General features: G+C 53.6%; 1 protein-coding gene across 1 annotated transcript; it reads right to left on the reverse strand.

The window, feature by feature from the left end:
- Positions 1-30,685: 30,685 nt before the first annotated feature.
- Positions 30,686-121,038, reverse strand: LOC137458674 (band 4.1-like protein 2). The gene is given in 20 exon segments (XM_068170027.1): positions 30,686-32,040; positions 37,895-38,033; positions 40,522-40,602; positions 42,183-42,281; positions 43,568-43,690; positions 46,070-46,636; positions 55,515-55,661; positions 60,866-60,928; positions 66,957-67,117; positions 73,159-73,331; positions 79,365-79,462; positions 82,394-82,546; positions 82,965-83,052; positions 85,231-85,358; positions 85,360-85,450; positions 88,402-88,477; positions 94,544-94,586; positions 100,856-100,960; positions 118,658-118,867; positions 120,547-121,038. Coding segments are annotated over 19 exon segments (2,973 nt in total). The 5' UTR covers positions 121,006-121,038; the 3' UTR covers positions 30,686-32,040; positions 37,895-37,925.
- Between the last annotated feature and the right edge of the window lie 8,036 nt (positions 121,039-129,074).

Consider the following 129,074-nt stretch of genomic DNA (forward strand, 5'->3'; position numbering starts at 1 on the left):
TCCTCCCCTCCAGCCTCAATCTCCCCACCTCCAGCTTCATTCCATTCCCCCTAGTCCTATCACTGCCTGAGATCCTGAGCAGTCCCTCCCCAGCCTTCCTGGAGCCCCCTGCAGATCCTGGAAGGCCACAATGAGGTCACCTCAGAGCCTTCTCTTCTCCAGACTGAACAGCCCCAAATCCTTCAGTCTGTCCTCACAGCAGAGCAGCTCCAGCCCTCTGCTCATCCTCCTGGCCCTGCTCTGGACACCTTCCAGCACCTCCAGATCCCTCTTGCAATAGGGGCTCCAGAACTGGAGGCAGGACTCCAGGTGGGGTCTCCCCAGAGCTGAGCAGAGGGGGAGAATCACCTCCCTGGCCCTGCTGGCCACACTTCTCCTGCTGCAGCCCAGGCTCTGGTTGGCTTTCTGGGCTGCAAGTGCACACTGAGAGCTCCTGGTGAGCTTCTCCTCCCCCAGCACCCCCAAGGCTCTCTCCTCAGGGCTGCTTTCCAGCCAGTCCCTGCCCAGCCTGCATTTGTGCCTGGGATTGCCTCCACCCAGCTGCAGGACCCTGCCCTTGCTCTTGTTGAACCTCCTGAGGTTGGCTTGTGCCCACCTCTCCAGCCTGTCCAGCTCCCTCTGGATGGATCCCTTCCCTCCAGCTGTCTGCTGCCCCACACAGCCTGGTGTCATCAGCAACCCTGCTGAGGGTGCACTCAGTGCCACTGTCCATGGCACCCACAGAGATGTTGAACAAGCCTGGTCCCAGGACTGATCCCTGAGGGACACAGCAAAAATTAGTCAGGCCTTGAAGGCCACAGATAAGACTGGAACCATCCTCCCCCCACAGCAGATAAGGTGCTCACTGCACCCAGGGATGTGCAGAGGAGGAAAGAGAAAGCAGCAGACTTCTCAGCCAGCTTGATAATGATGCAGGACCTATGGGAAGGAACACCTAATTCCCTGTGTCCTCCCCCTGGGCTGGACACTCTGGACACTGCAGGGCTGCAGCTTGGTGGTGGTTTCTTAAAGCACCCAGCTCCAGCTGGGACAGGTTTACCATGAGCCCTGGTGCTGTTTCTCTCCCCCCTCTGCTGCCCCATTGCTAGGCTACTTCAGGCTGGCCCACCCCCACCCCATGGTGGGCCCAAACAGCCCAACAGCCAAGCCTGTCAGGCCTTGAGCACCACAGACAAGCCTGGGATAGTCCTCAGCCCTGCCACCAGCTCGCTGCATCCCAGGAGAAGGCATTGCTGCCCTGCTCCAGGGGAGATGAATGTAGTTGTAGACCCCTCTGAACGAGGAGCCACTGGGTGGCTAATGAAGGCAGGATCCTCACTGCTGGGCAGCAACAAGGTTCCACAAATGCAGAGCAGAGAGTCTCAGAAGTCCTCTCAGCAGTCCTTTATTACAGCACTGTAGAGTCCCCAGCACCACAGAGCCTCAGAGCCACATTTACAGATGCAGTCCTGGAAGCCCTTAAGACACAAAGCAGCTAAGAGAAGTGCTCACCATATCCCTAGCAGCATCCCTCCACCAAAGCCCTGGCCAGAAGTACCTAACTGAAGCAGAAGTCCCTAGCAGCCCTAACCACCCCAAGCTGCTCCTACCCTAAGTCCCTAACCCAACAGGAGCCCTCTGCTCCACTCTGCTGAGACCATAGCTGGAGCTCTGGGGCCAGTGCTGGAGCTTCTGTGCCAGGAAGGATCTGGAGGGGCTGGAAGGTGTCCAGAGCAGGGCCAGGAGGAGGAGCAGAGGGCTGGAGCTGCTCTGCTGTGAGGACAGACTGAGGGAGTTGGGGTTGTGCAGGCTGGAGAGGAGAAGGCTCCCAGGAGACCTCATTGTGGCCTTGCAGGATCTGCAGGGGGCTCCAAGCAAGCTGGGGAGGGACTTGTGAGGGTGTCAGGGAGGGATAGGACTGGGGGGGGATGGAGCAGAACTAGAAATGGGGAGATTGAGATTGGCTGTGAGGAAGAAGTTGTTCCCCAGGAGGGTGGTGAGAGCCTGGCACAGGTTGCCCAGGGAGGTGGTGGAAGCCTCCTGCCTGGAGGTGTTTGCAGCCAGGCTGGAGGTGGCTGTGAGCAACCTGCTGTGGTGTGAGGTGTCCCTGCCCATGGCAGGGGGTTGGGACTGGCTGAGCCTTGAGCTCCCTTCCAACCCTGACAGTTCTGTGACTTGATAGCTCAGAGTGGCTGTTTCTATCTCTTTGTTATCAATCCCTTAACCAACAAACCCCAACCACATCTATAAGCTAAAATCTTACCCCAGTGAGAGCTGCCAGCGTGCCCAGGAGCTGCCTTCTGCAGCATCTTCCAGTGCCAGGGTGCCAAGGTGAGGCTGTTGTCCTTGGCACCCTTGGAATGTGATTGCTTTGCTCCAGGCAGTGTGCTAAGCAGTTGGTCAGCTAAGGAATCCTGCACTCTGCATGTGGCCAGCAGCTGCCCTCAGAGCAGTGGCTGCAGCAGAAGGGAGGGAAGGAAAGAAAAGGAACCAGCTGTGCACTCCCTTTGCATAGGGAATGAAATATGAAAGGTTGCCACTTCCTTTTCACTCCCTGCACCCATCTAGCCTCTGGAGGCTTCCACTCCATGGTCCTTACAGGCATAAGCCTTACCCCATGGCATTCTTCCTTAAACTGTTGCTGTAGGAGCAGGCACAGAATCACAGAGCTCTTGAGGCTGGAAGAGACCTCTGAGATCATCCAGCCCAGCCTATGGCCTCACACCAGCACCCTGACCACAGCATGGCACTGAAGGGCTGGGGCTGTTTTCTGCAGGCCTTTGGGGTGGAGATTTTATCAAAGGAGAGAAAAGGAAAAGAATCAAACCCAAAGCTCATCAGCATTTCAGAAATGACACCACAAAGCATCTCAGCAAACACAGCTCCCTTTTCAGGCAGCTCCCTGCAGAGCACAGCGCCCCTGAGATTTCCAAGCCAGAGGCAGTGTGGGTTTGGGGATCACAAAGGACACAAGTGCAAGCCACAGGTATGCTCAGCATCTGCTGCCTTCCTTCCCAGGCAGCTTGGAAGGGCAGCTAGGCTTTTATTGGCACTCCTCAAAATAGCTCCAGGCAGGCTCAAACAGGAATTGAACCCTGACTCCCATGGAACATAGCTGGAATCAGTAACAGCAAATACCTCTCTTGATCCAAGCAAGGCTGCACTGCAGGGAGATGGTGTGCCCCATCTGCTCCATCCATGTTCTGCATCTGCTCTCAGTGGCACTGAGTGCAGCCCCAGCAGGGCTGCTGCTGACACCAAGCTGTGTGGTGCTGCTGACAGCTGCAGGGAAGGATCCATCCAGAGGGAGCTGCACAGGCTGCAGAGCTGGGCCCAGGACAACCTCAGGAGGCTCAACAAGACCAAGGGCAAGGTCCTGCAGCTGGGGCAGGACAATCCCAGGCACCAATATAGGCTGGGCAGGGACTGGCTGGAGAGCAGCCCTGCAGAAAAGGCCTTGGGGGTGCTGGGGGAGGAGAAGCTCAGCAGGAGCCAGCAGGGAGCACTTGCAGCCCAGAGAGCCAAGCAGAGCCTGGGCTGCAGCAAGAGAAGTGTGGCCAGCAGGGCCAGGGAGGGGATTCTGCCCCTCTGCTCCACTCTGCTGAGACCACAGCTGGAGCTCTGGGGCCAGTGCTGGAGCCTCTGTGCCAGGAAGGATCTGGAGGGGCTGGAAGGTGTCCAGAGCAGGGCCAGGAGGAGGAGCAGAGGGCTGGAGCTGCTCTGCTGTGAGGACAGACTGAGGGAGTTGGGGTTGTGCAGGCTGGAGAGGAGAAGGCTCCCAGGAGACCTAATTGTGGCCTTGCAGGATCTGCAGGGGGCTGCAAGAAAGCTGGGGAGGGACTTTTGAGGGTGTCAGGGAGGGGTAGGACTGGGGGGGATGGAGCAGAACTAGAAGTGGGGAGATTGAGATTGGCTGTGAGGAAGAAGTTGTTCCCCAGGAGGGTGGTGAGAGCCTGGCACAGGTTGCCCAGGGAGGTGGTGGAAGCCTCCTGCCTGGAGGTGTTTGCAGCCAGGCTGGATGTGGCTGTGAGCAACCTGCTGTGGTGTGAGGTGTCCCTGCCCATGGCAGGGGGTTGGGACTGGCTGAGCCTTGAGCTCCCTTCCAGCCCTGACAGCTCTGTGGTTCTGTGATTCTCTTCTAAAGGCTTTTCAAGATCCTATTAAGCAGAACTCCATCCCTGGGAAGCATTTCCCTTTTCATAAGCACTGCAATGTCTCAGCAATGTTCATTTTGCCTCCTTTTTTTTCTCCTGTATCTCCCAAGTACCCAGAGGCTTTGGGATGTAAGAGTCCTAGAAATGTTTTCATTTCAGAAGTGCCTTTTTGTGCTCTGACTGCCAGATCCCAGAGGGAGAAGTGGATTGCAAGCAGAGTAAGCAGCTGTGTGTCTTTAATCCAAGAGCATCTTCAACCAGCTCTAATGGAACAGTTGGTTTGTAAAGCTTGTTTGGGAGGTTGACTTCTCAGTGCTGTTGAGTAGCTGTGGTTGCACTCTGGAGTCTTGCTGTGATTGGGGAGGTTTAGGCTGGACAGTAGGAAAATCTTTTCATGGGAAGGAGGCTGTGGAGAGGCTGCTGCTGGTCTCTGCTCACAGGGAATTAGTGACAGACCAAGAGGGAATGGCCTCAAGCTGCCCCTGGGGAGGTTCAGACTGGACAGTGGGAAACATCTTCCCCAGCAAGAGTGGTCAGGGGCTGGGATGTGCTGCCCAGGGAGGTGGTGGAGTCCCCAGCCCTGGCTGTGTTTCAGGGTGGTTTGGCTGTGGTGCTTGGGGCTCTGGTTTAGGGCTCAGCCTTGCAGAGCAGGGCTCTGGGCTGGACTTGGTGATCCTGAGGCTCTGCTCCAGCCTGGATGTTGCTGTGAGTCTCTGCTCTGTCAGTCTGTGTCCTGGTCTTGTCTCAAGGGTTGTGACAGCAGCATCCTGGGCCAGCTGTTGGCATGAGCCCTCCAGACAGGAATGGGAAATCAAGCCACAGAGTGCTTCTGCTGACTGCCCTTGTAGAGTAGGCTTCTGGCTTGGACTTGCTGATCCTGAGGGAGTTTTCCAACCTGAAGGCTTCTGTGATTCAGTGATCTTGAAAAGAAGGCTTGTAAAGAGGAAAAGCAGCTTGAGACCCAGAGATGTGCCAGGACAACATCTGATGCCACTCCACTTAGAGGCACAGTGGTGGCAGTGGAGTGGCCTGAGAAGGGCAGACCCCTCATTGGCAACAGAGGCTTCTTGAAGCCTGGTCCCTTGACCCGAAGCTGGGGACCATCAGTGGGTAATGTGCAGGCAAAGCACACCCTCAGCCCTTCTGGTGGAGCCAACATCTCACACACTGTGAAAACTTAACTGCAGAACTGAATTCATGACCTGAACTGCAGGTGCCAGCAGCTGTGGTTCATGACAGCAGTCTAACAAATGAGTCTGGGGGTGGAGGGAATGCAGAGAGCAAACAGAGACTCAGAGAATTGTCAGGGCTGGAAGGGAGCTCAAGGCTCAGCCAGCCCCAACCCCCTGCCATGGGCAGGGACACCTCACACCACAGCAGGTTGCTCACAGCCACAGCCAGCCTGGCTGCAAACACCTCCAGGCAGGAGGCTTCCACCACCTCCCTGGGCAACCTGTGCCAGGCTCTCACCACCCTCCTGGGCAACAACTTCTTCCTCACAGCCAATCTCAATCTCCCCATTTCTAGTTCTGCTCCATCCCCCCCAGTCCTATCCCTCCCTGGCACCCTCAAAAGTCCCTCCCCAGCTTGCTTGGAGCCCCCTGCAGATCCTGGAAGGCCACAATTAGGTCTCCTGGGAGCCTTCTCCTCTCCAGACTGACAAGCAGACAACAAACTCTAAACCCAAAGCTCTGAGGATGAAGTCCTTGGCACAGTCTGAAGAGTGGATTAGTTGCAGCTCTAGTAAGAAAGTCCTGCCAAGAGCTCTTGTGAGTGCAATCCCCTGAATCCTGCTTTGGCAAGGAGATATTCTGCAAAATGCTAATAATAACAACAGAGCTCCAAAACCTTTTGCAAACCTACTGCTCAGGAGCCTGACAGATTGCCCAGGTCAACCATTATGTATCACAGGCACTACAAGAGAGCCATGTTGTGCCATTCATGGGCAGAGCTAACCTTTTATTATCCCAGAATCATAGAACCAACCAGGTTGGAACAGACCTCAGAGATCACCAAGTCCAAGCTGTCACCACAGACCTCCTGACAACTAAACCACGGCTCCAAGGGCCTCATCCAAGCCTCTCTTGAACACCTCCAGAGACAGGGACTCCACCACCTCCCTGGGCAGCACATCCCAGTGGCCAGTCTCTCTTGCTGGAAAGAATTTCTTCCTAACATCCAGCCTAAACCTCCCCTGGCACAGCTTGAGACTCATCCAGGCTCTTCCTAAACACCTCCAGGGATCATCATTTTGCTCTTGTTCTGGTGCTGCTTGCCTGAGAGAGGAGACCAACTCCCACCTGGCTACAACCTCCCTGCAGGGAGTTGGAGAGAGCAAGAAGGTCTCCCCTGAGCCTCCTCTTCTCCAGGCTGAGCAACCCCAGCTCCCTCAGCCTCTCCTCACAGGGCTGTGCTCCAGACCCCTCCCTATTAACAGAGAAGGAAAGGAAGATGCCAGAAGCCTTGAAAGCACTTGAACAGCCTGGGTGATTCCCTTCTAAAGTGCATTTGGTGCAGAAATCAGAGTGATCTGCTGCTCTGCTCTCATGCCCTTCCATTTGGGCCCTAACTGCAGGTTTTCCCTCTAACCCCCTCACTCCAAAAAGACATTGAGGAGCTGGAGCAGGTCCAGAGAAGGGCTGCTCTCCAGCCAGTCCCTGCCCAGCCTGTGTTGGTGCCTGGGATTGCCCTGCCCCAGCTGCAGGACCTTGCCCTTGGTCTTGTTGAGCCTCCTGAGGTTGTCCTGGGCCCAGCTCTGCAGCCTGTGCAGGTCCCTCTGGATGGATCCTTCCCTGCAGCTGTCAGCAGCACCACACAGCTTGGTGTCAGCAGCAGCCCTGCTGAGATCCAACAGAGTTAGGGAATGGAATGGAATGGAATGGAATGGAATGGAATGGAATGGAATGGAATGGAATGGAATAGAATAGAATAGAATAGAATAGAATAGAATAGAATAGAATAGAATGGAATGGAATGGAATGGAATGGAATGGAATGGAATGGAATAGAATAGAATAGAATAGAATAGACCAGGTTGGAAGAGACCTCTGAGCTCATCCAGTCCAACCTATCACCCAGCACCATCTAATCAACTAAACCATGGCACCAAGCACCCCATCCAGTCTCTCCAGTGCTGGTGGATCTCTCTGTACTAAGCACTTATCTGCTGTCCCCCCTGTGGCTGCATTAAGGCTATAAGGCAGAGCAAATCTTCCTATCTGCCTTTGACATGCAGTGGCCTGGGGGAGGGTGTCTAAAGGACTGCCCAAGGGTCAGACTGTGGGAGAGTCAGAAATAGAAAGAGGATGGCTGGAGCACTCAGTCCCAAGAGCAGCCCTGCTCTCCTACAGCCCTCCCTGCAGCCAAGATGTTTGTCTGGGACATGAAAGGCCTCAGAAAGCTTGGTGCAGATAAGCTCTCACTCTGCTGAGTGCTTATCTCAGCCCAAACTCGAATTCAGAGGCTGCAGAATGGGTTTCTCACCAGGAATGTGAAAAACATGTTTCTGTATCTTACATTCCAGTTGGAAGCAAGCACTGAGAGGGAGGGAAAAGAAAGATAACAAGAAGCAAATAAATTAGCTTGCAGCTCCCAGGGTGATTGGATCTGGCTGGCTCTTGTGACAGTCACTCTGCTTCCTCTTGTTTTCCTCCCCTCTTGCACTGGAAAAGGCCCAGACTCAATCACTTCCCTGTGCCCTGGAATGAAACAGGCAGGAGCTGTTTTGCATGGGCTGCTGCAGGCAGAGAATTCCACTCCTCATAACCTCTCAAGCAACTGAAGTGCCTGCTGGGGCATGTGCTATAAACACACTGCAAAGGCTATGGTTGTGGTAAGGGACAGAGTGAATCATGAGCAATGGTTACTGGGGAGTGAGGTTGGCTCTGGCAGTACAAAAGACACAGCAGAGGCTTTGGTCAGAGAGTCAGAGGATCACAGACTGGGCTGGGCTGGAAGGCAGCTCCAAAGCTCATCCAGTCCAACCCCCTGCACTCAGCAGGGACATCCCCAACTGCATCAGGCTGCCCAGAGCCCTGCCCAGCCTCACCTTGAATATCCCCAGGGATGGAGCCTCAACCACCTCCCTGGGCAGCCTGCTCCAGTGCTCCAGCAGCCTCCTGGTGCAGAACTTGTTCCTCACATACAAGCACCAATCCAGGCTGGGCAGGGACTGGCTGGAGAGCAGCCCTGCAGGAAAGGCCTTGGGGGTGCTGGGGGAGGAGAAGCTCAGCAGGAGCCAGCAGGGAGCACTTGCAGCCCAGAGAGCCAAGCAGAGCCTGGGCTGCAGCAAGAGAAGTGTGGCCAGCAGGGCCAGGGAGGGGATTCTGCCCCTCTGCTCCACTCTGCTGAGACCACAGCTGCAGCTCTGGGGCCAGTGCTGGAGCCTCTGTGCCAGGAAGGATCTGGAGGGGCTGGGAGGTGTCCAGAGCAGGGCCAGGAGGAGGAGCAGAGGGCTGTCCAATTAGCCCTTCCTATTTAAGCACAAGGCCTGGCTGCTACTGCAGGCACTCTCAATTAAGATGAAGAGGGGGGAAAAGGTGCAGCAGATAAGCCTGACAGAAAGACAAACAGATTGGTGTCTTTCCTTCATGCATGAGGACAGCACAGCTCACAGGGAGAGGGGATTTTTGGGGGGGAGGGTCTGTTCAGTCTGGAGAGGAGAAGGCTCCCTGGAGACCTAATTGTGGCCTTGCAGGATCTGCAGGGGGCTCCAAGCAAGCTGGGGAGGGACTTTTGAGGGTGTCAGGGAGGGATAGGACTGGGGGGGATGGAGCAGAACTAGAAGTGGGGAGATTGAGATTGGCTGTGAGGAAGAAGTTGTTCCCCAGGAGGGTGGTGAGAGCCTGGCACAGGTTGCCCAGGGAGGTGGTGGCAGCCTTGGTCAGTGCAGCTCTTCAGAGAGGGTTTGCTGTAAAGCCAAGACCTGAATGAAACAAAATGATGAGAAGAACAAGCAAAGGCAGGCAAGCAGCTGCTGTTGGCCAGCAGCACACAGCAGCCTGAGTGTCTGTATTAGCGTTGGAGCTTTTTCCACTCAGAGGTGGCAGTGTAGGTTGCTGCCAGTGGGATCCAGCAAGTCAGAGATCTGTAATTGCCTGCCAGCTCCCTTGCAGGGCAGTGGGAAGCTCTGCTGGTGGCTGAAAGCAATATGCACATTGTGTGGGAGCTGAGGAAAACTTACCCAACTCAAACCAAGAGCACAAGAACTGAACCAGAAGCTCTGTGCCACATGACACTGCCCTTGGTTCTCAGATTTGCCTTCCCAAAGTACTCCAAAGAGAGGTTTTGTGGTCAGGGCCTGGGCAGCTTCAGTGCAGACAGGAGATGCTCTGCTCCCTCCTGTTGCACAGTGTGGAGGGACAGAGATCTGCTGGGGAGAGTCCAAGGGAGGCTACAAGAATAGAATAGAATAGAATAGAATAGAATAGAATAGAATAGAATAGAATAGAATAGAATAGAATAGAATAGAATAGAATAGACCAGGTTGGAAGAGACCTTCAAGATCATCAAGTCCAACCTATCATCCAACACCACCTAATTAACTAACCCATGGCACCAAGCACCCTGTCAAGTCTCCTCCTGAACGCCTCCAGGGATGGGGACTCCACCACCTCCCTGGGCAGCACATTCCAATGGGCAATCACTCTCTCTGTGTAGAACTTCTTCCTCACCTCCAGCCTAAACCTCCCCTGGCACAGCCTGAGACTGTGTCCTCTTGTTCTGCTGCTGGCTGCCTGGGAGAAGAGACCAACCCCCACCTGGCTACAACCTCCCTGCAGGGAGTTGCAGAGAGCAAGAAGGTCTCCCCTGAGCCTCCTCTTCTCCAGGCTAAGCAACCCCAGCTCCCTCAGCCTCTCCTCACAGGGCTGTGCTCCAGACCCCTCCCCAGCCTCCTTGCCCTTCTCTGGACACCTTCAAGTCTCTCAATGTCCTTCTTGACCTGAGGAGCCCAGAGCTGGACACAGGACTCAAGGTGTGGCCTAACCAGTGCAGTGTACAGGGGCAGAATGACCTCCCTGCTCCTGCTGGCCACACTCTTCCTGATGCAGGCCAGGATGCCATTGGCCCTCCTGGCCACCTGGGCACACTGCAGGCTCATGTTCAGCCTACCATCAACCAGCACCCCCAGGTCCCTCTCTGCCTGGCTGCTCTCAGCCACTCTGACCCCAGCCTGTAGCTCTGCCTGGGGTTGCTGTGGCCAATGTGCAGCTCCTGGCACTTGGATGTGTTCAATCTCCTGCCCTTGGCCTCTGCCCATCTGTCCAGCCTGTCCAGGTCTCTCTGCAGAGCCTCTCTACCCTCCAGCAGATCAACTCCTGCCCCCAGCTTGCTGTCACCTGCAAATTCACTGCTGATGGACTCAATGCCCTCATCCAGATCATCAGTGAAGATGTTAAAGAGCACAGGGCCCAGCACTGCTCCCTGGGGCACACCACTGGTGCCTGGCTGCCAGCTGGCTGTGGCACCATTCACCACCACTCTCTGGGCTCAGCCTCCAGCCAGTTCCTAACCCAGCTCAGAGAGCTGCTGTCCAAGCCAGGGGCTGACAGCTTGGCCAGGAGTTTGCTGTGGGGGATGGTGGCAAAGGCCTTGCTGCAGTCCAGGCAGACTCCATCCACAGCCTGCCCCACAGCCACCAGGCAGTCACCTGGGCATGGAAGGAGCTCAGGTTGAATGCTGAAGGGACTGCAGCACTGCCTGGGGAGGAGAGGCTGAGAGCCCTGGGGGTGGTTAGTCTGGAGAGGAGAAGACTGAGAGGGGATCTGATCAATGTCTATCAATAGCTGAGGGGGTCAGGAAGGGAGGGGCAGGGACAGGCTCTGCTCAGATGCAGGTCCTGTGACAGGACAAGGAGCAGTGGATGGAAAGTGCAGCACAGGAGGCTCCACCTCACCATGAGGAGGAACTTCTGCACTGTGAGGGTCCCAGAGGCCTGGAGCAGGCTGCCCAGAGAGGTTGTGGAGTCTCCTGCTCTGGAGCCTTCCCAGCCCTGTCTGGATGTGTTCCTGTGTGACCTGTGCTGGATTCTCTGCTCCTGCTCAGGCAGGGGGTAGGACTGGAAGATCTCCAGAGGTCCCTCCCAGCCCCTGACATCCTGTGAGCTGTGAGCATGTGGATCTTGATGGGACAAGAGCAATGGGGAGTGAATCCCTCTCGTTCCAGAGGGGGTCAGACCCCATCTTGTCTGTCCCTGGGCTTCAGCCAGAAAGCTTTGCCCCTTCTGGTGAAACCTGAGTGTGTGCCATGGCAACCCAGGGCCAGCTCTGCAGTTTGCTTTGCAGAGCACTGTGCATATTGCACATAATTTACATCTTCCAAGAGACATTTCCCTTGGGAATCCCTTGGGATCAAGGGTAAAGCCTACAACAATCCCCCTGTGAGACCTCAACTTCTTCCTGATCCAACAGCAAAGGGCAAAGCCAACACTGTGAGCTCATCCTGGCCTTAATGGTCTCTCCTGTGGCAGGAGTGTAATCCATGAGAGATTACTGAGCCAGCTGAAGCTGTGAGCACCTAACAAGGCAGCTGTCAGGAGGTGTGCAGGGCTGCACTGGGAGGCTTCCATTTCCATGCCTCTGTTCCTGTAACCTCCTCCTCTCCAGCCCAGGCAGGCACAGCCTTGCTTTCTCCCCACCTAGGATCATAGAAACATGGAAATATTGACTTTGGAAGAGATCTCTGAGATCACCAAGCCCAAGCACTCCCCCAGAGCTCAGCCCTGCTGTGAGCCACTGCCCCACAGCCCTCAGCACCACATCCATGCAGCTCTGAAACCCCTCCAGGGCTGGGGACTGCAGCATCTCCCTGGGCAGCCTCTTCCAATCCCTGACCATCCTTGCACCAAAGAAATGTTTCCTCATCTCCAACCTGGGCCTCCCCTGGCACAATTTGAGGCCATTTCCTCTCCTTCTGTCAGCTGAGACTAGGGAGCTCATTCCAGCCTCCTCCCAGGGAGCTGCAGAGAGCAATGAGGTCTCCCTCAGCCTCCTCTTCTCCACACTCAACACCCCCAGCTCCCTCAGCTGCTCCTCCCCAGCCCTGTTCTCCAGACCCTTCCCCAGCTCTGTTGCCCTTCTCTGGCCCTGCTCCAGCCTCTCAATGTCCTTCTTGGAGTGAGAGGCCCCAAACTGAACCCAGCACTCAGGATGTGGCCTCCCCAGTGCCAAGCAGAGGGGGACAGTCACATCCCCAGACCTGCTGGTGCTGACCCAGGCCAGGATGCCATTGGCATCCTTCACCAGCTGGGCACACCCTGGCAGCTATCAGTCACCACTCCCAGGTCCTTCTCTACCAGGCAGTTTCCATCCACTCTGCCCCCAGCCTGGAGCCTCCATGGGGTCGGTGTGGCCCAGGTGCAGCACCCAGCCCTTGGCCTTGTTGAACCTCATGCTGCTGGCTTCAGCACACAGACCCAGCCTGCCCAGACCCCTCTGCAGGGCCTTGCTACCCTCCAGCATCAGCTCTGCCACCCAGCTTGGTGAGGAGGCACTCAGTTACCCTTCTGCCTACAAACCTGTTCAGCCAAGGGAACATCCTAGGGGGGGTTGCTGTATGATAGGGGGGTGGGTTGAGCATTCCCCCCCAGCAGTAAAGTGCTCCAGCACTAAAGTTCAGACCAGCCCAGCTGGAAGCAAATCACAGAATCAATCAGGTTGGAAAAGACCTCAAAGAGCATCAAGTCCAACCTGTCACCCAACACCTCCTGAGAGCTAAACCATGGCTCCAAGTGCCACATCCAGTCAGAAGCACAACTCCACTCTACAATGAACTGCAATGAATGTGCACCACAAAATATGCAATATTTGCAGGAGTTTATCAACAGCACAAGCCCCCCCTGGACAAACCAGGGGAGCTATGAACAGCCTCCCCCTTCCCTGCTCCCCTCTTCCCCCCACTGGATGAGAGGAAAGAGCAGAGAGTTGTTTGTTAGATTCTCAGCCACAACAGAGAACACAGCCAAGGGCAGCAAAGCCAGGCTGAGGCCAGAGGCAGTATCTCCCAGAGCAAGGAAGCTGAAAAGAGAGGGAGGAAGCTGACACATCATTGCTTCTGGGAAGGGAAGGGAGAAGGGAAGGGAAGGGAAGGGAAGGGAAGGGAAGGGAGAAGGGAAGGGAGAAGGGAAGGGAGAAGGGAAGGGAGAAGGGAAGGGAGAAGGGAAGGGAGAAGGGAAGGGAGAAGGGAAGGGAGAAGGGAAGGGAGAAGGGAAGGGAGAAGGGAAGGGAGAAGGGAAGGGAGAAGGGAAGGGAGAAGGGAAGGGAGAAGGGAAGGGAGAAGGGAAGGGAAGGGAAGGGAAGGGAAGGGAAGGGAAGGGAAGGGAAGGGAAGGGAAGGGAAGGGAAGGGAAGGGAAGGGAAGGGAGAAGGGAAGGGAATTAACTAGGTTGGAAAATACCTCAGAGATCATCAAGTCCAACCTCTCACCCAGCACCATCTGATCAACTAAACCATGGCACCAAGGGCCTCATCCAGGCTCTTCCTAAACACCTCCAGGGATGGGGACTCCACCACCTCCCTGGGCAGCACATCCCAGTGGCCAATCTCTCTTGCTGGGAAGAATTTATTCCTAGCATCAGCCTAAACCTCCCCTGGCACAGCTTGAGACTCATCCAGGCTCTTCCTAAACACCTCCAGGGATCATCCTTTTCCTCTTTACAGCCAGTGGTGAATGATTTACATTCTACTGCTTTCAGTTCAGGATCTGTGGGAAATGTTCCAGGCACAGACTGAAAGCACCACAGACAGGGATCACTAATCCCAGCATTCCCAAGAAGTGGGGAAGTCCCCAGCCCATCTATCAGTGCCTGGCACTGCACATCATAGAATCATGGAATCAACCAGGCTGGAAAAGACCTCAGAGATCATCAAGTCCAACCTAGGACCTAATACCTAAGCCCTCCTCATGACTAAACCATGGCACCAAGTGCCACATCCAGTCCCCTCTTGAACACCTCCAGGGATGGGGACTCCACCACCTCCCTGGGCAGCACATTCCAGTGGCCAATTCCTCTTGCTGGGAAGAACTTTCTCCTCACCTCCAGCCTAAACCTCCCCTGGCACAGCTTCAGACTGTGTCCTCTTGTTCTGCTGCTGGGTGCCTGGGAGAAGAGACCAACCCCCTCCTGGCTACAACCTCCCTGCAGGGAGTTGGAGAGAGCAATGAGGTCTCCCCTGAGCCTCCTCTTCTCCAGGCTAAGCAACCCCAGCTCCCTCAGCCTCTCCTCACAGGGCTGTGCTCCAGACCCCTCCCCAGCCTCCTTGCCCTTCTCTGCACACCTTCAAGTCTCTCAATGTCCTTCTTGGCCTGAGGAGCCCAGAACTGGACACAGGACTCAAGGTGTGGCCTCAGCAGTGCTGAGCACAGGGCACAAGGACTTCCCTGCTCCTGCTGGCCACACTCTTCCTGATGCAGGCCAGGATGCCCTTGGCCTTCTTGGCCCCCTGGGCACACTGCTGGCTCATGTTCAGCCTACCATCAACCAGCACCCCCAGGTCCCTCTCTGCCTGGCTGCTCTCAGCCACTCTGACCCCAGCCTGTAGCACTGCATGGGGTTGTTGTGGCCAATGTGCAGCACCTGGCACTTGGATGTGTTCAATCTCCTGCCCTTGGCCTCTGCCCATCTGTCCAGCCTGGCAAGGTCCCTCTGCAGAGCCTCTCTATCCTCCAGCAGATCAACTCCTGCCCCCAGCTTGCTGTCATCTGCACATTTACTGCTGATGGACTCAATGCCCTCCTCCAGATCATCAATGAAGATATTGAACAGGCTGGGGCCCAGCACTGCTCCCTGGGGCACACCACTGGTGCCTGGCTGCCAGCTGGCTGTGGCACCATTCACCACCACTCTCTGGGCTCAGCCTCCAGCCAGTTCCTAACCCAGCTCAGAGAGCTGCTGTCCAAGCCAGGGGCTGACAGCTTGGCCAGGAGCTTGCTATGGGGGGGGGGATGGTGTCTCTTGGAGACTCTTCCAGAGCCCTGTTCCAGCTTCCAGGGCTGGTGTGGTGATGACTCCCTGCCAAATGCATACAGAAGCAGTAGAGGAGGAGAGCAGAACACACCTGGTGGGGTGGTTGCTGGTTGCCACTCATTATCCAAGCCCCCCTGGTGCACTCTGCTGCTGTGAGCCACTGATTGCAGAGCAGCTCTGGGTAATGAATGCTGTTGGGAGCCACTGAGGAAGCAGCAGGTGGCTGCTGGCACGGCAGCTGTGAGTGGAAACAGATCATGTTGTTCCCAAGACAAACCACACAGGTGGAAGGAACAGCCTGTGGGAGAGGGCCCTGTGGGGGTGGTGGGGGAAGAAAGCTTCCAAGTGCTTCCCTTTGCTGAGGTCCCTGCAGCCTCTCAGCCCAGCAGCAGCAAGGACAGGTGACTGGGGCTCTGCAGAAGGACAAGGGGACTGCCCAGGCACCCAGGCTGATCAATCAGCCTCCAGCTCCAGGCAGGCACACCTCACCTGCACAGAGAGACCTCCCCAGGGAGAGGAGGGCAGGGACCCACAGCTCCCCTGGCAGAGGGGAGGGAAGAGCCACCCCAGACCGGCAGGGCAGGGCACACACAGCCAGCGAGGGTCACACAACCCTGGGGTCACAGAGTGGCTCAGGTTGGAAGGGACCCCAGAGATCATCATCCCCAACCCCCTGCCATGGCAGGGACACCTCTCAGCTACACTCAGCTGCTCAAGGCCTCATCCAGCCTGGCCTTCAACGCCCCCAGGCAGGAGGCAGCCACAGCCTCCCTGGGCAGCCTGTGCCAGTGTCTCAAGAATCTCTTCCTCATCTCCAGCTCTCCTGTGGCTCTCTTCAGGTACTGGAAGGCTGCTCTAAGGTCTCCCTGGAGCCTTCTCTTCTGCAGGCTCAACAGCCCCAACTCTCTTAGCTTCTCCAGCCCTCACCTATGCAGACAGGCTGGGAGAGTTGGGGCTGTTCAGCCTGGAGAAGAGAAGGCTCCAGGGAGACCTCAGAGCAGCCTTCCAGTACCTGAAGGGCTCCAGGAGAGCTGGGGAGGGACTTTGGACAAGGGCTGGGAGGGGCAGGATGAGGAACAATGGCTTTGAGCTGGGAGAGGAGAGATTGAGGCTGGAGAGGAGGAAGAAATAGTTTCCAGTGAGGGTGGTGAGACTCTGGCACAGGCTGCCCAGGGAGGCTGTGGCTGCCTCCTGCCTGGAGCTGTTCAAGGCCAGGCTGGAAAAAGGGCCTTGGTCAAGCAGCTCTAGTGTGAGATGTCCCTGCCCATGGCAGAGGGGTTGGAACTGGATGACCTTTAATATCCTTTCTAACCTAAACCACTGTGCCAGAGTCTCACCACCCTCACACTGAAGAACTTCTTCCTCAGCTCCAGCCTAACCCTGCTCTTCCTCAGCTCCAAACCTTTCCCCCTTGGCCTGCCTGTGGACACTCTCAGGACATGTCCCTCTGCAGCCTTCCTGCCCTGCTGGAGTGCTACTCTGTGCTCTTACCCTTTTCAACCCTTGTGAACCACAGTTTGCTGGGTGGCAGACAGTGAGCTGGAGCCCTCAGTGCACTCAGGACATGGGATACCTCTGGAGCTCTTCCTGCCCTTCCTGTTCAGTTGATCTTCTTGACATTTGTAACTCCCACTCCTCTGGAGGGCCAAAGCACTCAAACAAAGAGGAGAGATCTCTGAGAGGGCAGCCCCTGGCCAGGCTACTCCAGGGTGAACTAAACTGCCTCCTCTTGTAAGCAGCCTCCCTGGAGGAAGGCAGGGAGGCTCCCACGCTCCTTGGGGGAGACTAAGGGAGCAGCAAAGAGTTAACATTTCAGGTGGCTGTAGAAGAAGTTCCTGAACAAGCTGCAAATGAACACTAACAGATCCCCACCACTGCCTGAGAAGTGCTTGGAGAACTCCAGGATGAGTGCTGGGAAGTGGAGAGGCAGAAGGAGAAACTTCTTTCCTCACCAGTGCTGGAGCCCTGGAGCAGGCTGCCCAGAGAGGTGGTGGAGTCTCCTGCTCTGGAGCCTTTCCAGCCCCACCTGGGCCTGTTCCTGAGCAACCTGACCAAGGTGACCCTGCTCTGGCAGAGGGGTTGGGCTGGGTCATAGAATCATAGAATCAATAAGGTTGGAAAAGACCTCAAAGATCATCAAGTCCAAGCTGTCACCACAGACCTCATGACTAAACCGTGGCACCAAGTGCCACATCCAATCCCCTCCTGAACACCTCCAGGGATGGGGACTCCACCACCTCCCTGGGCAGCACATTCCAGTGGCTAACAACTCTCTCTGGGAAGAACTTTCTCCTCACCTCCAGCCTAAACCTCCCCTGGCACAGCTTGAGACTGTGGCCTCTTGTTCTGCTGCTGGCTGCCTGGCAGAAGAGACCAACCCCCACCTGGCTACAACCTCCCTGCAGGGAGTTGGAGAGAGCAAGAAGGTCTCCCCTGAGCCTCCTCTTCTCCAGGCTAAGCAACCCCAGCTCCCTCAGCCTCTCCTCACAGGGCTGTGCCCCAGACCCCTCCCCAGCCTCCTTGCCCTCCTCTGGACACCTTCCAGAGGTTCCTTCCAGCAGGGCTTGGTGGTGCAAAAGAAAAAGACCCTGGGAGCTTGAGAAGTTCAGGGTGGGAAGGTGGTAAAGCTGATGTCTGTTTATAGGCAAATGAACAGCATCATGGATAAAGGAACAGAAGGGCAGGATTGCTCAGGTCCTGGACAGATAGGACCTGCTTTGGGAGAGCCATCCTGGCTTCTGCAGAGGCACACAGCCTGACACACTTCTGCAGTGCCCAAACAAATGTCACAGAAGAGCTTTTGTGGCTTCTGCTTGGCCTGCAAGCCAGTGCCTCAGGGAGTGGCTACAGCAAGGGGTCATAAAGAGAATGAAGGACAGAACCAGGGCTCCTTTTGTTGTTTGGGGCTTGTTTTGGTTTGTTGTGTTTCCTCCAAGAGTGGTCAGGGGCTGGCAGAGGCTGCCCAGGGAGGTGGTGGAGTCCCCATCCCTGGGGGTGTTCCAGAAACCTGTGGCCATGGCACTTGAGACACAGAATCACAGGATGGGCTGGGCTGGAAGGCAGCTCCAAAGCTCACCCAGTCCAACCCCCTGCACTCAGCAGGACATCCTCCACTGGATCAGGTTGCCCAGAGCCCTGTCCAGCCTCACCTTGAACATCCCCAGGGACGGAGCCTCAACCACCTCCCTGAGCAACCTGTTGCAGTGTTCCTGCAGCCTCCTGGTGCAGAACTTGTTCCTCACATCCAATCTCAATCTGCTCTGCTCTCATTTCAAATCATTGCCCCTGGTCCTGTCCCTGCAGGCCTTTGGGAATAGTCTCTCTGCAGCCTGGTTGTAGCCCCTTCAGGTCCTGGCAGGCTGCTCTTAGGTCTCCCTAGGGCATTCTCTTCTCCAGGCTGAACACCCCCAGTTCCCTCAACCTGCCCTTGTAGCAGAGCTGCTGCAGCCCTCTGATCATTTTTGTGCCCCTCCTCTGGACCTGCTCCATCAGGGCCATGTCCTTCCCTGGTGGTCCCTGATGGTTGTACTCAAGGATCTTAGCTGTCCTTTCCAACTGAAGCAGTTCCCTGATCCTATCACTCTATGATTCTTTATTCAGGGGGACAAAATGCAGCTGTTGCTCTCTCAAAGCAGTGCAGGCAGCTCCCCAAGGCAAAAATCCTCCCAGCAGCTCTTTCAAACCATCACACACTGCAGGGCTGAGCTCTCTTCCCTTGACCTTGCAGAGCTGCATGTGGAACTCATCAGCTGCTGCTGCCAGAGCCAGGGTTGAGCATAAGGCTTTCTGGGTATGTTACAGCACAAGGAACAACATCAAGAGCCTTTTGCCCTTCTGGGGAGAGAAAACCCCCCACAAGCTCATTCCATGCCAGCAGATGGCTGCAGCCCAGTCCTGAGTGCATGCACACCATGGAGAGTGCAAAGGCAAATTAATCAGCATCTGTCAGGGCTCCAGAGCAGGGACTGCTGTGTGCTGCTGCCCTTTGATTTCAGCTCACATGAGCAGAGCAGGAGATGACTGACAACCTGCACCCAGCCAGCAGCAGCAGCAAAGCTGAGAATGCCTCTCCCAAGGAGATTTCATTTCCTTGCAGGCACTGCCAGAGGATGCAGCTGTGCCCACAGCAGCTCTGCTTCCTAACCTGCCACAGCAGGGGTAGCTCCAGGGCCTGATGGAGACCTGACATGAGTGGAGTCCCTCAGGGGCTGGTGCTGGGCCCAGTGCTGTTTGTCAGTGACAGGGAGAGTGGGACTGAGGCAGCCTCAGCAGCTTTGCAGATGACACCAAACTGTGTGCTGTGGTTGAGGCTGGAGGGAAGGATCCATCCAGAGGGACCTGGAGAGGTTGCAGAGGTGAGCCCAAGCCAGCATCATGAAGCTCAACAAGGCCAAGTCCTGCACCTGGGTCAGGGCAGTCCCAAGCATAAATCCAGGCTAGGCAGAGAATTGCTCAACAGCAGCCTGCAGGAGAAGGCCTTGGGGGTGCCAGGGGGTGGCAAAGTGCCCAGGAGCCAGCAGTGGTCCCTGGCAGCCCAGAGCCAGCTGAGTGCTGAGCTGCAGCCAGAGCAGGGAGAGCAGCAGCACAGGGAGGGGATTCTGCCCCTCTGCTCTGCTCTGCTCAGCCCCCACCTGCAGCACTGCCTCCAGCTCTGGGGCCCCCAGCACAAGAAGGACCTGGAGATGCTGGAGAGGGTCCAGAGGAGGCCACCAAGATGATCAGAGGGCTGAGAACCTCCCCTGTGGGGACAGGCTGGGAGAGATGGGATTGTTCAGCCTGGAGAAGAGAAGGCTCCAGGGAGTCCTTGGAGCAGCTGAAGGGCTCCAGGAGAGCTGGGGAGGGACTTTTGCCAAGGGCTGGGAGTGCCAGGATGAGGAACAATGGCTTTGAGCTGGGAGAGGGGAGACTGAGTCTGGAGATGAGGAAGAAATTCCTTAAAGTGAGAGTGGGGAGAGATTAGAACAGGCTGCCCAGGGAGGCTGTGGCTGCCTCATCCCTGGAGGTGTTGAAGGCCAGGCTGGATGAGGCCTTGAGAAACTTGAGCTGGTGGGAGGCTCATGGCAGGGGATTGGAACTGGATGATCTTGAAGTTCCCTTGCAGCTCAAGCCTCCCTATGGCTCTGTGAACACTCTGCAGGAGGCTTCAGGCAGCAGAGTGCTGAAGTGGAAGGATAACTTTGTCTTTTCAAAGACACACTGCTAACAAACCCAATCTCTGTCCATCTCAGCTCCTGGCTGGCCCACAGCAGCCTCCTGCTGTGCTCCTCCCTTTGGTTTTCAGGGGTGAAATCATTGCAACTCAGTGCAGAGCAGCGAGGGGGGGAAGCTGTGCTGCTCTGCTGGGCCAGCAAGGCAGAGCAGGGGCTGGCTGGGGTGGGAGCCCAGCACTGTCCCTCGCACCCACACCCAGGCCCCAGCTGGGCTGGGCTGGCTGTTTGTGTTGCAGTGTATGCAGGTAGCAGTGATCATAGAATCATGGAATTAACCAGGTTGGAAAAGGCCTCAGAGATCAACAGGGCCAACCTATGACCTAATACCTAACTCCTCCTGACAACTAAACCATGGCTCCAAGTGCCACATCCAATCCCCTCTGGAACACCTCCAGGGATGGGGACTCCACCACCTCCCTGGGCAGCACATTCCAATGGCTAACAACTCTCTCTGGGAAGAACTTTCTCCTCACCTCCAGCCTAAACCTCCCCTGGCACAGCTTGAGACTGTGTCCTCTTGTTCTGCTGCTGGCTGCCTGGGAGAAGAGACCAACCCCCACCTGGCTCCAACCTCCCTGCAGGGAGTTGCAGAGAGCAAGAAGGTCTCCCCTGAGCCTCCTCTTCTCCAGGCTAAGCAACCCCAGCTCCCTCAGCCTCTCCTCACAGGGCTGTGCTCCAGACCCCTCCCCAGCCTCCTTGCCCTTCTCTGCACACCTTCAAGCCTCTCAATGTCCTCAGCTCAGATTCTCCACCGCTGCTCACAGGCTGAGCCTGCAGGACCGCAGCTGCCTGCATGGCATCCTGGCTTGCCTCTGCTCTGTGCTTCTCTGGGACAAGTCTGCCAGTGAATGCTCTCCAAGTGTGTGTTCTGCCCGTGTGAGGTGTTCCATCGCTGCCTTTTCACTGTGGCAGGGCTCACCTCTAACTTCACACCACAGCTTGTGGGTGGAGAGCTGGGATAAAGAGTTTTAGCCTCTTCAGAGGCTTGTACCCACCCAGGGACTGAAAGGTTGCTTTGCCCCTGGGGATGTATAGCACTGAATACAGAAATCAGCACAGAGGTACAGTGGAGAAAAGATGGATTACAGAGAAGGGAGCAGGCTATGAGCATGAGGCACCCAGCCTCAGAACAAGAGGACACAGTCTCAAGCTGTGCCAGGGGAGGTTCAGGCTGGAGGTGAGGAGAAAGTTCTTCCCAGCAAGAGGAATTGGCCATTGGGATGTGCTGCCCAGGGAGCTGGTGGAGTCCCCAGCCCTGGAGACATTCAGACTTGATGGGGCCCTGGGCAGCCTGCTCTAGCTGGAGGTGTCCCTGCTGCCTGCAGGGGGGTTGGACAAGATGACCTTGGAGGCTCCCTTCCAACCTGATGCAGTCTCTGAAGGTGTTCACTGTCCACAGGGGCAGACCCCACACTGCTGGAGGGCAGCAGCCTGCCAGGGTGAGCCCTGCCCTGCCCAGCCCAAGGGCCCAAAGCTGGAGATGACCTCGAATGACCCTCTTAAAACGTTGTGGATGAGTAAGTTTGCCAGTGAACTCTAGTCCCATGGGAATCTGAGGCCTCCACAAACAAAGCAAAGTCCAGCAGAGATACCAGGCTGAGCAAAGGGCAGAGTGTGGCTGAGGGGGAGAGGCAAAGGCCCCGGCTGGGGAGAGCTGCAGGGTCGTGCTCAGCGCAGCTGCCACCGAGGAAGATGACCCTGAGCTATGTCTTCTCAGCCTTTCTGAAGGAGCTGCCTGGCTACATTCTCTTTGCTGGCATCTTTATGCCTGTGACTTTGCTCCTGCTGGTGCTGCTTGCCCACCTCAGGATCCAGCTGGCAGAAGGTGAGTCAGGATTTGGTGCTCACTCAGCAGGCTGCTGCTGTGCCTGTGCCACTGGCACACAGAGAGCTATGAGCACAAGTGGTCAACAGCCAGGCTGAACAGCCCCAGGGTGCCCTGGGCTGGGGGGATGGGTCCCTGCCATGGCAGCAGGGTTGGAACTGGGGGATCCTTAAAAATTCCTTCCAACCCAAACCATCTGCCCTGGAGAGGCCACAGCTGGAATGCTGTGTCCAGCTCTGGGGCCCTCAGGTCAAGGAAGGCAGAGAGCTGCTTGAGAGAGTCCAGCACAGAGCCACGAGGATGATGAGGGCAGTGGAAAATCTTCCTCATGAGGAGAGCCTGAGGGAGCTGAGGGCTCTGGAGCTTGGAGAGGAGGAGCCTGAGGGTGACCTCCTTGCTGCTGCTAAAGCTGTGCAGGGTGAGTGCCCAGAGGCTGGAGCCAGGCTCTGCTGGGGGATGCCCAATGCCAGCACAAGGGGCAGTGCTGGAAGCTGAGGCAGAGGAAGTGCCATGGAAACAGGAGGAGAAATTCCTTCCCTGTGAGGGTGACAGAGGCCTGGAGCAGGCTGCCCAGGGGGGCTGTGGAGTCTCCTCTCTGGAGCTATTCAAACCCCACCTGGCTGTGTTCCTGTGTGCCCTGCCCTGGGTGACCCTGCTCTGGCAGGGGGCTGGACTGGATGAGCTTTGGAGGTCCCTTCCAGCCCCTGACACTCTGTGACTCTGTGATCATAAAATACAAGATTTTATTTACTCTACTACACTACAGAAGAGGCAAACACAGCAGAGAAAAACAAACCCACAAAACAGGGCAGCTAAGTCCAGCTCCCTTCCCTCTGTGCTTTCACTCTGCAAGTGCTCAGTGAGACAGGGAGCAGCAGTTCCCCCCTGGCGTTAGAAGGTTATTCAAACTCCTGGCCAAGCTGTCAGCCCCTGGCTGGGACAGCAGCTCTCTGAGCTGGGTTAGGAACTGGCTGGAGGCTGAGCCCAGAGAGTGGTGGTGAATGGTGCCACAGCCAGCTGGCAGCCAGGCACCAGTGGTGTGCCCCAGGCAGCAGTGCTGGGCCCCAGCCTGTTCAATATCTTCATTGATGATCTGGAGGAGGGCATTGAGTCCATCAGCAGTAAATTTGCAGCAGACACCAAGCTGGGGGCAGGAGTTGATCTGTTAGAGGGTAGGAGAGCTCTGCAGAAGGACCTTGCCAGGCTGGAGGTTTGGCAGAGGCCAATGGGATGAGATTTAACAAGTCTAAGTGCAGGGTTCTGCACATTGGCCACAGCAACCCCAGGCAGTGCTACAGGCTGGGGTCAGAGTGGCTGAGAGCAGCCAGGCAGAGAGGGACCTGGGGGTGCTGATTGACAGCTGCCTAAACAGGAGCCAGCAGTGTGCCCAGGGGGCCAAGAAGGCCAAGGGCATCCTGGCCTGCATCAGGAAGAGTGTGGCCAGCAGGAGCAGGGAAGTCCTTGTGCCCTGTGCTCAGCACTGCTCAGGCCACACCTTGAGTCCTGTGTCCAGTTCTGGGCTCCTCAGGTCAAGAAGGACATTGAGAGACTTGAAGGTGTCCAGAGAAGGGCAAGGAGGCTGGGGAGGGGTCTGGAGCACAGCCCTGTGAGGAGAGGCTGAGGGAGCTGGGGTTGCTTAGCCTGGAGAAGAGGAGGCTCAGGGGAGACCTTCTTGCTCTCTCCAGCTCCCTGCAGGGAGGTTGTAGCCAGGTGGGGGTTGGTCTCTTCTCCCAGGCAGCCAGCAGCAGAACAAGAGGACACAGTCTCAAGCTGTGCCAGGGGAGGTTTAGGCTGGAGGTGAGGAGAAAGTTCTTCCCAGCAAGAGAGATTGGCCACTGGGATGTGCTGCCCAGGGAGGTGGTGGAGTCCCCATCCCTGGAGGTGTTTAAGAAGAGCCTGGATGAGGCCCTTGGAGCCATGGTTGAGTTGATCAGATGGTGCTGGGTGAGAGGTTGGCCTTGATGGGCTCTGAGGTCTTTTCCAAGCTGGTTCATTCTGTGCTCTGTGCTGAGTGCTCAGCTGTGTCCTGTCAAAGGATCCCAGGATGTCAGGGGTTGGACTTGATGATCTCCAAGCCCTCTTCCAGCCTCTACAGTTCTATGATTCCAAGTTGCTGGGGGGGTAATTTGCCAAAGTGATTTGCTCCTGTGCTCCTCTCCCTCACAACTGCCTGAAGGGAAGCATCTGGCTGCTCAGCACCCCAGGAATGGATTCTCAGTGTGCAGACCCCAGGTTGCTGTCAGTGGCCAAACCTCCCACAGCCTCCAGCCAGCTCACACAAACCATCCCAACAGCTCTCCCTGTTCAGGAAAGCAGAGCCAGCTCCAGCTGCTAACCATCAGGTGAGCCAAAGGCCTCACCACAGACAAGCCTGGAGCAGAGCCTGTAGATGCCAACCCTCCTCCCCTGACAAAACCTCAGGGATCCAGCAGGCTGCCAGTGCCTGTCTCACAGACACAGAGAATCAGCAAGGCTCACAAAGACTTCTAAGACCATCAAGTCCAACCTTCTGCCCAACACCTGGCACCACTAAACCCCCAGCTGCCACATCTACTCCTTCTCTGCACCCCTGCAGGGATGGGGTCTCCACCCCCTGCCTGGGCAGCCTGTTCCAACCCCTGAGCAGCTCTTCAGGACTCTTCAAAGAGAGTGACACCAAGATTGCATGACTGGAAGGAAGGCTGCTTTTGGTTCCCACCAGCATTTCATTGTTCTCCCTGCCACCAGGGCGGGGGCTCCATGTCAGTACCTCACACCCCACCTCAGAATCATCCCTTCAAGGGTCCTCAAGCATAGACCTGAAGCCCAGAGACCAAGCAGGAGAGGTTTCTCATCAGAGCTAACACCAACAAGGGAAGCTACACCCCTGTGGCAGTGTTGGATCCTGCCTGGGGAGGTTAACTTCCCCACCCCACCTCTTTTCCCTGTCCCTCCAAATAGTCTCCAGCCTTTTGACAACAGCATCCTGAGGGCCACTCTCCTCTGTGGGGAGGGACTGCTTCCAAGGCCTTGGAGCAATAGGCCAGGGGGCAATGGTTTGCAGCTGGAGCAGGGCAGAGTTAGGCTGGACATCAGGAGGGAGTTCTGCACAGGGAGGCTGGGGAGACACTGGGACAGGCTGCCCAGGGAGGGGGTGGAGGCCTCGTTCCTGGAGACATTGAAGATCAGATTTGATGTGGCCTGGGCAGCCTGATCTAGTTGGAGATGTCCCTGCTGCCTGCAGGGGGCTGGCCATGACCTCTGAGTGTCCCTGCTGCCTGCAGGGGGCTGGCCATGACCTCTGAGTGTCCCTGCTGTCTGCAGGGGGCTGGCCATGACCTCTGAGTGTCCCTGCTGCCTGCAGGGGGCTGGATATGACCTCTGAGTGTCCCTGCTGCCTGCAGGGGGCTGGCCAAGATGGCCTCTGAGTGTCCCTGCAGGGGGCTGGACATGACCTCTGAGTGTCCCTGCTGCCTGCAGGGGGCTGGCCAAGATGACCTCTGAGTGTCCCTGCTGCCTGCAGGGGGCTGGCCAAGATGACCTCTGAGTGTCCCTGCTGCCTGCAGGGGGCTGGCCAAGATGACCTCTGAGTGTCCCTGCTGCCTGCAGGGGGCTGGTCATGACCTCTGAGTGTCCCTTCCAAGCCAATGCAATCTGTGACTGCCCCACAGGCAGCATCAGGAGGCTCAGGCCAGTGTGAAGCTCTCCTGCTGTGGTGAAGCAGACCAGGCACAGCCTGGCCGAGCTCAGGGCTCTCCTTGCTCTCCTTTAAGGCTTTCATTCTGGCTGGCCACTGCTGGGGGCAGACCAGGCCAGGGTGTTCCTGAGCCTGTCAGCAGAGCTCCTGTCAGTGCTGCAGTTTCACACTGTGAAGCCTTCCAGGATCAGAGGCAAACTGATCCTAAGGTGCAGCTCAGGCAGCCTCGCTCTGATGAGTTCTTGCTGCCAGCAGCTGCAGCAGAGGAGCTGAGCACGTCCTCATGGAGCTGTCTGCTGTTTATTTTTCAGTTGAGGAGGAACTGGCCATGGCACACGACTCCAGAAAGGTCCTCCTGAATGACTGGGGCCAGCAACAGACACCCAGGAGATCTGGAGGGAAAGAGCAGCAGTGCAGGCACTGAAGGACACCTGGGGGGGTCTCACACCCGGAAGCAAGCTCAGAAATAACCTGCTGCAGATCACCACCACGGGGGAAAGCAAAAGGGAGAGAAGAAATCAGTGCTGTGGTGTGCAAATGGAAGAGCTGCTGCTGCCCAAGGAGCTCTTCCAACAGTTTTGCTTTCTGACACCAAGCCAAGGGAGCAGCACTTCAGCTCATGGGACACCAGAGACCTCCTGCCATGTGCTGGACCAGTTCCCTGGGACGACACAGGGCTTGGTGGGGGCAGCTTGCTCAGCAGCCCTTCCCTAGACTCCAGGGAAGCAGGCTGCTGAGAGCTGAGCTGGGCTGTGCAGGGGAGGCAGTGTACTGAAGATGCATGAACAGCAAGCTCCCACCAGGCACTGCCATCTAGGAGCCTGAGCAGGGGGTGGAGGGCAGCTGCTTTCTGTTGTCAGCTTGTAGGCTTTGGGGGGCCCTGGGTTTGCAAAGTGTGCTCTGAATGGGGTTTGGGAGCCAAACATAACAGTGATGGGAAACAAAAGGGCTGCTCTGTGCTGCCTGAGGCCATGCCAGATGCTGAATCCATGGCAAGAGGCAGTGCTCTGTAAGCCAGGTTGGTGCAGTGTGAGGACACATGGGGGACTGGTTCAACAAGGCAGCATGCAGGGGCCTGCATCTGGGACAGGCCAGCCCCAGGCACAAATCCAGGCTGGGTGCAGAGTACCTGAGGCAGCTGGGGCTTGGAGCTGGGAGCAGAGCAGCCTGAGGGCTGCCCTCATGGCTGGGGATAAAGATGTGCAGGGCTGGAGCCAGGCTCTGCTCAGGGATGGCCAAGGACAGCACAAGGGGCACTGGGGGCAAGCTGGAGCAGAGGAGCTGCCAGGGGAACAGGAGGGGAAACTCTGAGGGTGCTGGAGCCTGAGAGGTTGTGGAGTCTCCTGCTCTGGAGAGATTCCAGACCTGCTTGGATGTGTTCTGTGTGCCCTGCCCTGGGTACCCTGCTCTGGCAGGGGCTTGGACTCAGTCTCCAGAGGTCCCTTTCTAACACCTAACATTCTGTGAGTCTCAGGCACTGGCACAGGCTGCCCAGGGAGGTGGTGGAGTCCCTACCCCTGGAGGTGGTCAAAAGCCACTTAGATGTGGTGCTTGGGGACACAGCTTGGTGGTGGACTTGGTGGAGTAGGGTTAATGGTTGGACTCAACCACCTTGGAGGTCTTTCCCAGCTGAAGCCATTCCATGGCTGTGTTGCATGTTTGCTCCAGGTATTAAACCAGTACCAATGGAAACTCACCAGAACCACAAAGCTTCCAGGATCTGTGATCCCTGACTGCTTTCAGGAGTGACCACACTTGGGGCTGGCATTCTTCTGCATGGCAATGGGTGTTTAATGAGCAGGTACTTAACCAATGAAGTGAGAGCTGGCCTCAGAGCACCGCCAAACAAAAGGCTCTGGCTAGTCTTTGAATACAGCCCCCAAGGAAAGTGATATTGGCTTGAAGTATCTTGTGTTTGAGTGTTAAGGATCAGACACAACTGCATTCAACCCCAGCGTGGATCCAGTGCCCAGTAACAACCAGAAAGCTCCAAAGCAGTAAGGAGTTGAAGTGCCAGGCAAGATCATGGCACAGTCATCCTGAGTGCAATCACACAGCACTTACAGGATGGCCAAGGGCTCAGGCCCAGCCAGCATGGATTCAGGCAGGGCAGGGCCTGCCTGACCAACCCGAGCTCCTTCCATGCCCAGGTGACTGCCTGGTGGCTGTGGGGCAGGCTGTGGATGGAGTCTGCCTGGACTGCAGCAAGGCCTTTGCCACCATCCCCCACAGCAGACTCCTGGCCAAGCTGTCAGCCCCTGGCTTGGACAGCAGCTCTCTGAGCTGGGTTAGGAACTGGCTGGAGGCTGAGCCCAGAGACTGGTGGTGAATGGTGGTCAATGGTAGGCTGAACATGAGCCAGCAGTGTGCCCAGGCAGCCAGGAGGGCCACTGGCATCCTGGCCTGCTTCAGGAAGAGTGTGGCCAGCAGGAGCAGGGAGGTCATTCTGCCCCTGGACACTGCACTGCTTAGGCCACACCTTCAGTCCTGAGTTCTGGGCTCCTCAGTTTAGGAAAGATGTTGAGTTGCTGGAAGGTGTCCAGAGAAGGGAAACAAAGCTGGGGAGGGGTTTGGAGCACAGCCCTGTGAGGAGAGGCTGAGGGAGCTGGGGTTGCTTAGCCTGGAGAAGAGGAGGCTCAGGGGAGACCTTCTTGCTCTCTGCAACTCCCTGCAGGGAGGTTGTAGCCAGGTGGGGGTTGGTCTCTTCTCCCAGGCAGCCAGCACCAGAACAGGAGGACACAGTCTCAAGCTGTGCCAGGGGAGGTTTAGGCTGGAGATGAGGAGGAAGTTCTACACAGAGAGAGTGATTGCCCATTGGAATGTGCTGCCCAGGGAGGTGGTGGAGTCACCATCCCTGGAGGTGTTCAGCAGGAGACTTGATGGGGTGCTTGGTACCATGGGTTAGTTGATTAGGTGGTGTTGGATGATAGGTTGGACTCGATGATCTTGAAGGCCTCTTCCAACCTGGTTAATTCTATTCTATTCTATTCTATTCTATTCTATTCTATTCTATTCTATTCTATTCTATTCTATTCTATTCTATTCTATTCTATTCTATTCTATTCTACTAACACTTTCCTCCCCTCAAACAATTCCTGGAGCCAGTGCTACACCTTACACTCTTCTGTTTGGCAACACCATCCATCTAAAGCCTGGCTCTCCAGCTGGACCTCCACTTCCCTCTCCCAAAGTTGCCACTTGCTTGGCAGCCTCCCTGCTCATGCAGTGCTCTATGTTACTGGGATGTTGGGGGGGAGTTCTCCTCCCCTTTTTGAGGGGCAGAATGTGTCTGGTGTTGAAGGGAGGCAGGCAAGATCATGGCTGCTGTTCTGGGTGCCATTGAGGACGCTTGCAAGCACACAGGGATAAGTGTCTGGGTTACTGCTGCTTTAAGTCACCCAAACCAGGAGGCCAACACGCCAACAGGGATTTGTGCTGAGCCAGCATGCTGCCAGGAGAGAACAGCACCAAGAGAAGTGGAAAGAAGGCAGTGAGCAGCTCTGTTACCTGAAGATCACAGTGCAACCCAGCTCAGAGCAGCAGATCCACCTGCAGGCTGAGGGAGGAATTTACCTCCTGCTGTTGCTGTGGTTTGGCATCTGAGGATTGCTTCTCTGCAGCACATAAAGCAGGATGCTGGCTGGACCATGCCTAAAGGCACTGCTCTTTAGCAGGGGGATTCAGAAGCAGGTCACTGTGGCACCCTTCTGGCCACCCTGCAGACTCCTTGTATCACAGTATCAGTCAGGGTTGGAAGGGACCACAAGGATCAGCCAGTCCCAACCCCCCTGCCATGGGCAGGGACACCCCACACTAGATCAGCCTGGCCACAGCCTCATCCAGCCTGGCCTTAAACACCTCCAGGGACAGGGCCCCAACCACCTCCCTGCACAACCCATTCCAGGGCTTCACCACTCTCATGGGGAAGAACTTCCTCCTCCCCTCCAGCCTCAATCTCCCCACCTCCAGCTTCATTCCATTCCCCCTAGTCCTATCACTGCCTGAGATCCTGAGCAGTCCCTCCCCAGCCTTCCTGGAGCCCCCTGCAGATCCTGGAAGGCCACAATGAGGTCACCTCAGAGCCTTCTCTTCTGCAGACTGAACAGCCCCAACTCCTTCAGTCTGTCCTCATAGGAGAGGTGCTCCAGCCCTCTGATCATCCTCCTGGCCCTGCTCTGGACACCTTCCAGCACCTCCATATCCCTCTTGCAATAGGGGCTCCAGAACTGGAGGCAGGACTCCAGGTGGGGTCTCCCCAGAGCTGAGCAGAGGGGGAGAATCACCTCCCTTGCCCTGCTGGCCACACTTCTCCTGCTGCAGCCCAGGCTCTGGTTGGCTTTCTGGGCTGCAAGTGCACACTGAGAGCTCCTGGTGAGCTTCTCCTCCCCCAGCACCCCCAAGGCTCTCTCCTCAGGGCTGCTTTCCAGCCAGTCCCTGCCCAGCCTGCATTTGTGCCTGGGATTGCTTCGACCCAGCTGCAGGACCCTGCCCTTGCTCTTGTTGAACCTCCTGAGGTTGGCTTGTGCCCACCTCTCCAGCCTGTGCAGCTCCCTCTGGATGGATCCCTTCCCTCCAGCTGTCTGCTGCACCACACAGCTTGGTGTCATCAGCAACCCTGCTGAGGCTGCACTCAGTGCCACTGTCCATGGCACCCACAGAAATGTTGAACAAGCCTGGGCCCAGGACTGATCCCTGAGGGACTCTGCTTGTCCCTGGCCTCCCCTGGGCCATGGAGCCATGGACAGCCACTCTTTGGGTGCAGCCATCATTGTACCCAATGCCTGCCTTGCAGGGGTCTGTGGCCTCTAGCCCTGCAGCTCTCACAAGTGCTTTGCTCACCTCCAGCATCTCCCAGGCTGATGGCTGAGCACTCAAAGCCATACAGAGAATAAACAACTTTATTTTAGAACAGAATTACAGGAAGCAAAATATCACTTAATACATTTTCAAGCTGCTATAAATCTAATTTGGCCTTTTAACTATACACAGAGTCAACAGCAAAGAAAACCCCCAACCACCCCCTCCCCACAAGCCCCAAGTGACCACAAAGTCCCAAAGAATGGCCAGGGTTTCTCAATGGCAGGCTGAAGGGATGCTGCTATCTGGTTGCCTCCTGGAGCCCACTGGTCAGTATCCTAAACCCCCTGCTGGTATCAGCAAAGCCTCTGCAATGTGTGTGTGTCCCCCCCCCAGCAACACACAGGGCAGCTCTGACCTGGAGACAGCTTTCATCTGAGCCTTCTACAGTGGGTTCAAGGAATGGAAGTGCTGAGGTTTGGACACAGTAAGAAAAAGAAAGCACTAAGGTTTCAAGCTGCCTAGGTCACCTCTGGGAAGAAGAGAAGGAAGAGGCTGCTTTTGCCTGCCTGCCTCCTTCCCTTCTCTGGAATGCTGCAGAAGTTGAGCATTGGCACCCAAGTGCAAAATGAACACAGTGCTCAGAAGAATTGGGTCTGCAAGCCCTTCTCCTGCCTGCCACTCCACCCCTGCTCCACAGAGAGGCAGGCAGGCAGGCTTAGCACAGCGAGAGCTGCAGAGAAGAGAGCAGGATAAAATGCACCCCAAGAAACAGGATTGCTCTCATTTTGTCCTTAACTGCCAGGCAGTGGATGCTTAGAAAAGTCTGTGTTAGGTGCTCCCCCAGATGCACCTGAATCAGCTGGAACAAAAACAGAGCAAGAAGAATAACAACAACAACAACAACAACCAGCATCAAACCTGCTAAATTCCTCCAGGGAGAGATTTCACTTGAAATACTCAGGGCAAAACCAACCCCAAACCAAAGCCCCACTACCTCTAGGTTAGTCAAGATTCCCCCTTGCTGCACAGTCACCTTGGGGTCCAGTGAGCAATGCCTGCCAGGCTGCTCTGCTTTCTCTTGTTGCTGCTGCTGCTGCTGCTGTTCACTTTCATGCAATTAAGAATCAGCTTCCCAAACTCCCCAGGTTATTTGTGCAGAAGGAGGTCACAGCCTCCCACTGCATCCCATACAAAACAGCTCTAAGAATGTTAAGAAGTGGTTATAAAAAACACCCCCACCCCCACCCCAACCAAACCAACAACAACAGAAGGAAGGAGAGAGAGGTGCTGAGGGAGGATAGAGCCAAGCTGTCACACTGGGGCTGGGGGTTGGCTTTGGAGGCTGGAGCTCCTGGCTGCCAGGCCTGGGGAGCTGGGTGGAGTGGTGATGGCTTGGAATGGTTACAGTTCTTCATGGGCAGCATCAGTTTTACTTCTGAAAGAAAAAGGAGAGGGGGCATTAGGCTAAGCATTCACAATGGGCACCAGGTGAGAGGCACAGCAGCAGAGCCCAGCAAGCACATCACAGAAGCACAGAATCAACCAGGTTGGAAAGGACCTCAAAGGCCAGCAAGTCCAACCTGTCACCCAACACCCCCTGACTGCTAAACCATGGCTCCAAGTGCCAAAGATGGTTATTTCTAGCAAGTAACCTTAGGAAGTGACCATAAACACAAGGGTGTGTTGAGCCTCCTTCAGTCATAGAACCACAGAATCACTGAGGCTGGAAAAGACCTTCAAGAGCATCAAGTCCAACCATAACCCAACTGCCATCACCACTGAACTGCAGCCTGCAGCACCACATCTACAGCTCCTTGAGCCCCTCCAGGCATGGGGACTGCACCACCTCCCTGGGCAGCCTCTGCCACTCCCTGACCACTCTGGCAGCAAAGAAAAATTTCTTGGTGTCCAACCTAAACCTTCCCTGGAACAACTTCAGCTGATTTCCCCTTGTCCTGTCGCTGCTTACTAGGGAGGAGAGCACAGCCCCCACCTCACTGCAGCCTCCTCTCAGGGAGCTGCACAGAGCAATGAGGTCTCCCTCAGCCTCCTCTTCTCCACACCAAACACCTCCAGCTCCCTCAGCTGGGAAGGAGAGGGGAAAGGGGAGAGGGGAAAGGGGAGAGGGGAAAGGGGAGAGGGGAAAGGGGAGAGGGGAAAGGGGAGAGGGGAAAGGGGAGAGGGGAAAGGGGAGAGGGGAAAGGGGAGAGGGGAAAGGGGAGAGGGGAAAGGGGAGAGGGGAAAGGGGAGAGGGGAAAGGGGAGAGGGGAAAGGGGAGAGGGGAAAGGGGAGAGGGGAAAGGGGAGAGGGGAAAGGGGAGAGGGGAAAGGGGAGAGGGGAAAGGGGAGAGGGGAAAGGGGAGAGGGGAAAGGGAAAAGAAAGGGGAAAGGGAAAAGAAAGGGGAAAGGGGAAAGGGGAAAGGGGAAAGGGGAGAGGGGAGAGGGGAGAGGGGAGAGGGGAGAGGGGAGAGGGGAGAGGGGAGAGGGGAGAGGGGAGAGGGGAGAGGGGAGAGGGGAGAGGGGAAAGGGGAGAGGGGAAAGGGGAAAGGGGAAAGGGGAAAGGGGAGAGGGGAAAGGGGAAAGGGGAAAGGGGAGAGGGGAAAGGGGAGAGGGGAGAGGGGAAAGGGAGAGGGGAAAGGGAAAAGAAAGGGGAAAGGGAAAAGAAAGGGGAAAGGGGAAAGGGGAAAGGGGAAAGGGAGGGGGAAAGGGAGGACTGAATTAACCAAGCCCCTGCTCAGCCTCACTGCTCTTCTCTGAACACCCTCCAGCACCTCAGTGTCTTCCCTATACTGTGGTGCCCAGAACTGAACCCAGGGCTCCTGCAGCCACTCAGTTCCCTTCCTTCAGTGAATCTCTTCCCTCCCCCAAATTCCAGGCTATTTCAGCAGCCACCTCTTGCACTGCCTGTTGACAACTTTAATCCACAGTCTAGTGCATCACTGAAAAAAGATAAAGCAAGCAAGAAGCTATTTGATGACTTAGGAACCCCTCAGAGTCTGTGCAGGGTCTGTCACTGTTGTGGGAGAAAACAAAGCCCACACAAACAGCTCTGCCCCAACCCCTGGGGCAGAGCTTCCATCCCCTCAGCAGTAACTGCTCAAAAGCTGTGCCATGACTCCAGGGCCTGACCCCCACTGTCCAGAGCCGTGCCTGCAGTCCACCTGCCCTTCAGCTGCTGCCACAGGAGGGCACAGGGCTCTGGGTGGTCCAAGCTGCAGAGAGATGTTCAGGGCAGCTCAGGTGGCCTGGGTGTGCACACTTCAGTTGCCCTGTGAGGGCATCAAAGCTGTCTGGAGAACAGGGCTGGGGAGGAGCAGCTGAGGGAGCTGGGGGTGTGGAGGAGGCTGAAGGAGACCTCCTTGCTCTCTACAGCTCCCTGAAAGGAGGCTGCAGTGAGGTGGGGGTTGGGCTCTTCTCCCCAGCCTCAGGTGATAGGAGAGGCAATGGCCTGAAAGTGTGCCAGGGGAGGCTTAGGTTGGGGATGAGAACAAATTTCATTGCTGCAAGAGTGGTCAGGGACTGGCACAGGCTGCCCAGGGAGGTGGTGGAGTCCCCATGCCTGGGGGTGTTCAAGAAAGGTGTGGCTGTGACACCTGGGGCCAGGGTTGGGTGGGGTTGGGTTTACAGCTGGACTCCAGGATCCAGCCAAAGCAATCCCACGGCTCTATGTGTTCCTTAGTGCTCCAGTGAAAGCCAAACAAGCCTCACATCCAAGAGCAGCATGGAGATGATCTCTGAGGTCTTGTCCAACCTTATTGATTCTATGATTCTATGGTGACTGGTTCTCTTTGAGTGACAGGCATTCCAGCCCCAGGGCTGCAGAGCAGTCAGCAAACCCAGCCCAGAGCATCAGGCACTCTCTGACACTCTGCAAGCACCACTCCACAGCTGTGAATTCCATGCAAATCTTGTAGGAAACCAACTCTGCCTCTTGAGCTGTGCCACAACCACCTCAGCTTTTCTAGCTGGACACAGACCCAGCAGCAGAAACAAAGATGCCTCCCAACCAAGGCTTCAAACACTGCTTCCAGGGCTTTAGTTTTCAGTCTCTCCCACTGATACTTACCTACTGCAAGCAATTTTTTCCCCCTTCACCTTGCTCCACAATGAACAAACCCATCAAGTTTGAACAAGCTGAAGCTGCTGTTTGATGTGGGGCAGGCTGTGGATGGAGTCTGCCTGGACTGCAGCAAGGCCTTTGCCACCATCCCCCACAGCAAACTCCTGGCCAAGCTGTCAGCCCCTGGCTTGGACAGCAGCTCTCTGAGCTGGGTTAGGAAGTGGCTGCAGGCTGAGCCCAGAGAGTGGTGGTGAATGGTGCCACAGCCAGCTGGCAGCCAGGCACCAGTGGTGTGCCCCAGGGATCAGTGCTGGGCCCTGTGCTCTTTAACATCTTCATTGATGATCTGGGTGAAGGCATTGAGTCCATCAGCAGTAAGTTTGCAGATGACAGCAAGCTGGGGGCAGGAGTTGATCTGCTGGAGGGTAGAGAGGCTCTGCAGAGGGACCTTGCCAGGCTGGGCAGATGGGCAGAGGCCAAGGGCAGGAGATTGAACACATCCAAGTGCCAGGTGCTGCACATTGGCCACAGCAACCCCAGGCAGTGCTACAGGCTGGGGTCAGAGTGGCTGAGAGCAGCCAGGCAGAGAGGGACCTGGGGGTGCTGGTGGATGGTAGGCTGAACATGAGCCAGCAGTGTGCCCAGGCAGCCAAGAGGGCCAATGGCATCCTGGCCTGCATCAGGAAGAGTGTGGCCAGCAGGAGCAGGGAGGTCATTCTGCCCCTGTACACTGCACTGCTTAGGCAACACCTTGAGTCCTGTGTCCAGTTCTGGGCTCCTCAGTTTAGGAAGGAGGTTGACTTGCTGGAAGGTGTCCAGAGAAGGGCAAGGAGGCTGGGGAGGGGTCTGGAGCACAGCCCTGTGAGGAGAGGCTGAGGGAGCTGGGGTTGCTTAGCCTGGAGAAGAGGAGGCTCAGGGGAGACCTCATTGCTCTCTGCAACTCCCTGCAGGGAGGTTGTAGCCAGGTGGGGGTTGGTCTCTTCTCCCAGGCAGCCAGCAGCAGAACAAGAGGACACAGTCTCAAGCTGTGCCAGGGGAGGTTCAGGCTGGAGGTTAGGAGGAAGTTCTACACAGAGAGAGTGATTGCCCATTGGAATGTGCTGCCTGGGGAGGTGGTGGAGTCACCATCACTGGAGGTGTTCAGGAGGAGACTTGATCGAGTGCTTGGTGCCATGGGTTAGCTGATTAGGTGGTGTTGGATGATAGGTTGGACTTGATGATCTTTGAGTTCTCTTCCAACCTGGTCTATTCTATTCTATTCTATTCTATTCTATTCTATTCTATTCTATTCTATTCCATTCCATTCCATTCCATTCCATTCCATTCCATTCCATTCCATTCTATGTCATCCAGCAAAGGAGGAGCAAAGGCAGCCTGAAGCCCCACTGATCCCTAAGGCACCAGTGCCCCAGCAGGTTTATTCTGCTGGATACATCAAGCAGAGCAGGTGTGGGCTTTCCCTACCCTCCTTTCTTTTATTCCTAGAAATGAGAGCCCAGCCAAGTGACCTGCTTTTGACCTCTGTCAGCTGCTAAGAAGCTTTAAAGCTTGAGTGTGCAATGCATTTCCCTCCTTGCCTGAGAGAGTGGCAAAAGGTTAAGCATTTCATTGTGTTTAGGGATTAAGAATTAGTTGACTCAATTAAAATGTCCAAGTGTGCCCTTTCACTGCTGGGCATGGCACACAGCCCCCAGCAAGGCAGATGGAAGGCCAGGGCTGCAGCTGGGCAGGTGAAGAGGAAAGGGACACATCCTTCCTGTCCTGCAGGAACAGCCCACACCCACTGCAGTGTAAACCACAGCTGGCTAGAAACAACACAGACTGCAGCTCTCATGGCAGGGGGTTGGGGTAGACAACCTCTGAGGCCCCTTCCAACCTAAGGCATGCTGTGACTGCCCAAGCTCTGTAGGATGGGATAGGATGGGATAGGATGGGATAGGATAGGATAGGATAGGGTAGGGTAGGGTAGGGTAGGGTAGAATAGAATAGAACAGAACAGAATTAACCAGGTTGGAAAAGAGGCCTTCAAGATCACTGTGCCCAACCTATCACCCAGCACCACCTAAGCAACTAACCCATGGCACCAAGCACCCCATCAAGTCTCCTCCTGAACACCTCCAGTGATGGTGACTCCACCACCTCCCCAGGCAGCACATTCCAATGGGCAATCACTCTCTCTGTGTAGGACTTTTTCCTCACCTCCAGCCTAAACCTCCCCTGGCACAGCTTGAGACTGTGTCCTCTTGTTCTGCTGCTGGCTGCCTGGCAGAAGAGACCAAGCCCCACCTGGCTACAACCTCCCTGCAGGGAGTTGCAGAGAGCAAGAAGGTCTCCCCTGAGCCTCCTCTTCTCCAGGCTAAGCAACCCCAGCTCCCTCAGCCTCTCCTCACAGGGCTGTGCTCCAGACCCCTCCCCAGCCTCCTTGCCCTTCTCTGGACACCTTCCAGCAAGTCAACCTCCTTCCTAAACTGAGGAGCCCAGAACTGGACACAGGACTCAAGGTGTGGCCTAACCAGTGCAGTGTCCAGGGGCAGAATGACCTCCCTGCTCCTGCTGGCCACACTCTTCCTGATGCAGGCCAGGATGCCCTTGGCCCTCCTGGCTGCCTGGGCACACTGCAGGCTCATGTTCAGCCTACCATCAACCAGCACCCCCAGGTCCCTCTCTGCCTGGCTGCTCTCAGCCACTCTGACCCCAGCCTGTAGCACTGCCTGGGGTTGCTGTGGCCAATGTGCAGCACCTGGCACTTGGATGTGTTCAGTCTCCTGCCCTTGGCCTCTGCCCATCTGCCCAGCCTGGCAAGGTCCCTCTGCAGAGCCTCTCTACCCTCCAGCAGATCAACTCCTGCCCCCAGCTTGCTGTCATCTGCACATTTGCTGCTGATGGACTCAGTGCTCTCCTCCAGATCATCAATGAAGATGTTAAAGAGCACAGAGCCCAGCACTGCTCCCTGGGGCACACCACTGGTGCCTGGCTGCCAGCCAGATATGCCATGAGAGCACTGGGGCACAACTGAGACACAGATACAGGAACATCTGCAATGAAAACCAACCTCACAAGCTCTTGTTGTAGGAGTCCACTCTGAGTGTCTGAACTCCCCCTGGTGTGGCAGCAGGTATCACAGACACCCTGGACTCCTCCAAGCTTTTTATTGCAGGCTGCCACAGAAAACTGCTGCTCCACTGCCCTCTGTGAAACACATTCCTGCATATGGGGAGATGTAAGCTTACCTAAAATAACTGCTGGAGGGGGTTTGGGATTTCACTCTTCATCCTCCTCAGCGAGTTCAGTTTCTTTGTGCACCACCACTCTTGTCACAGACATGTCTGGGTGCTGTTCTTTGGCTTCTTTTATTGCCTGTGCCAGGGCCTGCAATTGTGTTTGAAAGAAAGCAACAGCTGAGGGACCAGGGAATGGGAGAGCAGGAGTGGAAGCTCTGGGGACAGTTGTTCAGAGCTCAGGATTCCCAAAGCCTGGAAAGGCTCAGGGTGAAAACCAAGGCAACAGAACCCAACCACAACAACAAAATTACAACAACAATGAAACAAAACCCCAATGTCAAAACAACCAACCCAAACCAACCAAAACTAACCAAGCAATAAACTAAGCCAGAACAAAACCCCAACCCAGCCCAACCAAAACTAACCAAGCTAGAAACTGAGCCAAACCAAAACCCCAACCCAAACCAACCAAAACTAACCAAGCAAGAAGCCAAGCCAAAACAAAACCCCAACCCAAACCAACCAAAACTAACCAAGCAAGAAACTAAGCCAGAACAAAACCCTAACCCAACCCAACCAAAACTAACCAAGCAAAAAAGTAAGCCAAACCAAAACCCCAACCCAAACCAACCAAAACTAACCAAGCAAGAAAGTAAGCCAAACCAAAACCCCAACCCAAACCAACCCAAACTAACCAAGCAAGAAGCCAAGCCAAAACTGCAACCCAAGCCAACCAACCAAAGTCCAGTCCAACCTGTCACCCAACACCTCCTGAGTAGCTAAACCATGGCTTCAGGCTTCAAGTGCCACATCCAAGCCCCTCTTGAGCATCTAAATTCAACCTTCTTGAGGCAGGCTGAAGTGATTTTAGCCTTGCTTTCCATGACATGTGGAAATTTGGCTTTGGTACTGATGAGACTGACAGCCAGCTGAACAGGAGCCAGCAGTGCGCCCAGGGGGCCAAGAAGGCCAAGGGCATCCTGGCCTGCATCAGGAAGAGTGTGGCCAGCAGGAGCAGGGAGCTCATTCTGCCCCTGGACACTGCACTGCTTAGGCCACACCTTGAGTCCTGTGTCCAGTTCTGGGACCCTCAGGTCAAGAAGGAGGTTGACTTGCTGGAAGGTGTCCTGAGAAGGGCAAGGAGGCTGGGGAGGGGTCTGGAGCAGAGCCCTGTGAGGAGAGGCTGAGGGAGCTGGGGTTGCTGAGCCTGGAGAAGAGGAGGCTCAGGGGAGACCTTCTTGCTCTCTCCAACTCCCTGCAGGGAGGTTGTAGCCAGGTGGGGGTTGGTCTCTTCTGCCAGGCAGCCAGCAGCAGAAGAAGAGGACACAGTCTCAAGCTGTGCCAGGGGAGGTTCAGGCTGGAGGTGAGGAGAAAGTTCTTCCCAGAGAGAGTTGTTAGCCATTGGGATGTGCTGCCCAGGGAGGTGGTGGAGTCCCCATCCCTGGAGGTGTTCAAGAGGGGATTGGATGTGGCACTTGGTGCCATGGTTTAGTCATGAGGTCTGTGGTGACAGCTTGGAGTTGATGACCTTTTTGGTCTCTTCCAACCTTGGTGATTCTGTGATACTGTAAGATGCAAGATTGTTAGGTGAGATTCCAGCAGCTCCCCAATGGCTTTTGTTAAACAGAACTTCATAATGCAAGTCAAAAACTGATTTTAGATTCCAGCTCTCCTGTGTTGCATGTTTTACATTCCTGCTTTCATGTCTTTCAAAGCTTCTAGCCAAGAGAACTGCTGCACTCAGATGCTGCTGACACAACACAGCAGACTCCCATCTGCCCAGCTGAATGTACTAAGAGATGAAGATTTTATCAAAGCTTCTCCTCCCAAAAGGCAAAAGCAGCACTAAACAAATGCAGTCTCCTCCAGTAGCCAAATCCCTTTACATTCATAGCATGAAATCCCTTCCCACACCTATGATGCAAAGTGACAAATGGTGCTTTTGCTTTCATAGAATCACAGAACTGTCAGGGCTGGAAGGGAGCTCAAGGCTCAGCCAGTCCCAACCCCCTGCCATGGGCAGGGACACCTCACACCACAGCAGGTTGCTCACAGCCACATCCAGCCTGGCTGCAAACACCTCCAGGCAGGAGGCTTCCACCACCTCCCTGGGCAACCTGTGCCAGGCTCTCACCACCCTCCTGGGGAACAACTTCTTCCTAACCTCTAATGTACCTCATCCCTCCTCTAGCTTGGATCCATCTCCCCCAGTCCTATCACTACCCTCAAAAGTCCCTCCCCAGCTTTCTTGGAGCCCCCTGCAGATCCTGCAAGGCCACAATGAGGTCTCCTGGGAGCCTTCTCCTCTCCAGCCTGCACAACCCCAACTCCCTCAGTCTGTCCTCACAGCAGAGCAGCTCCAGCCCTCTGCTCCTCCTCCTGGCCCTGCTCTGGACACCTTCCAGCCCCTCTAGATCCTTCCTGGCACAGAAGCTCCAGCACTGGCCAGAGTTCATTCTCCTTACTCACTAAACACAATCAGTAAGGACTTTGCCACAATTAAGAGTCTCAGGGCCTTTCCATGTCCTCTTATTGAACTTTGCTTCCTCCCTCTTGTTTCAGGTTTGTGAAACACCCTCCAGAGCTCCCTAGGCCACAAAAGGCCCACTGCAGGTGCTGAGGGCTTGCACACTCACCTCATCATGGTCAATGTCTGCATCTCCAGTGATCACGATGCGCTTCTCAATCCTTGTTTCTGACACCCCACCTTTCACCATCTGCAGAGGACACACAACAGTGAGGAACACAGAACAGTGGAGAACACAGAACAGTGGAGAACACAGCACAGTGGAGAACACACCTCTGTAATCACAGAATGCTTTAGCTTGGAAGGCACCTCAAACATCATTTAGTCCCAACCCCCCTGCCATGGGCAGGAACACCTCCCACCAGGCCAGGCTGCTCAAAGCCTCATCCAGCACCAAAGGATGCAGGGAAAAATCGTGCACTGGTATAATCTGATTCTAAACATGCCCTAAACATAGCAGCACAAAGATCCACAAGGCTGAGGAAACATTGCTTCAGGTTACCCTGCCAATTAATGCCATTAGCAGGGCTCCTGAGAACCTCAGACAAATCACATCACAAAGATTGAAGATCTCTGAAGAAGAGGCTGAGGGAGCTGGGGTTGCTTAGCCTGGAGAAGAGGAGGCTCAGGGGAGACCTTCTTGCTCTCTCCAACTCCCTGTAGGGAGGTTGTAGCCAGGTGGGGGTTGGTCTCTTCTCCCAGGCAGCCAGCAGCAGAACAAGAGGACACAGTCTCAAGCTGTGCCAGGGGAGGTTCAGGTTGGAGGTTAGGAGAAAGTTCTTCCCAGCAAGAGAGATTGGCCACTGGAATGTGCTGCCCAGGGAGGTGGTGGAGTCCCCATCCCTGGAGGTGTTCAGGAGGGGATTGGATGTGGCACTTGGAGTCATGGTTTAGTACTCAGGAGGTGTTGGGTGACAGCTTGGACTTGATGATCTCTGAGGACTTTTCCAACCTGATTGATTCTGTAATTCTATGATTCTAAGATGTCAGTGAATGATGACAGGGCCAAAAGTATAAAATCTCAGGCACAAGCTCATGTATCAAACTCAGAATTGAGTATTAAAAACCCTAATAATATACAATACAGAATCAACCAGGTTGGAAAAGACTTCAAAGATCATCAAGTCCAACCTATCACCCAGCACCATCTGATCAACTAAACCATGGCACCAAGGGCCTCATCCAGGCTCTTCCTAAACACCTCCAGGGATGGGGACTCCACCACCTCCCTGGGCAGCACATTCCAGTGGCCAGTCTCTCTTGCTGGGAAGAATTTCTTTGTATCAACCCAAACCTCCCCTGGCACAGCTTGAGACTGTGTCCTCTTGTTCTGGTGCTGGTTGCCTGGGAGAAGAGACCAACCCCCACCTGGCTACAACCTCCCTGCAGGGAGTTGCAGAGAGCAAGAAGGTCTCCCCTGAGCCTCCTCTTCTCCAGGCTAAGCAACCCCAGCTCCCTCAGCCTCTCCTCACAGGGCTGTGCTCCAGACCCCTCCCCAGCCTCCTTGCCCTTCTCTGGACACATTTGAGCAACTCCACATCTTTGTTAAACTCTCTTTCCCCTGCCCTGCTCCTAGATTCCTGCCTATCCATTAGGGCATCTCTGTTCAAAAGCTGCCTACAGAAGGATCAACTCTCACACAGCTGGAATGGATCCAAGCCATTTCAAGGCAGCTCTCTTCAATAAATCAGCAGGCATAGGAGAGAACCTTCAGGAAAGACTTCATTTTGAGGTGGTTTGGGTGTTCCATTTTCAGTTCAGGGACTTTACCTTAGTGATGTGTGTAGTTGTGGTAGTAGAAATGGGCTCTGATGTAACTGTCTGGGTGCTCAGCATCAAACCAGCACTGTCCCCAGCACTGCCATCAAACTGCAAGGAATTGAAAACATGGAAAGCATTTCAAGGCTTTGTTTGCACAGGAGAACAGCTGGGGGGTTTCTTACCACACACATTCTGTACAGCTGCACAGACCACATGGGGCTGGAGGGGACCCTCCAAGGTCATCCTGTCCAACCCCCTGGCAGGCAGCAGGGACATCTCCAGCTAGAGCAGGCTGCCCAGGGACACATCCAGGCTGACCTTGAATGTCTCCAGGGATGGGGACTCAACCACATCCCCAGGCAGCCTCTTCCAGTATTTCAGCACTGTGCAGAACTTCCTCCTGAAGTCCAACCTAAATCTCCCCTCCTCCAGTTTCAAAGCACTGCCCCTCACCCTGCCTGCACAAAGCCTTTGGAACAGTCCCTCCCCAGCCTGCCTGCAGGGCCCCTCAGATACTAAAATGCTGCTCCAAGGTCTCCTCTCCAGGGTGAGCTGCCCCAACTCTCCCAGCATGTCTTCACAGGAAATGTGCTGCAGCCCTCTGATCATCTTCGTGGCTTTGTCTGGACCCACTCCAGCAGGTCTATATCCCACTCCATCCCCAAAACTGGATGGAGTGCTCCAGTTAGGATCTCCCCAGAGCAGAGCAGAGGGGCAGGATCCCTTCTCTCCATCTCTGGCCACACTGCTTTGGATGCAGCCCAGGCTGCCCTTGGCCTTCTGTGCTGCCAGTGCCCATTGCTGGCTCCTGCCCAGCTTCTCCCCCACCAGCCCCACCAAGTCCTTCTCTGCAGGGCTGCTCTCAGTCTCATCATCCCCCAGCCTGGATTGATACCAAGGACTGCCCCAACCCAGGTGCAGGATTTCCCCTTGGCCTCATTGAAACTCATGAGATTCTCCTCAGTGCACCTCTCCAGCCTGTCCCTCTGGATGCCATCCCACCCTCTAGTTCAGTTAGAAGTGAAGCAGAAGCCATCCAAGCTGACTGAGCCCTGCAAGGCTGCTGCTCTGGTTCACCCCTGTGGAAAATGTGTTCCCAAAGTTACACCTTCCTTTCAGGAGCTATGTGTTAATCTAGTTCCCAGAACTGAAGATGAGCTCTGTATGTGCAGACAGCCACCAAGTCTTCACGTAACCCCCCCTGCAGCTCCAGAAGCAATGCCACTTTGTCTGCAAACACTTCACTTGCCTACTTCCCAGCCAAGGGATCATCTCAGCTGCTAGAAAGAACTTCACAGGCTTTTGAGAAACATCTGCTGGACATTATCTGTCTTGATCAGCAAGTAAGTGGAGTGAAAAGGGGACTGCAAACAAGCAAAGCCCAGCCACAATACCTGTGGAGACTCATATGAGAGGGTTTTTGTTTCAGTCTGGACAATGGGGACTTCTTTAGTGGAGATTTCAGTTCTCTGGGTGGCATCTGAAATGGTTACCATCTCTGTTTTCACTACTGGAGGCTGTGGTGCGAGAAACAAGCAATCAGTTGAAAAGGCAGAAGCAAGGTTTGTGAAGTGGACCCAGATAACAAGCACACACTCCAGAAAAATCCCAACAGCAAGACCACTGTTTGAGTGCACTCCCAACCAAGCAGCATGCAGCAAATCAGGAAAAGTGGGATGAAGACTAAGGCACCAGCCCTCAAGCACCCACACAACATGGGAGGGTAACTCCACAGCCCAGGAAGCCTGCTGAAGATCTGTTTCAGACAGCACTACACATCACAGAAGGCAACCTCTACAACCAAGCTGCACCACAGCTGAAAAAAAGAGTAAGAGAGCATCACTGGAGGGGGGAAAAAATAACATTAACCCTCCCTAGTTTGCATCAAGAAGCTAACAGCTAGCTCAGGTCTCTAAGCTTCACCTCAGGATCAGCCTGGGAAAACGCCTGCCACTGCTCTGGCAAGCAGGACTAGAAATGCCAAAGGAATTCTTCAGAGCTTAACTGTTTAACCAGGTCCTATTTCTGGAGCAGAAAACCCACTCTGACAGCTGGGTTGAAGGTAGTCTCCATTCAGCAGGTTCTTTCATCCCCAATCCTAAAGAGCCCTTTGCTGAAGAGCTGGCTCCTGGTGCTCCCTGCAGAGTGCCCAAGCAGGACAGTGAACTCCTCACTGATCTTGCTGCAGCAGACTTTCAATAGATTGGGGAACTTAAACACAGAGAAGCCTTTTCCTCTTGCTCTGGGTGCTTCAGTTGTTCTCTCCCACTGATCTGGGATGCACCCAGAGTGAAAACCCCTTCCCACACACAGCAGCCCCTCTCCCCTTCCTCCAACCAGCTGTTTTGAGGAAGAGTGGGAGCCTGCAACTTCTCAAGCCTTGGACACCCATTGCTTCACAAGGATAAGCAGAACCCCTGTGTGCACAGAAGACAGCTAAGGGGAGGAGGGAAGCTGTCTGGATTGAAGTGCACAGAAACAAAAGTACAATTGCCCCCATGAGAAGCAGCAGCAGGCAGCTAAGTAGCAAAAAGCCCACCCAACTGCTGGGAAGCTGAGCAGAGGATGCTGCCAGCTTTGCAAACAGATGCAGCCCTGTGCTTCACTTTCCCCTTTCTGCTGCTTGATGAAGTTTGCCCAAGAACCCTGGAACCTTGTTTAGCAGCACCTGATTGTGACTGGAGCCCGTGCATGCTTCCCTGGCCTTTGGAGTAAGATTCATAGATTGGATTGGGTTGGAAGGGATCTTAAGAGATCAACTTCCAACCTCCCTGCCATGGGCAGGGACACCTCCCACCAGCACAGCTTGCTCAAGGCCTCATCCAGCCTGGCCTTCAACACCTCCAGGGAGGGGACAGCCACAGCCTCCCTGGGCAACCTGTGCCAGTGTCTCCCCAGCCTCACAGTCAAGAATTTCTTCCTCCTCTCCAGTCTCAATCTCCCCTCTTCCAGCTTCAATCCATTGTCCTTCATCCTTTCACTACAAGCCCTTGTAAAAAGTCTCTCCCTAGCTTTCTTGCAGGCTCCTTTCAGGTACTGGAGGCTGCAATAAGGTCTTCAGAGAGTCTTCTCCAGGCTGACTGTGATACATGCCTCATCCCTTCCCAATGCAGTGCACCCTCCAGCCATACTTGTTCCAGTCTCTAAAGCCACATTCTTTTAAAAGCTAAACAGGCAAGAAAAGCAGTGGGGGGGAGGGAGGGGAGGAAGGAGGGAGGGAAGGAGGGAGGGAGGAAAGGAAGGAGGGAAGGAGGGAAGGAGGGAGGGAGGGAGGGAGGGAGGGAAGGAGGGAAGGAGGGAAGGAGAGAGGGAGGGAGGGAGGGAAGGAGGGAAGGAGAGAGGGAGGGAGGGAGGGAAGGAGGGAGGGAGGAAAGGAGGGAGGGAGGGAGGAAAGGAGGGAGGGAGGGAGGGAAGGAGGGAGGGAGGGAGGGAGGGAGGGAGGGAGGGAGGGAGGGAGGGAGGGAGGGAGGGAGGAAGAGAAAATGTGTGCAGGTTGCTTTGTAATTTCCATTGCCAATAGCTTTCCAATCACAGTGACGTGCCATGGAGGTGCCACAACCAACTGACAAGGAGACAGGACGAGACTGAAAACACTGGCAACAGGTCAACAACCAACAGCCATCATGTCTGGGCAGAGCAGGTAAGGGGGGCAGAGGAAGGAGATGTCAGTCTTCAGAAGGTTTGCCTCACTGATGAGTCTCAGCCCCAGCAAGAAATAAAGGTCAGAAACCATAGCTGAAGGAGACAGAATTGCACTGCTCATCAATGGTCTCCCCTTCCAAGTGATCTGGATGCCTGAAGAGTGGAAGGGACAGGAGAAGAAGAAAGGCAGGTCTATTGTCACCCCAAGAAGCACCTCTGCTTAGTCTAGGTGTCAAACTGTTTTTACCATTTACCTCAGAACAACAAATTATTTGTGGTGCAACATCAATGTCAACGTGAGACACATCTCCGTTGACTCTGAGCTGTTCTTCCTCTTTTTCTTCACCTACATCTTGCTTAATTTCCTCTGACAAATTCTTCTCTTCTGTAGCTATGGTAACTGCTTTTTCCTGGACCAAATCTTCAGCTGCAACTGGTGTCTGCTCAACTGGTACATTTAGTTTACTGCCTTCTGGTGTGGCTTCCACATGCTGCGTTTTCTCTTCATGTCCTTTCCTTTGCACATCTTCCTCTTCTTCCTGTTCTTCCCTGATGACCTCCTCAATTGCCCTACGATGTGGCTGGTATTCTCCCACCTCTTCATCCTCACTCTCACTACTACTGCTGCTGCTGCTGCTGCTACTATCTGATGGTAATGATGAAGAGTCCTTTTTTGACAGGTGTTCCACCTTACATGTCTCCCCAGCATCAGTGGCAACTTGCACTTTCCCTCTGTTGGCTTCCTCTACGACTAGTGCTTCTTCTATCCCAACCTCTGCCTGCTTCTTCTCCTCCACTATGTCCAGAGTCTCATGTGAACTCTGCACAAAAAAACATGGATGAGGAAAAACAAAAGTAGAGCACATGAATAAATCAAAATGATGGGAGACAACATTAGCTGATGGCTGGTTCATGGCATGTAGAAGACAAAAGATGGTTGTGGTGGTTAACTGAAAAAGGAAGGGAAGAAAGGATGAAGATGGATTGGAAGTTAAGAGCCAAACTGAACTATAGAAAAAATCAGTAGAACCTTATCAGCATCGCTGACTCCAGCACAAGGCCCTTCTGCTCTGGAAGCATGTCTCTGTGGAACAAAAAAGCAATCAGAGGACAACAATCAATGCATGACCCTGGGCAACAGTGCAACACCCTCCAAGCAAGCTTGTAAGCACGTATGTAGGTGGTACTAGACAGGTAACTGGTAGTCCCTGCACTCACACAGAACTAGGCTCAGTTCCTTCCACTCCACTGCAGTACTCCACAGGAAGGTAAGGGTTAGGGACATTAGTAACTGGGGTAAGAGTTTCATCATGAAAGGCTGCAAATGAAAGCAGGGAGGCAGTGCTACTGAGGAAGTTAACTTCTCTGAGTTAAGACAGCAATTGAAAATAAATGATAGCAAGGGGGAAAAAGTCATTTTAACAATTGCTTAGCATCCTACAATCAGTTTATCGTAACACAAAGCAAAACCAGGCTTGGCTGTGAGATCTTTAGTAGCTTCCCATCTTTGGTCTGTGACTTATGAAGCCAAGGGGGGAGAGGGGGAGAGCGCTGAGGGTGGCAGGCTGTCAGGACTGCCAAGATGAGCGCATCAGGGTGGAGCTGGGAGGCAGGGGGATGAGCTGAAGCCGGCTGTGTTAGTACTTGCTCCACGGCAAGTTGCTCTGCGAGGGACACCCCACGGCAGCTCGCCAGGGAGGACGCAGGCAGAGCCTTTTTGATGGGGCTAGCGTTTCAGCCAGCAGTCTGAAGCAGGAGCTTAGTTCGGGGAGTAAGGCTACAAGCACCAGCACATCATCTGTGACTTAATCCTGGCTCCTATGGCTGCTTAGTTCGGGGAGGAAGGCTACAAGCACCAGCACATCACCTGTGACTTAACCCTGGCTCCTATGGCTGCTTAGTTCGGGGAGGAAGGCTACAAGCACCAGCACATCATCTGTGACTTAATCCTGGCTCCTATGGCTGCTTAGTTCGGGGAGGAAGGCTACAAGCACCAGCACATCCTCTGTGACTTAACCCTGGCTCCTATGGCTGCTTCCCCGGCGCAGCACCCGCAGCGCACGCGCCGGCACCAGGTACTCTCCCCGCGTGCTGCCCGCGCAGGACTGGCTCCCCGGCTGCACCGCTCTCCTCTCCGGCACAAGCAGCCAGCTTCCCGGCCCCGCCACAGGACGGCCCTGCGGCAGAACCCCCTCCTGGCCCTGCGGCACAAGCCCCTCCTGGCCCTGCGGCACAAGCCCCTCCTGGCCCTGCCTACTCCCCCGAGCGCAGCGAGGCCTCCCCCCCCCACCCGCCCCCGGGCCGGCGGCGCCGGGGGGCGCGAAGCACCTGGGGCGGCGGCGCGGCCGAGGCGGTGATCTCCTCCCGCGCAGCGCCCTCTGCTGGCGCCGCGCTGGCGGCGGCGAAGGGCCGTCCGGAGCCCGCGCCAAAGCCCTCCTGACTAAACAAAATGGAGGCGATCTCCTCTGCCAGGCTCTGCGCGGGAGAGGCAAAGGAAAGCGTTAGGCGGGGGCGGGCGGGCAGCCACCTACGAAGGAGAGGCTCGGCAAGAGAGAGACGAGACAGCGAAAAGGGCTCGGGCGGGAGAAGGCTGCGGGAGGACAGAGGGCACAGGGTTCCCGTGAGGCGAAATGAGAGCAGAGAGGAAAGCACCAGCACAGCACACAGCTGCAGAGAAATGGCCAACGTTGGTGTTCACATGGGGACAGAGAGCTGCTGGCTCCACAGCACACAGCTGCACTCCATGCACCTCACACCTCAGAAATTACATTTATATTTACATGGGTTTTGCAGAGGGGACAGAAAGCTGCTGGCCCCACAGCACACAGCTGCACTCCATGCATATGACACAGGAAAAATGACCAACATTGAGATTCACATGGGCTTTGCAGAGAGGACAGAAAGCTGCTGGCTCCACAGCACACAGCTGCACTCCATGCATATGACACAGGAAAAATGACCAACATTGAGATTCACATGGGCTTTGCAGAGGGGACAGAAAGCTGCTGGCTCCACAGCACACAGCTGCACTCCATGCATATGACACAGGAAAAATGACCAACATTGAGATTCACATGGGCTTTGCAGAGGGGACAGAAAGCTGCTGGCACCACAGCACACAGCTGCACTCCATGCACCTCACACCTGAGACATGACCAACATTGATATTCACATGGGCTTTGCAAAGGGGACAGAAAGCTGCTGGCACCACAGCACACAGCTGCACTCCATGCACCTCACACCTGAGACATGACCAACACTGATATTCACATGGGCTTTGCTTGGGGAGAGAAAGCTGCTGGCTCCACAGCACACAGCTGCACTCCATGCATATGACACAGGAAAAATGACCAACACTGATATTCACATGGGTTTTGCAGAGAGGACAGAAAGCTGCTGGTACCACAGCACACAGCTGCACTCCATGCACCTCACACCTGAGACATGACCAACATTGATATTCACATGGGCTTTGCAAAGGGGACAGAAAGCTGCTGGCACCACAGCACACAGCTGCACTCCATGCACCTCACACCTGAGACATGACCAACACTGATATTCACATGGGCTTTGCAAAGGGGACAGAAAGCTGCTGGCTCCACCTCAGCACACAGCTGCACTCCATGCATATGACACAGGAAAAATGGCCAACATTGAGATTCACACAGATTTTCCAAGCAGAGCTCTCATTCCATATTTATTCTTGGGATTTCCCCTCTTTCTAAAAGTCCATTTTTAACACCTAATTGCCTCAGGGCAGACTGATAAGGTTGGCTTGCTAGAATAGGTACCCACAGCACTGCAGCAAGGTTTTTCTTTCTAGTCTGTTACAGCTCCATATTTAAAGTGCTTCAATAACCTAACAAGGTCATTTCTACTTGAAGGTTGGTTTGTTTTTTCCCAAAGAGATGTTCCCTCCTGGGGGAACTTGTTTTATTCACACATACCTAATAGGGTAAGTGTATAAATTATCATAGAATCAGCCAGGTTGGAAAAGACCTCAGAGATCATCAAGTCCAACCTGTGACCTAATAACTAACACCTCCTGGCAACTAAACCATGGCTCCAAGTGCCACATCCAATCCCCTCTTGAACACCTCCAGGGCTGGGGACTCCACCACCTCCCTGGGCAGCACATCCCAATGGCCAATTCTTCTTGCTGGGAAGAACTTTCTCCTCACCTCCAGCCTGAACCTCCCCTGGCACAGCTTGAGACTGTGTCCTCTTGTTCTGAGGCTGGGTGCCTCATGCTCATAGCCTGCTCCCTTCTCTGTAATCCATCTTTTCTCCACTGTATCTCTGTGCTGATTTCTGTATTCAGTGCTATACATCCCCAGGGGCAAAGCAACCTTTCAGTCCCTGGGTGGGTACAAGCCTCTGAAAAGGCTAAAACTCTCTATCCCAGCTCTCCACCCACAAGCTGTGGTGTGAAGTTAGAGGTGAGCCCTGTCACAGTGAAAAGGCAGCGATGCCTGGAACACCTCACACGGACAGAACACACACTTGGAGAGCATTCACTGGCAGACTTGTCCCAGAGAAGCACAGAGCAGAGGCAAGCCAGGATGCCATGCAGACAGCTGTGGTCCTGCAGGCTCAGCCTGTGAGCAGCGGTGGAGAATCTGAGCTGACATAAGTTACCTCAATGCTGCTGTACATATACTGCAACACATAACACATGCAGGAGGACAGAGAGGGCAAGGAGTAAGAATCCTTCTTGGATTTTTTTCACTACAGTGAATATTTTAGAAAGCAGCCAAGAAAATGTAATGCCAGTTGCTGATTTTGCCCTCATGCAGCATTCTCCTCACCCTCACTTTCTTTCCCTAGCTCACCGTGCCCAATAAACAGTGTCACAGTATCACCAAGGTTGGAAGAGACCTCGAGGATCATCGAGTCCAAGCTGTCACCACAGACCTCATGACTAAACCATGGCTCCAAGTGCCACATCCAATCCCCTCTTGAACACCTCCAGGGATGGGGACTCCACCACCTCCCTGGGCAGCACATTCCAGTGACGAACATTCCAGGATTACATCAAAGGGCAAACCCATTCCTGATACTCTTCCCACTCCACCTGTGGGTCTGCTGTGTGGTTCCAGTGGCATGGTGGAAGCAGCATCATGACCATTTTTGTGGCACCACGATGACCATCATGTGGTACCATGTAGCAGACCCACCTGTGGCACCACCTGTGAGCCTCTGAGAGAAGCAGAGTTGGAAAAGACCTCTAAGCTCATCGAGTCCAGCTGTCAGCACCACCATGGCCATCAAACTATGTCCCAAAGTGCCATGGCCACACATTTCTCAGGCACTGGGACAGACTGCCCAGGGAGGTGGTGGAGTTGCCATCACTGGAGGTCTTTAAGGAGAGACTGGATGTGGCACTTGGTGACAGGGTTTAGCTGATGTGGTGGTGTGAGGTCATAGGCTGGACTTGGTGATCTCAGAGCTCTTTTCCAGCCTCAGTAGTTCTTTGATTCTGTGATTCTTGGTCATCTTTTCTAACTACTCAGAGCAGTAAAAATAATAGTAATTGGGAAAAAAATAGGTAGGGAGACAAAACAATCTGTGGTCAACCTGTGTGGACCTCTCTCTCCCCACAAATGTCTGTCATTCAGGACAGGCACATACCACTCATGGGTTTGGGTCTAAGGTACACCTTGAGATGTTGAGGTCTTCTAATCCTTCAAAAAGAAAAACCCCAACCACACAACCTGTACAATTGTAACCCATTCCCTGGGGAGGAGTTTAGTCAAAAGGACTAAGCTTAGAGAGAGAGTTGGCATTTCCCCAGCAAATGATGGGAGTTACAATGATGTGAAGGCTGTGAAGGTGTTTACATTCCTGGCAAATTCTTCCTGGTCCACAGCCAGATACACTGAGAGGAAATCACAGAATTGTTAGGCTTGGAAGGGAGCTCCAGGCTCAGCCAGTCCCAACCCCCTGCCACGGGCAGGGACACCTCACACCACAGCAGGTTGCTCACAGCCACCTCCAGCCTGGCTGCAAACACCTCCAGGCAGGAGGCTTCCACCACCTCCCTGGGCAGCCTGTGCCAGGCTCTCACCACCCTCCTGCGGAACAACTTCTTCAGCCTGGCTGCAAACACCTCCAGGCAGGAGGCTTCCACCACCTCCCTGGGCAACCTGTGCCAGGCTCTCACCACCCTCCTGGGGAACAACTTCTTCCTCACATCCTATTTACAGGCAGCAGAGGTGGGATGGATGAGAAACCCCCAAGCCTTGTGAACATTCCTGAGCTAACTTTTCCTTGCTCATTTGTGACAGGCCTGAGGGTGTCACAGTTGCTGTCATAATTAAGTCACAGATGCTGTGCGTTTTTGGCAGTAGGGTGACACAGAAGTGCAGTGTTGCAGATGAGACAGACCCCAAGTAACACTTCTCATACACTGAAGAATTACTTATTTTGCAAGGATTTTGCACCAGAGCAAAAGGAGGAAGAAAAGAAAGAAGATTAGCAGAGGTATCCCTGCTTTTTTTCTCCCCTGTAGTAAAAAGGCAGGCCAGGAGGAGAGTCCAGCAGCAGGACTGAGCAATGTCTACTACCACCAGCAGGCTTATAGTTGAGGGTAACAAACTCCAAACTTCTGTACACCCAGCAACAAATAAATCAGGATGGAAACAGCTTCCCAAACCTGCTACTGAAATAGGACTGACAGCTTTACTTTTGTCCCAGTTCCTAGGTGGTGGAAAATAGTCCAACAGTGATGTGGAAGAGCAGCATCACTACCACAGTGCCAGCACTCCCACTGGTAAGCAAGTGCTTTCTGCTGCAGAGATGTCAACCCAGCTTATAGGGGAGAAGACCTCCCTCTTTCCCTGGAGGAAAAGAGAGCTATGGAAGCGTGGAGGTACTTCTGAACCAGGCTGCCTTTGGGATGAAGCTGCCTCTACAGCATTACTGATTTGAATGCTTACATAGTGAACACACAAAGCAAATGTTCTTGTGTGAAATGTCACAGAATGGTTTGGGTTGGAAGGGACCACAAGGATCATCCAGTTCCAACCCCCCTGCCATGGGCAGGGACACCCCACACTAGATCAGCCTGGCCAGAGCCTCATCCAGCCTGGCCTTAAACACCTCCAGGGACAGGGCCCCAACCACCTCCCTGCACAACCCATTCCAGGGCTTCACCACTCTCATGGGGAAGAACTTCCTCCTCACCTCCAGCCTGAATCTCCCCACCTCCAGCTTCATTCCATTCCCCCTAGTCCTATCACTGCCTGAAGTCCTACCACTACCTCCACCAGCCCAGGTTGCTCAAGGCCTCATCCAGCCTGGCCTTGAACCCCTGCAGGGTAAAATCCATCACAGCTTCTCTGGGCAACCTATTCCAGTGTCTCACCATGGTCATGGTGAAAGGTTTCTTCCTGATGTCAAATCTAAATCTAGCAGTTTGAAACCACTACCTCCTGTCCTGTCCCTCCATGCCTTTGCAAGAAGTCCCTCCCCAGCTCTTCTGTAGCCCCTTTAGGTTGTTCTAAGGTCTCCCTGGAGCCTTCTCTTCTCCAGGCTGTAGAGCCCCAACTCTCCCAGCCTGTCCATGTCATAGGGAGGTGCTGCAGCCCTCTGTCAAACAGTTACAGACAATTACACCCACATGTGGTGGAAGCACAGTTTGCTGCCATCCCCCTCGTGTAAAGGACAGGAACCTTCTGGTGAAAGTCTGGTTTTCTTCTCAACAAGCAGCCACTCAGACCCTGACTCCTAGTTAGGTGTTCAAGCAGAACATGCACAGAACCATGGGGTGTCTCAGGTTGGAAGGGACCTCAGAGACCATCCACTCCAACCCCCCTGCCATGGGCAAGGCACACCTCTCAAGTGGCATTCCTCTCTGTGTTGCTGGCGTCCATTTCTGTGTACATGTGCAAACACAGATCCTGCTTTGCAAATCCACCTTTGTCTTTTGGGTGTGGGGGGAGGGGGGAAGAGAAAAAAGAAAGAAGTGCCCAAGCTAGCCCACAGCAGCCACAGCAGAGAGGCAGGAGGTTTCAGGGCAGCCACCTGGTCAGCTTCCTGTGGTTTGGCTCCAGCAATCCAAGGCATTGCAGTCCATTGCTTCTCCTTCCCAGGCAGCGCTTTCACTTGGAAAATGTGGTCTCCTTTTCTCTATTTGGTTTCCATTTTATAAAACCAGTGTAAATCAACAAGCAGTGAGACAGACACACACTACACACACCGACATCAACCCATCTGAAAGTGACAGGACACACTGGAGGAGGGGGAAAACCAAAACCAACTGACATCAAGGGACTGGGAGGGGGCAAAGGGGGGGGGGGGGGGGCTGGACTTCAAGACAAAGAAATCAACACAAGAAAATACAACCACATAACAAAAAACATGTTACACTTTTACATAAACATCTATTTTAACCCCCAAAATATAGTTATAGCTGTGAAATGATGTGGCAGGGACGCAGGAAAATTGGACCAGCAGGTATACCTAGGCATGTGTCACTGTGTGGAGAAATGATCAGGTCCTGCTCAGAATTAAGTCTGGGGACTAATTTTCTTGGCAGTAACCATAAAGCAACAGGACAGTCCTTAAAGAAGTGATCCAGAGAGTCAGTGACTGCATGACCTGTGTGCACATCCCCACAGCTCAGCTTGCTTAAGGAGCTCACTGAAATAAGAACTTGCTAACAAAAATCCCTTGGCAGCATCAAGCAAGCGTCACTGCAAGGTCACCTTTCTGGAGACCCAAGAGAAGTGACTCATGGAAGGGTTTGGGTTGGAAGGGACCTCCAAGATCAGCCAGCTCCAACCCCTCTGCCACAGACAGGGACATCTCCCACCAGCCCAGCTTGCTCAAGGCCTCATCCAGCCTGGCCTTGAACACCTCCAGGGAGAGGGCATCCACAGCCTCCCTGGGCAGCCTGGGCCAGTGTCTCCCCACCCTCACCGCTGAGAATTTCTTCCTCATCTCCAGTCCAGGAAGAAATCCTGGGGGACAGGGCAATACACTTAGGAGGGAAGGGCAGGAACAGGGGTGAAATAAAAGGACAAAAATAAAGGAGGATAAAATAAAAGGACAAAAATGAAGTCTTGCTTTCAAAGACTGATTTGCTGTTCTGCTCTAGGAAAGAAGCAGCAAATAACTCCCCATGAGCCTGGCAAGTTTCACCGCAGTATGAGAGATCTAGTTGGGTAGTTTGCTTGCCATAAGGATTCAAGGTGGCATTTGTAGAAAAGGGCTTGAGGTTCAGTCAGGAGGAAGGTATAGAGGCAAAAAGTGGACAAATTCGTTTTACAGGCTCCTGGAGAGTCAATGTTCTCAACCACATTCGACACATCCCGGAGGGGTCAGCACTGTAGAGGAGCTGAGCATCTCAGGTCCTCCTGAAGCACCACACAGGTTGAGGGTTTATGCACAAAGACAGGGGGAAGGAAGGACAAGTTCTGCTGCCACTGGAAAGCTATCTACATCAGCCTGGGTAAAGCAGGGGGAATCTAAGCTGTCCTCAGCACACAGGAATATTCTGGCATCCCCTCCAGGTTCCCCCAGGGATTCTAATGCGGTTCTCGTAGCAGAACCCAACTCCACACATCGAAGTCAAGCGGTTAAAAGGTTACTGCACACGGAGTACAACACATCTTCCAGCAGCCACCCCCTGCCAATCTACAGGAAAAGCAGAGGGCTGCAGGGGCAGGCATGCAGAGGAGGGCTGAGGTGACATACCCCTGGTGTCTGGAGGGCCAGAGGGGTGATGCGGCGCTTCTCCCACTCGTTGGGGCGCGGCTCGGGTGTGGACTCCATGAAATTGCGCTTGAGCTCACTAATGCTAGCCTGGTGTTTCAGTAAGTCCTCCTGGGTCTTATCCAGCTCCTAGCGGCCCGCACGGAAACACAGGAGGACAAAACAGGGCAACAGAAGCAAACTTAACTGGACAAAATAACAACAAAGGGGGGAAAGAACAAACAAGCCGACGGAAAGCAAACCAAGGAAAGTGCCTTGTGTCTGAGGAGCTGCTTTGGGCTGCCTTAAACAGTTCAAGGCCAGAAGGGAACAACATTTGCTTAGTTTTGTGTCTGAGGAGCTGCTCTTTGGGCTGCCTTAAAACAGTTCAAAGCTAGAAGGGAACAACATTTGCTAGAAGGGAACAACATTTTGTGTCTGAGGATCTGCTTTGGGCTGCCCTAAAACAGTTCAAGGCCAGAAGGGAACAACATTTGCTTAGTTTTGTGCCTGAGGAGCTGCTCTTTGGGCTGCCTTAAAACAGTTCAAGGCCAGAAGGGAACAACATTTGCTTAGTTTGTGCCTGAGGAGCTGCTCTTCGGGCTGCATTGTAACAGTTTAAGGCTAGAAGGGGAACAGCATTTGCTTAGTTTTGTTTCTGAGGAGCTTTTCTTCTTTGGGCTGCCTTAAAACAATTTAAAGCTGTGGGGGAGAGATTTCCTTAGTTTTGTGCCTGAGGAGCTGCTCTTTGGGCTGCATTGTAACAGTTCATGGCTAGAAGGGCACAACATTTTGTGTCTGAGGAGCTGTTCCTTGGGCTGCCTTAAAGCAGTTCAAGGCTGTAAGGGGAACAAGGTGTGCTTGGCTTTGTTTCTGAAGAGCTTTTCTTCTTTGGGCTGCCTTAAGGCTGTAAGGCAAACAAGGTTTTCTTGGGTTTGTATTTGGAATGAGGACATAGTTTCTACCATATTGTAAAGCAAAAGCAATGTTGTGAATGGGGAAGACAGAACTACTTCCATCCAAAACACGAAGCCACCAGCACCTTAAAGCAGTCATCATTTCCAGTAGCTGCTTTTGTGTCACATCTGTGAGCACAGAAGCAAACATTTTGGGGTATTGCACAACTGAGGTGACTGAAGGCAGCTGTAAGAAAGATCAATCTAACTGATGAGGCATTGGGAACTCAGTCTTCAGTGAAGTATCACCAAAACCTGCTTAACCTCAGAGGCACTACTCACTGTGCCTAGCAGGTAGGCTTCAACTTACTGGAAGATTCCAGCCCAGACCATTCTGTGACTCTGTGATTAAAAAGCTTAATTCCATGTTTAAGACCCTGACAGCAGACACAGCACTGAAGCTGGGAGAGGTTTTGTGCATTCCAGTACTCAAGAGATGCTCTATCTAAACTGCACCTACGTAGGCAGGTTCCCCAGGGGACAACTGCAGAGTGCATACTGGATCCAGGCACTGGAACAGGCTGCCCAGAGAGGTGCTGCAGTCACCACCCCTGCAGGTGCTGAGAAATATGTGGCCATGGCACTTGGGGACAGGTGACTTTGATGGCCATGGTGGTGCTGGGGTGATGGTTTGACTCAATGCTCTTAGAGGGCTTTTCCAACCCAAACAATTCTGTGAATTAGATTTTGGGATGATCCTTTGAGGCTAAGCTGCAGCACCTTGGATCAAGTAACTGCAAGCTAGTCTGTATAGCAGCTACAGGAGCAGACATAAGGGTCAAGAGCTACACAGAAACACAACTGTTCTGGGAAGCAGGCAAGAATAGAGTCACAGAATCATTCAGGTTGGAAAAGCCCTCTAAGATCATGAAGTCCAGCCTCCCACTAGATCACAATGCTCAAGGCCTCATCCAGCCTGGCCTTGAACCCCTGCAGGGTAGGATCCTTCCCAGCTTCTCTGGGCAACCTGTTCCAGTGTCTCCCCATGGTCATGGTGAAAAGTTTCTTCCTAGTGTCAAATCTAAATCTAGCTTCTTCCAGTTTGAAACTGTTACCTCTTGTCCTGCCCCTCCATGCCTTTGCAAGAAGTCCCTCCCCAGCTCTTCTCTAGCCTCTTCAGGTACTGGAAGGCTGCTCTAAGGTCTGCCCACAGCCTTCTCCTCTCCAGGTTGAGCAAACCCAACTCTCTTAGCCTGTCTTCACAGGAGAGGTCCTGCAGCCCTCTGTTCATCTTTATGGCCCTTCTCTGGACCTGCTCTGACAGCTCCATGGCTTTCTTGTATTGAGGGCTCCAGAGCTGGACACAGTACTGCAGGTAGGGTCTCACATGAGCAGAACAGGAGGGGAGAATCATGTTCAGCCCTCGCAGCTCTTTGGTGCTGCACACCTAACTCTGCAAATATTCACACATGCACTTTGACTTCTAGAATGGTTTGGAAGGGACCTCCAAAGATCATCCAGTCAGCAGGCATGGCCTCCACTAGATCAGGTTGCCCAGAGCCCTGTCCAGCCTCACCTTGAATGTCTCCAGGGATGGAGCCTGAACTAGCTCCCTGGGCAACCTGTTCCATCACTGAGCACCAAGAACCTCTCCCCTTCTGAGAACTCAATACCTTCATGTTGTCCCAGGCTCAGTGCTTCACTCTGGGTCTAAGACTAAGACAGGAGACATTAAGGATGTCCCCATGAAGTGAGTCCTTGCTGAGTGAAGCTAAGACCTTATGCCAAAGAGCTTCTATCACGCCAGGGACGCTCGCAGCAATCACCTCTCGATGGTGAAACTTGGCTTGACACAAGGCACATTTCTTGGACTTGATCAAAGCACATTTATGCAATGCACACTTCCAGTGCTTTAGTAAGTTACACACAAGCAGAGTTTCAATAGTGATCAAAAGCTGCAAAAAGCCAAAAGTGTATTAGTTGGGTTACTGTGAGCTGTACATCTCCTTAGTGCTGATCAAAAGTAATGCCTGGGGGTTGTGACAAAGGGAATTATTTGCAGCCCCATCTGGATGAATACAACAGAGACAGCAGGAGGATTGTCTAACAACTCTTTGCTTGCTTGCTTATGTTATTAACCAGGAGGTAGATGACTCTGCTTAGTGCTGTAGACAGGCTGGATAAAATAATCCAGATCAACAGAAATGGGAATCTCTCCTTCAGTGACAAAGCACTGTGCATTAACCTGCAGCTCAAAGCTCATTGCTGCTGCTCAAAGCTCATTGCTGCTGCTCAAAGCTCATTGCTGCTACTTAGCTCCAAGGAACACCAAGCTTTAGGAGGCAAGAGTTACCTCCTTTTGTGGAGTGAGCAAAACAAAGCAGGGGTTTCAGAACCATATCTAAAAATTCCCTTTAAAAATGTGATCCTCACTGATACTTCTTACAGCTCCTAGACTCAATGAGCGTCAGAAGCAGCAGGAACTTTGCCATGCTTCTCCCAGTGCTGGCACCTCACTAACTCCATTTCCTCAGACAAAGCATTTGATGAACTGGTCAAAAACAGCAGCTCTGCTCAGCAGCAGATGCAAACACTGAGGAGTAATGGACAAAAAAATCCCATTTAGGATTATGAACTGGACTTGTGTGCTTGCTTTACCTGAACAGGGCTACGATTCCCAGCTCCTACCTCAAAAACATCTGGCAAAAATATACCAAAGGTACATTCTGCATCCAAGCTGAGAGCTTTGTTTGGTTTGCTTCCATTTGGTTTTGTTTTGGCAGGTTGGTTTTTTTTGGGGGGGGGGTTGGATTGTGGTTGGCTTTTGGTTGGCTGGTCGGAGTCAGTTGGGTTTGATTGGATTTGGGCTGGTCAGCTTTGGGTGGTTGGTTGGGTTGTGGTTGTTTGAGTTTGGATGAGTTTTGCTGGTTGATGGGGTTTGGTTGTTTGGTTGGGTAGTGGTTTTCTGGTTGGGTCATGGTTGTTTAGTTGGGCTTGGTTGCTTGGTTTGGTTGTTTGAGTTTGGTTGGGGTTTGCCTGGTTGGTTGAGTTTGGTTGGGTCATGATTGTTTATTTGGGTTTGGTTGGGTTTGGGCTGGTTGGTTGGTTTGGTTTTGGCTGGTTGGTGGGGTTTGGTTGTTTGGGTTTGGTTGGGATTTGGCTGGTTGGTTGGGTTTGGGCTGGCTGGTGGGGTTTGGTTGGTTGGGTTTGGTTGGGGTTTGGCTGGTTTGGTTTGGGCTGATTGGTGGGGTTTGGGGTTTGGCTGATTGATTGGTTGGTTGTTTGGTTTTGTCTGGTGAGGTTTGGTTGGGGTTTGGCTGGTTGGTTGGTTTTGGCTGGTTGGTGAGGTTTGGTTGGGGTTTGGCTGTTTGGTTTGGTTTTGGCTGGTTGGTGAGGTTTGGTTGTTTGGGTTTGTCTGGGGTTTGTCTGGCTGGGTTTGGTTGGGTTGTGGTTGTTTGAGTTTGGATGGGTTTTGCTGCTTGATGGGGTTTGGCTGCTTGGTTGGGTAGTGGTTTGCTGGTTGGGTCATGGTTAGTTGGGTTTGGCTGCTTGGTTGGTTTAGTTTGCTCGTTTCGAGTTTTGTTGGGGTTTGCCTAACTGATTGAGTTTGGTTGTTTGGTTGGGTCATGATTCTTGGTTGGGTTTGGGTCGGTTGGGTTTTGGCTTGGTTGGGCTTTGGCTTGGTTGGGTTTTGGTTGGGTTTGGGTTGGTTGGGTTTTGGCTTGGTTGGGTTTGGCTTGGTTGGGTTTTGGCTTGGTTGGGTTTTGGCTTGGTTGCATTTTGGTTGGTTGGGTTTTGGTTGGTTGGGTTTTGGTTGGTTGGGTTTTGGTTGGTTGGGTTTTGGCTTGGTTGGGTTTGGGTTGGTTGGGTTTGGGTTGGTTGGGTTTTGGCTTGGTTGGGTTTTGGTTGGTTGGGTTTGGGTTGGTTGGGTTTTGGTCGGTTGGGTTTTGGTTGGTTGGGTTTTGGTTGGTTGGGTTTTGGCTTGGTTGGGTTTGGGTTGGTTGGGTTTGGGTTGGTTGGGTTTTGGTCGGTTGGGTTTTGGTTGGTTGGGTTTTGGTTGGTTGGGTTTTGGCTTGGTTGGGTTTTGGTTGGTTGGGTTTGGGTTGGTTGGGTTTTGGTTGGTTGGGTTTTGGCTTGGTTGGGTTTTGGTTGGTTGGGTTTTGGCTTGGTTGGGTTTGGGTTGGTTGGGTTTGGGTTGGTTGGGTTTTGGTTGCTTGGTTGGGCTTTTTGGGGGTGGGGTGGTGTGTCTTCATTTCTCTTTTGTTTTCATTCTGTTGCTGCTGGCTTTAACTTAAACTCGGCGAGTCTCATGCTGACATGCAACGTTTCCAAGCGGGCTTTCCCCCATGCACCTCATGCATTGTGTCCATAACAGCCTGCAGGTGCCCTCCCACCCCATCCCATGCAGCCTGGCAGCCTGTGAGAAGGGGAGAGTGTTTTCTTGTGCTATATACAAACCTCCAACATTAAATTGCTATGTCTGACATAAATATTTTCCCCGTCTACTCTGAAGGAATTGCTCTGTGAAAGCAAGCCACACACAAACAAACAGACAAATGGATTAACAGGCAACTGAAGGCAAAAAGAAACCCCAACAGAAAATGCACCACCGAGTCACCCTCAAAACCAGGCAGCTAAGATGGAGGAAATAAAAGGGTGAGGTGAAAAGGCACTAAATCCACAGAAGGTTCAGGCTGCTAGCAGGGCAGGCAGCTCCAGCCAGGGTAAGTTGTGAATAAACAAGCAGGCACCTGCTGCTCTGCTTCCTCCTCTTCGGATCCCACCTATGGGAGCACGTGGCAAAGGACCAAGAAAAGGAGCTGTTAGCAGAGGCTCCCAGAGCAAGGCAGAGGCTTCATCTCTTTGCAGTGCTGCACAGGGTGCTGCATGTTACAGACCTTCTCTGGCCCGGCCCCGGCTGCCGACACTCTACACCACTCGGCTCTTCCTTCACCTATATTGGCGCAGAATGGCTGAAGGCATATTTGGCATAAGTGGCATGACAAATGGAAGCTTCACACTGGGCCCCCTCTCTCTTGCTCTACTTTGCAGTGTTCTCCCAGGTGGAAATTCAAGAATGAGCAAATTAAAAGAGAAACCAACAATGACATGTGTGTAGCTTCAATGGGAAGCACCTTGCACTCTGTAAGAGGCTGATGGGCAGATGGAGTCCGATGCATGAGTTCTTTTGGTGAGAGGGCTGAGGAGTCGAGGCAGACACCTGAGGGCTGTGTTTACAAACTGCAGGCATGGTTCTGAGAGTGTGGCTGCCTTGGGATCAGTTATTTGCACTCCATCCCTCTTCTTAGGGCAGTATATTCCTCCTCAAGCTGCACTGCACTCTGCTGGAAATGAGAGCTCATTTCCCTACCAGTGCTCTGCATGCCTTAAAGGAACAAGCTTCTATAAAAAGCAAAGCACCTCCCATTCCTTCCAGAGCTACAAACACCATCTGCTCAGCTTAGGAGAAGATGCACTTGGGACTCAACCCTGTGCAAGCACAGCAATCTGAGGAGGAGTTCCCTTGCTGCCCTTTGGGTTGTGGCTTGGGTGCTGTGTGCATGCACACGGGGTGGCACAGAGCACATCTGGATGCACTTCTCACTGCTCTGGGGTGCTGGATTACATTTATCTTACACATGATGGACTGAATCAGGCTACAGAAGATTTGAGGAAGGCTTTAAAGTCGTGGTTTTCATTCTTTTGAGCCTGAGGCTGGTGTTTTTAATGGCATCACCTCGTATTTGGCTTCTTTTCCACAGGCATCTGGCATTGGTTTCATCGCTTCAACAAACTCTGTTAAGTGTAACATTAAACCCTGGGTTTGACGGTGGTTTGGTTTTGTTTCTGCTTTTAAGATCAAAACAAAAGATGTGTTCATTTTTCTGGTGACATTAAGGCCATTTTGTCAGCCCCTCCAGGTGATCAGAGCAATCTGTCAGTGTGAGAGAGGCTTCTGCACAGCAGTGTTCAAAGGGAATTGCAAGGAAGGCTCAGACTCCAGTGATTAAAAGTCTGACGCAACCTGCAGCCCCGGCTAATGAAGGCAATCAGTCTCCTCAACTGCTGCTAGAGATTAATCAAAGCACTTCAAAAGAAGATGTTTTCTTAAGCAAAAAAAAACTTAAATCATTTTAAACAACAACCAAAGAAGCCCCAGTGAACAATAAAGGAAAAGGCAGCCTTGGAGAGGCTCAGCTTTGCACCCCCCCTGGCAGAGCAGAGAGAGCTGCAGTGTGTAACAAGAAGAAAGCTGATCTGAAAGCATTCCCTGTGCCCTGGACTCAGCTGTTAGGGATTTCTCTTTCCAGATCTGTGTAGATCCTTGGAGATGTGCACTTTCAGGCAAACCAACAGTGCAAGCAGCACATCCTGCAGAGAGTGCCTAGGCCCAGCCTCTCTCTTGTTGCACAGCACTCTTCACTACTCAGATTTGTGCACCTGGAAACATTTTTGAGCTACAAACTGCCTCTAGCTGCAGTGCAGTATCTGTGGAACCTAATGAGAGGATGCATGCTGTAGGAATTCAGGCAAACAAACCAGCAGGGAGCTAGTGACTGGAAATCCTGCAAGGGGAACTTGGCACAAGCAGCACAAGTAAGGAGGAAGCAGAGATCCATGGGTGTGCTTATCTGGGTGCAGGGGGGTAGGTAGACATAGCCCTGGAGGAGGAAGTGTGCAAAACCAAGCAAGCCTCCGGGAGAGCGAGCAGAAGAGCTATATGTAAATGTCGGCACTCAGGCACGAAAGTTACACAGCTCCTCTTCCTCTGCCTTCTCACTTCGGTCACTGCCACTAGAGGCACTAAAGGAAGTGACCTTAGGCTCCAGGTAGCAGAGGGACAGAGCGAGAGGAAGGGAAAAGGTGAGCGAAAAGGGAATGGACTGGAAAGCAGACAGAAGCAGCACGAAGATAAGGAGAAAAGAGGGGATGAAGGAGGGAGAGGTAATAGGAATATAGTGCTGAAGGGCAGGTGGGAGGAAAGAGATGCACACATCAGGAAGGCTGGGCAGGGTGATATAGCCATCCTCATCCAGGAGAGAACGGCAGCGGAAGGGGAAGCATCTGAACAGGCTGAGCGAGACACACAGCTCAGCGCCTTTGTAGGCATCTGGCAGGACTCTGCCCTCCACAGCAGGGGAGCCTGCACTAGCTAGGGGCCTCATGGAGTCAAAGATGTTCAGTGAAGCTGTTTCATTTGTGTTATGGTCTGGTGTTTCTTTCAGGGAACTGCACTCTGAGGTGTCTGTCATGGTAAGGAGGGGCTCCCCTAAGGGATCTTCCTCTGAGATGTCTGAAAGCATGTCCACCTCGGGGACAGGGGAGAGGTGTCTGAGGTGGGATGAGACAGGATGGATGGGCAGTGATGATGATGAGTGTAGGTGGCTGAGCTGAAGAAAAAAATTCTGTGCAGAGTGACAAATGAAAGCACAACAAAATGCAAGTTTGAAGGCACAAGAAGAGGGGAAAAAAGAGAAATTCTTGGTTAGTGAAAATTCTGCCTTAGAAGCAGGGGTAGCTCTGCTAACACCACAGAAATGCCAGCTAGGAACAGAAATCCCCTGGTGTTTCACAAGCAGCCAGCTTGTTTACTTCACTGGCTTATGAAAGGAACCCACTCCCAGTGGCTTGTTCTCAGGCTGTACAGAACTGTGCCTGTTTGAACTGCAGAACTCTGGAAGCCTTCCCTTCCAGCAGATGGGAGCACACAGACGTTCTGAGCTGTGGCAGAGAGGTCAGGGGACAGGGCAGTGCAGGCAAGAGAAGCTGGCACTTGGGTTCTTGGGTTCAGAAACATTTCCTCTCAGACTTCAAGAGAGCCAGACAGGAAAAATCTCTGCTAGAGGGGAAAGCAAGCTGCTCACAGAATGGGCAACAAACCTCCACTGAACAGCTTCCTGGAATAACAGCCCAGAAAAATGGGGTTTGGGGATTGTTTTCTTTCTTTTGGTTAAAATATTGATAGCTATTGATAAATATTGATAGCTATGGATAAATATTGATAGCTATTGATAAATATGGATAGTTATGGATAAATATTGATAGCTATGGATAGATATTGATAGCTATGGATAGATATCTCACTTTGAAACCAAGGGAGTATCATCATTTTACCAAGCCCAAAGTAAACCCAGAGTCACTTGGTGTGCCCCTTCTCTCCCAGAATGAAGCTCTGTGGCTGTGTCTTTTTCCTAGGCTGACTCAAAATTCTTCCAACTTGAGAGCAAACAAACAAACAGCAAAAAGAGCAACTGTTTGTATTTGCTCCTTTGCTAGACTTGAATGCTGTGGGAAGAGGTGAACTGCACAGAGGTCCCCTAGGAATCAAGTGGGAAGCTAGCTTGCAAAACTGCTGGAGTGCAAATTGACTCTTCAATGGGAAAGTTGTGGAGAACTGCCAAAGATGTGGAAGGGGGGAAAAAAAGGATAAAGAAAATAAAAGGAAAGAGGAAAAGGATTAGAAAAAAAAGGGGGAAAGAAAATAAAGATAAAAGAAAATAAAGATAAAAGAAAATAAAGAAAGAAGGAAAAAAGGGGAAAAGAAAAAAGGGGGAAAGAAAAAAGAGGAAAAGGCAGAAAAAGGAAAAAGGGGCAAAGAAAAAAAAAAGGCAAAAAAGAACAAAGGGAAAAAGACATAAAAAAGAGAAAAGAAAAAAGGAAAATAGAGAAAAAGAAAAAAGGAAAAAGGGAAAAAGAAAAAGGGAAAAGGGGAAAAAAAGGCAAAAAAGAACAAAGGGAAAAGACATAAAAAAGGGAAAAGAAAAAAAGGGGAAAGGAAAATAGAGAAAAAGAAGAAGGAAAAAGGGAAAAGGTAAAAAAGGTAAAAAAGAACAAAGGGGAACAGACATAGAAAAGGAAAAAGAAAAAAGGGGAAAGGAATATAGAGAAAAAGAAGAAAGGAAAAAGGGGAAAATGGAAAAAAAGGCAAAAAGGAACAAAGGGAAAAGACATTAAAAAAAGGAAAAAGAAAAAAGGGGAAAGGAAAATAGAGAAAAGAAGAAAGGAAAAAGGGGAAAAGGGAAAAGGAAAAAAAGGTGAAAAAGAACAAAGGGAAAAAGACATAAAAAAGGAAAAAGAAAAAGGAGGGAAATTAAAATAGAGAAAAGAGAAAAAGGGGAAAAGGGAAAAAGAAAAAGGAAAAAAAGGGGGGAAAAGGGAAAAAATAACAAAGGGAAAAAGACATAAAAAAGGAACGAGAAAAAAGGGGAAATGAAAATAGAGAAAAAGAAAAAAGGAAAAAGGGGAAAAGGGAAAAAGAAAAAGGAAAAAAGGGGAAAAAAGGTAAAAAAGAACAAAGAGGAAAAGGCATAAAAAAGGAAAAAAGGGAAATGAAAATAGAGAAAAAGAAAAAAGGAAAAAGGGGAAAAGGGAAAAGGAAAAAAAGGTAAAAAAGAACAAAGGGGAAAAGACATAAAAAAGGAATAAGGAAAAAGGGGAACAGGGAAAAAGGAAAAAAGGTAAAAAATAACAAAGAAGAAAAAACATAAAAAAGGAAAAAGAAAAAGGGGGAAATGAAAATAGAGAAAAAGAAGAAAAGGGAAAAAGAAAAAGGGAAAAAGGGGAAAAAAGGTAAAAAAGAACAAAGGGGAAAAGACATAAAAAAGGAAAGAGAAAAAATGGGAAATGAAAATAGAGAAAAAAGAAAAAGGGGAAAGGGAAAAAGGGGGAAAAAAAGGGAAAAAGAAAGCAGAAAAAGAAAAAAGGGAAACAGAAAAAAGGGAGAAAGACATAAAAAAAGGAGAAAGAAAAAAGATTAAAAAGGCAAAATGAAAATAGAGAAAAAAATAAGAGTAAAAAGGAGAGACAGAAAAAAGAAAAAAGGGAGAAAAAGAAAAGATAAAGGGAAAAGGAAAAAAGGGGGTGGGGGGAAGGAAAAAAAAAGAGAAAAAGAGAGAAAAGAGAAAAAGAGAGAAAAGAGAAAAAAAGAGAAAAGAGAATCCAAGAGAAAAATCCAAGCAGCAGGTTTTAGCTGATACCTTGAAGGCAATGTTTCCATCACATCAGAAAAGATCTCCATGTCATTCTTACTAACTATTCCCACAGCAGCTCAGGGGAATCAGACAAGCAAGTGTGGGCTTTGCAACACCAGAGCGAGGTACTCAGCTAGTCACAGGACTCGACACCACAGTTGGTAGAGGATGCAGCCCTTCACACTGGCTACCAAACCACTGCTGCTCCCTCTGCTAAGGCAAGGCTGGCAGGATGCAGCTTGCAGAGTGCACACAGTGTGGATGCAGTCATCATTTGGTTGGGAGTGTGGAACTGGAGGCAGTGACTCAAACATTGTTTACCTGCTGAAAGCCTTTTCTTCAGCAGCTCCTGCAGGCTTGCTGAGGATCCAAGCTCAATGGGTAGCAAGAAAACCAAGGCCAGTCAGTGCCACTGAGGAGTCTGCATCCTCTTTTGCTCACACACCTCTCAGGTAAGCCTACAGCAAGCACCTGCCAGTTGTACTGAGCTTTCTGTGTGATGGCCAGGAGTGACAGGCCCTCACCACATGGACACACACCACAGCAACACAGAACTCTGCTGTCAAAGCCAGCTGTACCTTTCCATCCTGAGTCAGCTCTAACTGGGGAGTTTTGAGTGGGCTTCCATCTTCTTCTTTGCCACCTTCTTTCAACTTGGCCTGACCAGCAGCTTCTATGTCAAGGATTTTAACAGCAGCCTGGCCTCCTGCAGCAGCGAAGTCTCTGAGACCCATGGGAGCTATCAGAGAACAAATTCACTTGGGTTAATTCAGGTAAGTTGGAACATTTTGTGTTAAAGACTTCTTTACAAGATGATTTTAAACTGAAGGAGGAGGGGAACTGGCCCAGGGTGCCCAGAGTGGTAGGAGCTGCCCCAGCCCTGGAACCATTCCAGGTCAGGGTGTTTGGGGTCTGAGTAACCTGCTCCAGTTGCAGATGTCCCTGCTGACTGCAGGGCATTGGACTGGATGGCCTTTGAGGGTGCCTTCCAAACCAACCCATTCCATGATCCCTTGGTGATGCCAGGCATGAGCAGTGCAGGTTGGTTATTGAGGGACAGTTTGCATCTTCTTAGCTTTGCAAAATTCCTGTGGTTCTCTGGGCACTGCTAAGAGCAGCAATGTGCCCTTGCCATAAAATGTGCACTTCTGTGCCAGGGGGGAAAAAAAACCTTGACAGCATCAAGTAGGTCTTTAATTATCAACTTTTGCATTAGTCTTGGAAGAGAAGCCTGAGGGCTGCCCTCATAGTATCATAGAATCAGTCAGGATTGGAAGGGACCACAAGGACCATCCAGTTCCAACCCCCCTGCCATGGGCAGGGACACCCCACACTAGATCAGGCTGGCCAGAGCCTCATCCAGCCTGGCCTTAAACACCTCCAGGGACAGGGCCCCAACCACCTCCCTGCACAACCCATTCCAGGGCTTCACCACTCTCCTGGGGAAGAACTTCCTCCTCCCCTCCAGCCTGAATCTCCCCACCTCCAGCTTCATTCCATTCCTCCTAGTCCTATCACTGCCTGAGATCCTGAGCAGTCCCTCCCCAACATTTATGGCTATAGAGATGTGCAGGGCAGTGTCAGAAGGACAGAGCCAGGCTCTGCTCAGGGATGGCCAAGGACAGCACAAGGGGCACTGGGGGCAAGCTGTAGCAGAGGAGATGCCAGGGGAACAGAAGAGAGAACTTTGTCACTGTGAGGGTGCTGGAGCCTGAAGCAGGCTGCCCAGAGAGTCTCCTTCTACCTAGGTGGTCCTGCTCTGTCAGGGGGGTTGGACTTGATCTTTCAAGGTCCCTTCCAAGCCCTACCATTCAGTGATTCTGTGTGGCAGAACTGAAGGTATTCATAGAATCATAGAATCAGTAAGATTGGAAAAGACCTCAGAGATCATCCAGTCCAAGCTGTCACCCAAGACCTCATGACTACTAAACCATGGCTCCAAGTGCCACATCCAATCCCCTCTTGAATACCTCCAGGGATGGGGACTCCACCACCTCCCTGGGCAGCACATTCCAGTGGCCAGTCTCTCTTGCTGGGAAGAACTTTCTCCTCACCTCCAGCCTAAACCTCCCCTGGCACAGCTTGAGTCTGTGTCCTCTTGTTCTGCTGCTGGGTGCCTGGGAGAAGAGACCAATCCCCACCTGGCTACAACCTCTCTTTAGGGATTTGTAGAGAGCAAGAAGGTCTCCCCTGAGCCTCCTCTTCTCCAGGATCCTGTGAGTGTGCAAACCAGCACAGAAAAAAGGGCAAGGGGCAGCAGAGCTGTGTGGGAGTTGACTATTGTGAGAGGACAGTTTTCATGGAAATAGGAATGCACAGAACTGTCTCAGCTGTGCATTCTGGAACCTGAGCATGGCTGCAGAAACAGCAGCACAGCTACAGTAAGGCTCCTCCTCCCCTACATGCTTGTGAAAAATGGGAGGGGAAATACTGAATATTTATCCTTGGGTATAGTCAAAGCACAAGAGAGTGAAAGGCATTCAGTTCAGTATTCCTCTGATCTCCCTGCATCACAGAATGTGGGGATTGGAAGGGAGCTCCAGAGATCACCCAGTCCAAACCCCTGCCAGAGCAGGGTCAGCCAGGGCAGGGCACACAGAACACAGCCAGGGGGGGCTGGAAAGGCTCCAGAGCAGGAGACTCCACAACCTCTCTGGGCAGCCTGCTCCAGGGCTCAGCAGCCTCACACCAAAGAAGTTTCTCCTCAGGTTGAGGTGGAACCTCCTGGGTTCCAGTTTGTGTCCATTGCCTCTTGTCCTATCCCAGGACACCACTGCCCAGAGCCTGGCCCCTTCCTGCCCCCCACCCCTCAGGTATTTGTAACCATTGATCAGATCCCTCTCAGCCTTCTCTTCTCCAGGCTCAGCAGCCTCAGGGCTCTCAGCCTCTCCTCATGGGAGAGGTGTTCCAGTCCCTTCATCATCCTCATAACCTTTGTTGGACTCTCTCCAGTATTTCCCTGTCCCTCTTGAACGGGGGAGCCCAGAGCTGGCCACAATCCTCCAGATGCTGTTTGATGCAGTGGAACAGAATGGATGTTCAGGACAGCAGGAATGAGAGAGAGGAGAATCCATTAAACTCAGCAGCTTCAATAAACACAGCTTTGAGAGGAGTTTATCCCATGTAGCTTCACCTGCCTTCATTCATCACCCTGTGCACTGCCTCTGCGTGCCTCGGCTATGCAAAGCCAAGTTGAGAGGAAGATGTGTCTCTTGGAGTGCCTGTGAGGGGCATTCTCTTTTGAAAACACTCTCAGCTTCACACCAGAGACTTCCCAAAGTTGCTGAGAAGCCAAGGCCAGCAGATGGCACCTGTGGGATCTGGGATGTTAGGCCTTCAGGGTTGCATTCAAACTTCTGATCCCCTCTTGTTTAGCAAGCAGAGGTTTACCTCATGTTACACAAACTCCTGACAGAGTACCTTGGGCTGGAACTTCTGGAGGTCAGTTAGTCCAACCCTCTGCTCACAGCAGGCCCAGCTGGAGCAGGTTGTTCAGAGGTTTGTGGAGTTTTGAGCATATCCAAGGGCTTTTCAAGCAGAAAAAATGAATTCTGAGTTGTGTGGTGCCTCAGCTCGAGGGCAGCCCTTACTGCCTCATGACTGGGCACCTCATGGCTCTGTCTTCTTCATCCTGTCCCTGTAGGCAGCTGTAGGCAGCAGTGTCTCACTGAAAGCTTAGGGACCTCAGTTCCCTCAGCCTCTCCTCATGTATCATGGGCACCAGGTCTCACTGGTCTCACTGCAATATGTCAATGCCCATCTAACACTGGGGAGTGCAACAGTAGACACAGCACTCCAGATACAGCCTTCAGGAAGTGCTCCATGGACAGGAACCATTTCCTCTGCTGTGCTATGCCCTGGCTAACACAGCCCAGGACACAGATGGCTCACACTTGGCTTCCTTTGGTCTGAGGGCACACTGGTGACTCACATTCAACTTGTCCAGCAGGAGAGTCCCCAGATCCTTCTCTGCAAAGCTGCTGCCAGTGCAGATGTCCCCCAGCACCTCCTCAGCTGCAGGATCTTGCTTCCATTTTGATTGGCTTTCTAAGATTCCTTTCACCCCATTCCCCTTGGTGAGGGTGAGGTGGGAGTGGAGCACGAGCAGCCCTTGCAAGGACAGCTGTGAAACTGTGGGTGTTTGGAGGAACAATGGCATGGGAGACAGTGCTCACCAAGGGCAGGCAGTGCAAGTGCACCCACCACAGAACTGCTTGCTTGAAGTCCACACTCACAGTGTGAACCCACACCTGGGCCATCTCTTGAGGAAGGATCAGGATTTGACTTTGAGCGAACACAGACTGGAACAATGACACAGTCTGCAGATGGCAACACCAGCAAGATGCATTCCATGCTGCCAGAAAGAGCTGGTTCCACTTGAGAGGGGAGCAAAGGTGACTGAGGGGGAAAACTACACACTAAGAACAATGCTTCATCATGCTCCAAATTGTGACTGTGATGGTTCTGTAAGAGTGAAAGTTTAGGCCTGAACACATGTGTGTGCACCTCTGTATTCATACAGTCCAACAGGATGGCATTCAACACACCCAAGTGCCAGGTGCTACACTTTGGCCACAACAGCCCCAGGCAGAGCTACAGGCTGGGGTCAGAGTGGCTGAGAGCAGCCAGGCAGAGAGGGACCTGGGGGTGCTGATTGACAGCTGCCTAAACATGAGCCAGCAGTGTGCCCAGGCAGCCAAGAAGGCCAAGGGCATCCTGGCCTGCATCAGGAAGAGTGTGGCCAGCAGGAGCAGGGAAGTCATTGTGCCCCTGTACTCTGCATTGGTTAGGTCACACCTTGAGTCCTGTGTCCAGTTCTGGGCTCCTCAGGTCAAGAAGAACATTGAGAGACTTGAAGGTGTCCAGAGAAGGGCAAGGAGGCTGGGGAGGGGTCTGGAGCACAGCCCTGTGAGGAGAGGCTGAGGGAGCTGGGGTTGCTTAGCCTGGAGAAGAGGAGGCTCAGGGGAGACATTCTTGCTCTCTCCAACTCCCTGCAAGGAGGTTGTAGCCAGGTGGGGGTTGGTCTCTTCTCCCAGGCAGCCAGCAGCAGAACAAGAGGACACAGCCTCAAGCTGTGCCAGAGGAGGTTCAGGCTGGAGGTGAGGAGAAAGTTCTTCCCAGAGAGTTGTTAGCCATTGGAATGTGCTGCCCAGGGAGGTGGTGGAGTCGCCATCCCTGGAGGTGCTCAAGAGGGGATTGGATGTGGCACTTGGTGCCATGGTTTAGTCATGAGGTCTGCAGTGCCAGGTTGGATTTGGTGATCTTTGAGGTCTCTTCCAACCTTAGTGATACTGTGAGACTGTGTGATATGTGTTTTGATTGGAAAAGCTCTCTGAGACCATGCAGTCCAACCATCAACCCAACCCCACCATGGCTGTCAAAGCCTGGCCCCAAGTGCCATGGCCACTCCTCTCTTGAACACCTCCAGGCATGGGGACTCCACCACCTCCCTGTGCCAATCCCTGACCACTCTTGAAGCAAGGAAACTTTTCTTCATCTCCAACCTAACCCTCCCCTGGCACAATTTCAGGCCACTTCCTCTCCTTCTACTACCTGATACTAGGTAGAAGAGACCAACCCAACTTGCTCTCAGGGAGCTGTAGAGAGCAATGAGGTCTCCCCTCAGCCTCCTCTTCTCCAGACTGAACAATCCCAGTTCCCTCAGCTGCTCTTCTCTCACTGACCACCAGCTGCTTGAGGAGGCAGTGCTGCAGGTGGGGTCTGAGCAGAGCAGAGCAGAGGAGCAGAACCCCCTCCCTGTGCTGCTGCTCTCCCTGCTTTTGATGCAACCCAGCACACAGCTGCCTGCTGGGCCACCAGTGACCACTGTTGTCTCAAAATGATACAAAACTAGGGAAAGCAACTATTTTTGTCTTTGCTCTTTGGTGTAGAGCCCCCCTCAGGCCAATCCAGAGCCCAGAAGACCCTTATGACCAGACAGCTGTACTGCAGAGCACAGAGTGCACACTTGCCCCATGGAACACAGAGGAGCAGTGAACACAGATGCTCCATACCCTCCATGGAATCCCCCACAGCAGTGCCACAGGGTTTAGGCAGTGACTTCACTTAATGTTTAGGGCACCTAAAACCGACAAGTAACCAAAGTGGCTGCTCCTTAGTTCACACATCAGAAATGCACAGTCAGCAGAGCCAGAGAGGTGATTCTGCCACATGGCTCTGGTGAGACCTCACCTGGAGCACTGTGCACAGGTCTGGAGCCCTCAGTAGAGGAAGGACCTGGACCTGATGGAGTGGGTTCAGAGGAGGGCCACAAAAATGGTTAGGGGGTTGGAGCAGCTCTGCTACAAGGCCAGGCTGAGGGAGCTGGGGGTGTTCAGCCTGGAGAAGAGAAGGCTCTGGGGAGTCCTAAGAGCAGCCTGCCAGGACCTGAAGGGTGCTACAGAAAGGCTGCAGAGAGACTGTTTGCAAAGGCCTGCAGGGACAGGACCTGGGGCAATGGCTTCAGACTAGAGCAGAGCAGACTGAGATTGGATGTGAGGAACAAGCTCTGCACCAGAAGGGTGGTGGAACACTGGAACAGGTTGCCCAGGGAGGTGGTTGAGGCTCCATCCCTGGAGATCTTCCAGGTGAGGCTGGGCAGGGCTCTGTGCAGCCTGATGCAGTTGGGGATGTCCTGCTGAGTGCAGGGGGTCAGACCGGATGAGCTTTGGAGCTGCCCTCCAGCCCAGCCCATCCTGTGCCGGTGCCATGTGCGCTGCCCAGGCTGGGCAGGCGGCTGCTGGGCGGAGGGCGCGAGCGGCGGCGGCGGCAGAGCCTTACCTCCGTCGAGGCTGCGGGAGCCGCGCTTGCTGGCGGAGCGCGGGAAGGCCGGGGCCGGGCGGTCGATGAGGCTGCTGGCCTGCCGCGACTGCGCCTGCGTGCGCCCGCTGTAGCGGAACTTGGAGCCCAGCCGCAGGAACTTGGCCTTGGCAGGCTGCTCCGGGGACACCAGCCTGCGGGAGAGGAAGCAGGAGGGACAGCGCTTAGAAGGGCTTTGACTTGTGTGCTTACGGAGGTGCTCTGGAGCTGCTTCACAAGGGCAGAGTCCTGCGCCTGGGAAACAACCCCGGGGAGCAGGAGGGGTTGGGGACTGAGCTGCTGGGTCCTTCAGTTGAAGAAGGACATTGAGAGACTTGAAGGTGTGCAGAGAAGGGCAAGGAGGCTGGGGAGGGGTCTGGAGCACAGCCCTGTGAGGAGAGGCTGAGGGAGCTGGGGTTGCTCAGCCTGGAGAAGAGGAGGCTCAGGGGAGACCTTCTTGCTCTCTGCAACTCCCTGCAGGGAGGCTGTAGCCAGGTGGGGGTTGGTCTCGTCTGCCAGGCAGCCAGCAGCAGAACAAGAGGACACAGTCTCAAGCTGTGCCAGGGGAGGCTGGAGGTGAGGAGGGAGTTCTTCACCGAGCAAGTAATTCGTCATTGGGATGTGCTGCCCAGGGAGGTGGTGGAGTCCCCATCCCTGGAGGTGTTCAAGAGGGGATTGGATGTGGCACTTGGTGCCATGGTTTAGTCATGAGGTCTGTGGTGACAGCTTGGACTCGATGATCCTCGAGGTCTCTTCCAACCTTGGTGATACTGTGAGACTGTGATACTGTGAAAAGGACCTGGGGGTCCTGGTGGACAACAGGATGGCCATGAGCCAGCAGTGTGCTCTGGTGGCCAAGGCCAAGGGCATCCTGGGGTGGATTAGAAGGGCTGTGGTCAGTAGGTCAGAGAGGTTCTCCTCCCTCTCTACTCTGCCCTGCTGAGGCCACCGCTGGAATCTTGTGGACCTGCTCCAGCACCTCAGTCTCTTTCAGCACTCACCACCAGTGCTGAGCACAGGGAGGAAATCTCTTTCCTGCTCCTGCTGGCCACACCATTGCTAACCCAGGCCACGATGCTGGTGACCTTCTTGGCCACCTGGGCAGACTCTGGCTCATCTTCCTGGCTGTTGACCAACGCCCCCAGGTCCTTCTCTGCAGGGCAGTTTCCAGCCACTCTGCCCCAAGCCTGAAGTATCACAGTATCACAGTATAACTAAGGTTGGAAGAGACCTCGAGGATCATCGAGTCCAACCTATAAACACAGACCCCATGACTAAACCATGGCACCAAGTGCCACATCCAATCCCCTCTGCAACACCTCCAGGGATGGGGACTCCACCACCTCCCTGGGCAGCACATTCCCATGGTGAATGACTCGCTCGGTGAAGAACTTTCTCCTCACCTCGAGTCTAAACGTCCCCTGGCACAGCTTGAGACTGTGTCCTCTTGTTCTGCTGCTGGCTGCCTGGGAGAAGAGACCAACCCCCACCTGGCTACAACCTCCCTGCAGGGAGTTGTAGAGGGCAATGAGGTCACCCCTGAGCCTTCTCTTCTCCAGGCTAAGCAACCCCAGCTCCCTCAGCCTCTCCTCACAGGGCTGTGCTCCAGACCCCTCCCCAGCCTCCTTGCCCTTCTCTGGACACATTCAAGTGTTTCGATGTCCTTCTTGGCCTGAGGAGCCCAGAACTGGACACAGGACTCAAGATGTGGCCTAAGCAGTGCTGAGCACAGGGGCAGAATGACCTCCCTGCCCCTGCGGCCACACTCTTCCTGCTGCAGGCCCAGTATTCCCAGGGTTGCTGTGACCTAGATGCACCTGACCTCGCTGACCCTCATCCCACTGGCCTCAGCCCATCTCTCCACACTGTTTCCAAGGGGGTGCATTATGCATTAGGAGGAAGAAGGCTAAGAGGTTTTTTCCAAGGCTCTTTCTGTTCTTTATTTTCCAGCCTTGGCAGGGCTGCAGCATTAACTGCCATTTTTATCCTCCACCCTGCTGAGATAAACTTTTAATCTTTTAATGTGGAAAACCAAGAGGACTAATTACCTCCTCAGTAAGGGCATCTGAATGGAGTTTTTGTCCTGCAAGCTTTATTGCATCCAATAACTGGAAGCTGTGCTTCTGCCATTTTAACAGCCATGAGTAGAACATCCTGAAGCACAACTGCCAGCTGTTAGAATCCAGAGTTACAGACTAAGGCTGTCTTAACTGAAAGATGAGTGTAGATACATCCTAGGTACTCATGCCTCTTGGTTGTAGTATTCAATGTAGAATCACAGAGTGGTTGGAAGGGACCTTAAAGATCATCCAGTCCAACCTCAATCCCCCCACTGCAGGGCCAACTAGATCAGGGTGCTCAGAACCCTGTCCAACATGTGCTGGAATGCTTCCAATGGGACATCTGCCATATCTTTGGGCAGCCAATGGAACAAGGAAAGGTATGGAGATGCACAGAAAAATACAGGCTGAAGGCTACACAGCAGGGCAGTGGCTGAGCAAGGACATCATCCATCAGACCACAGCCACAGCTCCCTGTTTTGGGGCACCCAACCAGCTTTGCATCAGGAGTTGTGTCAGCATGATATCATAGTATAGCATCATAGTATCAGTCAGGGTTGGAAGGGACCACAAGGATCATCCAGTTCCAACCCCCCTGCCATGGGCAGGGACACCCCACACTAGATCAGCCTGGCCACAGCCTCATCCAGCCTGGTCTATGCTTTGGTTTGGTTTGAAGAAGGCCAGTAGAAAGAGACTGTATTGATGAGTCCATCCCAGAGGCACAGAGCTGCTGCAGGCAGTGGAACATCTCCCTGTGAGGCCAGGCTGAGAGAGCTGGGGCTTGGAGCTGGGAGCAGAGGAGCCTGAGGGCTGCCCTCAGTGCTGGGGATAAAGATGTGCAGGGCTGGAGCCAGGCTCTACTCAGGGATGGCCAAGGACAGCACAAGGGGCACTGGGGGCAAGCTGGAGCAGAGGAGGTGCCAGGGGAACAGGAGGGGAAACTGTGAGGGTGCTGGAGCCTGGAGCAGGCTGCCCAGAGAGGCTGTGGAGTCTCCTGCTCTGGAGAGAAAAACAAAACAAACCAAACAAACAAACCAGCACCAAAAAGCCTGCCTGGATGTGTTCCTGTGTGAGCTGCCCTGGGTGCCCTGCTCTGGCAGGGGGGATTGGACTGGATGATCTCTGGAGGCCCCTTCCAACCCCTAACACTCTGTGATTCTGTGAATCACTGTGCACAGCTCCTGGTATGAATAAGGACCAGATGTTGATAAATGATTTTGATACATAAATAAAGAGGGGGGAGAAGGTCATGCTGTGGATGCTTGCTGGGCAAACCACATATCCAGGCTCTTCTGACAGGAGGGGGGCAAGTTTAATTTGAATAAACTATTCCCTGTCTGAACTGCTCTTGCATTGTACAGGGCTGGATCTTCAGGTCATTATTTGGGAAACCCTGGCATGCTGCAAGAGATCACCACAAAATCTCACACAGGGTTAGCCAGGGCATGCCAAGGGATCTGGAAGCCAAACTGTACATCTAGATTAAACTTAGTTCCATGAGGGAAACTTTTTTTTCCCTGTGTGGGTGACAGAGGCCTGGAGCAGGCTGCCCAGGGGGGATGTGGAGTCTCCCTCTCTGGAGAGAGTCAAACCCCACCTGGATGTGACTGGCTGGAAAGCAGCCCTGAGGAGAGAGCCTTGGGGGTGCTGGGGGAGGAGAAGCTCACCAGGAGCTCTCAGTGTGCACTTGCAGCCCAGAAAGCCAACCAGAGCCTGGGCTGCAGCAGGAGAAGTGTGGCCAGCAGGGCAAGGGAGGTGATTCTCCCCCTCTGCTCAGCTCTGGGGAGACCCCACCTGGAGTCCTGCCTCCAGTTCTGGAGCCCCTCTTGCAAGAGGGATCTGGAGGTGCTGGAAGGTGTCCAGAGCAGGGCCAGGAGGATGAGCAGAGGGCTGGAGCTGCTCTGCTGTGAGGACAGACTGAAGGAGTTGGGGCTGTTCAGTCTGGAGAGGAGAAGGCTCTGAGGTGACCTCATTGTGGCCTTCCAGGATCTGCAGGGGGCTCCAGGAAGGCTGGGGAGGGACTGCTCAGGATCTCAGGGAGTGATAGGACTAGGGGGAATGGAATGAAGCTGGAGGTGGGGAGATTGAGGCTGGAGGGGAGGAGGAAGTTCTTCCCCATGAGAGTGGTGAAGCCCTGGAATGGGTTGTGCAGGGAGGTGGTTGGGGCCCTGTCCCTGGAGGTGTTTAAGGCCAGGCTGGATGAGGCTCTGGGCAGGCTGATCTAGTGTGGGGTGTCCCTGCCCATGGCAGGGGGGTTGGAACTGGATGATCCTTGTGGTCCCTTCCAACCCTGACTGATACTATGATACTATGTGGTCCTGTGTGACCTGCTCTGGGTGACCCTGCTGTGGCAAGTGGTTGGACTGGATGAGCTTTCAAAGTCCCTTCCAGCCCCTAACATTCTGGGATGCTTTCCTGCAGAACACACAGCTTTGGAAGAGCTCCAGTCTCTTGCACTGTAGCAACTGATTTCTGCTTTGTACTTCCTGGGTATAACAGAGATGGATTTGATTTCTCATTTTTAAATCAGGCTGAGAGGTCCTGAGGAGTTTCCACATGATGACAGCAGCTGAGTGTATGGATTGTGCAGAGTGCTTCAAGTATTTGTTGCACAACTTTCACGATGATGTTATCCCAGGTGAGGATAAACCACTTCTGACCTGAATAAAATCCAATTGCTCTGACTGTGTCACCATTTCTGCAGGAAGGTTGTTCAGCAGATGTTAACACTACCCACAATTTCTGTGTTTGCAAATCACAGAATGGTTTGGGTTGGAAGGGAGCTCCAAAGCTCATCCAGTCCAACCCTCCTGCACTCAGCAGGGATATCCCCAACTAGATCAGGTTGCCCAGAGCCTTGTCCAGCCTCACCTTGAATATCTCCAGGGATGGAGCCTCAGACACCACCCTGGGCAACCTGTTGCAGTGCTCCACCACCCTCCTAGTGCAGAACTTGTTCCTCACATCCAATCTCAATCTGCTCTGCTCTCATTTCAAACCATTGCCCCTGCTCCTGTCCCTGCAGGCCTTTGGGAACAGTCCCTCTGCAGCCTTCCTGGAGTTCTTGGTTTAGGACTTTTTACTTCCATGGGATTTGAGCTTTCCCACTTCAGGTCCATTTTATTACAGCTTGCCAGCAGAGCAAATCACTCCAGAGTATTTGAAGAGCATTGAGAAACCTTTCACTGCAGACAGAGCTGTTTGCTGTTTGTGGTAACAGACAGCAGCAGCCAAAGCAGACTTCAAATGTTACAAGAAGAATAAAAGGGTGCACCATGCCTCTTAATAAACTTAACCAGTTAATGCAATCAAACATGAAAGACAGTAATAATCTTCTCTCAACTTTTACAGTAGAAGGAGACCATAAGGGACCACAGGAACACATCCAGGTGGGTTTGGAATACCTCCAGAGCTGGAGACTCCAGCACCTCTCTGGGCAGCCTGCTCCAGGCCTCTGTCACCCTTAAATCTCACAGGAAAATACCACAGGATGTTAGGGGTTGGAAGGGACCTCTGGGGATCACCCAGTCCAACCCCTTGCCAGAGCAGGAGCATAGAATCTAGTGCAGGTCACACAGGAACACATCCAGGTGGGGCTGGAAAGGCTCCAGAGAAGAAGACTCCAGAAGCTCTCTGGGCAGCCTGCTCCAGGGCTCTGTAGACCCTTACAGTGAAGAAGTTCCTCCTCATGTTAAAGAAGTTCACAGAATCACAGAGTGGTAGGGGGTGGAAGGGACCTCTGGAGGTGGAGTCCAAGCCCCTCCTCTAGTTAGATGGGAGTTCTTCTGCTCCAGTTTGTGCCTGTTACCCCTTGTCCTGTCACTAGAGACCACTGAACAAAGACTGGCCCCACCCTCCTGCCACCCACCCCTGCAGCACTGAGAAGCCTTTCTGCCAGGGTTAGCACTCTGAAAATGTCAACCAAGGAGTTCAGTGTCCTGGAGGCTTTCAGAACTGGGAATCTGTGGTCAGTGAGTGTTAAGAGTGTCTTTAGCCAGAGCTGTTACTGCCCTGAGAAATGAGAGGCAGAGGGGTGGGAAGGCTTCTCTGCCTTCCTGCTATCCTTTAAAAGCAAGCTGTGAGCATGCCTGGCAAGTGTGGGGGAAGCAGAGAACTCTCATTTACCTGAAGAAAGTATGGTGCTCCACACAAACCTTCCATAGCCTCTTGGCAGCACGATGGTTTGGCAGCTTGAACCCAATGGTGCTCTCAAACTGTTCCAGCTGGAAAGAAGCCACAAAGGAATGAAGCCATTTCCTTGAGCTGCCTGCTGATTAGCAAGCAGGGCTCAGATGGTTCCACTGCTGCACCGAGCTGTAAATGCTCCTCTCACAACACTGCCAAAGCTCAGTCACAAAAGGGAAAGCAGAATTCCCAGCCTTCTAGGAACATGCCACTTGTCAGGTAGTCAGGGAGTGTCACTGTCACATTATCACTTCCTGCCTCTCAGTAAGGACTCTGCTGAGAAATCCAATACAGCCTGAGTGTTCCTTGCTGATCTTCTGCCCAGGGCATTTCTGATGAAACTCCAGGAAATCACTGTCCTGCAGCTTGTGCTGCACATCCCCCTTGGATTTCATGAGATCCATCCTGCAGTGCTCAGCTGCCCTGGGCTGGTTCACCCAAGTAACAGTTTCTCAGCAAATGGATTCCAGGTCTGTCCCCTCACAGAGCCCAGGAACAACAGATCTGTGCTCCAGAGCTGACTGCAACATCACTACTGCAAGGCTGGGATTGAGACTTCCCTTTTGCTGTAGTTATTCACACAGCAAGGGCTACCTGGGGTAGTTTTAGCTGGCAGACAGAAGCTCTTGTGGCCCTCCCCACAGGAGTAAAAGAAAAGATCCCACACAGGGCTGGAGAGAACTGGGAATTTAAATGGAAGAACTGCTCACAACTACATGCAGCAGTACACAACCATGCAACATACACACAGCCATGTTAGGAATGGAATGGAATGGAATGGAATGGAATGGAATGGAATGGAATGGAATGGAATAGAATAGAATAGAATAGAATAGAATAGAATAGACTAGACCAGGTTGGAAGAGATCTTCAAGATCATTGTATCCAACCTATCATCCAACACCACCCAAACAACTAAACTACGCAACCAAGCACCCCATCAAGTCTCCTCCTGAACACCTCCAGTGATGGGGACTCCACCACCTCCCCAGGCAGCACATTCCAATGGGCAATCACTCTTCTGACCTCTCTTCTTCCTGACCTCCAGCCTAAACCTCCCCTGGCACAGCCTGAGACTGTGTCCTCTTGTTCTGCTGCTGGCTGCCTGGCAGAAGAGCCCAACCCCCACCTGGCTACAACCTCCCTTCAGGGAGTTGGAGAGAGCAAGAAGGTCTCCCCTGAGCCTCCTCTTCTCCAGGCTAAGCAACCCCAGCTCCCTCAGCCTCTCCTCACAGGGCTGTGCTCCAGACCCCTCCCCAGCTTTGTTTCCTTTCTCTGGACACCTTCCAGCAACTCAACCTCCTTCCTAAACTGAGGAGCCCAGAACTGGACACAGGACTCAAGGTGTGGCCTAACCAGTGCAGTGTACAGGGGCAGAATGACCTCCCTGCTCCTGCTGGCCACACTCTTCCTGATGCAGGCCAGGATGCCCTTGGCCCTCTTGGCTGCCTGGGCACACTGCAGGCTCATGTCCAGGCTTTACCAAAACCTCACTAGTCCACAACCTTACCAAAACCTTCCCCCCACAAGGCTTCAACCCCAGGCCTCAATGCCCTTTCCCTCCTGCCCAGATACCTCCCCACCCAGGGCCCAATGACACAGTAAAAACTACCTCTGCTAAGGCTGAGCCAGGCCTCTAATCTCCCCCACAAGAGGTAAGATCCAGCTGGGAGCAGAGAGAGAAAAGGGGGAGAACAGCCTATGCAGCTCATTTATAAAGGGGAGAGGCAGGAATTATCATGGAATCACAGAACTGTCAGGGCTGGAAGGGAGCTCAAGGCTCAGCCAGTCCCAACCCCCTGCCATGGGCAGGGACACCTCACACCACAGCAGGTTGCTCACAGCCACATCCAGCCTGGCTGCAAACACCTCCAGGCAGGAGGGCTGCCACCACCTCCCTGGGCAACCTGTGCCAGGCTCTCACCACCCTCCTGGGGAACAACTTCTTCCTCACAGCCAATCTCAATCTCCCCACTTCTAGTTTTTGCTCCATCCCCCCCAGTCCTATCCCTCCCTGACACCCTCAAAAGTCCCTCCCCAGCTTTCTTGGAGCCCCCCTGCAGCTCCTGGAAGGCCACAATGAGGTCTCCTGGGAGCCTTCTCCTCTCCAGCCTGCACAACCCCAACTCCCTCAGTCTGTGCTCACAGCAGAGCAGCTCCAGCCCTCTGCTCCTCCTCCTGGCCCTGCTCTGGACACCTTCCAGCACCTCCAGACCCTTCCTGGCACAGAGGCTCCAGCACTGGCCCCAGAGCTCCAGCTGTGGTCTCAGCAGAGTGGAGCAGGGGGGAATCACCTCCCTCAACCATATAGGATGAAATAACAGAAGATTTCATTTTCCAGTGTCCGCCTCCCTGCACCTCTCTGGTACTTGGGAGGACTTTCACCTCCATGGCTAAGACATCCAGTCTTAAACCCACACCACTACCTTAAGCATTTTACAGTAGCACCTGAAAAAGCATTTCAGTGGCTGATCTTTTGTTTAAAGCAGGAGTCACAAGGTGTTCAAATCCTAACACCCCTTCCTTCAGCAACTCCCACAAGCTTGTGACAGCATTAGAAGAGAAAGCTGAGTCCACTGTTCCACAGCAGCTAACAGCAAGAGGTACCTTGTCCTCCAGGGCTGCTCAAGCCTCTGGTTCCAGCCTAGACTGTATGTGTTGACATTTAGGGAACAATTAGACTCAGAGGAAGAGAAGCTGGCTGTGTCCCAGGGCTGCAAATCTGTACAGGCAGTAAGAACAAAGGCAGGCACTGGTTGGCCTCGGTAACAAAGGCCAAGACTGCACTTAGCAGCAACAGAGATTTGCAGCTTCTGGGTCTGCATCTCCTAAAGTCGAGTGCAGAGTCTGAAGAGCCAAGGAAAAGGTAGGTCTGTGAGGACATCTGGGGTGGAAACAGTGAGGATGTTTCCCTGTTCCTGGACAGAAATGACCTCACAAGAGAAACAAGGCAGAAAGGGGCTACTTACTTCTGCTGGCCTGACTTTGATGTAGAAGTTACTTCGCTTGTAGGATATCTTGAGGATCTTCGGCCAGGCGAAGCGGTTGATCCGCAGCCTGTCCTTGTAAATCAGCAGCCCGTTAGCACACACCCCCAGCATGATGTCCACACCTTCAGAGTCCTGTCACAGGGCAGGGAAAGGCACGGCAGTCAGGCTGAGAGCACTCCAAACAGGCAATTCTCACTGAGAACACATCAGCTGGGACTCCTGTCAGAGCTGAATCTGGATGACCCTGGCAATGTGATGTGACAATGAGGGGAGGGCTGGAGCACCTCTCTCATGGGGACAGGCTCAGGGAGTTGGATCTGTTGAGCCTGGAGAAGAGAAGGCTCTAAGGAGACCTTATGATTCTTCAAGCAGAAATGGGACAAGTCCATTGACTTCACAGGAAGGGCCTTGGACTCTGAGCAATGGCTTTAGATGCCACTGCACATCTCACTGAGGGGAGGGAAAGCTTTATGATCTATACAGACTATGCTCTTTAATACTAAGCATGAGTATCTTAAACCAACCCCAAGCCCAAATCAACCCCCAGTACCTTGGCATGATGTAAATCCACTCCATACATGGAGAGTCTCTTAGCATTCTCTAGGAACTGGGAATCCGCCTGTGCTGGAGTCAAGCCCCTAAAAGCAGTGAATAAGCCTTGAGGTTACTGACAAGAGAACTCAGGGTCAAAAGGGAGTGGAGTCTGCAGCTCAGGCACAGAGCAAACCTCTCTTTGTATCATAGAATTGGAGGGGAGGGGAGGGGAGGGGAGGGGAGGGGAGGGGAGGGGAGGGGAGGGGAGGGGAGGGGAGGGGAGGGGAGGGGAGGGGAGGGGAGGGGAGGGGAGGGGAGGGGAGAGGAGAGGGAGAGGAGAGGAGAGGAGAGGAGAGGAGAGGAGAGGAGAGGAGAGGAGAGGAGAGGAGAGGGAGAGGAGAGGAGAGGAGAGGAGAGGAGAGGAGAGGAGAGGATGAGGAGAGGAGAGGAGAGGAGAGGAGAGGAGAGGAGAGGAGAGGAGAGGAGAGGAGAGGAGAGGAGAGGAGAGGAGAGGAGAGGAGGAGAGGAGAGGAGAGGAAGAGGAGAGGAGAGGAGAGGAGAGGAGAGGAGAGGAGAGGAGAGGAGAGGAGAGGAGAGGAGAGGAGAGGAGAGGAGAGGAGAGGAGAGGAGAGGAGAGGAGAGGAGAGGAGAGGAGAGGAGAGGAGAGGAGAGGAGAGGAGAGGAGAGGAGAGAGGAGAGGAGAGGAGAGGAGAGGAGAGGAGAGGAGAGGAGAGGAGAGGAGAGGAGAGGAGAGGAGAGGAGAGGAGAGGTTCGGAGAGGAGAGGAGAGGTTCGGAGAGGAGAGGTTCGGAGAGGAGAGGTTCGGAGAGGAGAGGAGAGGTTCGGAGAGGAGAGGTTCGGAGAGGAGAGGTTCGGAGAGGAGAGGTTCGGAGAGGAGAGGAGAGGAGAGGAGAGGAGAGGAGAGGAGAGGAGAGGAGAGGAGAGGAGAGGAGAGGAGAGGTTCGGAGAGGAGAGGTTCGGGAGAGGAGAGGAGAGGAGAGGAGAGGAGAGGAGAGGAGAGGAGAGGAGAGGAGAGGAGAGGAGAGGAGAGGAGAGGAGAGGAGAGGAGAGGAGAGGAGAGGAGAGGAGAGGAGAGGAGAGGAGAGGAGAGGAGAGGGGAGGGGGAGAGTGAGAGGAGAGGAGAGAGGAGAGGAGAGATCAGGTTGGAAAAGACCTTTGAGATCCTTAAGTCCTGCCTATCATCCAAACCACCTAAGCAACTAACCCGTGGCACCAAGCACCCCATCAAGTCTCCACTTGAACACCTCCAGGGATGGGGACTCCACCACCTCCCCAGGCAGCACATTCCAATGGGCAATCACTCTCTCTGTGTAGAACTTCCTCCTAACCTCCAGCCTGAACCTCCCCTGGCACAGCTGGAGACTGTGTCCTCTTGTTCTGGTGCTGGCTGTCTGGGAGAAGAGACCAACCCCCACCTGGCTACAACCTCCCTTCAGGGAGTTGGAGAGAGCAAGAAGGTCACCCCTGAGCCTCCTCTTCTCCAGGCTAAGCAACCCCAGCTCCCTCAGCCTCTCCTCACAGGGCTGTGCTCCAAACCCCTCACCAACTTTGTTGCCCTTCTCTGGACACCTTCCAGCAAGTCAACCTCCTTCCTAAACTGAGGGGCCCAGAAACTGGACACAGGACTCAAGGTGTGAAGGGAGCTCAAGGCTCAGCCAGTCCCAACCCCCTGCCATGGGCAGGGACACCTCACACCACAGCAGGTTGCTCACAGCCACATCCAGCCTGGCTGCAAACACCTCCAGGCAGGAGGCTTCCACCACCTCCCTGGGCAACCTGTGCCAGGCTCTCACCACCCTCCTGGCCAACAACTTCTTCCTCACAGCCAATCTCAATCTCCCCACTTCTAGTTCTGCTCCATCCCCCCCACTCCTATCCCTCCCTGACACTCTCAAAAGTCCCTCCCCAGCTTGCTTGGAGCCCCCTGCAGATCCTGGAAGGGACCAGCAGCATTTTGACCCTGCAGAGATGGTCCTTTAGAGCAGATTCTATTCCTATAGCAGAGATGTGCTCCTTTGCTTCCACAATACTCTAACTGTGCATCGCTTAGACTAATGCAGATGCTCAGATCACATTTTCTCCAAAAGCTCTCCACCTGGAAGCTAATTCCAACTGATTATGTTAAACACATGAAAGGAAGAGGCCCTGGTCACAAAGCACAAGATTTCCCAAGCACCAGCAGCTCAGCTGGGCAGTCAGTCCTACCCCTGCTCTTCAAAGGCCAGCCCTGTGCCAGAGCAGGAGGATTTCGGCTTCTCCCACCTGTGTGTTTTGTGTAGCTCAGCGACTTTCTCTTCCATCTCCTGAGTTTGGTTGGGTGCAAACTGGAATTCACTGATATAGTCACTGCGGTGCTCCTCTGGGTCGTGGTCCCCCAGCTCAGCCTGCAGGGGTGTAGGAGCCCAGCAGGGCATGAGTCACAAAGGAGCAGGGCAGGCGGCCCGAGGCGATATCCTGGCGGAGCTGTAGGCACAAGAAATATCTGCAAGACAAAGGGGGACAAAAAGCAGAGCAAAAGGAAAGCAGAAGAGGTGTCACCAACGGCAGGTGTCTGACAGAGGGGGCAGAACTTAGCAGGATGCAAGTGATCACAGCACCATATCCTAAATGCAGACAGTGCAGTGCTAATTTGTTATGCCCTGCATTACAGAATCACAGAACAGGGCTGGAAGGGAGCTCAAGGCTCAGCCAGTCCCAACCCCCTGCCATGGGCAGGGACACCTCACACCACAGCAGGTTGCTCACAGCCACATCCAGCCTGGCTACAAACACCTCCAGGCAGGAGGCTGCCACCACCTCCCTGGGGCAACCTGTGCCAGGCTCCTCACCACCCTCCTGGGGAACAACTTCTTCCTCACAGCCAATCTCAATCTCCCCATTTCTAGTTCTGCTCCATCCCCCCCAGTCCTATCCCTCCCTGACACCCTCACAAGTCCCTCCCCAGCTTTCTTGGAGCCCCCTGCAGATCCTGCAAGGCCACAATGAGGTCTCCTGGGAGCCTTCTCCTCTCCAGCCTGCACAACCCAAACTCCCTCAGTCTGTGCTCACAGCAGAGCAGCTCCAGCCCTCTGCTCCTCCTCCTGGCCCTGCTCTGGACTCTTTCCAGCCCCTCCAGATCCTTCCTGGCACAGAGGCTCCAGCACTGGCCCCAGAGCTGCAGCTGTGGTCTCAGCAGAGTGGAGCAGAGGGGCAGAATCCCCTCCCTGGCCCTGCTGGCCACACTTCTCTTGCTGCAGCCCAGGCTCTGCTTGGCTCTCTGGGCTGCAAGTGCTCCCTGCTGGCTCCTCTTGAGCTTCTCCTCCCCCAGGACCCCCAAGGCCTTTTTGTTCTTTGAGGGTCATTGCCACTCTCCAATTCCCTTTTAAGAATCAATGCTACTTTCAGAAATAATGTGAGGAGCAGGGGAAAAAGCTAATCTGATATCTAAGAGTAATGAATGAAAACCTGTGTCCAGTTTACAACAAAAGCTGACTTGGGAGCTCCTTCAGTTCCCATTGTGGCCTGCAGCTATCTAGGAAAATCCCCATGCATCTCCTCTGACATTTCCCTTTGGCTTGAAACTCCTGACTTTCCTGCCACATGCAGTTCATGAGCTAATCAAGTTCTGTTAAGACACCAAAGAAATCCTTTCCAGTACTGAACCCATAACTGCCTGCCCTGCACCATGTGTGGGTAAGGGTGCAGTATGTCAGGGACTGCATGCAGCCTTCTAACCATTCAACAAGTTAATAATCAGCAGGCCTCCAATGTTACCACAGACTGTGATGAAACCAAAGAAAGGAGTTTTAAAAGGCAAACTGACAGTCTAAAGAATGCAGCTTTAAGCTGGAAGGATAAAAATGCTTCTAGCAGCTCAAATTCACAACTTCATGTCCCAGGGGAGGCCAGGGGACAAGCAGAGTCCCTCAGGGATCAGTCCTGGCACCAGGCTTGTTCAACATCTCTGTGGGTGCCATGGAGTGGCACTGAGTGCACCCTCAGCAGGGTTGCTGATGACACCAAGCTGTGTGGTGCAGCAGACAGCTGGAGGGAAGGGATCCACCCAGAGGGAGCTGGACAGGCTGGAGAGGTGGGCACAAGCCAACCTCAGGAGGTTCAACAAGAGCAAGGGCAGGGTCCTGCAGCTGGGTGGAGGCAATCCCAGGCACAAATGCAGGCTGGGCAGGGACTGGCTGGAAAGCAGCCCTGAGGAGAGAGCCTTGGGGGTGCTGGGGGAGGAGAAGCTCACCAGGAGCTCTCAGTGTGCACTTGCAGCCCAGAAAGCCAATCAGCTCCTGGGCTGCAGCAGGAGAAGTGTGGCCAGCAGGGCAAGGGAGGGGATTCTCCCCCCTCTGCTCAGCCCTGGGGAGACCCCACCTGGAGTCCTGCCTCCAGCTCTGGAGCCCCTATTGCAAGAGGGATCTGGAGGTGCTGGAACGTGTCCAGAGAAGGGCCAGGAGGAGGAGCAGAGGGCTGGAGCTGCTCTGCTGTGAGGACAGACTGAAGGAGTTGGGGCTGTTCAGTCTGCAGAAGAGAAGGCTCTGAGGTGACCTCATTGTGGCCTTCCAGGATCTGCAGGGGGCTCCAGGAAGGCTGGGGAGGGACTGCTCAGGATCTCAGGCAGTGATAGGACTAGGGGGAATGGAATGAAGCTGGAGGTGAGGAGATTCAGGCTGGAGGTGAGGAGGAAGTTCTTCCCCATGAGAGTGGTGAAGCCCTGGAATGGGTTGTGCAGGGAGGTGGTTGGGGCCCTGTCCCTGGGGGTGTTTAAGGCCAGGCTGGATGAGGCTCTGGCCAGCCTGATCTAGTGTGGGGTGTCCCTGCCCATGGCAGGGGGGTTGGAACTAGATGATCCTTGTGGTCCCTTCCAACCCTGAATGAAACTATGAAACTATGAAACTATGAAACTATGAAACTATGAAACTATGAAACTATGAAACAACTCAATATCCACCCCCCGTGCTGAAAATTCTCCCCCCAAACAGACAGCTGCTTTGAATGGGACCTTCAAGTCCCAACCCCCTGCCATGGGCAGGGACACTTCCCACCAGCACAGCTTGCTCAAGGCCTCATCCAACCCAGGCTTGAGCATCTCCAGGCAGAAGGCAGCCACAGCCTCCCTGGGCAACCTCTTCCAGTGTCTCACCACCCTCACTGGAAGGAACTTCTTCCTCATCTCCAGTCTCAATCTGCCCTCTCCCAGCTCAAAGCCTCTGTCTCTCACCCCATCACTACAAACCCTTGTCAAAAGTCCCTTCCCAACTAACTTAATTCTTCTGTCTCAGGTTTCTTCCTGAGGTTTTAAGCTTGTCTTTACTCCAAAAAGCAGCTGATGTGGGGCCAGCTGCAGTGTTCTGCACTAGCAGCCAAACCTGTTAAGGAACTGAGGAAGATCTCCTGCATGGCCTTCAAATTAGAGCAAATTGAAAGCTTAACATGAGGAACTCTGCATACCTAGTGATGTCTTCAGTCAACTGGGAAGGGTCAGGAGGATAAAACTTCACGTTAAAGGTGAATGTCCAAGGCAAACCTAAAGATGGAAAATGTCTGAGTGTTAATGACCAGCCAGCTGAAGGAAAGAGCCTCACTGCAACAGGCAGCCAGAGCAATCTTAAACCAGAGAAATCCTGAAGGAAACTTTGTCCCCTCTCTTTTGGCAGTCTAGTAGTAAGAAGCAAGGATTATAGAACCACAGAACTGTCAGGGCTGGAAGGGAGCTCAAGGCTCAGCCAGTCCCAACCCCCCCTGCCATGGGCAGGGACACCTCACACCACAGCAGGTTGCTCACAGCCACATCCAGCCTGGCTGCAAACACCTCCAGGCAGGAGGCTGCCACCACCTCCCTGGGCAACCTGTGCCAGGCTCTCACCACCCTCATGGGGAACAACTTCTTCCTCACAGCCAAGCTCAATCTCCCCATTTCTAGTTCTGCTCCATCCCCCCCAGTCCTATCCCTCCCTGACACCCTCAAAAGTCCCTCCCCAGCTTTCTTGGAGCCCCCTGCAGATCCTGGAAGGCCACAATTAGGTCTCCTGGGAGCCTTCTCCTCTCCAGCCTGCACAACCCCAACTCCCTCAGTCTGTGCTCACAGCAGAGCAGCTCCAGCCCTCTGCTCCTCCTCCTGGCCCTTCTCTGGACACCTTCCAGCACCTCCAGAGCCTTCCTGGCACAGAGGCTCCAGCACTGGCCCCAGAGCTGCAGCTGTGGTCTCAGCAGAGTGGAGCAGAGGGGCAGAATCCCCTCCCTGGCCCTGCTGGCCACACTTCTCTTGCTGCAGCCCAGGCTCTGCTTGGCTCTCTGGGCTGCAAGTGCTCCCTGCTGGCTCCCTGCTGAGCTTCTCCTCCCTCAGCACCCCCAAGGCCTTTTCTGCAGGGCTGCTCTCCAGCCAGTACAGTGCAAGACTAGCAGATGATAAATGCTTTCTAAAGAATGGTTTACAGAAACTTAGAGAAAAATCAGAATGTGCTTTTGGGTTGAAAACTACCACAATATAGTAACCAAAGACACCTGGAGTGCATTTGTGTTTGTTTCCCACTCCTCCATGGCTGACAGGCACAGAACCATAGAATCACAGAATGTTAGGGATTGGAAGGGACCTCTGCAAATTGAGACCAAACCCCCTGCCAGAGCAGGGCACCCAGGGCAGGGCACACAGAACACATCCAGGGGGGGCTGGAAAGGCTCCAGAGCAGGAGACTCCACAACCTCTCTGGGCAGCCTGCTCCAGGCCTCCAGCACCCTCCAGGTAAAGAATGGTCTCCTCAGGTTGAGGTGGAACTCCTTGGGTTCCAGTTTGTGTCCATTGCCTCTTGTCCTATCCCAGGACACCACTGCCCAGAGCCTGGCCCCTTCCTGCCCCCCACCCCTCAGGTATTTGTAACCATTGATCAGATCCCTCTCAGCCTTCTCTTCTCCAGGCTAAACAACTCCAGGGCTCTCAGCCTTTCTTCATAGCAGTTATGTTCCAGTCCCTTCAGCATCCTCATAGCTCTTCATTGGACTCTAACCAGTAGATCCCTGTCCCTTTTGTACTGGGGAGCACAGAACAGGACACAATCCTCCAGCTGTGGCCTCAGCAGTCCGCCCCTGTTTAACTCAACTGACAGTCTGAAAGACTTTACAATAGCTCTGGAGAGGGGATGTCAAAATGAGGCCTGTGCTGGGTACAACAGAATGTTTCTTCTTCATACAGAATGCATGGACAACAACCAAAAAACCCCAAGGCTTAGCCAGTCCTCCTTTAAAACAGTTTTTGAGAAGCAAGACTTCAAGCAGCTCTAATAGCAAAGCTTAAATGCCCCTGAGTCAGAACTCTTAACACCACTTGCAGTTAAGCAAAGGCATGCTTAAAACTGGAGTCAGCATTTGACAAAGCATGAAATGCTGCCTTCAGGCCTAGGTTTAAACAAGTTGAAGGCCTGAAAGCTAGAGGCACTCATCAATAATTTCAGGTAATCTCAGGGAGTGATAGGACTTGGGGGTGCTGGGGGAGGAGAAGCTCACCAGGAGCTCTCAGTGTGCACTTGCAGCCCACAAAGCCAACCAGAGCCTGGGCTGCAGCAGGAGAAGTGTGGCCAGCAGGGCAAGGGAGGTGATTCTCCCCCTCTGCTCAGCTCTGGGGAGACCCCACCTGGAGTCCTGCCTCCAGTTCTGGAGCCCCTATTGCAAGAGGGATCTGGAGGGGCTGGAAGGTGTCCAGAGAAGGGCCAGGAGGAGGAGCAGAGGGCTGGAGCTGCTCTGCTGTGAGGACAGACTGAAGGAGTTGGGGCTGTTCAGTCTGGAGAAGAGAAGGCTCTGAGGTGACCTCATTGTGGCCTTCCAGGATCTGCAGGGGGCTCCAGGAAGGCTGGGGAGGGACTGCTCAGGATCTCAGGCAGTGATAGGACTAGGGGGAATGGAATGAAGCTGGAGGTCGGGAGATTCAGGCTGGAGGGGAGGAGGAAGCTCTTCCCCATGAGAGTGGTGAAGCCCTGGAATGGGTTGTGCAGGGAGGTGGTTGGGGCCCTGTCCCTGGAGGTGTTTAAGGCCAGGCTGGATGAGGCTCTGGGCAGCCTGATCTAGTGTGGGGTGTCCCTGCCCATGGCAGGGGGGTTGGAACTGGATGATCCTTGTGGTCCCTTCCAACCCTGAATGATACTGTGATACTGTGATACTATGATAATGTAGGAATCACAGCATGGCTCAGGTTGGAAAGGACCTCAGAAATCATCCACTCCAAGCTCCTCACCATGGGCAGGGACACCTTTCCACTAGACCTGGCTACTCAAGGCCTCATCCAGCCTGGCCTTCCACACCCCCAGGGAGAAGGCAGCCACAGCCTCCCTGGGCAACCTGTTCCAGAGTCTCACCACCTTCATACTGAAGAACCTCTTCCCAAGACCCAGTCTAAACCTACTCTGCCTCAGCTTCCCCTTGTTCTCTCTCTAGACACCCTCTGCAGCCTTCCTGTAGGATCCCATCAGCTACTGGCAGGCAGCTGTGAGGTCCCCCCAGAGCCTTCTCTTCTCCAGGCTGAACACCCGCAGCTCCCTCAGCCTGGCCTCAGAGCAGAGCTGCTCCAGCCCTTGTTGCTCTACCTGCATTGTGACACCATGTGCAAGAGGAGCCCACTCACTGTGAAGGACTCAGAACTTGACAGCATGCAGAACTTGCCTAATTGCAGCAGATTTTGTCACTCACTGCAGCCACAGACATGGCATAGAAAAGCCCAAAGTAGAGCCTGGGACATAACTGAATAGTTTGGGCTGGCATGATGCTTGGAAGCAAATGCAGTTGTGTTTAGTTGTGCACTTCCAAGCACAAAGAAAGGAACACTGCTCTGCAGACCTACTCAAGAGCATGGAGAAAATAGGGAAAGAAAGAAAAATGCTATCAAGACTTCTTTTTTCTTCCTCTTGCCTCTTTCCTCCTGGTGAAGGACTTAGCAAGAATAATGCTCACAATGATTCCTCTCAAGGTCTGTTCTGGGCCTCACAGTTCAGGAAGGACCTCAGGGAACTGCTTGAGAGAGTCCAGCACAGAGCCACAAAGATGATTAGGGCAGTGGAAAATCTTCCTCGTGAGGAGAGCCTGAGGGAGCTGAGGGCTCTGGAGCTTGCAGAGGAGGAGCCTGAGGGTGAGCTCATTGCTGCTAAAGCTGTGCAGGGTGAGTGCCCAGAGGCTGGAGCCAGGCTCTGCTGGGGGATGCCCAATGCCAGCACAAGGGGCAGTGCTGGAAGCTGAGGCAGAGGAAGTGCCATGGAAACAGGAGGGAAAACTTAGTCACTGTGAGGGTGCCAGAGGCCTGGAGCAGGCTGCCCAGGGGGGTTGTGGAGTCTCCTCTCTGGAGATATTCAAACCCCACCTGGCTGTGTTCCTGTGTGACCTGCCCCAGGTGACCCTAGGTGGCAGGGGGTTGGAGTGGATGAGCTTTGGAGGTCCCCTCCAGTCCCTGGCATTCTGGGATTCTGCATGGGCTCAGTGAACAATTCCAGATGCCTCCTCATTAATTCCACAGCTAACCCAGTTAAAAACAAACCCCAAAGTTGCAGCAGCCTCTGTGCTAAGTATTTCCTGGACAGTTGGTTGACCTTCTATTTTGCCTGATTACTGAGAGCACATTTATCCCCTGAGTATGGACCAGCAAGGGCAGGGCAGAGTGCACAGCCTGTATTTGTGCTCCTCACTGCAGCATATTGTTCAGAGCTGCAGAGCAGAGGCATACAAACCTTATTGTCCTCACACAATATGCACACTATGCCTGGCCAGGACCAAAACTGAGTGAGTGCCTCTGATATTTGAAATGATATTTCACACTCAGGCCCTGATAAGGCTCTCTGTTTTGATGGTTAATAACACAGGCTAGAGAAAGGCCAACAGCTCTTTTTGCCTAGCCAGCTTGTTACCTTGCAAAGTGTTTCTGTGGCAGCTTCAGGCACACGCTCAGGGGAAAAGGGGGCTACAAGAAGGCTGGGGAGGGACTGCTCAGGATCTCAGGCAGTGATAGGACTAGGGGGAATGGAATGAAGCTGGAGGTGGGGAGATTGAGGCTGGAGGGGAGGAGGAAGTTCTTCCCCATGGGAGTGGTGAAGCCCTGGAATGGGTTGTGCAGGGAGGTGGTTGGGGCCCTGTCCCTGGAGGTGTTCAAGGCCAGGCTGGATGAGGCTGTGGGCAGCCTGATCTAGTGTGGGGTGTCCCTGCCCATGGCAGGGGGGTTGGAACTAGATGATCCTTGTGGTCCCTTCCAACCCTGACTGATACTGTGATACTATGATACTATGAAAAAGAGAATGCAGCACATCCCAGCAGCTAGCAGCATGCAGTTGGTGTGAGTCACATCCCATTCAGACTGGGCAGTCACTGAGGGGGGGCCTCCAGTAAAGGCTTTTTGTGGCTTGTGCTCATGAGCATCTCTTGTGTCTCAGCAACTCACACGTGGGGCTCTCAGCCCATGACAAACTCAGCCTGAGCCAGCAATGGCTGCTGGCAGCACAGAAGGCTCTGAGGGGACCTCAGAGCAGCCTTCCAGTACCTGAAAGGGGATACAGGAGAGCTGGGGAGGGACATTTTGCAGCACACAACAAAGGGCAATGGCTTTGAGCTGGAAGAGGGGAGATTGAGACTGGAGATTAGGAAGAAATTGAGAATGAGGGTGGGGAGGCACTGGCACAGGTTGCCCAGGGAGGCTGTGGGTGTCCATTCCCTGGAGGCATTCAAAGCCAAGTTGGATGGGGCTCTAACAGCTTGGTCTAGTGGGCGGTGTACTGCAACTTGATGATCTTTAAGGTCCCTTGCAACCCCAAGCATTCTATGACTGTATGAATCCTGTTACACCCAGAATGCCAGTTCTGAAACACCTGCAGAGAAAAGTGAGCAGAATACCCCTGCCCTGTGCTGCCCTGCCCTGCCCTGCCCTGCACTGCCCTGCACTGCCCTGCCCTGCCCTAGTGGGATGTACAGCATCTCACAGAGATAAAGAACCATAGAATCACAGAATCACCAAAGTTGGAAGAGACCTCAAAGATCATCAAGTCCAAGCTGTCACCACAGACCTCATGACTAAACCATGGCACCAAGTGCCACATCCAATCCCCTCTTGAACACCTCCAGGGATGGGGACTCCGCCACCTCCCTGGGCAGCACATCCCAATGGCCAATCTCTCTTGCCGGGAAGAACTTTCTCCTCACCTCCAGCCTAAACTTCCCCTGGCACAGCTTGAGACTGTGTCCTCTTGTTCTGCTGCTGGGTGCCAGGCAGAAGAGCCCAACCCCCAGCTGGCTACAACCTCCCTGCAGGGGGTTGGAGAGAGCAAGAAGGTCTCCCCTGAGCCTCCTCTTCTCCAGGCTAAGCAACCCCAGCTCCCTCAGCCTCTCCTCACAGGGCTGTGCTCCAGACCCCTCCCCAGCCTCCTTGCCCTTCTCTGCACACCTTCAAGTCTCTCAATGTCCTTCTTGACCTGAGGAGCCCAGAACTGGACACAGGACTCCATGCCAGATCCCAAACTGTTTTCCTTCTGCAAGTATGCAATTCAGGCAGCACCCAGGGTACTCCCTTGATGAAGAATGTGCCTGTGAGGGAATAAAAAGCAGCAGAACACCTGGACACAGAGGCACTTACTTCGGATTTGTCTCTTGATTTCCTTTGCAGGATCCAGCCAGTTCTGAAAAAGAGGAGCAGAGAGTAAGCAGCACTGAACACCTCTGCAGACTGAGGATGGAAGTGAGTTCAGGCAGTGCAGTTAAAGTTTGCATTGTTATACAACCAGAGAATTAGTAAGGTTGGAAAGGACCTCTAAGATCCTCAAGACAAGCTGCCCAGAGCCCTGCTCCACTCACAGTTACCCAGAGAATGCTGCAATGCAACACATGGTTTGCCTGCACACCTCCCCTGCTCTGCACATGAGGGAACCTGGGCAATGCCTCTCCCTTGCTGGTTCCTTCAGGCTCTCTGTGCCCTCTAATTCTAAGCAGTGGGGGAGGGCTAGCAAGTTCCAGCTGACAGCAGCAGTCTTCTCTCACCCTCCCTTTGCTGACCCCAGCAGGGTTTCAGGAGGGCTCTGCAGGCTCTGCTCACACACACAGAGCTACTCAAGGTGATGCTGAGCCCCACACTCACAGCCCTGCTCTTCAGCCATGCACACTGCAGTGCTGGGAAGAGTCAAAGGGCCTTGGGAAAACCTACTCAGTGGTGAAGCTGTTTGCCTGCCCTGCCCCCAGGCAGAGCTCTCTGTGGACATGCAGGATGCTAACACTGATACACTGCTCAAATCTGTCACACAACCACAGCTGCTAGGGGATGGAAGGGACCTCCAGAGATCACCCAGTCCAACCCCTGCCAGAGCAGGGCACCCAGGGCAGGGCACACAGAACACATCCAGGTGGGGCTGGAAAGGCTCCAGAGCAGGAGACTCCACAACCTCTCTGGGCAGCCTGCTCCAGGGCTCAGCAGCCTCACACCAAGGAAGTTTCTCCTCAGGTTGAGGTGGAACCTCCTGGGTTCCAGTTTGTGTCCATTGCCTCTTGTCCTGTCCCAGGACACCACTGCCCAGAGCCTGGCCCCTGCCTGCCCCCCACCCCTCAGGTATTTGTAACCATTGATCAGATCCTCTCAGCCTTCTCTTCTCCAGGCTCAACAGCCCCAAGGCTCTCAGCCTCTCCTCCTCACACAGATGTTCCAGACCCTTCAGCATCCTCATAGCTTTCATTGGACTCTCTCCAGCAGACCCCTGCCCCTCTTGAACTGGGGAGCCCAGAACTGGACAGACCACTGCAGATGTGGTCTCAGCAGGGCAGAGCTGAGACAGTGCAAATGAAGCCAGTTCCACACAAGTAGATGTGTTCCAGCCTCAGAACTAGTTTGCATCACTTGAGTGTAAGAAACAGCTCACAGCATTCCAGTCACTATCCATGTGTGCAAAGAGACTTTTGGGGTCTGATCATCCAAAAACTACAATTTGGGGGAGTGAGATTAAGGCAAAAATCAGTAACTCAGATCCAGCTTCCTTATTTCCCCCAAACAGATTGGGTGAGAGACACAAAAGCCCTTCAGCTGCAGTGACTGAGAGGTGCATTGTGCAAGGACTGAGTTTGCTTTGGCAGTGTCTGAGGCCTTGTTTCCCACAGCAGAAGCAGAGGCACACAACCTGCCTGCCAGCAGGCTCAGCATGCTGCAAGGAGAGATCTGCAAAGTGGGAAAGAATTAGCAACTGAGTTAAAACATCAAAGAGCACAGGGAGCTGCCAAAGGAGTCTCTCTGTCCTGTCTCTTCCTTAGCCTCCCCAGGCAGTGCAGCCCTCAGGCAGCTGTGTGCTGGGCTGCAGCCAGAGCAAGGTGGGCAGCAGGGCAGCAGAGGGGATTCTGCCCCTGGGCTCTGCTCTGCTCAGACCTCACCTCCAATCCTGCCTCCAGCTCTGCTGTCCCCAGCAGCAGAAGGACACAGAGCTGCTGGAGTGAGGCCAGAGGAGGCCACAAAGATGCTCCCAGGGCTGGAGCAGCTCTGCTGGGAGCACAGGCTGAGGGAGCTGGGGCTGTGCAGCCTGGAGAAGAGAAGGCTCCAGGGGGACCTCAGAGCTGCCTGCCAGGAGCTGAAGGGATCCTGCAGGAAGGCTGCAGAGAGACTTCTCCTGAGGGTGTCTGGAGCCAGGCCAAGGGGGAAGGGTTTGAAGCTGAGGCTGGAGCTGAGGAAGAAGTTCTTCAATCTGAGGGTGGTGAGACTCTGGAGCAGGTTGCCCAGGAAAGTTGTGGAATCCTCCTCCCTGGGAGGGTTCAAGGCCAGGCTGGATGAAGCCTTGAGCAGCTGAGTCTAGTTGAGAGGTGTCCCTGGGCATGGCAGGGGAGGTGGACCAGATGAGCTCTGAGGTCCCTTCCCTGTTTCTCTGCATCCTGGCTGTGAGGGACTCACCTCTCAGCCTACAGCAACAACTCTCTTGCAGTACCACATCCCTCAAGCTTTATTGCAGGCTTGTCCACCAGCAGTCCAACTCACTTTGAGGAGATACAACAATGCTGGCTACAGCTTTGTTGGCCTGTAGGGATTGGGTGGATGTGGAACTGTTGCAAATTCCTCCTGCAGATCTCCTCTGCTGACAGAAGCTGGAGCCTCCATGAGTATGACCCAACATACTAAGTTCTCTCCTGTAAACGACCCTGCTGCAAGGTGATGTCATCACAGTTGCATGATGTGTATAGTACAGAACCACAGGATGGTAGGGGCTGGAAGGAACCCTCCAGCCCAACTCCCCCTGCCAGGGCAGGGTCACCCAGGGCAGGGCACACAGCAACACATCCAGATGAGCTTTGAAAGCCTCCAGAGCAGGAGACTCCACAACCTCTCTGGGCAGCCAGCTCCAGGGCTCTGCCACCCTCAAAGGAAAGAAGCTCCTTCCCATGTTTAGATGGAACTTCCTCTGGTCATGTTTCCACCCATTGCCTCTTGCCTTGTCACTGGGGACCACTGAGAAGAGTCTGGCCCAATCTCCCCAGGATTCACCCCTTCCAGCTGTCTGCTGGAAGAGTCTAGACAGGGAAAGAGCACAGAAATCTTCTGATGATTTTAGCTGAGGCTCACTCCAACTGCAGTTCATAGATTGATAGAGTGCTTTGGGTTGGAAGGGAGCTTAAAGGTCACCCAGTTCCAAGCCCCTGCCATGGGCAGGGACACCTCCCACCAGCACAGCTTGCTCAAGGCCTCATCCAGCCTGGCTGCAAACACCTCCAGGGAGGAGGCAGCCACAGCCTCCCTGGGCAACCTGTGCCAGGGTCTCACCACCCTCACTAGAAAGAATTTCTTCATCTCCAGCCTCAATCTGCCCTCTCCCAGCTCAAAGCCATTGTTCCTCATCCTGTCACTCCCAGCCCTTCTGAAAAGTCCCTCCCCAGCTCTCCTGGAGCCCCTTCAGGTACTGGAAGGCTGCTCTGAGGCCTGCCTGGAGCCTTTGCTTCTCCAGGCTGAACAGCCCCAAGTTATCCTTGGTTTTCATCCTTGGTATGAATTATATTCCCAACTGTTACACAGCTGTATTCTCCCAGTCACAAAGACAACCAGGAGTAGCTGAAACTCTTCATTTACTGCACACTCTAGCTGCATACAGCACAGACAGCATGGTATAATGCTAGCAGGCAGCTAGGAGTCCTCAGCACAGCTGCTCTCTGTTCCTTAGCTCTTATCACTGCAAAGCAGGAGGAAAGATCCTGCAGGACAGAACAGGGGAAGCACAACCTTTTCTCTGCAGAAGTCAGACAACTCATTCTCTGATATTCCAAATCTAGAGTAAGCTTATGGGAAGCTGTCCCCAAACTTCCACTCCCCTTCTGCCAAATAAAAGCAGGTGCTTGTACTCCCTTTATATGCATAACAGCCTGGAGACCAGGAAGACATTCCTTCCAGTGAGGATGGTGAGACACTGGGGGAGGCTGTGGATGGCCCTTCCCTGGAGCTGTTCAAGGCCAGGCTGGATGAGACCTGGAACAACCTGGGCTGGTGGGAGGTGTCTCTGCCTAACCTGGAAACTCCAGGCCTGACCTCAGTGCCAGGGATGTGATGGAGCAGATTATCCTGGGGGCAGTAACTGCACCTGAAGGATGGCCAAGGGCTCAGGCCCAGCCAGCATGGATTCAGGCAGGGCAGGTCCTGCCTCTCCAACCTGAGCTCCTTCCATGCCCAGGGCACACTGCTGGCTCATGCAGTGCTACAGGCTGGGGTCAGAGTGGCTGAGAGCTGCCAAACAGAGAGGGACCTGGGGGTAGTGATTGACAGCAGCCGAACATGAGCCAGCAGTGTGCCAGGGGAAGTTTAGGCTGGAGGTGAGGAGAAAGTTCTTCCCAGAGAGAGTGGTTAGCCATTGGGATGTGCTGCCCAGGGAGGTGGTGGAGTCCCCATCCCTGGAGGTGTTCAAGAGGGGATTGGATGTGGCACTTGGAGCCATGGTTTAGTCATGAGGTCTGTGGTGACAGCTTGGACTGGATGATCTTTGAGGTCTCCCCAACCTTGGTGACACTGTGATACTGCCATGGGTTGGAACTGGATGATCTCTAAGGTCCCTTCCAACCCAACCCATTCTGTGATACCCACAAGGGTCAGGCTTTATTCACATCTGTGCCTTTTGTTGTGGATAAAACAAACCCTACTGACAGAACCCACCCTGAGCCAGGCCTCTGCATTCAGGTCTGTCTTTGGAAACAGAAGTGGCCACACAGCACTTTGTTCCAGCAGGCAGAAATCTATGAGTCCCATTTGTGCCTGGTAAGGTTACAGAGGAGTCAAAGCCATGAATTGTCAGGGAACAACACACTGTCCTCTCCCAGGACAGAGGCATTTTGTGCAACCCCAGCAGGGCAGCCTTTCCAGCTGCTGCCCAGAGCTGAGGAGCAGAAGCTTCCTCACACCCCTGCAGAGCAATTGCAGTGTGAATGGGACATTGATGAAGGTCTGAGGGGGCAAGGCAGTGAAGCCACTCAGCAAACTTTAGAGCAGGGAATTTAACATTTGCAAACTGAAAGAAATCATTAATGAGCAGTTTGAGCCAAGTGCTTTTGACCTGAGCAGCTCTGCCATGTGCACTAAAGCTAACAGACCCCAGTGTGAGCTGAAGACAAGGACTCTGCCAGCTGCACACAGCAGAGAGAGCGAGCAGCTAGTGGCACTCCTCCTCCAATGGTACCCTGCTGCTGCCTTAGGGAGCAGCTCTAATTCAGCAGGGTGCCTGGCACTCCATTTCCACACCCCACAGCTGCCATCCAGCTCAGCAGCTGGGTCATAAATGGGTGGCTGTGAGGAGTGCAGAAGAATGAGCATGTAGTGCTGACTGCTCCTGGAGGGCAAGGGCTGGGGCCATTTTCAGCTGAAGAGGCAACAGTCTTAACAGGGGAAAACCCCCAAAGTCCCAAAGGGTAGGGACTGAGATGAAAAAAGAACCACAGAATGGTTCAGGCTGGAAGGGAGACCTCAGAGATCATCTACTCCAACCTCCCCACCATGGGCAGGGACACCTCTCAATTAGACCTGGCTGTCCAAGGCCTCACCCAACCTGTCCTTAAAACACCCCCATGGAGGAGGATTCCACAGCCTGCCTGGGCAGCCTGCTCCAGAGTCTCACCAGCCCCAGACTGAAGAACTTCTTCCTCAGCTCCACTCTAACCCTGCTCTGCCTCAGCTCCAAACCCTTCCCCCTTGGCCTGGCTCCAGACACCCTCAGGAGAAGTCTCTCTGCAGCCTTCCTGCAGGATCCCTTCAGGTCCTGGCAGCAGCTCTGAGGTCCCCCTGGAGCCTTCTCCTCTGCAGGCTGCACAGCCCCAGCTCCCTCAGCCTGTGCTCACAGCAGAGCTGCTCCAGCCCTTGGAGCATCTCTGTGGCCTCCTCTGGCCTCACTCCAGCAGCTCTGTGTCCTTCTGCTGCTGGGGACAGCAGAGCTGGAGGCAGGATTGGAGGTGAGGTCAGAGCAGAGCCCAGGAGCAGAATCCCCTCTGCTGCCCTGCTGCCCACCCTGCTCTGGCTGCAGCCCAGCACACAGCTGCCTGAGGGCTGCAGGAGGCACTGCTGGCTCCTGGGGAGCTGCTCAGCACCCAGTACCCCCAAGCCTCTTTCTTCAAGGCCACTCTCAACTCACTCTGCATGCAGTCAGGATTTGTGCCTGGGGCTTGCCCAGCCTAGATGCAGGACACTGCCCTGTGACTTGTTGAGGCTCATGCAGTTGGCACTGGCCCACTGCAGCCCCTCAAGCTTCCTCTGGATGCCATCCCTGCCCTCAAGTGAGTCCTCTGCACCACACAGCTTGGTGTCACCAGCAATCCTGCTGAGGGTGCAGCCAGTGCCACTGTCAAAGATGTCACAGGGCACTGGAGCCAGAGCAAGAGAGCTCACTCAGCTACTGAAGTCAGTGGCAGTGTAGAAAGACAGAAAGAAAAGAAACCAAACCCTGATTGCCAGGCTTACCTTCTGCTCTGAGTTCTCAAAGAACAAGAGCCCAAAATAGTCCTTTTCCAGGAGGTTGAGGTGTTCACACACTTTGTCAAACAGCACTTGGCCTTTTGCTCTTTTCTGAAACACAAAGCAAACAACAGCACAGTCAGGAGCAGTCTGCATCTGAACCCCTTTGAGCACACTGCCTTTCCTTTGGGGGTCTGCCACTTAATCAGCAAGCTAACTGGAATGCACAAGGCCAACTCAGTCTCCAAACTGATTGAGGTATTTTGCACCACCAAGACTCACTCAATGGTTCTTAGCTTTTCTGGATCTGAGTTTTTAAAGCCTTGGAAGCCTCCTCCAGGTGAGCCAGCTTGGCCTCATCACTCTCTCCTCCAGAGCAGTGCACTTCCTACAGTGCTCATCCCCGTTCCTTGGAACATCTCTAGCACACATCTCAGTGTGGGCTTTGAGGGACCCCAAAGGAAAATAAAACACATCATCATCTTGAGAGATCACAGAGTCATTCAGGTTGCAAATGACCTCTGGGATCATCAAGTCCAACCACTGACCCTGACCTACAAAGTTCACCTCTGAACCACATCCCCAAGCACCACATGTGGACTTGCTGGAGCGTGTCCAGAGAAGGGCAACAAAGTTGGTGAGGGGTCTGGAGCACAGCCCTGTGAGGAGAGGCTGAGGGAGCTTAGCCTGGAGAAGAGGAGGCTCAGGGGAGACCTTCTTGCTCTCTGCAACTCCCTGCAGGGAGGTTGTAGCCAGGTGGGGGTTGGTCTCTTCTGCCAGGCAGCCAGCAGCAGAACAAGAGGACATAGTCTCAGGCTGTACCAGGGGAGGTTCAGGCTGGAGGTCAGGAGGAAGTTCTACACAGAGAGAGTGATTGCCCATTGGAATGTGCTGCCTGGGGAGGTGGTGGAGTCACCATCCCTGGAGGTGTTCAGGAGGAGACTTGATGGGGTGCTTGGTGCCATGGGGTAGCTGATTAGGTGGTGTTGGATGATAGGTTGGACTTGATGATCTTGAAGGTCTCTTCCAACCTGGTTTATTCTATTCTATTCTACTGTTGAACACACCCAGGGACAGTGACTCCAGCACCTCCCTGGGCAGCACATTCCAGTGCCTGAGCACTCTTGCTGGGAAACACTTCTCCTACTGTCCTGTCCAAATCTCCCCTGTTCAGCTTGAAGCTGTTCCCTCTTGTTCCACTGCTAACTACCTGTGAAAAGAGACCAGCACCAAACTCAAAGGAACAAAGCAAAGCAGCACACACAGGTCAGTGATGAGACCAGCATAGGCAGCACACAAGGGGAAGCAGAACAGAATCAACACAGCCAGCTGTCAAGAGTGCAGAGGTTTTGAGGAGCAGGACATAACAGGAGAGGGTTGCCTTCTGTCTGTAGATGTACCAGCCCTCTCAGTACCAAACAAATCCATCCTGGACCTCAGCAAGGCCTTTGCCACCATCCCCCACAGCAAACTCCTGGCCAAGCTGTCAGCCCCTGGCTTGGACAGCAGCTCTCTGAGCTGGGTTAGAACTGGCTGGAGGCTGAGCCCAGAGAGTGGTGGTGAATGGTGCCACAGCCAGCTGGCAGCCAGGCACCAGTGGTGTGCCCCAGGGAGCAGTGCTGGGCCCTGTGCTCTTCAACATCTTCATTGATTATCTGGAGGAGGGCACTGAGTCCATCAGCAGTAAATGTGCAGGTGACAGCAAGCTGGGGGCAGGAGTTGATCTGCTGGAGGGTAGAGAGGCTCTGCAGAGGGACCTTGGCAGGCTGGACAGATGGGCAGAGGCCAAGGGCAGGAGATTGAACACATCCAAGTGCCAGGAGCTGCACTTTGGCCACAGCAACCCCAGGCAGAGCTACAGGCTGGGGTCAGAGTGGCTGAGAGCAGCCAGGCAGAGAGGGACCTGGGGGTGCTGGTTGATGGTAGGCTGAACATGAGCCAGCAGTGTGCCCAGGGGGCCAAGAGGGCCAAGGGCATCCTGGCCTGCATCAGGAAGAGTGTGGCCAGCAGGAGCAGGGAAGTCCTTGTGCCCTGTGCTCAGCACTGCTTAGGCCACCCCTTGAGTCCTGTGTCCAGTTCTGGGCTCCTCAGGTCAAGAAGGACATTGAGAGACTTGAAGGTGTCCAGAGAAGGGCAAGGAGGCTGGGGAGGGGTCTGGAGCACAGCCCTGTGAGGAGAGGCTGAGGGAGCTGGGGTTGCTTAGCCTGGAGAAGAGGAGGCTCAGGGGAGACCTTCTTGCTCTCTGCAACTCCCTGCAGGGAGGTTGTAGCCAGGTGGGGGTTGGTCTCTTCTCCCAGGCAGCCAGCAGCAGAACAAGAGGACACAGTCTCAAGCTGTGCCAGGGGAGGTTTAGGCTGGAGGTGAGGAGAAAGTTCTTCCCAGAGAGAGTTGTTAGCCATTGGGATGTGCTGCCCGGGGAGGTGGTGGAGTCCCCATCCCTGGAGGTGTTCCAGAGGGGATTGGATGTGGCACTTGGTGCCATGGTTTAGTCAGTAGGTCTGTGGTGACAGGTTATTTGATGACCTTTGAGGTCTCTTCCAACCTTGGTGATACTGTGAGACTGTGAGACTGGAGGCTGAGGGAGACCTCATTGCTCTTTACAGATCCCTGAGAGGAGGCTGCAGTGAGGTGGGGGTTGGGCTTTTCCCTAGTCTCAGGTGATAGGAGGAGAGGAAATGGCCTGAAATTGTGCCAGGGGAGGCTTAGGTTGAAGATTAAGAACAATTTCTTTGCTGCAAGAGTGGTCAGGGACTGGAACAGGCTGCCCAGGGAGATGGTAGAGACTTCATCCCTGGAGGTGTTCAAGGAAGGTGTGGCCATGGCACTGGGGGCCATGTTTGATGGCCATGGTGGGTTTGGGTTGGTGGTTGGACTGGATGAGCTTAGAGAGCTTTTCCAGCCATGTCCCTAAGCACCAGGTTCTTCCTGGAGTGAGGGCCTAGAACTGAACACAACACTGCAGGGGTGGCCTCCCCAGTGCTGCCCACAGGGGATCACCTCCTGGCCCTGCTGCCCACCCTGGTTCTAATCCAAGGTAGGATGCCACTGACTTTTTTGGCCCCCTGGGCACTGCTGGCTCCTGGTCAGTGACTGCCAACCAACACCCCCAGGGCCCTCTCCCAGCTGCAGCTTTCCAACCACACCTCCCCAGGGCTGGAGCTCCCCATGGGGTGGTTGTAACCCAGGTGCAGGGCCTGGCCCCTGACCTTGTTGAACTTCAGACAAAGAGCCTTGGCCCATGGCTCTCACCTGCCCAGACCCTGCTGTAAAGCTTCCCTACCCTCTAGCAGATGGCCACAGCCACCATCTGCAAATGCACTGAGGGTGCCCTCAGTGCCCTCACCAAAGAGGCCAGGCCCCAGCACTGACCCCTGGGGGACACCACTGGGGACTGGGCCCCAGCCAGCTGGAGCTGCACTGGCACACAGTCCCCCAGGCTGAAGCACTCCTGCCTGACTGCTGTGCTATGTGTGGCATTTGTCACTGGGGCCACACCATGGCATTTCCAGAGGCCTGGCAGCCTCAAGGAATCTTTGCAACTGCTTATCCTACAGATTCCAGTGGATGCCACACACCACTGCCATTCCACAGACACACCATCCACTGCCCTGTGTAGGCCCTGGTGACACTGTGGCCATTGTCCCCTGCAGAGCAGAGCAGAGTGCTGACACTGCGCCCTGGGCTCAGCTCTGCAGCACAAAACACTGAGGCTGGGAGGGAGGAGATGAGAAGCTATGTGCTGAGCAGATAGCTGAGGCATTGTTGTGCTGCTGCCCAGGAGGCCAGAGCTTGCTCTAGGGGGGGTCAGGCTGCTCAGCAGGCATTGCAGCCTCAAAGAGCAGAAGGTTTCCCGAGGAACAGCCTTGCAGGGCTGTGGAACACAGGATTCAGAGTCACTGTGGAAACCACAGAGCCACACAACTGGGGAGACTGGGAGAGACTTCTGAGATCTTAGAATCCCAGAGTGGTTTGGGTTGGAAGGCAGCTCCAAAGCTCATCCAGTCCAATCCCCTGCAGTCAGCAGGGACATCCCCCACTAGATCAGGCTGCCCAGAGCCCTGTCCAGCCTCACCTTGAACATCCCCAGGGATGGAGCCTCAACCACCTCCCTGGGCAGCTTGTTCTGGTGCTCCACCACCCTCCTGGTGCAGAACCTGCTCCCAACATCCAGTCTAACTCTGCTCTTCTCAGGTTTGAAATCCTCTCTTCCTGTCACTGCAGGCCTTTGGAAACACCAAGTCCAAGCACTCACCACAGGCTGCAATCCACCACTGCTGCTCAGCCACTGCCACAACACCACAGCCCTAAGCAAAAGGAGGGACTGGGGCTCTGAAGGCTTTTCAGATGTGAAACTGTTCCTCTCTCCCAAAAAGCAGATGACTGCTGCTCCTACTGGGCAAGCTGGAAACAGGATTTGATTGACTTTATTGGTCTGAATCTGTTTAAGAGCCAATGCTCTCCAATAGTTATAGGATTACAGACTGCTGGAAGGGAGCCTCAAAAGTCATCTTGTCCAACCCCACTGCAGTCAGCAAAGACATCTGCCACTAGAGCAGGTTACCCAGGGCCCCATCAAGTTTGACCCTGAATGTCCCCAGGGATGTGGCCTCCACCCCCTCCCTGGGCAGCCTGTCCCAGTGTCTCCCCAGCCTCCCTGTGCAGAACTTCCCTCTGATGTCCAACCTAACTCTGCCCTGCTCCAGTTTCAAACCATTGCCCCTTGGCCTATCCCCACAGCCCCTTCTGAACAGTCCCTCCCCAGCCTGCCTGCAGCTCCCCTGCAGATATTGAACTGCAGCTCTGAGGTCTCCCTGCAGCCTTCTCTTCTCCAGGCTGAACAGCCCCAGCTCTCCCAGCCTGTCCTCACAGGAGGGGTGCTCCAGCCCTCTGCTCATCTTTGTGTCCCTACTCTGGACCCTCAGTCAAGTCCATGTCCTTCCTCTGCTGAAGGCTCCAGAGCTGCAGGTGAGGTGTCCCCAGAGCAGAGCAGAGCAGAGCAGAGCAGAGGGGCAGGATCCCCTCTCTCCTGCTGGCCACACTGCTTTTCCATTGCCAGTGTCCTTCTGTGCTGCCAGTGCCCATTGCTGGCTCCTGCCAGCCTCTCCCCCACCAGCACCCCAGGCTCACCATCCTCCAGCCTGAGCCGATAATGAGGCTTTCCCTGACTCAGATGCAGGACCTTGCAGTTCACCTTACTGAACCTCAGGAGGTTCTCCTGAGCCTTCTTCAGCCTGTCCAGGTCCCTTTGGATGGTCCCATGCCTCAGTCTTGTCAGACACACCACTCAGCTTGCTACCACACTTGCTCTGTGTGCCCTCAGCTTCAGTGCCTGTATCACTGGTGAGGGTAGAGCTGAATGTTAATCCAGTGCCTGTATCACTGTGAGAGGTAGAGCTGAATGTTAACCCAGTGCCTGTATCACTGGTGAGAGGTAGAGCTGAATGTTAATCCAGTGCCTGTATCACTGTGAGAGGCAGAGCTGAATGTTAACCCAGTGCCTGTATCACTCTGAGAGGCAGAGCTGAATGTTAACCCAGTGCCTGTATCACTGTGAGAGGTAGAGCTGAATGTTAACCCAGTGCCTGTATCACTGTGAGAGGTAGAGCTGAATGTTAACCCAGTGCCTGTATCACTGTGAGAGGTAGAGCTGAATGTTAACCCAGTGCCTGTATCACTGTGAGAGGTAGAGCTGAATGTTAACCCAGTGCCTGTATCACTGTGAGAGGTAGAGCTGAATGTTAACCCAGTGCCTGTATCACTGTGAGAGGTAGAGCTGAATGTTAACCCAGTGCCTGTATCACTGTGAGAGGTAGAGCTGAATGTTAACCCAGTGCCTGTATCACTGTGAGAGGTAGAGCTGAATGTTAACCCAGTGCCTGTATCACTGTGAGAGGTAGAGCTGAATGTTAACCCAGTGCCTGTATCACTGTGAGAGGTAGAGCTGAATGTTAACCCAGTGCCTGTATCACTGGGGAAGGGTAGAGCTGAATGTTAACCCAGTGCCTGTATCACTGTGAGAGGTAGAGCTGAATGTTAACCCAGTGCCTGTATCACTGTGAGAGGTAGAGCTGAATGTTAACCCAGTGCCTGTATCACTGTGAGAGGTAGAGCTGAATGTTAACCCAGTGCCTGTATCACTGTGAGAGGTAGAGCTGAATGTTAACCCAGTGCCTGTATCACTCTGAGAGGTAGAGCTGAATGTTAACCCAGTGCCTGTATCACTGTGAGAGGTAGAGCTGAATGTTAACCCAGTGCCTGTATCACTGGTGAGAGGTAGAGCTGAATGTTAACCCAGTGCCTGTATCACTGTGAGAGGTAGAGCTGAATGTTAACCCAGTGCCTGTATCACTGGGGAGAGGTAGAGCTGAATGTTAACCCAGTGCCTGTGTCACTGTGAGAGGTAGAGCTGAATGTTAACCCAGTGCCTGTATCACTGTGAGAGGCAGAGCTGAATGTTAACCCAGTGCCTGTATCACTGTGAGAGGTAGAGCTGAATGTTAACCCAGTGCCTGTATCACTGTGAGAGGTAGAGCTGAATGTTAACCCAGTGCCTGTATCACTGTGAGAGGTAGAGCTGAATGTTAACCCAGTGCCTGTATCACTGTGAGAGGTAGAGCTGAATGTTAACCCAAGGCACTTGTGTCACCAGGAGCAGCCCAATCCACTCTTCAGCACAGCCTGCATGCTGGCAGAGGCAAGCCACAAAGCAGAGCTGCCCTGTTTCCTGAGGAGTGAGAAGTGGGAGCATGAAGATCAGTACTGACCACAGGCAGGAGAGTAAGAGGTGTGTGGCACCCTGGGCTGCTTTCAGGAGTATGACACATCAGATACAAGCAGATTCTTTGGCTGCAGCCTGCTCCACTCTGCTTCTTGGACAGTGAGCCATAAGAAGTGCCTGCCCAGCACTTGTACTGCCTGCAGGGAGAGGGCTGAGAAGTGGCATGCAGCCAGCCTGGAGCTCCACCAAGCACAAACCATTTGGCTCAAGCAGGATCACAAGGGGAAATGGAAGCAAGGCAACACCAGAGCTCTCTCCCACTATAAACTCACAACAGCAAAGACAGCCAGAAAGAGCCAGGGCATGAGCAGTGCCTTGGAGGTGCAAGAGCAGCCAAAATGACCCAGAGGAGCCCTGCAAGGAGCTGTGCTCAAGGCTGCAGGGAAGGCCAGAAAGCCAAACTGTGGCTAGCCCATCGGGGGGGAAAAAACCTCCTCAGCTGCAGGGCACAACAGAGCAGCTTTGGTTGTGATGATCCAGAGGTGAAAGAAAGGGTAGGTGCTGCCTACAGGAACTTTGCAGGGATGCAGAGGGCATTTTTGGCCATGAGATTACTTCATAGCATCACAGAATGGTTTGAGCTGGAAGGGACCTTCCAGAGCATCTACTCACAACCCCCCTGCCATGGGCAGGGACACCTCCCACCAGCCCAGCTTGCTCAAGGCCTCATCCAGCCTGGCCTGGAACACCTGCAGGGAGGAGGCAGCCACAGCCTCCCTGGGCAGCCTGTGCCAGAGTCTCACTTCACCCAAACCTTACTTCCAGTGGTGTGTGTTGAATTTGGACCAATGTATTCACACTGTGTCAGCCCTGAAGCCATCCTCATGTGCCACAGAAAGGATCTCATACTTCAAACAGGCACTCAGGGAAACTCAAACACTTGTCCACACATTCCAGTATCACAGATCACAGTCTCACAGTATCACCAAGGTTGGAAGAGACCTCAAAGAGCATCAAGTCCAAGCTGTACTTGGGAAAGAAAGATTTGCAAATAAAATGAAAGCAGGGAGGGACTTGGGACAAGGGCTGGGGGTGACAGGATGAGGGACAGTGGCTTTGAGCTGGGAGAGGGCAGATTGAGACTGGACATGAGGAAGAGATTCTTGGCAGTGAGGCTGGTGAGACTCTGGCACAGGTTGCCCAGGGAGGCTGTGGCTGCCCCCTGCCTGGAGATGCTCAAGGTTGGATGAGGCCTTGAGCAAGCTGTGCTGGTGGGAGGTGTCCCTGCCCAGGGCAGGTCCCTTCCACCCTAAACCATTCCGGGACTCAACTGAAAACTCAGCTACCATTACCCATCTGTTCCACATCAAGTTCATTCAGACATTCCTTAATTCAGCATGACCCTAACTGTACATCAAGCACACATCCTCTTCCTTGGCCTCAGCAGGCTGCAAGTGAGCAGAGAACCTCTGTCAGCTCCAATCCCTTCCACTTGCTCATACGTGCATGAAGTGCAGTCCATGCTGGCAGCCTCTCAATGCCTTCTGTTCTAAACAGGAGCTCTCAGTGTGCACTTGCAGCCCAGAAAGCCAATCAGAGCCTGGGCTGCAGCAGGAGAAGTGTGGCCAGCAGGGCAAGGGAGGTGATTCTCCCCCTCTGCTCAGCTCTGCTCAGACCCCACCTGGAGTCCTGCCTCCAGTTCTGGAGCCCCTATTGCAAGAGGGATCTGGAGGTGCTGGAAGGTGTCCAGAGCAGGGCCAGGAGGAGGAGCAGAGGGCTGGAGCTGCTCTGCTGTGAGCACAGACTGAAGGAGTTGGGGCTGTTCAGGCTGGAGTAGAGAAGGCTCTGAGGTGACCTCATTGTGGCCTTCCAGGATCTGCAGGGGGCTCCAGGAAGGCTGGGGAGGGACTGCTCAGGATCTCAGGGAGTGATAGGACTAGGGGGAATGGAATGAAGCTGGAGGTGGGGAGATTCAGGCTGGAGGGGAGGAGGAAGTTCTTCCCCATGAGAGTGGTGAAGCCCTGGAATGGGTTGTGCAGGGAGGTGGTTGGGGCCCTGTCCCTGGAGGTGTTTAAGCCCAGGCTGGATGAGGCTCTGGCCAGGCTGATCTAGTGTGGGGTGTCCCTGCCCATGGCAGGGGGGTTGGGACTGGATGATCCTTGTGGTCCCTTCCAACCCTGACTGATTCTATGATGCTATGATACTATGAAACACTGGATTGGAGCCTGACTGAATGCAACAAACAAACCAAGCAGATCTTCCTTCATTTGCTTCTAAGCAGTGATCATTATCCAGTTAACACTTCTTGTTGTTTGTTTAAACTGTGTTGGCCTCTGCTGAAAGCCAGACTGGATCTGAAGCAGCAAAACTCCCCAAGTCCCAGAGGCCAAGTGTAAGGACAGAACTCCCTCTGATTTACCTGAGAAACCACATAGCAGGAGGAAAACAATGCAAGTGAGTTTATGAGGGAGATAAAGATCAAGAGGCAAATGCAAATCACCTACAAATCACAGCATGGCTTAGGCTGGAAGGGAACTCACAGCTCATCTACTCCACCTCCCTGCCATGGGCAGGGACACCTCTCAACTAGGCTTGGTAGCCCAAGGCCTCATCCAACCTGGCCTTAAACACCTCCAAGCAGAAGGCATCAACAACCACCCTGGGCAACCTGTTCCAGTGTCTCACCACCCTTGGAGCAAAGAACTTCTACCTGAGGTCTCTTGGTCTCTTCTCTCAGGCAAGCAGCACCAGAACAAGAGGACACAGTCTGAAGCTGTGCCAGGGGAAGTTTAGGCTGGAGGTGAGGAGAAAGTTCTTCCCAGAGAGAGTTGTCAGCCACTGGGATGTGCTGCCCAGGGAGGTGGTGGAGTCCCCATCCCTGGAGGTGTTCAAGAGGGGATTGGATGTGGCACTTGGTGCCATGGTTTAGTCATGAGGTCTGTGGTGACAGCTTGGACTTGATGATCTTTGAGGTCTCTTCCAACCTTGGTGATACTGTGAGGTCCAGTCTAAAGCTGCTTTCCCTCAGGTTCAACCCACTAGACACTCATAGGTTTAAGCTGTGCCAGGGGAAGTTCAGATTGGACGCTAGGGAAAACTTCTGTCCCAAGAGAGTGGTGTGGCAGTGGCACAGGCTGCCCAGCCAGGGTGCTGGAGTCACCACAGAATCACAGAATCAACCAGGCTGGAAAAGACCTCAGAGGTCATCAAGTCCAACCTATGACCTAACACCCAACACCTCCTGACAACTAAACCATGGCTCCAAGTGCCACATCCAAGCCTCTCCAGGGATGGGGACTCCACCACCTCCCTGGGCAGCACATTCCAGTGGCTAACAACTCTCTCTGGGAAGAACTTTCTCCTCACCTCCAGCCTAAACCTCCCCTGGCACAGCTTGAGACTGTGTCCTCTTGTTCCGCTGCTGGCTGCCTGGGAAAAGAGCCCAACCCCCACCTGGCTACAACCTCCCTGCAGGGAGTTGGAGAGAGCAAGAAGGTCTCCCCTGAGCCTCCTCTTCTCCAGGCTAAGCAACCCCAGCTCCCTCAGCCTCTCCTCACAGGGCTGTGCTCCAGACCCCTCCCCAGCCTCCTTGCCCTTCTCTGCACACCTTCAAGTCTCTCAATGTCCTTCTTGACCTGAGGAGCCCAGAACTGGACACAGGACTCAAGGTGTGGCCTGAGCAGTGCTGAGCACAGGGCACAAGGACTTCCCTGCTCCTGCTGGCCACACTCTTCCTGATGCAGGCCAGGATGCCATTGGCCCTCTTGGCTGCCTGGGCACACTGCTGGCTCATGTTCAGCCTACCATCGACCAGTACCCCCAGGTCCCTCTCTGCCTGGCTGCTCTCAGCCACTCTGACCCCAGCCTGTAGCACTGCCTGGGGCTGTTGTGGCCAATGTGTAGAACCCTGCACTTAGCCTTGTTAAATCTCATCCCATTGGCCTCTGCCAACCCATTCATCCTGTCCAGGTCCCTCTGCAGAGCCTCTCTACCCTCTAACAGATCAACTCCTGCCCCCAGCTTGGTGCCATCTGCAAATATACTCAATGCCCTCCTCCAGATCATCAATGAAGATATTGAACAGGCTGGGGCCCAGCACTGCTCCCTGGGGCACACCACTGGTGCCTGGCTGCCAGCTGGCTGTGGCACCATTCACCACCACTCTCTGGGCTCAGCCTCCAGCCAGTTCTTGACCCATTTCAGAGTCCAAGCCATGGGCTGCCAGCTTTGCCAGGAGTTTGTTGTGGCAGACAGTGCCAAGGAGGTGCTGGCAGCTGAATTGCCTACAGCTCATTTCTGGGGAGGAAAAAAACCCACAACCAACCCAGCTGCTAACCAAACCACAACAACAACCCCAACCCAGAGCAGGAAACACTGCAGTGAGAAATCCAAACTACAGTGAAGTGGAGAACAGGCTTCACCTGACACAAGACTTAGCTTCCTTATGCCTTTCCTGGGCAGCAGTGTTTTCTCTCCCCTGCCATGGAGATAAGCTGCACTCAAAAAAAGGACTATAAATCAGGTCCTTCAAATCTGCTTCTACAAAAGCACAGCAACACAAAGTACAAAGCTAGAGGAGCAGAAAAACCTGCAGGAAATGATCACCACAGCAGCTGAAATATCTGCTTCAAGAGTTCTGCAGGGAAAGAATTACTGACTGCAAGTTGAAACTGGCAAGCTGACAGCAGACCAAAGATCCATTAAGGCAAACTAAAGAGGGCAAGAGAACAAATCAATTAGCCTGAGAGGTGATTAATTTACACAGCAAATCTTCAACATGAAAAATGTTTTGAGATGTGCTTTGTTGGAAGCCAACCATCAGCCACACAGGCGTGCCCTGAGGGATGGGGAAGACATGCAAAGGCAAGCAGTGGGGAATAGCTCCACTGTCAGTCAGCACTGGGTGGCTGTAAAACCAGCTTCAAAGCCATTATCAATACACAAACCAGGAAAGAGGCACAGAAGCCAAGGTACAAATGTTCTGCAGCAACAGCTGATGGCAAATCAGCAGCCTCCCAGTACCTGAAGGGCTCCAGGAGAGCTGGGGAGGGACTTTGCACAAGGGCTGGGAGAGACAGGATGAGGAACAATGGCTTTGAGCTGGGAGAGGGGAGACTGAGAGTGGAGGGGAGGAAGGAATTCTTGGCAGTGAGGGTGGTGAGACTCTGGCACAGGCTGCCCAGGGAGGCTGTGGCTGTCTCCTCCCTGCAGGTGTTGAAGGCCAGGATGGATGAGGCCTTGAACAGCCTGTGCTGGTGGGAGGTGTCCCTGCCCATGGCAGGGGGTTGGATGATCTTGAAGGTCCCTTCCAAGCCAAACCATTCCAGGATTTTGCCAACACATTTATCTTACTTGTTCTACAGAAGCTCTCTAGCATCTACTGATACTGAATTGACACAGCCAGCTGTCAAAGCTTGAGAGAGCTCTCTCTCTATCTAATGAACTTGGCTTGCAAAATTGGCTTCCCTGAATTTGTTCCTATAGAAGCACACCAAGGACAGACCCAGCTTCACCAGGGGACACAGAGGCAGGCTGGCACCAGGACAGCAGAGCTTTGAGGTAAGTGCTGTGTGAGTCAAGACTCAACTCTCCCAACATCCACAACTCAACCTCTGGGCTATAAAAACATCCAGAATGTTATTTATTTAGAATAATTTAGAATAAACCAAACCAGGTTGGAAGAGACCTTCAAGATCATCAAGTCCAACCCATCAACCAATCCAACACCACCTAAACAACTAACCCATGGCACCAAGCACCCCAGCAAGTCTCCTCCTGAACACCTCCAGGGATGGGGACTCCACCACCTCCCTGGGCAGCACATTCCAATGGGCAATCACTCTCTCTGTGTACAATTTCTTCCTAACATCCAACCTGAACCTCCCCTGGCACAGCTTGAGACTGTGTCCTCTTGTTCTGCTGCTGGCTGCCTGGCAGAAGAGACCAACCCCCACCTGGCTACAACCTCCCTTCAGGGAGTTGGAGAGAGCAAGAGGGTCTCCTCTGAGCCTCCTCTTCTGCAGGCTAAGCAACCCCAGCTCCCTCAGCCTCTCCTCACAGGGCTGTGCTCCAGACCCCTCCCCAGCCTCCTTGCCCTTCTCTGGACACCTTCAAGTCTCTCAATGTCCTTCTTGACCTGAGGAGCCCAGAACTGGACACAGGACTCAAGGGGTGGCCTAAGCAGTGCTGAGCACAGGGCACAAGGACTTCCCTGCTCCTGCTGGCCACACTCTTCCTGATGCAGGCCAGGATGCCACTGGCATTCAAGGCACTGAGGCTGAAGGAATGAAGCCACATGCATGTCTAGAAATAAATTAAGCCCAGAAAGCAAAAGGGAAGGTCAGCAGGACAGCAATCCACCTGCCACGTGGCCAGCAGCCTAGGGAGCAGCCTCTGCTCTCCTGAAACTGCATTTCTTCCCAAACACAGACTGCTGCCTGCTGCTCTTGCAGGAAGAGTGAACAAAAGATGGACAGGGGAAGAAGAATGGAAATGAAAGTGGAAAACAAATGGTCAGAAATGACCCAGAGAAAGGCAGCTGGCATCTGAGTTCAGCTGAGGATTGCTTGTTAAGGTCAAGGCACACAGCAGGAAATCAAAAGCTGAGTGTCAGAGGAAAGCACTGGCCCAGCCCAGCAGGGACAAAAGAGCTGCTGCATCAGGAACACTATGCCTGACCTCAGACTGTCATAGAGTTGTTTTGGTGGGAAAAGACCTCCAAGATCACCCAGCCCAACCATCAACCCACCACCACCACCATGGCCACCAAACCATGTCCCCAAGTGCCATGGTCACACCTCTCTTGAACACCTCCACCACCTCCCTGGGCAGCCTCTGCCAGTCCCTGACCACTCTTGCAGCAAAGAAATTTTTCCTCATCTCCAAGCTGAACCTCCCCTGGCACAATTCCAGGCCATTGCCTCTCCTCTTATCACTTGTTAGGAGGGAGACTAGACCAAGCCCCACCTCACTCAGCCTCCTTTCAGGGAGTTGTAGAGAGCAAAGAGGTCTCTCTCCAGCCTCCTCTTCAGCACACAAACCAAACCTCTGAGACTGAGTCCAACACCAACCCAACCCCACCATGGCCATCAAACTGTGGCCCCAGGTGCCATGGCCACAGCTTTCTGGAACACCTCCAGGGCTGGGGACTCCACCACCTCCCTGGGCAGCCTTTGCCAATCCCTGACCACTCTTGCAGCAAAGAAATTGTTCTTAATCTTCAACCTAAGCCTTCTCTTCTCCACACAAACCAAATCCAGTGCTCTCAGCTGCTCCTCATGAGAGGCTCTTGGTCCTGAAGAGGTTTGGAGAGGATTATTTGCACCTTCCAAGTTTTTGATGGGCAGGTGAGCAGTATCCATCTAGCACTGCAGTAGAGCACACAAGAGGATCTGTACACAATAAGCAATTAAGCTACTAGGAGGCCCAGTGGAGCTCACAAACACTTTAGGGACTGGCTGACAGACACTGACAGCACCTGAAAGAGGAAAGGCTTCAAGAGAAGCCTGCACTGCTGCATGGCTTGTGTGCATGAGATCAAAACTGACCAAGGGGAACAGCCCCAAGGAATGAGCAGGAGCTGGGAAATGCCATTAACATCACCACTGCTTTGACCTCACATCAGAGAATCATAGAACTGCTTCACTTGGAAAACATCTCTGAGACTGAGTCCAACACCAACCCAACCCCACCATGGCCATCAAACCATGGCCCCAAGTGCCATGGCCACAGCTTTCTGGAACACCTCCAGGGATGGGGACTCCACCACCTCCCTGGGCAGCCTGTGCCAATGCAAATGTTCCAAAGATCAATGTGAAAGACCAACTGAGATGTCTGAGTTTAGACAAGGCACACATTTTAACCACACTTCATAACCCAGCTATTTGACCTAGGCACCACAGCTGGGCAGTTAGGTGCAGCATCGAGGGAGGTTCTCCTCCCATGGGGAGAGAAAACCTGGAGAGAGTCCAAGGGAGGCTCCAAGGATGCTGAAGGGACTGCAGCACTGTCTGGGGAGGAGAGGCTGAGAGCCCTGGGGCTGTTTAGTCTGGAGAGGAGAAGGCTGAGAGCTGATGTAATCAATGTCTATCAATATCTGAGGGCTGGGGGTGAGGAAGGAAAGGACAGGGACAGCCTCTGCTCAATTATGCCCTGGGATAGGACAAGAGGCAATGGATGGAAACTCCAGCAGAGGAAGTTTCGCTTCAACATGAGGAGGAACTTCACTGTGAGGCTCACAGAGCCCTGGAGCAGGCTGCCCAGAGAGGTTGTGGAGCCTCCTTCTCTGGAGCCTTCCCAGCCCTGTCAACCCTGTCTGCAGGCTGGGAGAGTTGGGGCTGTTCAGCCTGGAGAAGAGAAGGCTCTGGGCAGACCTTAGAGCTGCACTGCAGTATCTGAAGGGGGTTTACAGGAAGGCTTGCAGTAATAGGACAAAGGGCAATGGTTTGAAAGTGGAATAGGAGAGATTAAGGTTGGACATTGGAATGGAATGGAATGGAATGGAATGGAATGGAATGGAATGGAATGGAATGGAATGGAATGGAATGGAATGGAATAGAATAGAATAGACCAGGTTGGAAAAAACCTTTGAGATCACCAAGTCCAACCTATCACCCAGCACCATCTGATCAACTAAACCATGGCCCCAAGGGCCTCATCCAGGCTCTTCTTAAACACCTCCAGGGATGGGGACTCCACCACCTCCCTGGGCAGCACATCCCAGTGGCCAATCTCTCCTGCTGGGAAGAATTCCCTCCCAACACAGCAGGACATTCTAAAGTGGTGAAACCCTGGAACAGGTTGCCCAGAGAAGTGGTTGAGGCCTCCCTTCCTGGAGACATTCAAGATCAGCCTGCTCTAGCTGGGAGGTGTCCCTGCTCATTGCAGGAGGGTTGGACAAGATGACCTTTGAGGGTCCCTTCCAACCCAATGCAATCTGTAAGCATTCCACAATTTAATCTTGATCTAAAATACTAAACAACTCCTGTCTGACTTCACATCTGGACACAGGGTCAGCCTGAAGGAGCATGGGTGTGCAGACAGACCTTAGAGCCATGAAAGCCGAGAAGCTGTTTTAGCTCACAACTGCTATTTCTGTTGCTGATCTTAAGGCAGATTTAACACATAAATACACAAAATGTCTAACCCAGTGGGAATGAGAACTCCATGCAGCCAGGAAAATTTAGAACCAGAACATAAATCATAGGATGCTAGGGGTTGGAAGGGACCTCCAGAGATCACCCAGTCCAACCCCCTGCCAGAGCAGGGCACCCAGGGCAGGGCACACAGAACACATCCAGGGGGGGCTGGAAAGGCTCCAGAGCAGGAGACTCCACAACCTCTCTGGGCAGCCTGCTCCAGGGCTCAGCAGCCTCACACCAAGGAAGTTTCTCCTCAGGTTGAGGTGGAACCTCCTGGGTTCCAGTTTGTGTCCATTGCCTCTTGTCCTATCCCAGGACACCACTGCCCAGAGCCTGGCCCCTTCCTGCCCCCCACCCCTCAGATATTTGTAACCATTGATCAGATCCCTCTCAGCCTTCTCTTCTCCAGGCTCAACACCCCCAGGGCTCTCAGCTCTTCCTCCTCACACAGCTGTTCCAGGCCCTTCAGCATCCTCACAGCTTCCATTGGACTCTCTGCAGTGGACCCCTGCCCCTCCTGAACTGGAGAGCCCAGAATTGGACACAATACTCCAGATGTGGTCTCACCAGGGCTTCTCCTCACCTCTCAGATATTTGTAACCATTGATCAGATCCCTCTCAGCCTTCTCTTCTCCAGGCTCATCAGCCCCAGGGCTCTCAGCCTTCCTTCATAGCAGATATGTTCCAGTGCCCTTCAGCATCCTCATAGCTGTTCAATGGACTCTCACCAGTAGATCCCTGTCCCTTTTGTCCATTGCCTCTTGTCCTATCCCAGGACACCACTGCCCAGAGCCTGGCCCCTTCCTGCCCCCCACCCTTCAGATATTTGTAACCATTGATCAGATCCCTCTCAGCCTTCTCCTCTCCAGACTAAACAGCCCCTGGGCTCTCAGTCTCTCCTCCTCACACAGCTGTTCCAGGCCCTTCAGCATCCTGCTAGCCTTAACTGGACTCTGTAACAAAACTTTTCTTTGAAGCAAACTTTGTTAGACTTTAGTTCTCTAGCTGAAATAACTGAAAGAGAAAGGATAAATTAATGACCTCCACCCAACTTAACCAGTGCCTGTGCTATTAGCTGCAGGAAAACCTTCATCTTTTGTGGGGAAAAAGAAGTCAATTTTGAGCTGTCAAATGGTCACCATGGAAAGGATTTGTGCATTGCATTTCATCTTACTTGCTATTTTACCTCAGAGACTTCTCACTCTCTACAGCTCCCTGAAAGGAGGCTGCAGTGAGGTGGGGGTTGGGCTCTTCTCCCCAGACTCAGGTGACAGAAGGGGAGGAAATGGCCTGGAATTGTGCCAGGGGAGGGTTGGGTTGGAGATTGGAAATTTCTTTGCTGCAAGAGTGGTCAGGGATTGGCACAGGCTGCCCAGGGAGATGGAGGAGTCCCCATCCCCGGAGGGGTTCAAGAGATGTGTGGCCATGCCCTGTGGGAAATGGTTTGGTGGCCATGCTGATCTTGAGCTGAAGGGTGGACTCTATGACCTTGGAGGTCTTTTCCCACCCAAACAATTCTACTACTCTATGATTTAAGGCTGAAATGGAAAGGCCTTAAAGATGGAGCTTTGAGGAGGAAGTTCTTCCCCATGAGAGTGGTGAAGCCCTGGAATGGGTTGTCCAGGGAGGTGGTTGGGGCCCTGTCCCTGGAGGTGTTTAAGGCCAGGCTGGATGAGGCTCTGGGCAGCCTGATCTAGTGTGGGGTGTCCCTGCCCATGGCAGGGGGGTTGGAACTGGATGATCCTTGTGGTCCCTTCCAACCCTGACTGATTCTATGATACTATGAAATGAAATGTTCCTGGCCCCTGCTGCTGGCAGTGTGAGTGCAACACTGGCATGAGCTCTCTGCAGACACCAAATGCATTTCCTAAGCTCAGTGCAATGGCAACAACTCCATTTTTCTCTCTATGGAGAAAAGAGCTCCTTCCAGAGAGCCTTTTGCTGCCTTACCTCCAGGTCACAGCTGTACTCCATGCCATCCAGCAGCACCACTTTACAGGGCACAGTTTTGATTTTCTTGGGAGCCTTCTGTGGAAGGGTTTCTGCTTTCATTTCAGCTGTCTGCACTTCTTTTGTCTCCCTTTTGTCTTCTTCTTGGTTTTCTTCCTTTTCCTCTGCAACTTTCTCTACTTCCACTTCTTTCCCATCTTCTTTGGCAGGCTGTACAAAACACAGTGAAATAGTGACTGAAATTAGGAAGGCTTAGAAGCTAATTGTAGGAACTACATAAGCTGATAGTAAGCTAATCAGAAGGTTAATACTAAGCTTCCATTAAAGCTAAGCACAAACAGGATGCAGTGTTAAGGTCCTCCTTTGGACCAGAGTGGTGGTGAATGGTGCCACAGCCAGCTGGCAGCCAGGCACCAGTGCTGTGCCCCAGGGAGCAGTGCTGGGCCCCAGCCTCTTTAACATCTTCACTGATGATCTGGATGAGGGCATTGAGTCCATCAGCAGTAAATTTGCAGATGACAGCAAGCTGGGGGCAGGAGTTGATCTGCTGGAGGGTAGAGAGGCTCTGCAGAGGGACCTCAACAGGCTGGACAGATGGGCAGAGGCCAAGGGCAGGAGATTGAACACATCCAAGTGCCAGGTGCTGCACATTGGCCACAGCAACCCCAGGCAGTGCTACAGGCTGGGGTCAGAGTGGCTGAGAGCAGCCAGGCAGAGAGGGACCTGGGAGTACATGTGGACAGCAGCTGAACATGAGCCAGTAGTGTGCCCAGGGGGCCAAGAAGGCCAAGGGCATCCTGGCCTGCATCAGGAAGAGTGTGGCCAGCAGGAGCAGGGAAGTCCTTGTGCCCTGTGCTCAGCACTGCTTAGGCCACCCCTTGAGTCCTGTGTCCAGTTCTGGGCTCCTCAGGTCAAGAAGGACATTGAGAGACTTGAAGGTGTCCAGAGAAGGGCAAGGAGGCTGGGGAGGGGTCTGGAGCACAGCCCTGTGAGGAGAGGCTGAGGGAGCTGGGGTTGCTTAGCCTGGAGAAGAGGAGGCTCAGGGGAGACCTTCTTGCTCTCTAGAACTCTGGGAAGGGAGGGGAGGGGAGGGGAGGGGAGGGGAGGGAAGGGAAGGGAAGGGAAGGGAAGGGAAGGGAAGGGAAGGGAAGGGAAGGGAAGGGAAGGGAAGGGAAGGGAAGGGAAGGGAAGGGAAGGGAAGGGAAGGGAAGGGAAGGGAAGGGAAGGGAAGGGAAGGGAAGGGAAGGGAAGGGAAGGGAAGGGAAGGGAAGGGAAGGGAAGGGAAGGGAAGGGAAGGGAAGGGAAGGGAAGGGAAGGGAAGGGAAGGGAAGGGAAGGGAAGGGAAGGGAAGGGAAGGGAAGGGAAGGGTTGTTGTGGTACAACCAGTTTAAGTTCCTTATCTCTCCAATGGAATTGTTCAGAATTACCTTTGTTTCCTTTTCACACCAAGAGTGACTTATTTACATTTCACTACTTTTCTGTTCAATAGCTGTAAAAACTTTTAAAGGCATAGCCTAAAACTGCCACACCCTGCCACCCAATGGCTTCAGAGACAAAGCTGACTTCGGAGGCTTCTCCTCTTCTCCCTGCTCATTTCTGCCACGATGATCCAGTTCAGTGTTCCTCTGAAGTGTGTCCAGGTGTGAGGTTGCACTCACAATGGACACCCAGAAGGAGTGCAGTGACAAATGGTCTGCTACAGAGCAGGACCTTGTTTTTCATCAGCCATGCCACTCTTCACTGCATCAATCCAACTGCACAAAGGGCCAGACAGAAGCTGCCATTTGGACCTGACAGGGCCCTAACAAAGCTTTCCATGAAGGACATCAACCCTGACTCAGGTCTCATCACCATTACCTCAAAGCATTTATCAGCCTCCCCACACCTACCTGTGCCTCAGGAGTACTGATGGAGTGGTTTGTCTCTTTGTCTGCCTTAGCATGATGCTGACTTTCATCTGCTGCTTCTTCTGAGCTCTTCTTCAGCTGAGCCCCCCCCTCTGCTGTCTGGCTTTCACTTTCTTCAACTACTTGCTCTTCCCCTGTGGCCTTCTTCTTGTGCTCATCTTTGGGCTCTGCCAAGGTGTAGGACTTTTGTTTCTTGAGCCAGGGGGGAAGGAAACGAGAAATACCCTTGCTTTCAGATGGAGCTTTCTCCTTCTTCTGGCTGCTTGGGCTAGCTGGTGCTGGGACAGGGGAAGAATCTTGAGCTTCCTCAGAGGATGTTCCACTGGACTGTTGATTCTCTGGAGTCTTTGCTGCTTCTTCGGGCTTGTCCTTGGCTTTGTCTGGTCCCAGCTGCTCAGAATCTTTCTTTACTTCAGTCTCTGAGCCAACTTCAGTTGTCATTGTCACACTTTGCACTGAAAGAAGCAGCAACAAAAACAGTTTTGCTCTGTAGCCTCTGCCTTTTACATGACTTGCAGTAATTTGCAGTAATAACCAGCAAGAGGTTCTGATTTTTACAGCAATAATCTGCAAGAGGTTCTGACTTTTACAGCAGTAATCTGCAAGAGGTTCTGACTTTTACAGCAATAATCTGCAAGAGGTTCTGACTTTTACAGCAATAATCTGCAAGAGGTTCTGACTTTTACAGCAGTAATCTGCAAGAGGTTCTGACTTTTACAGCAGTAATCTGCAAGAGGTTCTGACTTTTACAGCAGTAATCTGCAACAGGTTCTGACTTTTACAGCAGTAATCTGCAACAGGTTCTGACTTTTACAGCAGCAATCTGCAAGAGGTTCTGATTTTTACAGCAGTAATCTGCAAGAGGTTCTGACTTTTACAGCAATAATCTGCAAGAGGTTCTGACTTTTACAGCAGTAATCTGCAACAGGTTCTGACTTTTACATGACTTGCAGTAATTTGCAGCAATAACCAGCAAGAGGTTCTGACTTTTACAAGACTTGCAGCAATTTGCAGTAATACTCTGCAAGATATTCTGAATGAAACCTCTTTGGGTCAAAGAAGTGCTTGTTTTCAAATCTCACCTCAGCAGTGAACTCAGCTGATCAGGAAATGAAAACTTAATGCTCTGTAGAGAAAAGATTTTCACAGCAATAAAGACCCCAAGAGTTTCCTTCTCCTTGATAATATACCATGAGGAATTTCACTTCTCTTTCTACAAGGCTCCTTGGCTGACCCAGAAGCTCAAATTGCAGAACAGCATCCACCTTCTCCTGTCAAACTGGTAGATAAAACCACTCCACTATTCACTGACACATTCACGTAACACAAGCTTATACACAAGCTATGGAGGTGCTGGAGGGCGTCCAGAGAAGGGCCATGAGGATGAGCAGAGGGCTGGAGCTGCAGAAAGGACAGTTCCCCCTTGCCCACTCCCCATTCCTGCCACCCACAGGGCAGCAGCTCCAGTCTGTGGCAGAAGCACTGAAGAAAAGGCCTTGAGAGTGCTGGGGGAGGAGAAGCTCAGCAGGAGCCAGCAGGGAGCACTTGCAGCCCAGAGAGCCAAGCAGAGCCTGGGCTGCAGCAAGAGAAGTGTGGCCAGCAGGGCCAGGGAGGGGATTCTGCCTCTCTGCTCCACTCTGCTGAGACCACAGCTGCAGCTCTGGGGCCAGTGCTGGAGCCTCTGTGCCAGGAAGGATCTGGAGGTGCTGGAAGGTGTCCAGAGCAGGGCCAGGAGGAGGAGCAGAGGGCTGGAGCTGCTCTGCTGTGAGCACAGACTGAGGGAGTTGGGGTTGTGCAGGCTGGAGAGGAGAAGGCTTCCAGGAGACCTCATTGTGGCCTTCCAGGATCTGCAGGGGGCTGCAAGAAAGCTGGGGAGGGACTTTTGAGGGTGTCAGGGAGGGATAGGACTGGGGGGTGGGGTGGAGCAAAGCTAGAAATGGGGAGATTGAGATTGGCTGTGAGGAAGAAGTTGTTGCCCATGAGGGTGGTGAGAGCCTGGCACAGGTTGCCCAGGGAGGTGGTGGAAGCCTCCTGCCTGGAGGTGTTTGCAGCCAGGCTGGATGTGGCTGTGAGCAACCTGCTGTGGTGTGAGGTGTCCCCTGCCCATGGCAGGGGGTTGGAGCTGGCTGAGCCTTGAGTTCCCTTCCAGCCCTGACAATCCTGTGGTTCTAACTAAAGCCACACATTAGCATCCTGGTTTCAAAGCTGCCCCCAGTCAAAGGACACTTTGGTATCACTTTCAGCTCTTACCCTGAGCTGTTGCTGTACAATGGTAGGTATCAAAATCAGATCAATATCTTCATCTGTTCAATACCTTCATCAATGCCATACACAATGAGACTTGAGGGCACCCTCAGCAAGTTTGCTGATGATACCAAGATGAGTAGTGTGGGTGATAAATCTGAAGGACAGGCTGGGAGCCTGGAGAGATGGACTCAGGACAATGTCATAATGTTCAGGAAGGCCAAGTGCAGCATCCTGCATCTGGGTTAGGGCAGTCCTTGAGACCAGCCCAGGCTGGGGCTGAGGAGATTGAGAGCAGCCCTGCAGAGAAGGCCTTGGGGCTGCTGGTGGGGGAGAAGCTGGGCAGCAGCCAGCAATGGGCACTGGCCAGCACAGAGGCCAAGGGCAGCCTGGGCTGCATCCAGATCAGCATGGCCAGAGCTGGAGAGAGGAGGATCCTGCCCCTCTGCCTCTGCTCTGGGGAGACCTCACCTGCAGGGCTGGGGCCAGCTATGCAGCTATCTCCACTGAAGACAGCAGCTACTCCCTCTGCTTTTCACTCACCCTTTCCACTCCCTTTCAGCTCCACTGGGGAGCAGCTAACGCTGGGCAGAGCTCGCACCTGCGAGCAGGGCTGAACACCACGTGCAGCATGTGTGCTATGTGCAGCAATTTGTAGTCCAGATCAGGCTGAATGTACTGGCAAAAAAAATCCCTCAGTCTGCATTTCTGGTAGAGTTTAAAACTTGCATTTTCTCACCAGTATGCAGAGCAGAGGTCTCCTGGCATCACTATGGCTCTGTGCAGCAGCGTGCTCCTGGAGATGCCACTAACACCGGCACGCACTGTGCTGGCAGACAGAGCAAATAGTGAAGCCAGCTGCACCTTCTAGTCATTATCTGTGTGCAAAGATGTGTGCTCTGAATGCAGAGGAATCAAGGAAACCACTGAAGAATAAACTTCTCAACTCTGAGGTCCTTAAGGCAGCAGAAGTGTTCCTCGGATTGGCTTCCAGCAGCCTGCCAGTCTTGACACGCCGGCTGCCAGGAGGCCTGCTTGGTGGTGCTGCTGCTCTGACTGCTTGCTGCTCTGCTGCTTGCTGCTCTGCTGCTCTGCCTGCACACAGCAAGGGGAGCTGCAGGGGCTGCACAAGACAGACTGCAGACTTGGCTGCTCTGGGAGCCTCAGCAACAGCCACAGGGCAGAAGCTTGTCAGAGTCCATGGGGTCCCCAGGCTGCGAGGAAGAGCAGCGGTAGCTGGGACCTGAGCTGGGACCTGAGCTGGGACCTGAGCTGATCTCATGTCACAGTCTCACAGTATCACTAAGGTTGGAAGAGACCTCCAAGATCATCGAGTCCAAGCTGTCACCACAGACCTCATGACTAAACCATGGCACCAAGTGCCACATCCAATCCCCTCTTGAACACCTCCAAGTATGGGGACTCCACCACCTCCCTGGGCAGCACATTCCAGTGGCTAACAACTCTCTCTGGGAAGAACTTTCTCCTCACCTCCAGCCTGAACCTCCCCTGGCACAGCTTGAGACTGTGTCCTCTTGTTCTGCTGCTGGCTGCCTGGGAGAAGAGACCAACCCCCACCTGGCTACAACCTCCTGCAGGGAGTTGCAGAGAGCAAGAAGGTCTCCCCTGAGCCTCCTCTTCTCCAGGCTAAGCAACCCCAGCTCCCTCAGCCTCTCCTCACAGGGCTGTGCTCCAGACCCCTCCCCAGCCTCCTTGCCCTTCTCTGCACACCTTCAAGTCTCTCAATGTCCTTCTTGACCTGAGGAGCCCAGAACTGGACACAGGACTCAAGGTGTGGCCTAAGCAGTGCTGAGCACAGGGCACAAGGACTTCCCTGCTCCTGCTGGCCACACTCTTCCTCATGCAGGCCAGGATGCCCTTGGCCTTCTTGTCCCCCTGGGCACATTGATGGCTCCTGTTCAGCTGCTGTCCACCCACTACCCCCAGGTCCCTCTCTGCCTGGCTGCTCTCAGCCACTCTGACCCCAGCCTGTAGCACTGCCTGGGGTTGTTGTGGCCAAAGTGCAGCCCCTGGCACTTGGACTTGCTGAATTCCATCCTGTTGGCCTCTGCCCATCTGTCACAGCTCCTTGCAGGCTTAGAAGGCAGCAGGTTGCTAAACAGACCAAGATGCCACACAGAGCCAGGAAAACAACCCACATTATTTCTTTTAAGGTTTCACAGTGCATGGAGGAGCCTTAGACAGCAATCCAAGGGACCAGGCAACTAATGCTGTGGTTATGGGTCAGACTTTTGACATTGCAGTAATATCCCCAGCTAAAGACACTTAGCCCCAGCATAAACCAACTGAACATCAGCAGCCTGTCCTTTCTCCTTCTCATCTGCCCCAACTGCCTCCGAAGCTACAAGCTTCTTTGCAAGGAAGTATCCTGGGCTGCATCAAAGCCCAAAGTGATCAACAGGACAAAGGAGGTGATTCTGACCCTCTGCTCTGCTCTGCTGGGAGCTCACTTGGAGCACTCTGTCCACTACTGCAGTCCCCAGCATAAGAGGGACTTGGAACTGCTGGAGCAGGTCCAGAGGAGGCCCATGAAGACATCAGAGGGCTGGAGAACCTTCCCTGTGGGGACAGGCTGGAGAGCTGGGGCTGTTCAGCCTGGAGAAGAGAAGGCTCCAGGGAGACCTTAGAGCAGCCTTGCAGTACCTAAAGGAGGATACAGAAGAGCTGAGGAGGGACTTTGACCAGGCTGGGAGTGACAGGACAATGGTTTGAAGCTGGGAGAGGGGAGGTTGAGACTGGAGATGAGGAGAAAATGCTTGAGAGTGAGGGCTGGGGAGACTCTGGCACAGGCTGCCCAGGGAGGCTGTGGCTGACTCCTGCCTGGAGGTGTTTTGCAGGCAGGCTGGATGAGGCCTTGAGCAGCCTGGGCTGGTGGGAGGTGTCCCTGCCCATGGCAGGGGGTTGGGGCTGGCTGAGCTTTAATGTCCCTTCCAAAGTAAACCATTCTCTGCATCTCTGAGGCAGGTGAGCAAGCTGTCCCTGTCAGCCTGTGCACTGGTCAGCAGATGGTGCCAGCACAGCTCTCAAAGGCAGCAGCAGGTTTCAGGGGTCAGCCTTTGAGCAGCAACACTCTTCCAGTTTCAGATGGAACTCCCAAACTATGAGAAGTAATGGAAGGCTTTCACAGGAGCAATGACCTTTGCATAACCATCACTTCAGGGCCAGAGAGGGAATCAGCACTCCATGAGGGGAACAGCTAGTTCCACACATACCTGAACATGTGGCTGCAGGTATGCCTGCTCAGGGAGCCTGAGCTTAGGGCTGAGAGCAGAAATGGCCACAAAACTCTCTTCCCAGAGAATCCTGTGGCTTTTGAAGCCAGTTTCCAGAGCACTGCAGGCACACCACGATGGCCAGTACAGCCAGAAGCATTAATGGCAACTACAAAAGCATCCCTTTCCCCCAGAGCTTCCTTTTGCCTAGATAATGAAGCCACTACTCAAAATCACAGGCATTGTGTTAGCCTTTGGTTTGCATCCAGGCCCTCACAGAGCTGAACACCTGCAAGCTCACTGCCTCCCTCTGAAACATTCATGCAGGTACACACTGCTTGGGAGACAGTTTTGTCCTTACACAAATGCATCATCAACTCTCTAGAACTAAGTTTTTAGAGTGCAGAGGCATCCTCATTCCTTGCAAGACACAGGGCTCCAGAGAGAAACCCTGACCAGTCCCTCCTCTGGGTGGGGTGGACTTAAAAGGTGCCTCTGAAATAGAATCACACAACAGTTGGGGCTGGAAGGGAGCTCCAAAGCTCATCCAGTCCAACCCCCCTGCACTCCAGCAGGGACAATCCTCTGCTACATCTGGTTGCCCAGAGCCCTGTCCGGCCTCAGCTTGAATATCTCCAGGGATGGAGCCTCAACCACCTCCCTGGGAAACCTGTTGGCGTGTCCCAGCAGCCTCTTGGTGCAAAACTTGTTCCTCACATCCAATCTCAATCTGCTCTGCTCTCATTTAGAATTAGAATAGAACAGAATAGAATAGACTAGACTAGACTAGACTAGACTAGACTAGACTAGACTAGACTAGAATAGAATAGAATAGAATAGAATAGACCAGTTGGAAGAGACTTTCAAGATCATTGTGTCCAACCTGTCATCCAACACCACCTAATCAACTAAACCCATGGCACCAAGCACCCCATCAAGTCTCCTCCTGAACACCTCCAGGGATGGTGACTCCACCACCTCCCCGGGCAGCACATTCCAATGGGCAATCACTCTCAAACCGTTGCCCCTGGTGCTGTCCCTGCAGGCCTTTGGGAACAGTCCCTCTGCAGCCTTCCTGTAGCCCCTTCAGGAACTGAAGGCCTGGAGTGATACTCGAGTGATTCTGAAAATCACTATTAAAGGACAGAAGAGAATATTCAAGCTGCAGACAGCAAATGAACTGAGACAGGGAAAGTGATTGCTGTCTGCAGTGGCAATGTGAGGCTCTGCAGTCTAGAGTTCTGCTGTGAAAACATTCCTCACACTGCCCAACCTCTGCCAGAGGCACTACAGGGACTTGTGAGGGTGTCAGGGAGGGATAGGACTGGGGGGGATGGAGCAGAACTAGAAATGGGGAGATTGAGATGGGCTGTGAGGAAGAAGTTGTTCCCCAGGAGGGTGGTGAGAGCCTGGCACAGGCTGCCCAGTGGAGTTGGTGGAAGCCTCCTGCCTGGAGGTGTTTGCAGCCAGGCTGGCTGTGGCTGTGAGCAACCTGCTGTGGTGTGAGGTGTCCCTGCCCATGGCAGGGGGTTGGGACTGGCTGAGCCTTGAGCTCCCTTCCAGCCCTGACAGTTCTGTGATTCTACCTCAGCTCAAACCCAGGCAGAACCCAGGAGCACTCCTGTTTCTCAAAGTCTTTCTGTCACTTAGTGCTACAGGCTGGGCTCAGAGTGGCTGAAAGCAGCCAGGCAGAGAGGGACCAGGGGATAGTGGTTGACAGCAGCTGAACAGGAGCCAGCAGTGTGCCCAGGGAGCCAAGAAGGCCAAGGGCATCCTGGCCTGCATCAGGAAGAGTGTGGCCAGCAGGAGCAGGGAAGTCCTTGTGCCCTGTGCTCAGCACTGCTCAGCGCCACCCCTTGAGTCCTGTGTCCAGTTCTGGGCTCCTCAGGTCAAGAAGGACATTGAGAGACTTGAAGGGTGTCCAGAGAAGGGCAAGAAGGCTGGGGAGGGGTCTGGGAGCACAGCCCTGTGAGGAGAGGCTGAGGGAGCTGGGGTTGCTTAGCCTGGAGAAGAGGAGGCTCAGGGGAGACCTCATTGCTCTCTCCAACTCCCTGAAGGGAGGTTGGAGCCAGGTGGGGGTTGGTCTCTTCTCCCAGGCAGCCAGCAGCAGAACAAGAAGGACACAGTCTCAAGCTGTGCCAGGGGAGGTTTAGGCTGGAGGTGAGGATTAAATTCTTCATAAAAAGAGAGATTGGCCATTGGAATGTGCTGCCCAGGGAGGTGGTGGAGTCACCATCATTGAGGGTGTTTAGAAGGAGACTTGATGGGGTGCTTGGTGCCATGGGTTAGTTGATTAGATGGTGGTTGGATGACAGGTTGGACTGGATGATCTCGAAGGTCTCTTCCAACCCCAAGAGCAACCAAACCTCAGGAGCAACCAACTCCAAGAGCAACCAACCCCAAGAGCAACCAAACCCCCAAGAGCAACCAACCCCAAGAGCAACCAACCCCCAAGAGCAACCAAACCCAAGAGCAACCAAGCCCCAAGAACGACCAAGCCCCCAAGAGCAACCCAAGCCCCAAGAGAAACCAAACCCAAGTGCAAACCAACCCCAAGAACAACCAAACCCAAGTGCAACCAACCCCAAGAGCAACCAAGCCCCAAGCTTTCAACAAAAGAACCTCACAAATACCCTTCAAGGTCTACATGCAGCCAAGCTGTGATGGCCCCATGGAAATGCCTTTGCTTGGGGAGCAGCAAACAGCCATCCTCCAGCTCTCACTGCTGCTGCTTCTGTATTTCCAGCCTGCAAATACTCTGAGACCCGAGGCCAAGCCAAGCCCTGCCCCTGCCAGAGAGCAGCTCCAGCCTGTCCTGCCAGAGTGCACTCTGGTGAGCAAGGGAGTTGTGAGCTGCTCCCCAGCACTGCTGCTGAGAATCCAGCAGGCTCTTCCCAAAGCTCTATTGAACAAGAGGGACCCCACCCAAGCCCTGACACTGCCAGACAAGGACATGCTCAGTGGAAACTGGATTGAGTTCCCAACCCATTCCAGCAGCCAGAGCCTGAGCATGGGTCAAGAGGCAGCTCTGTT

The sequence above is a fragment of the Melanerpes formicivorus genome, unplaced genomic scaffold, assembly GCF_026170545.1.
Source record: "Melanerpes formicivorus ecotype bairdi unplaced genomic scaffold, bMelFor1.0.p_v2 SCAF_270, whole genome shotgun sequence".
Classification (NCBI taxonomy): domain Eukaryota; kingdom Metazoa; phylum Chordata; class Aves; order Piciformes; family Picidae; genus Melanerpes; species Melanerpes formicivorus.